The sequence below is a fragment of the Bos mutus genome, chromosome 29 (assembly GCF_027580195.1).
Source record: "Bos mutus isolate GX-2022 chromosome 29, NWIPB_WYAK_1.1, whole genome shotgun sequence".
In the NCBI taxonomy this organism is placed as follows: domain Eukaryota; kingdom Metazoa; phylum Chordata; class Mammalia; order Artiodactyla; family Bovidae; genus Bos; species Bos mutus.
Window position 1 is genome coordinate 18474 of NC_091645.1, and position 144179 is coordinate 162652.

The 144179-nt window shown below is 42.9% G+C and overlaps 4 protein-coding genes across 5 annotated transcripts in view; 1 reads left to right on the forward strand and 3 right to left on the reverse strand.

The window, feature by feature from the left end:
• The window catches only part of LOC138986209 (putative ankyrin repeat domain-containing protein 19), a gene marked incomplete at its 3' end in the record, with an annotated part of 24985 nt that extends 17795 nt beyond the window's left edge, over positions 1-7190 (reverse strand). Inside the window, exons 1-3 of the mRNA XM_070365005.1 lie at positions 7173-7190; positions 5433-5546; positions 5098-5271 (exon numbers count right to left, since the gene is read on the reverse strand). Of these exons, the coding sequence (XP_070221106.1) occupies positions 5098-5271; positions 5433-5546; positions 7173-7190 (306 nt within the window). The remainder of the gene's footprint in view (positions 1-5097; positions 5272-5432; positions 5547-7172) is intronic.
• LOC102276632 (tropomyosin alpha-3 chain-like) lies at positions 2972-4924 on the forward strand. 2 transcript variants are annotated; one of them, XM_070365085.1, is made up of 2 exons: positions 2972-3152; positions 3287-4924. In XM_070365085.1, exons 1-2 carry the CDS (start codon positions 3085-3087, stop codon positions 3765-3767), a joined length of 549 nt encoding a protein of 182 aa, XP_070221186.1. In that variant the 5' UTR covers positions 2972-3084; the 3' UTR covers positions 3768-4924. The 2 variants fall into 2 exon arrangements, with proteins under 2 accessions (XP_070221186.1, XP_070221185.1); XM_070365084.1 differs by having other exon boundaries at positions 2972-4924.
• A 3772-nt stretch (positions 7191-10962) lies between the features above and the next one.
• LOC102279153 (ankyrin repeat domain-containing protein 26-like) lies at positions 10963-94405 on the reverse strand. The gene is given in 22 exon segments (XM_070365006.1): positions 10963-11195; positions 12345-12390; positions 18184-18412; positions 20815-21024; positions 21612-21910; positions 28916-28992; positions 28995-29044; positions 30967-31079; positions 36014-36107; positions 38071-38133; positions 41132-41250; positions 41253-41290; positions 46748-47708; positions 50104-50236; positions 50846-50933; positions 50936-51033; positions 51737-51950; positions 53652-53787; positions 54070-54103; positions 88761-88910; positions 89455-89600; positions 94340-94405. Coding segments are annotated over 22 exon segments (3513 nt in total). The 3' UTR covers positions 10963-11046.
• LOC138986228 (N-alpha-acetyltransferase 50-like) lies at positions 34002-35780 on the reverse strand. Its single transcript, XM_070365086.1, is given in 2 exon segments — positions 34002-35360; positions 35362-35780. Coding segments are annotated over 2 exon segments (510 nt in total). The 5' UTR covers positions 35521-35780; the 3' UTR covers positions 34002-35009.
• Positions 94406-144179: the final 49774 nt, after the last annotated feature.

A 144179-nucleotide genomic window follows, 5' to 3' on the forward strand; every position in this document is an offset into this window, starting at 1 on the left:
GGTGGATGAAACTGGAGCCTATTGTGCAGAGTGAAGTAAGCCAGAAGGACAAACACCAATACAGTATACTAACGCATATATATGGAATTTAGAAAGATGGTAACGATAACCCTGTATACGAGACAGCAAAAGAGACACTGATGTATAGAACAGGCTTATGGACTCTGTGGGAGAGGGAGAGGGTGGGAAGATTTGGGAGAATGGCATTGAAACATGTGAAATGTCATGTATGAAACGAGATGCCAGTCCAGGTTCAATGCACGATGCTGGATGCTTGGGGCTGATGCACTGGGACGACCCAGAGGGATGGTATGGGGAGGGAGGAGGGAGGAGGGTTCAGGATGGGGAACACACGTATAATTTTTTTAAATTAAAATTGAAAAAAAAAAATGGTAACAATAACCCTGTGTACGAGACAGCAAAAGAGACACTGATGTATAGAACAGTCTTTTGGACTCTGTGGGAGAGGGTAAGGGTGGGATGATTTGGGAGAATGGCATTGAAATACGTATAATATCATATATGGAATGAGTCACCAGTCCAGGTTCGATGCATGATACTGGATGCTTGGGGCTGGTGCACTGGGACGACCCAGAGGGATGGTATGGGGAGGGAGGAGGGAGAAGTGTTCAGGATGGGGAACACATGTATACCTGTGGCGGATTCATTTCGATATTTGGCAAAACAAATACAATATTATAAAGTTTAAAAATAAAATAAAATTAAAAAAAAAAAGAAATTACATGTATTCACTCCATCGTTATTCATCAAGGATTGGATCAGAATCTCAAGGGAATATTTCTAAATACACACGTCCAAGCGTTCCTCGATTTACTCAGTCAAAATTTACAGGGAACACCCTAGGCTTATACATTTTTAAAATAAGTTTTCCCAAATAATTGTGATTCACCAGCAGAATATAGCTGAGAATTAGTGCAGCAACCACTCGTCTCATCTCTTACTCACACAGCTAATTCCTTCTCTTACATGAAGGTTTGAATAAAAAAGAAAAGTCTAAGAGGCAAGAGTCATCAAAGCTGCAATTTTTTAAGGTTTCCTGGGTAAACAGTGGTAGAACAGGGACTAGTAAACCCAAAAGGCAACCTGATCTCATTATTTATAAACCACTTACTTCCTTCCCATCAAGACATTCTAGATTGGAGAGCAGAGTCTAGACTCTTATCTAAGTGGATGTTTCTGCCAGAATAGGATATTAGCAGGTAGTTATTTGCTCTTCCCTCTTAATTCACACTTAATCACCACCTGTTGACTGTCAGTCTGGTTTCATCAGAGTCTTCTTAAAACTGGCACCTAGGCAAGTTTACAGTTCACTCACAATCTTTTTCAAAATGACAACTATTATCCCTGAAAACTGAAAAGCATATAAGAAATATATAAACTGAAGGGAATAAAAAGCACAAACCAAAATCTCGGGACTTCCGTGGTGGTCCTGTGACTGGGTCTCAGTGCTCCCAGGAAAGAGGGCCTGGGTTCGACCCCTGGTCAGGAAACTATATCCTACATGCTGAAAGGAAGCCCAGATCAGCCAAATAAATAAATATTAAAATAAATAAATCCTCGTCTTGGCATTTCCCAACTGACAAAATTCCAGCTTGACTTGCATTTTTCACTTGCTTGCTCCTTTTCCTTTCCTTTTACCCTCTTAAGACTTGGACAATGAGAGAGAAACTGTGCTTATATAAACCAATTTTCATAAAATGGGAATTTGTGAACAGCAGCAAGATTTCTAATATGTTGTAAAATGCTTTCTTTATGTTTGAATTTTAAGACAAAGTCTACTGAGGCAAATTTTGCTTTACTGTGTTATTTTAGACTGATTACAAAAAAAAAAAAAACTTAAGTGGGGGAAAATATTTGGAAAATGTTTTACCTTTAACAGGACTTCCCTGGTGGCTCAGATGGTAAAGTGTCTGCCTACAATGCGGGAGACCCGGGTTCAGTCCCTGGGTTGGGAAGATCCCCTGGAGAAGGAAATGGCAACCCACTCCAGTATTCTTGCCTGGAAAATCCCATGGATGGAGGAGCCTGGTTGGCTACTGTACATGGGGTTGCAAAGAGTCGGACACGACTGAGCAACTTCACTATTTTACCTTTAACAAGTGCAGTGTTACAACGAGTAACAACCATAAACACATAAAGGAATGCTTTACTCTCTAATCCTTGAGAAATATCATGATTTAAAGTGAAATCGTAGACAATTTGGTTCCTTCAAAATACTTTCACTCAGGGAAGGCTGGAGCTTCCAAAGATGGAAAACTGAGCCCACCTGTGAGAGTGGAGGGAGTTCCTGGCGGGGCTGCAGCTGCAGGACTTCACGTGTGTCCTGGAGAAAGCAGGAGGTGTGGCTTCGCCATCACCAGCTTCACATGCACAGCTGCAACCCCACCAAGGAGCTCCTGGGGCTGAGCGTGGGAGACCCCGAGGTGTACATCGCAAACCAACCAGTCACCAGCACAAGTGAACGCCCTTGCTGGGAGTCAAACATGACCTGACCCTCTTGGCCAGATCTCAGAACCGGGGTCCTGCAGGGCTCAGGGGTCCAGGCCTGCTGCCTCCCAGGCCCATTTGCACTCACCCGGCTCCCCCTCATGGGCATTGGGTCTCCTTCCTCCTCCCACCCACTCCCAGGGGCACCCATTCCCTGAGCCCCTGGAAGCAGCCACTCCTCACATCACTTCATTCCCCCCCAGGCCTTCATCATTTGTGGGCTCTGAGCCTACCACCCACTCCCAGGCACGTTCTGATGAGAAATCTTCCTTCTGGGATAGATGGTTGGCTGGGAGACAGAGCTTTGCCCTCTCTGTGGGCTCCAACATTTTTCCCCACCCCCTGCAGTGGCTTTGGAGTTGTTTCCATGGTAACAGGGCTTGATGGACACTATTCAGTTTACCTATTTACATAGTTAGAAATAAAACACTTCTAGTTTAAAAAAAATGCTTTGCAGAATGCCGAGCGGAGGAGGCAGGAACCCGTAGGCAAGCAGGAGCTGGGTGGGGACCATGGCCGGGATCACCACCATCGAGGCGGTGAAGCGCAAGATCCAAGTTCTGCAGCAGCAGGCCGATGATGCACAGGAGAGGGCCGAGCGCCTCCAGCGGGAAGTGGAGGGAGAAAGACGGGCCCGAGAACAGGCTGAGGCTGAGGTGGCCTCCTTGAACCGTAGGATCCAGCTGGTTGAAGAGGAGCTGGACCGAGCTCAAGAGCGCCTGGCCACTGCCCTGCAAAAGCTGGAGGAAGCTGAGAAAGCTGCTGATGAGAGTGAGAGAGGTATGAAGGTTATTGAAAACCGAGCCTTAAAAGATGAAGAAAAAATGGAACTCCAGGAAATCCAACTCAAAGAAGCTAAGCACATTGCAGAAGAGGCAGACAGGAAGTACGAAGAGGTGGCTCGCAAGTTGGTGATTATTGAGGGAGACTTGGAGCGCACAGAGGAGCGAGCCGAGCTGGCAGAGTCCCGTTGCCGAGAGATGAATGAGCAAATCAAACTGATGGACCAGAACCTGAAGTGTCTGAGTGCTGCTGAAGAAAAGTACTCTCAAAAAGAAGACAAATATGAGGAAGAGATAAAGATTCTTACCGATAAACTCAAGGAGGCAGAGACCCGTGCTGAGTTTGCTGAGAGATCGGTAGCCAAGCTGGAAAAGACAATTGATGATTTGGAAGATAAACTGAAATGCACCAAAGAGGAGCACCTCTGTACACAGAGGATGCTGGACCAGACTCTGCTTGACCTGAATGAGATGTAGAGCACCCCAGCCCCGCCCTGCCGCTGCTCCTCCCTCTCACCCCGACTCCGATGGGGCCAGCCTGCCCGAAGCTGACCTTTATTTAAACTGAGGGCTGATCTTTAACTGGAAGGCTGCTTTCTCCTTTCGCCACCTCTCCCACCCCCCTACTCCTGTGTCCTTTTCGCCAAACTGTCTCTGCCTCTCCCCAGAGATTCCAGTTGGGCTAGAGGCTGAGCACCTTTGGGAACAACGTTTAACGGAATGTGAGCACAATGCAAAGTGTCTTTAAAAGCATGTTGTGATGTACACATTTTGTAATTACCTTTTTTGTTGTTGATGTAACAACCATTTGTAAAAAAACATTCCAGATAATTCCGTAGTTCTGAAGCAGCAGTCTAATCTCTTTCTCACTTTTGGAAGGTAACATTTCAGCTTAATGCATATTGCCTTCTCCAGAGAGAAAGGGAAAAGGTTTGGGCCTCCCTTACTGAGAGCCTAGCAGTCCAGAGAAAGGCTCCATTTGAGGAAACCTCATTGCCCTGTAAAAAGTACCTGCCAAACCAGAAAGATCATTCCAGGAGGAGTTACCAAAAAAAAAAAAAAGTGCTGTTCAGGTTTTCAGCTTTACAGTATCTTTGGACAACCTTTTTTTTTTTTTTTTTTCATCAGAAGCGACCAAACAATTAAGATGGTGAAACCTCTGAGGCCAAATCCTTGTCCTAGCTCTACCCTGTTCCCAACTGCTCACAGAATGGATCATGTGCCTCTTATGTTGAAGTGACCACTTATTTGCTCTCCTGCCTCCTTGAAAGAAAGGAAAGAAAATTATGTTTTGCCACTGATTTAGCCATATGAATCTCATCTCATCATCCTTTTCTGGGTCTGAAGCTGCTGTCTCTAAAAGTGCCATCTCATTGTGCTTTGTATCGGTTAGTGCTGGAGAAATCTTGAAAAGCATATGTACAAAACTTTTAAAATTTTATATTATTTTGGAACTTTGCTTCTTTGGGGTTGAGGCACACTGGTCACCCCTCTGCCTGTAAGAGCTCTCTACAGTCTGTGGGCTAGCAGTGTGCTGATCTTTTAAAGTTTCTTTCCCTACCCAATCCCCCTTTTTTGATGAGGTTTCAGTGAGGTCTGTTAGGTGTGCATCCTGCAGCTTAATTGGCTTAAAATGTTCTCTCCTTTGGTGTCTCTTTGGGGACCAACTGGGAGAAAAAAAAACCCAATAGTGTAACCGTTTTGATACTGAAAATTGATAAATGTCTTTTTGAAATAAAGAACCAATACCTCCAAAAAAAAAAAATGCTTTGCAAATATTTTGTAAATAAAGTTAGTTGAGATATACCTTGTTCCTGGCTTCTATATTGGTGTTGCAGGAAAGCAGCTTTGCTGCAAGTGATATATTCTGGCAAAAGACAGCGTAGTGGAGAGCAGTGTTCCCACAGACGTCCATGACATTTGGGTCAGCACCATGCTCCAGCAGAAGAGTCGCACACTCCTCTTCTTGGCATTCTATGGCCTGTCAGTGTTGCACCAAGAAACAGAGTGTAAATTCTAGGAATTCAAAGTAAACAGTCCACAAGCTTCACCAGTTTGCTACAATTAATGAGATGAATTCACTTTTAGTGTCAGTAGTTAAATCACATCCACCTCGTGTGGACACGGTTCACTGCCCCGTACCTTCATCAGTGCTGTCCTGTTTTCATTGTCACATAGGTTATGCAGGCATTTTCTCTCCAGGAGCAGAGTGACCACTGCTGAATGGCCATTGGCACAGGCCACGTGGAGGGCAGTCTTATGAAAGCAAGAGGAGTTTTCAGGAAACTTTAGTGTTACTGTTTCAAAACAAACAATTGTTCCTGTGATTGAAAACATTCAATAGCATGCTATTCCTATGGCTCTAAAACAAATATTTTGTTTCCTTCTGGAGAAAGAACATTATATATTAGCATTAGCTCTTCTTAACACAATAATGAAAGAACAATTTACTTGAATAGAATGACCATGACCTTGAGATTCAGCTCAACTTGGGTTTGAATTTGACTTTCACTCTGTCACTTAGCTGTCGCTCAGCCTCTCTGTGCCTCTCACAGGACAGCACTGCGATGCTTAAATGAGATTCATGCAAAGAGTTTACAACCATTCCTAGCACAGGTAACAGCTCAGTACCTGTTAGGTAATATAATCATACTTATTACTATTACTACTATTTTACAAGGACAACATCTCAATGAAGTCAAAGGATATCATACCTCCTTTGCAGATACATTTTGAGGATTAGAGACAACACTGTGCTTCAATGATTCTAATACCTTCATTTTCTGACATTTTAACGTCTCTGACATTGGAATGAAATTTGTAATTTACAATATCTGTACAACTATAATTGGTAGCATTTTTGTTTGCTCATTTCTCATTTTTCCTGTTGATCTAATTACCATAAGGTCTTTTTGTCTAAGGTTGCTTCTTTTTAATTAAAATACAGATGATGCACATTACTTATTATTATATGTTACAGGTACACAACATAGTGATTCACAATTTTTATAGGTCATACTCCATTTAAAGTTATTATATGATATTTGCTATATTCCCCATGTTGTACAATACATCCCAGTAGCTGGCAAGATTTTAGTTCCCCCACCAGGTATCGAACTCTGGGCCCACAGCAGTGAGTCTTAACCACTGGATGACCAAGGAACTTCCTAGATTCCCTTGACTTCTGAAAAGGCTGAAAGTCGTCAGAAAATATCAATCCTCAAAAAAATTCTAAATAAAAATTGGAAGTGAGAAATCATTTTTATCCATGCCACATTCCTATTAGTGCCAAAAAGACAAGCCTTGTCTGCTAATCCGACTTGCCTATGGACACCTTGATCTATAGAGAGTTTTAAATTTTTTTATGTTGTTAAAATGTTAAATCAACATCCAGATTTTCTTTTTTTTTTCCTTTTCTTTTTTTTTTTTTTTTTTGATGCCGAAATCCAGGAAACTCCAGAATTCTTACTTTTGAAATCATTCTTAGAAAGGTCTTTGGGGTGGGAGGGAGGCTCACAAAGAAGGGAATATATGTATACTGACAACGGATTTATGATGTTACACAGCAGAAAACAACACAACATTGTAAAGCAATTATTCTCCAATTAAAAAAATTAAGGTTAAGAAACAGTAGAAATAGGAAAAACAGAACGTCTCTGTCAGCAGATAAAATTGTATAAATAGGAATCTGAGTTTTATTCTGGTACTTTTCTCACTGTGCATATTTGAAATGTTTGATCCATACTCTATCTGAAACTTTTTGGTGAAATAAAAATTGAGTTACTTTTCTCTTTTACCAGGTTATTTCTCCACCATCTACACACAGTTTATCATTTCTAATTGAAAAAAGTCATCATTTTCAAGTTCTAAAGTTTTACATACATTTGGGTGTTTGGGCATTCTGTTCCATTCATTTATCTATCTTTTCAGTTGTTAATAAACAAACACTTTATAGGCACTTATAGCACATTTTGACATCTAGAAGGGCAAATCTTCCTCTACTATACAAAACTTTTAATTTCATCACAACAATTAAAGACAGCATATGTAACCCAAAATCTTTAAAACCATGAAATGTTGATTTGCTTTAAATATAGAAAGACCTTACATCCTAAGAAAATGTCTTCCTATTCAAGGACACAGCCAGCTTCCTACTTCAAAGCTGTCTTCTACGGTCCTTCAGCAAAGAACACATATACCTAAGTGTACACTAATATAAAATGGATATTGAATTGTATCTGAAGAATTTTTAATCCAGAAGTTGATTTGGCATGGGAATTACTTTGCCCAACTATGCAGTTTTCTGTAATATATAACCTTATGGTATAAAAAATGTATACATTAAAAATAAGATATTGACAACATCAGAAATCTGGCCACTGCCATGATCCACAACAGATGATCCATGAAGAAGTGCTTTCATAAATCGCATGAGAAAAAATGTGAGAGCCAGAATGTTCAGAAGATTTCTTGAAGGCTATGTAACTTGAGAACTGTTACTCATGAGTACATCATGCTAACCCATGCAAAGAAAAAGTAGGAGGAAGAAAGGAAAAACAGATGCTATTCATGTTTCATTTCATTTCTGTGATTAACAACATTCAGGTAATGACTTCAAAACTATCAGTAAAGCTGTATAAGGGGAATTATAAGTGGGTCCAAAACCAGCGAAGGCTTTTTGCTGCCTATAAAGTCTGTGGGGTGCTGGATCCCAGGAAGGTATCCAGCAGCCTTGGAAGGGAAACTCACAGGAGGGATCTCTGCCAGGCCCTTCCACCCTGCTTACCTGTTCATCTTGTCCCTGTCGTTCAGGTCATTTTTTCCAAACAACAGAACATGCTGCACTTTGGCTATGTTACCCACAATGGCAGCTTTGTGGATCTTTCTGAGGTCTTTGTCTCAGATGAGGTTCCCGGGCTGGACGTTGATTCCATGATCTCTGTCTCTCACGGGTTGATGGAGGAGCCAAAGGTTGGCACACCCTTCTTACTCCTGAAGCCAAAAATCTTCTTCATCACAGAGCCTACAGACTCCAAACACACCTCACCTCTCCCTCGGCTCTTCACAGCCCCCTAAACCCAACACGAGCACTACAGGTAAGCCAGAGCCATCCCACCACAACCTCCCAGCTGGGAAGCTCAACAGTTTGGAATCTTTCATCGCAGAATGATCGTTGCTAAGCAACACCTCTAAACACATTGCCCATGCTCACAGAGGCCTGGCGTGCCAGCCCAGTGCTCATATGCAAGAACTGTAAGTTCATTTCCTGAAAGAAACAAACAATATCAATAAACCCTTACCTAAATTAAGAAGGAAAGAGAGGAAACTGAAATACAGAAATGAAAGTGACATTATAACTGTATAACTGTCAAAATAACTATAGTATCCAAAGCAATCTACAGATTCAGTGGAATTTCTATCAAATTATCAATGGCATTTTTCACACCACTAGAACAAAAATTTTTACAGTGTGTATGGAAATGAAAGACCCCAAATAGACAAAGCAATCTTGAGAATGAAAAGCTCGATGCTTGGGGCTAGTGCACTGGGACGACCCAAAGGGATGGTATGGGGAGGGAGGAGGGTTCAGGATGGGGAGCACATGTATACCTGTGATGGATTCATTTTGATATTGGGTAAAACTAATACAATTATGTAAAGTTTAAAAATAAAATAAAAAATTAAAAAAAGAAAAGCAAGAGCCGACAGAATCAGGTACCCTGACTTCAGACTACTCTGCAAGCTTCAGTAATCAAAACACAGTACTAGCACAAAAACAGAAACATATTGAATGGTCAATGGAACAAGAAGAAAGTCCAGAGAGAAACCTACTTACCTGTGGTCAATTAATCTAGGATAAAGGAAGCAGGACTATACAAAGGAGAGAAGACAGCCCCTTCAATAAGTGGTGCTGAGAAAACTCAACAGCTACATGTATAAGAAGGAAATTAGAACACTCCCTAACATCATACACAAAAATAAACTCAAAATGGACTAAACACCTAAGTATAAGACAGGTCCTGTAAAACTCAGAGGAGAATATAGGCAGAACACACTCTGACATAAATTACAGCAGGATCTTTTTTCATCCACCTCTTAGAGTAATGAAAATAAAAACAGAAATAAGCAAATGGGATATAATTCAACTTAAAAGCTTTTGCACAGTGCAGGAAATCATAAACAAGACAGACGACAACCCACAGAATATTTGCAAGTGATGCAATTGACAAGGGATTAATCTCCAACATATTCAAACAGCTCAGATAGCTCAATATCAAAAAGCAAACAACCTGGTCAAAAAATGAGTATAAGATCTAAATACACATTTCTGTAAGGAACACCTACAGACGACCAAAAAGCACATGAGGGATGCTCAGAAAGGATGCTCCATATCACTAATTACTATAGAAATGCTGAAATACTATAATAACATATCATTTCACACCAATCAAAATAGCCACCATCAAAAAATATACAAACAATAAATGATGGAGAGAGTGTGGAGAAAAAGGAATCCTTCTACACTGCTTATGGAATGCAACTAGGTACACCCACTGTAGAAAACTCTATAAAGATTGCTATAAAAAACTAAATATAGAGTTGCCATATGATTCAGCAATCTCAGTCCTGGGCATATATTTGGAGAAAACCATAATTCAAAAAGGTACATGCACCCCAATGTTCACTGCAGAACTATTTGCAATAGCCAAGACACTGAAGCAACCTAAATGTCCATCAACAGAAGAATGGAAAAGAAGATGAGGTACACACACACACACACACACACACACACACACACAGACACACAGAAAATGGAATATTAGTTGGCCATAAAAAGAAATAATGGCATTTGCAGCAACACAGATGGATCTCAAAATTACAATACTAAGTGAAGTAACTCAGACAGAGAAAGACAAGTATCACATCACTTCCATGTGGAATTTAATAAAAATAAACTTATTTACACAACAGAAACCAACTCAAAATATCTCAAAATCAAATTATGATTATGAAAGGGGAAACATGAGGGGAAGGACAAATTAGGAGATTGGGAATAACATATATACACTATTTTCTAGTAGTCATGTATGGATATGAGAGTTGTACAATAAAGAAGGCTAACTGCCGAAGAACTAATGCTTTTGAACTCTGGTGTTGGAAGTAGACTCTTGAGAGTCCTTGGGCTGCAAGGAGATTAAACCAGTCAATCCTAAAGGAGATCAATCCTGAATATCCCTTGGAAGGACTGATGTTGAGGCTGAAGCCCCAGTACTTTAACCACTTGATGGGAAGAGCTGACTCATCAGAAAAGACCCTTATGCTGGGAAAGATGGAAGGCAGGAGGAGAAAGGGGACAACAGAGGATGAGAGGGTTGGATAACATCACCAAATCAATGGGCATGAATTTGAGCTAACCCCACAAGATAGTGGAGGACAGAGGAGGCTGGAGGGTTCCAGTCCACTGGTCGCAGAGTTGGACACAACTGAGTGACTAACATTTTCACTTTGAATATAGAAAACTTAACAGTGCTGGTTTTTAAATCGCTTAAGTTAGCTGCAGAGAAAATACTTAGTATCAAAAGTACTTAATACTACTGTTTAAAAGTAGTATTCATACTACTTAAAAATAGTATTTTTTAAATACCATATAAATTTTCAACACACAAAAATATTTCCCTTTAATAAAGATTTTCTCATCATGTTTAATGAGAAACAACTAAAATGTCATGGAAACAGTCCAGAAGGGAAATTTTTACTATTTATCTTTCAGATCATATATTTTTTCCTTCAAAATCTGTACATATTCTTGTGATGTTTTCAAAAGCAGGTCCTGAGACAGATTTGACCCATCTGTAGCTCCTAGAGGAGACAATCCATAGGACTCAGATTCAAATTCAGCAGCAGCTGGAAAGAAAAAGAATTACATTCTTTATTTAAAATACTTGAGTTAACTCAGTATTAGGAAAAACAAACAAAAAAAAAAACCTGAGATATTTCTAAGTGCTCTGAAAAATGAAACATATCTATAAATGACAGAAAACAAAATACAAGATTACAATTATATAATCAACCCATGGTCCCACATGTGGCTGAGTATCAGAGCTTCTGGCTTTCTCATTCTTCAATCATTTGCTCAATAACTATCTGCTAAGGTGCTGTGACAAACACTGGAATTACAAAATGAATGTGACACAGTCACCCTGAGAAATGATAATGCCATAAACTGTAAAAATAGATGAACAGACAAGTTCTATATGGAGTCATAAATACTAAGACAGGTATACAAGATGGCACAAGGAACACTCAGAAGGGACAGCCGGCTTTGTGTCAATACTACCACCTTTTTGGTGGAGGTGCTATGGAAGTAGCTACCTGAAGGACAGGTAAAAGTATGAGTCAGAGGGGAGAAGCACGTACAAAGACCAGAGGTGAGGAAACAAATCTGTGGGATCCTATACAGTCTGGCTGGTTAGATGCACAGCTAAGGGGCAGAGTAAGGTGCTAAAGAGATAAGGCCAAGTACTTTGGAAGGACCCAAATTGATGCAGGTGTTTGGAGCTTTTCCTGAGGGCAAGAGATAAACTAGTGACAAAGTCAATGACACAGAAATTATAAAGTCACCCACCAAGTGACAGCTATGCAAACATGACTGCTTGAGTCTGGGTGTTCTAGCCTTAACCACTACCAGTCACTTGAGACATTGATGAACTCCATGCTTTCTGAGAATGGTGTCAGGGTGCAGATGGGCAGTTCCACAGTGATGGCAGTAATAGAGAAAGGATACAGCCAGAAATAATAGAATAATAATAATAGAAATACATAGACCTTTTTGAGATTTGTTTTTAAACTATGGAACATGATGAATAAATGAGGAAGAAGAATATTTTTGACTATGACTGCTCATGCTTTCACATTTTTCATTAGCTATGTATAAGAAAAAAATATTTAACATAGCATCTTTTATCCAAACAATGGAAAGAGATGCCATTTATTGTTTACAGTGTATTTCAGAAATCAATATCTAAATTTAATTCATACATTTTGGCAACATACCTTCTCTTAGTTCTCTAGTTATACTCCTGTCCAACTCCTGCCACATCTGACATAAGTCAAATATTATTTATCTTTAAGTTAAGCAAGAGATATTATCATAGGAATGTTATACAGCTTAATAAATGTGACATTTAAATAATACTTTTAGAGACTAGACCTAACTTGAAGATTACTTAAGTAGAAAAATAATCACATAAATAAAAGAAAATGCATTCCTACTTATTCCACTTATAACAGAGAACATATATATGGAACATTAATCTGATAAAAAGTACAATAAATATCAGTCTATCGAGTACACATAATTTCAAAGAATTAGAGAATGACCCATGATCCTAGGAATGACCCACAAGATTACTATCTTCTGCCCCTAACAGCTCCTGCCCTAAATACATACTTCTGAGACTTTTATTTTGATTTCTAGGTAAGGATCCTGTTCAAGTGGAGGAAGTAGCTTGAGTTGAATGTTATTAAGGAGAACACACCTGCAATTTTCTTTAAACTTTTCCATTTAACAAAAATACAGAAAGGTGAGAAAATTATACACAAGAAAACAATGTACCAGCAAGTTTTTATTCTAAAGGTGTTTAGTGAGAAGGATTAACACATAACTGTTAGTTTCCCAACTATGTCCCAGAGAAGGGGAAGGTCCCACAGGGGTCACTGCAGGGTTGAGGAACTGAGAAGTCACAAGTGCAGGACCTCTGGCCACTCCTTTGGCTAAACGGCTTTATACTTGTCTCCGTTTTATATAATATGGTTCCACACAAAAGTGTTTTTTTCTTTTTTTTAAAGAAGGGTTGTTTTCTTTGAGAAAAAAAAAACTTTTTGTAAAGTATGAGAGTCATGATTTAGGCAAAGTTCATAATTCTACAAAAGAAGTAAGAAAACCAATGACTTTCATACTGAGTCCAGAGTCCTATGCCAGCTACTTCCTCAGACTAAGAAAAAACACATAGATTTTTAAAATTTTAATTGGAGGCTAATTACTTTACAATATTGTATTTTTTTTGCCATACATCAACATGAATCCTCCACGTGTGTGCATGTGCTCCCCATCCTGAAGCCCCCACCCACCTCCCTCCCCATACCATTCCCCTGGGTCATCCCAGTGCACCAGCCCCAAGCATCCTGTATCCTGCATAGAACCTAGACTGGCAATTCGTTTCTTACATGATATTATACATGCTTCAATGCCATTCTCCCAAGTCATCACCCCGCCGACCCCCACCCCCCCACAGAGTCCAAAAGACTGTTCTATATATCTGTGTCTCTTTTGCTGTCTCTCATACAAGGTTATCATTACCATCTTTCTAAATTCCATATATATGCATTAGTATACTGTATTGGTGTTTTTCTTTCTGGCTTACTTCACTCTGTATAATAGGCTCCAGTTTCATCCATCTCATTAGAACTAATTCAAATGTATTCTTTTTAATGGCTGAGTAATACTCCATTGTGTATATGTACCACAGCTTTCTTATCCATTCATCTGCTGATGGGCATCTAGGTTGCTTCCATGTCCTGGCTATTATAAAGAGTGCTGCGATGAACATTGGGGTACACGTGTCTCTTTCCCTTCTGGTTTCCTCAGTGTGTATGCCCAGCAGTGGGATTGCTGGGTCATAAGGCAGTTCTATTTCCAGTTTTTTAAGGAATCTCCACACTGTTCTCCATAGTGGCTGTACTAGTTTGCATTCCCACCAACAGTGTAAGAGGGTTCCCTTTTCTCCACACCCTCTCCAGCATTTATTGCTTGTAGACTTTTGGATCGCAGCCATTCTGACTGGAGTGAAATGGTACCTCATTGTGGTTTTGATTTGCATTTCTCTGATAATGAGTGATATTGAGCATCTTTTCATGTGTTTGTTAGCCATCTGCATATCTTCTTCGGAGAAATGTCTATTTAGTTCTTTGGCCCTTTTTTTGTGTGTGTGTGGTTAGAAATGTTTTATTTCTTTTTTTTTAATTTTATTTTATTTTTAAACTTAATAATATTGTATTAGTTTTGCCAAATATAAAAATGAATCCGCCACAGGTATACCTGTGTTCCCCATCCTGAACCCTCCTCCATCCTCCCTCCCCATACCCTCCCTCTGGGTCGTCCCATTGCACCAAACGTAAGCATCCAGTATCGTGCATCGAACCTGGACTGGAGACTCGTTTCATACATGATATTATATATGTTTCAATGCTATTCTCCCAAATCTCCCCACCCTCTCCCTCTCCCACAGAGTCCATTAGACTGATCTATAATCAGTGTCTCTTTTGCTATCTCGTACACAGGGTTATTGTTACCATCTTTCTAAATTCCATATATATTGGTGTTTTTCTTTCTGGCTTACTTCACTCTGTATAATAGGCTCCAGTTTCATCCACCTCATTAGAACTGATTCAAATGTATTCTTTTTAATGGCTGAGTAATACTCCATTGTGTGTATGTACCACAGCTTTCTTATCCATTCATCTGCTGATGGGCATCTAGGTTGCTTCCATGTCCTGGCTATTATAAACAGTGCTGCGATGAACATTGGGGTACACGTGTCTCTTTCCCTTCTGGTTTCCTCAGTGTGTATGCCCAGCAGTGGGATTGCTGGATCATAAGGCAGTTCTATTTCCAGTTTTTTAAGGAATCCCCACACTGTTCTCCATAGTGGCTGTACTAGTTTGCATTCCCACCAACAGTGTAAGAGGGTTCCCTTTTCTCCACACCCTCTCCAGCATTTATTGCTTGTGGACTTATGGATTTCAGCCATCTGACTGGCATGAAATGGTACCTCATAGTGGTTTTGATTTGCATTTCTCTGATAATGAGTGATGTTGAGCATCTTTTCATGTGTTTGTTAGCCATCTGTATGTCTTCTTTGGAGAAATGTCTATTTAGTTCTTTGGCCCATTTTTTGATTGGGTCATTTATTTTTCTGGAGTTGAGCTGTAGGAGTTGCTTGTATATTTTTGAGATGAGTTGTTTGTCTGTTGCTTCATTTGCTATTATTTTCTCCCATTCTGAAGGCTGCCTTTTCACCTTGCTAATAGTTTCCTTTGTTGTGCAGAAGCTTTTAAGTTTAATTAGGTCCCATTTGTTTATTTTTGCTTTTCTTTCCAATATTCTGGGAGGTGGGTCATAGGGGATCCGGCTGTGATGTATGTTGGAGAGTGTTTTGCCTATGTTCTCCTCTAGGAGTTTTATAGTTTCTGGTCTTATGTTGAGATCTTTAATCCATTTTGAGTTTATTTTTGTGTATGGTGTTATAAAGTGTTCTAGTTTCATTCTTTTACAAGTGGTTGACCAGTTTTCCCAGCACCACTTGTTAAAGAGATTGTCTTTAATCCATTGTATATTCTTGCCTCCTTTGTCAAAGATAAGGTGTCCATAGGTGCGTGGGTTTATCTCTGGGCTTTCTATTTTGTTCCATTGATCAATATTTCTGTCTTTGTGCCAGTACCATACTGTCTTGATGACTGTGGCTTTGTAGTAGAGCTTGAAGTCAGGTAGGTTGATTCCTCCAGTTCCATTCTTCTTTCTCAAGATAGCTTTGCTATTCGAGGTTTTTTGTATTTCCATACAAATTGTGAAATTATTTGTTCTGGCTCTGTGAAGAATACCATTGGTAGCTTGATAGGGATTGCATTGAATCTATAAATTGCTTTGGGTAGTATACTCATTTTCACTATATTGATTCTTCCAATCCATGAACATGGTATATTTCTCCATCTATTAGTGTCCTCTTTGATTTCTTTCACCAGTGTTTTATAGTTTTCTATATATAGGTCTTTAGTTTCTTTAGGTAGATATATTCCTAAGTATTTTATTCTTTCCGTTGCAATGGTGAATGGAAGTGTTTCCTTAATTTCTCTTCCAGTTTCTCATTATTAGTGTATAGGAATGCAAGGGATTGGCTCATTTATTTTTCTTGAATTGAGCTGCAGGAGTTGCTTGTATATTTTTGAGATTAGTTGTTTGTCAGTTGCTTCATTTGTTATTATTTTCTCCCATTGTGAAGGCTGTCTTTTCACCTTGCTTATAGTTTCTTTTGTTGTGCAGAAGCTTTTAATTTTAATTTGATCCCATTTGTTTATTTTTGCTTTTATTTCCAATATTCTGGGAGGTAGGTCATAGAGGATCCTGCTGTGATATATGTCAGAGAGTGTTTTGCCTATGTTCTCCTCTAAGAGTTGTATAATTTCTGGTCTTACATTTAGATCTTTAATCCATTCTGAGTTTAATTTTGTGTATGGTGTTAGAAAGTGTTCTAGTTTCGTTCTTTTACAAGTGGTTGACCAGTTTTCTGAACACCACTTGTTAAAGAGATTGTATTTTCTCCTGGCACAGAGAAAATGAATATGTAAAACCTTCTTACATAGTTCAATAATGCTTGTGGCATGACATGACATAGTAGCTTTCTAACTAAATCATGTTTTAAAGGCAAGAACAAGAATAAATTATGTCAAACTCCTATATGTAGCAGTCAGTTGATATAGTTAATTTATAAAGCATATTTTAAAAAAACACACACACGACAGGGAACTTGAAGGAGAAAAGTTTCAAGGTGAGGACTTATACTCCTATCCTCCTTATGAAAGGTGAGGAGATTTACCTAACCAGTGAGTTTGGGAGAAGGAATTTCTCCCAAAGTGCTTGCTTGGTTCCAAATCTCTACTTTGAAAAGATGTATGTGCCCACAGCACCATGAACTTGGGTGTGCAGTAGGCAGCCTGTGTCTGGGATGGGGGTCAAGCATTTGCTTCCTCCTCTTAAGTGTCTGACTTAGGATGAAGTGTTCGGAGGCCCACTGTGACCGCACAGCTAAAGCATGTACTCCAGTTTCACAGCTTTCAAGTACTAAGACCCAGTGTAGATGCAGTGCTGTGAAAGAAACCTTAATTGCTCTCCTACGATGGCAAGAAGCCAAATGAGAAAACAGGTTGAGACTGCATTTAACAAGGGCTACTTTTCCGTGCATCACAAACATCAGGAAAACACCATTAAAACTATAAACCTGTGTGCACTGACCGAAATGGGTATTTTAATCACACTGATTGAACAGTGAAAACTGGTTGCAATTTAAAGACTCCCCATCATTGCTATCTTAGATATCATTCATCCAGGTGATGTCAAGGTAGAGATAAAGTGAGCATCATTTATAATGTTTAAATGTTTGAATTAACTACAAATCTAGAAATATTCTACAAATGCTCTGCAAGATTTTTTTTATTTAAAAACAATGCTATAGATAAAATAGCAATTAAAGAAAATGACAAAAACGTCATTTTTGTAAGAAACGACAAAATTTATGTAAGAAAATAACAAAAAATGTTAAGCTAAAACTAGAAATTAATGTTTTGGTTTAGTACTGTAAGTCTATTTAATTCATTAAAAAAATGATTTATCTAGGATTCCTTTAAACAAAAAGCATCCATATGTGGTTAGTGTTTAGATGCCAGTGATTCACTTATGCTTAGACGTAGAAAAACTTCATTGGGTACAGCAGAGCTTGGAAATGATTATGAACCATTGCCAACTGAAATCAATTAGAAAGGAAGTGAAACATCTGAAAGAATACTTTTGGATACTAGGCAATAAGATTTCATTTCTAAAGTATGATTTAAACGCAGCTTTTCAAGAACTTTAATAATTTATTAAGTATCTCTTAAAATCAAGAACTCTGGGACAAAAAAAATCATAAAATTTCTGTCCCCTTTATTAGCACAGCTAATTATGACTTTTACTTAATGTGCATTAAGTCAAATAAACAACTCAGAAGTTCACCAAATTAAAAACAAGGATCATTCATATCAGAAATCTGAAACCCAGTGGAAAAAATATAATAGAGCTAACCTTGGTCAAGTAAGTCTTCATACTGTTATTCAAAGGGTGTGGAATTGAGGTAGAGAAACCTACATTTGTTCTTGGAGTAATATTTCCATTGAGCACTAAAGGATTATTGAAATTTCCAACACAAGGGGGTTCCAGGACTGGCCTCGTGCTAAGAGTGCTAAGTAAAGATTTGTTCTGCTCTTTCTCCACCTCAAGTTTGGTGCTGATCACTGTCAGCCTCTCGTGTGTCCTGGGGAAGATGGAAAACATCAACTTAATGATTTGCATTTTTAAAGTTGCCATATAGTAAATGGAATTCCCAATAAACTGTTTGAACATTAAAAACACAGAGCAGACCTCCTGTAAACAGTGATAGTTGTAACCTTGTTCTAAGGAAGTACACATGTGTCTAGGGCTTTTCAAATAACAAGTCACAGTTGGGAGAGGAGAGAAAGGACATCAGAGAGAAAGGGAGGTGGCCTCACAGTGACACCTGCTGCCCTCTGGGACACACCTGCCTCCAGGAAACAGTTCAGGGATGAAGAAACACCCCATCCCACAAAGCCACTTTCAAGCATTTGTTTTCACCACCCTTGTATACACGTTCACTCACGACCTTGGAGAAATTAAGCTTTTGGCTCTGAGGAATCCTCTAGAGTCACAATCTAGAGGGGAGGACAAGAAAGTCAATGGGTGATTGAAAAGAGCTAAAACAACCCCAAGAACAATTACAAGTATCCCCTGCTTTTCCAAAGTTTACTTTATGTTACTTCACTTCTAGGAAAGGTCTACGTCAGCATCTGTTTTTTTTTTTTTTAATTTTATTTTATTTTTAAACTTTACAATATTGCATTAGTTTTGCCAAATATCGAAATGAATCCGCCACAGGTATACCCACGTTCCCCATTGTGAACCCTCCTCCCACCTCCCTCCCCTACCCTCCTCCCACCTCCCTCCCCTACCCTCCCTCTGGGTCATCCCAGTGCACCAGTCCCAAGCATCCAGTACCGTGCATCGAACCTGGACTGGCGACTCGTTCCATACATGATATTATACATGTTTCAATGCTATTCTCCCAAATCTCCCCACCCTCTCCCTCTCCCACAGAGTCCATAAGACTGATCTATACATCGGTGTCTCTTTTGCTGTCTCGTACACAGGGTTATTGTTACCATCTTTCTAAATTCCATATATATGCGTTAGTATACTGTATTGGTGTTTTTCTTTCTGGCTTACTTCACTCTGTATAATAGGTTCCAGTTTCATCCATCTCATTAGAACTGATTCAAATGTATTCTTTTTAATGGCTGAGTAATACTCCATTGTGTATATGTACCACAGCTTTCTTATCCATTCATCTGCTGATGGGCATCTAGGTTGCTTCCATGTCCTGGCTATTATAAACAGTGCTGCGATGAACATTGGGGTACACGTGTCTCTTTCCCTTCTGGTTTCCTCAGTGTGTATGCCCAGCAGTGGGATTGCTGGATCATAAGGCAGTTCTATTTCCAGTTTTTTAAGGAATCCCCACACTGTTCTCCATAGTGGCTGTACTAGTTTGCATTCCCACCAACAGTGTAAGAGGGTTCCCTTTTCTCCACACCCTCTCCAGCATTTATTGCTTGTAGACTTTTGGATCACAGCCATCCTGACTGGCATGAAATGGTACCTCATAGTGGTTTTGATTTGCATTTCTCTGATAATGAGTGATGTTGAGCATCTTTTCATGTGTTTGTTAGCCATCTGTATGTCTTCTTTGGAGAAATGTCTATTTAGTTCTTTGGCCCATTTTTGGATTGGGTCATTTATTTTTCTGGAGTTGAGCTGTAGGAGTTGCTTGTATATTTGTGAGATGAGTTGTTTGTCCGTTGCTTCATTTGCTATTATTTTCTCCCATTCTGAAGGCTGCCTTAAAACTTCTGCACAACAAAGGCAGCATCTGTTTTTGATAACAACAAAAAAAAAGTTTTTTTGAAGAGACTTCTTGATTTCATATAAAAAGGTTCAGTGTTTGTTTTACAGTGAGAGGCATTTCACGCCCCATCCAGGGAGACTGGCCCAACTGAGCTCCTTCCCTGGAAGCCACACCCCACATCTTAGTGTCATGTCACCACAACCCTGAACCCTATATGGGAGCACTTGTGCTTCACTTGTGCATATTCATTTTAGGCTTCAGGTAGCAGAACGTGCCCTCGGGTACCTGCTTCTTTGCTGTCTGCTCTTTTGGCTTATGAAGGGCTTCCTAGGAATACTCTGCTTTCAGACAGTGGGGAAACCTGGACTAGGCACTGGAGGTGCCATCTGCCCTTTACATCCTCCACAAACCGACCCCCACCTCAGTCAGGTCACCATACTATTTCTAGCCACTCTGTGAATTATCCTGTCTTTCACTCCTGTGTTATTGCCCCCAATTTCACAAGCATGCCTTTATGCAGTGTGCTGCTGCTGCTAAGTCACTTCATTTCCGACTCTGTATGGTAAAACTTAAAAGGACACACTATTAATAGTTTGTCTTAGGGCGCCCTCTAGCAGTGACCATCTAGTTAGCTTTCACTTCCTACTAATCTTATGAACTGCGCTCTATAAAAATTAGGCTTTAGAAACAAATTAACGAACTAAATTTACTTTCTGTGATTCTGTGTTTTGACTTACTTGACTAGTTTACCTTCCAATGACTTTCTAACTTCTAGTTCTACTAGGTAGAATTGCTTATATTTTTCCAACTCTGCTTTATGAGAACCTTCTTGCAAAGTTTTCACCTTGGAGAGTTCAGATTCCAAGTCTTTAATTCTGAGTTCCATCTGACTTCTTATGGAAGCATTATTCTTCTCTTGTAACTGCTCTAAATTCTCCTGAGAGCTGCTTGTATCTAAGGCAAATTTAAAAAAATAACATTTTAAAAATAATCATTAACCTGGAAAATGATATTTGCTTCCTTTAGTTTTGAGTCAGTGATTCAGAAAGCAATTTTAAAGGTTAAAAAAAAAAAAGAGCAGACGTTTAAAACAATTATAGTCAATGTGAAGTGAATTGATGTGAATTATAAAATTAAAGTGGAATTATTGTTATAGTGGTGCTTAAATAATCTGATAATTCAAAGAACAAGATGATCAACTTAAAATGTCAAAAATTGAAAAAGACAACTTAAAAATAATTCAAGAGGATGGTACCAATTCTAAGCCACAATATTTTCTTTTCCTCCTAGTAGTCTTGTTTTATACCAATTGGTCTTATAAATGCAAGGATTCTCTAGTGAGAATCATTCTGATAGGTCAATTTGGTGATAACTGTGATGGAAACAGAAATATTTAAAGGGAGAAACAAGTGTCCCCTTCCTTCCAGAAAACTACCAAACCAACTGCTCTAAGGGAAGTAGAGAAAACACATAAGCTGTATAGATCCAAAACGTAATTTACAATGAGGTGAATTCAAGCACATGACAGATGAACAAACTAACCTGCAAAAATAGGTTGACTTCCTTTCATTTCTCTATGAGATCCTGTCTCGCCCTTTCTTCAACCTCCCGTTTATACTGCTCTACTTGACTGTGTTCTATCATATTCATTTCTATATGACTTCTGAGGTTCACTACTTCTTGTTCCAACTTCTTTTTATTCTTCTCTAGTTTTTCACATTTCTTTTGCATTCCTCTCATGGATAATAACTCCTCTCGAAGAACTTGATTTTTTGCATCCAGGTGCAGATATTTTGAAGATGCAGTTTCCAGCTCTGCTATAAGATCATCAATCTGCAAAAATAAAACAATACTGTTTGATAATGAGGCAAGTGGACTGAGCACAGCCTAACTCAAACCCAGGATCAAATAGATACAATGGCATCTGTATTGTAGAATGTAGGACCGGGGATTACTCAGAGAATCAAGAAAGAAGTTCAAACCACCAAGAGTCACAAAATATATTCTTCACTGTCATCATCTTTGTCACACAACATTTGCTCATGATTTTACACTGTTTTCTATTTTTTCTCCATAAAATGACAACAAGTCACCTCTTAGTAGAATGTCCCTTACTCCTTCCCCCCATCTTAATGACCCATGTTTTAAAGAAATTTGAGAGATACTGTATTGGTCAACAAAAGAGTCCGAAATGCAGTACTTGGATGCAATCTCGAAAATGACAGAATAATCTCTGTTCGTTTCCAAGGCAAACCATTCAACATCACAGTAATCCAAGTCTATGCCCCAACCAGTAATGCTGAAGAAGCTGAAGTTGAACGGTTCCATGAAGACCTACAAGACCTTTTAAAACTAACACCCAAAAAAGATGTCATTTTCATTATAGGGGACTGGAATGCAAAAGTAGGAAGTCAAGAAACACCTGGAGTAACAGGCAAATTTGGTCTTGGAATACGGAATGAAGCAGGGCAAAGGCTAATAGAGTTTTGCCAAGAAAATGCACTGGTCATAACAAACACCCTCTTCCAACAACACAAGAGAAGACTCTACACATGGACATCACCAGATGGTCAACACCGAAATCAGATTGATTATATTCTTTGCAGCCAAAGATGGAGAAGCTCTATACGGTCAGCAAAAACAAGACCAGGAGCTGACTGTGGCTCAGACCATGAACTCCTTGTTGCCAAATTCAGACTGAAATTGAAGAAAGTAGGGAAAACCACTAGACCATTCAGGTATTACCTAAAGCAAATACCTTGTGATTATACAGTGGAAGTGAGAAATAGATTTAAGGGCCTAGATCTGATAGATAGAGTGCCTGATGAGCTATGGAATGAGGTTTGTGACACTGTACAGGAGACAGGGATCAACACCATCCCCATGGAAAAGAAATGCAAAAAAGCAAAATGACTGTCTGGGGAGGCCTTACAAATAGCTGTGAAAAGAAGAGAAGTGAAAAGCAAAGGAGAAAAGGAAAGATATAAGCATCTGAATGTAGAGTTCCAAAGAATAGCAAGAAGAGATAAGAAAGCCTTCTTCAGCGATCAATGCAAAGAAATAGAGGAAACAACAGAATGGGAAAGACTAGAGATCTCTTCAAGAAAATCAGAGATACCAAAGGAATGTTTCATGCAACGATGGGCTCGATAAAGGACAGAAATGGTATGGACCTAACAGAAGCAGAAGATATTAAGAAGAGATGGCAAGAATACACAGAAGAACTGTACAAAAAAGATCTTCACGACCCAGATAATCACGATGGTGTGATCACTCACTTAGAGCCAGACATCCTGGAATGTGAAGTCAAGTGGGCCTTAGAAAGTATCACAACGAACAAAGCTAGTGGAGGTGATGGAATTCTGGTTGAGCTATTCCAAATCCTGAAAGATGATGCTGTGAAAGTGCTGCACTCAATATGCCAGCAAATTTGGAAAACTCAGCAGTGGCCACAGGACTGGAAAAGGGCAGTTTTCATTCCAATCCCAAAGAAAGGCAATGCCAAAGAATGCTCAAACTACTGCACAATTGCACTCATCTCACACGCTAGTAAAGTAATGCTTAAAATTCTCCAAGCCAGGCTTCAGCAATATGTGAACCATGAACTTCCTGATGTTCAAGCTGGTTTTAGTAAAGGCAGAGGAACCAGAGATCAAATTGCCAACATCCGCTGGATCATGAAAAAAAGCAAGAGAGTTCCAGAAAAACATCTATTTCTGCTTTATTGACTATGCCAAAGCCTTTGACTGTGTGGATCACAATAAACTGTGGAAAATTCTTCAAGAGATGGGAATACCAGACCACCTGATCTGCCTCTTGAAAAATTTGTATGCAGGTCAGGAAGCAACAGTTAGAACTGGACGTGGAACAACATAAGGGTTCCAAATAGGAAAAGGAGTTCATCAAGGCTGTATATTGTCACCCTGTTTATTTAACTTATATTCAGAGTACATATGAGAAACGCTGGACTGGAAGAAATACAAGCTGGAATCAAGATTGTCGGGAGAAATATCAATAACCTGAGATATGCAGATGACACCACCCTTATGGCAGAAAGTGAAGAGGAACTAAAAAGCCTCTTGATGAAAGTGAAAAGGAAGAGTGAAAAAGTTGGCTTAAAGCTCAATATTCAGAAAAGGAAGATCATGGCATCCGGTCCCATCACTTCATGGGAAATAGATAGGGAAGCAGTGGAAACAGTGTGAGACTTTATTTTTCTGGGCTCCAAAATCACTGCAGATGGTGACTGCAGCCATGAAATTAAAAGATGCTTACTCCTTGGAAGGAACATTATGACCAACCTAGATAGCATATTGAAAAGCAGAGACATTACTTTGTCAAAAAAGTTCGCTTGTCAAGGCTATGGTTTTTCCTGTGGTCATGTATGGATGTGAGAGTTGGACTGTGAAGAAGGCTGAGCACTGAAGAATTGATGCTTTTGAACTGTGGTGTTGGAGAAGACTCTTGAGAGCCCCTTGGACTGCAAGGAGATCCAACCAGTCAATTCTGAAGGAGATCAGCCCTGGGATTTCTTTGGAAGGAATGATACTAAAGCTGAAACTCCAGTACTTTGGCCACTTCATGCGAAGAGTTGACTCACTGGAAAAGACTCTGATGCTGGATTGAGGGCAGGAGGAGAAGGGGACGACAGAGGATGATATGGCTGGATGGCATCACTGACTCGATGGATGTGAGTGTGAGTGAACTCCAGGAGTTGGTGATGGACAGGGAGGCCTGGCATGCTGCGATTCATGGGGTCGCAAAGAGTCGGACATGACTGAGTGACTGATCTGATCTGATTTGATATATATTGAGTTATCTAGGGCTGAGTTAATAAATGCTTCCCAAAAGAAGATTGTGAAAATAAGACTCTCATTAATAAATCTTATAAATATGGATTCTAATCCCATAAGTCTTTTTCTGAACTATGAATAATTTTTGCTAATTTGAACTGCATTCCAAAGGAAAATAATTCAAAAGGTTAAAGAAATCCCATCTCCTAACAGCTTAGTGAGATGATCCATACATTTTTCTGAACAACAACAGCAAACAATGCCTCATTTTTGTAACCATTTGTTACTTTTCACAGAATAGAACATACCAAGCAAAACAACAAACAAAATCTGTGGGTTCAATGACACTGAGTTGCAAAGAACTGTGCTTTAGACAGAATGATTAATCGGTAAGTCGAGGTGAGTGGAGGTGGTGGTACTGAAACTGTCTACAAATTCTTTGACACTTTTCTCTGAAATTCCCTCCCCTTAAATATGTGCTGGCCTCAGTAACTGATTTCTACTGGATAGAGTCTGGGGAAATTGACTTTTGCTCTGTGGGAAAGCCCACCCTTAGCATCAGTCACTATTCTGTGAAGAAGCCCAGACCACATACTGAGCACCTTGTCAGTGCCCCCACTGACTGCCCCCAACTAATGTCCCATCCAAAAGCCGGCTCCAACTGCCAGACATGTGCATGAACTAATCTTCAGATGACTCTGGTCCCCACCTTCACAACATCCCAGCTGGTGCCGACTGGAAAAGAAATGTGCTGGCTTCACTAACTGAGCCTTGCCCCAACACAAATTTGTGAACAAAGTAAATGCTGTTTTGAGCCACTAGGTTTTGACATGCTTTATTATACAATTTGCTGGCAATAAATACCTGGCACAGATACTGATATTAAAAATGCCATTAAAAATAACTAAAAGATGTGAGAATGCCTTTCAACATGGAAGTAGGTGAGATCTGAATGGATTCAGAGAAAGAAATGAAAACCCAAAGCGCTTCATGACATTGTAAACTGAATCCTGATGGCCCTTAAAGAGGCTGCTGATGACAGCTTCTAGGCAAAAGAAGAAAATGACACTGAAACACAGGGGAAAAGAGACTCTTGCTATGAACCAGCTGAAAGTACCAAGGAGAGAGATAAGCTATCAAAAAAAAAAGTAGGGGGACTATTAAATATAAAGGAGCCAGGCTCAATTATATTTGGGTTCAATATCTGTTATCTCCTTTATAGCATCTCCATATGTCCAGTGGTCAAATGATGCTAAAAGAGAGAAAAAGCTTCTGGGCTAAGATCAAATCTAGGGTGCTACCAGGAAAACATGGTCTAAAGGTGAAGCCTGTAGACAGTAAAACCCTTCATTAAGATCCTGGAAAGACTTAAGGTGGTGCCACAAATTCCTTTAAAGATCTTAAGGGCATAAGAATTTTAAAGGCGTCATCCTACAAACCTTCACAAGAAACCCAAGTTGCAGAGCTTCTCTCAAAAAAAGATTTGTGAGGGTAGCTTCTCCAATGACGTGAACCCCAATCCAATTCACAGGACACTAAAAGCTTTAAAGAGAAACTTGGCAGCAAAAAAAAAAAAAAAAAGTGCTTGGCCTAACAGAGACCAAGACATACAAATGAGAATAGGCCTTTGGGATTTTCTTAGAAGTTCAATAAAGAGGAAGCTGGCTTAAGAAACATGACTCAGCTACAGACAGAGGTCATTTCTTATGAAAAGGACAGCACACAGAGCTCAGAGGGTAGAGCAAAGGAGAAGCACTCCTATGGGCAGGACCAAGTCCTCTTCAAAGAGCTAGCAGCACCAAACTTGACCTCAGAGCTGCTATGGACTACGGTGCCTCCCGTTTCCCATTTCAGAACAGGAGAGTCTAGTCATTCAGTAGAATGGCGGGGGTGTGGGTGGCAGATAACTTTTCCCTTTAGTTCTCAAGTCTTAGTACTGAGAGGGTTGTGCTCACAGGGTCACACTCTAGAAATCACACCCAGAAACTTCATCCCCATGTGCCATCTGTACCTGATGAAGATGGTAAGATCTCTACTTGAGCCTGGGCCTGACACTGTTAACAACTGAGACTTGTGAGGGAATGGGTAGGGAAAAGGGTATTTTTCATTGGAAGGAATATAAAAAATTGTGGCCAGTGAGTAACTGCTCTAGTTTCTAAATGTACACATTAGTTTTAAAAACTTTATTCTGTAAAAAAGGTAGAATATAGGCCAAGTATAAGTGATTTGCTCCTATTGAAGAGATGATGATGAAAGTGATGCTGTGTGAACTGCAAAGCAAGATTAGACATGGCAGCAGAGCTTCTGCCTGGCTCTCAACCTGGGAACCAGGCTCCATGTTGCGAGTAAGCCCAGGCTGCAAAGAGAGCCTAGGTGTTCAGGGTAGGTGTTTAACTTGTCTGCCTTCACCAAAGTCCAGCCAACCACAGATACCAACTATCAGACAAGAGAATGAACACACTTTCACCCGACTCCAACACCCAGCCCCCGAGCTGCCCCACCTGAAGCCAAGGGGACAAGAAGTCAGCCATCCTGGCCACCTTTTTCTAAGTGTAGATTTTGAACGAAACCAATGTTGTTTATTGAAGCCACTAAACTTAAAGCTAATTAAGGAAAAAAAAAAAACAGAAAAATGGATTTTTGAAAAAGAGAAAATAAAGAAACATAACTTAAATGCAGGTAGAAACTGGTCTCCTATCAACTGGAATATAATAAAAGATGAGATTTTTAATGACAATGTTGATGAGAAGAAGCATATAACTAGAAGGAAGACTTAAGAACTATTCAGGAAGAAGTTTTTTCAGGGTTCCTTTCAATTACAATTTCTTACAAATAGGCAGGAGTGACTCCTTAGAATTTCTGCTCAAGGTTGAAAACAATGAAGACTAGTAAGCAATGAGACATATGATTTGAACTATAAGAAATAATTAGAAATAGTTTAATTACCAAAATCAGACTTTTGACCTCATCTCAATTTACTGAAATTCTAAAAGAGATGGGTAGCTTTGAGTAGTTACTAATCTAGAACTCAATCTTCATTGTCCTCTCCTCAGAGAGAGACATAAAACACCACGAGATGCCACTTCATACTTGCTAGGATGGCTATATTCACAGAGACAGGTAATGACTAGTGCTGACAGGAATTTATAGAAATGGGAAAGTTTTACATAACATACTTTGGATAAAAATATAAAATGATGCAGCCATGCTGGAAAACAGTTTGGCAGGTCCTCAAAAGGTTAAACAGAGTTGCTGTGTAATACAGCAATTCTATTCATAACTATATTCCCAAAAGAAGTGAAAAAATATGTTCACACCAAAAACTTAGACATAAATGTTCGCAGGAACATTACTGACATTAGCCAAAAAGTAGAAACAACCCCAAAGGTCCATCAGATGATGAATGGATAAATAAAATGTGGCATGTCCATACAATAGAATATTATTGAGCAATAAAAGCAAGGAAATACTGATACATGTTAGATGTACCTTGAAAATATTATGCTAAATAAGAGAAGGCAGTCACAAAGGATACCATATTGTGTGATTCCACTGACACGAAATGTCCAGAAAGGGACATCTACACAGTCAGGGAGTGGAGTCATGGTTCCCTCAGGCTGGGAAGGTCAGGAAGGGAAAAGTGGCACAGGGTGATTTTTTTGGAGGGTGATGAAAATGTTCTAACGTGGTAATACCTGTATAACTCTTTAAACACAATAAAGTTACTGAAGTGTACAGTTTAAGTGAATGAACTGCATGGTATGTTCATTAGATTTCAACAAACCTGTCACCAAAAACAACAGATGCTTTGGGGTCATTAATGCTGTGCTGCTCAGCTTCAGATCACCAGCCAGGGTTCAAGACAGAGAGAGTCAAGAGTGTGCCCTTTTTATCTCAAAATGATATAGGGAAAAGCTGTCTTTTTTAGTGGTGTCCAACCTAAAAAATTAATAGACAAATCTGTGTTTCACTGCTCAAAGCATGGAATGATTTATATTTCCCCAAATTAAGTGATTTTGGGGTTCTAAAACTAATTAAAAATTACCTTATGTTTTAGCATATTAATTTGAATATCCATTTCAGTTTGACTGGTTTTTAAATCTCCATGGAAACTAAGCTCTCATTTTCATATTCATTTAACTTCCTTCTTGTCATTTTTAAGAGTTTCTTAAATCTGTAGAAACGTATAGAATGAGTAAGTTCTTTAAGAGAAGATATTTAATAATTAAACAGATATATGTTCTATCAGATAAAACAAACAAATCTATAAATTGTAATCCTTTCTCATTGTTCAAATTTAATACTCCTTGAAAGCATAATAACTAAATTCTAATCTTAGATTAATATTATGAAGAAAAATTTTATCATATTTAAATGAACTGTGTGTGATATATGTAATATATGGGTTCTTATAAATAAGTTAATGTCAATTTTTAGCATGCTAGTGTGAAATATTAATTTAGTATTAAATATTAATTATAAACCAGAGATCAGTATTCAAGCTAAAGATGAAGAGATATGATATATGAATGTTTTTTGAAAAGACACAAGTCATGTTTGTTCCTACTGACCACAGCCTCTACAAAAATAAAAGAAAGTAGATACAAAAAACCAACAAGATTCTCACTCAAAATTGAAAAAAAAAAAAAGAAAAATCTTTGGAGCCTGAGTTAAGTGGGAAATAACCCAGGCTGAGAGTTTTAGAAGAAAGGAAATCAGAAGAAAGAGAGAGGGTACCAGTCTCTTCAAGACTATTTTAAGAGATGTAGAAACTTGCCCAGCACATTGTTAACAAAATGCAAAGCAATGTATAGAAAATTAAGAGAAAAATATTAATGATAATCAGAGAAGAACCCTTTGTATAATCATCTCTTGGCATCCACAGAGGACTGGTTGAAAAATCCCCCAACACTCTGTGGATACAAAATCCATGGATGCTCAAGTCTCTCTAAGCACATCTTCCCTATACTTTCAGTCATACCTAGATCACTTACATTATCTAATACAACATAAACGCTTTTATGTTATAAAAGCATTTTAAATACAGTTATAAATACAGTGTAATAAATACTAGCTATAAATACAGTGTAAACACTATGGAAATAGTTGCCAGCTTGAGACCAATCCAAGTTTTGCTTTTTGGAACTTTCTCAAATTTTTTTCCCTGAATACTTTTGATCTAGGGTTGGCTGAATCTGTAGATGATGAGGGTTAACCGTACTCAGCAAAAAAAAACAGAAGCAGTTTTTTATCTTACTGATCAAAACATAGTCACTAATTTTATTATTCTTTAAGTTACACATAGATTTTTGTATGTAAATTTGATAACTAAAATTTTGAGGCAAAAAGAAAATATAAGCCAAATCAAGATACTTTTTTTTAATTTTATTTTTTTCAATTTTAATTTTTTGTTTTTAAAATTATTTTAAATTTTATTTTATTTTTAAACTTTACAAATTGTATTAGTTTTGCCAAATATAAAAATGAATCCACCACAGGTATACATGTGTTCCCCATCCTGAACCCTCCTCCCTCCTCCCTCCCCATACCATCCCTCTGGGTCGTCCCAGTGCACTAGCCCCAAGCATCCTATATCCTGCATCGAACCTGGACTGGCAACTCGTTTCATATATGATATTAACTTTATAATATTGTATTGGTTTTGCCAAATATCGAAATGAATCTGCCACAGGTATACATGTGTTGTTGTTCAACAATAACACAGGTAGGTTTTTAGATAATAAATTACTTGAATGATGAAGGGAAGGAACACAATTAAAAGAAGGCAGGACTACCAAAAGGAACAAAGATACTTTGTAGAAGTAAAAATTCAGCATAGATGATGAGGAACAGAGTGACATTACTATATGCAGAGGCACGGTTGTCACTGTTTTAGAAATCATTACAGATAAGTATAACACTGCTGCACTCAAAAACATTTCAGATTGTGCTGACTTTCCACAGTAAACTTTTAAATAGGATAATGTGTTTAATTATGAAAATACAAATAAAAATGAATTTATGTCCAAAGATTTAAATAAAATAAAATTATACTTTTACTAATAGTTGAGATTATCAGAAATATTAAAATCTTACCCAGTAATCTCTTTTTCTAACTCACTGTTTTTCTTCTTTTCTTGCTCCAAGCTATTTTCCGGAGATTGTTTTAATTCAATGTATTTCTTTAATTGTTCCTTTTCATCCTCAGACTTAGAAAAAAACAATTTAGGAAAATTATTTTTAAACACCTAGAGAGGCTTATTCTTTCTTAAAAATATTATTTCTCATGAGTTCACAAGCTAATATGAATTTATAGTAAACACAATTTTTAAACCTGATTGATACCAATAACAGATTTCAAAATTGACTTTTCCTAAAATAACTTAAAATGATTTTTCATTTCATCATTTTTCTGGAGTTTAAATTGCCAACATTTATTTGTTAAAAATAGAGACTTTTACACATAAAACACTAAATGTTAATGAAAGTTTTTTTAAAGACTGCCTATATTTACATTTTACTTTCTAGAGATGCTCTAAAATAATTTTCATCAATGGTTCAAGATATTCCAGGTTTTGTTAAGTCATACCTTACTAAAAGAATATTTGAAAAATTCCCATGCAACCCCCATCTCTTAAAATAAAATCCAACAAATGAAAAATACATTCGTTTAGAAAAAAGGTTCTATACAGACAGTATTCCTTCTTAATGAAGAGAACAAACTACAATATTTAAAATGATTCATTCTCAAAAATCTCACAGAAAGATCTGGATTACATAAGAAACTCAAAATTCTCAATCAAATCATCACTCAAATTTCTGGACTCAAATAGATGTTTATGTACCAGTGTTCAAAGCAGCATTATTAACAATAGTCAGAAGGTGGAATTTCATTGACAGATGAATGAACAAACAAAATGTGGTCTATATAAAATATTGCTTTTGGACTGTCACAATTTTTTTCTAATTTTATTTTTTAACTGTACAATATTGTATTGGTTTTGCTATATATCAACATGAATCCGCCACAAGTATACACGTGTTCCCCATCCTGAACCCTCCTACCTCCTCCTTCCCCGTACCATCCCTCTGACTGTCACAATTTTTTTTTAACTTTTTAAAAAATTAAATAAAAACATTTGGCCTGTTTTAATTAAAGTTAGATCTTAAAGAAACGTAAAAGTACATAAAACAGTATGGGGAACAGTAGGCAATGACTACATATAGCTGCTGATCTCAGAATTCAACACAATGCATTTACATTTCTTTGACATTTACCAGACATCACAGATTTCTACCAGAACATCACATAAGTTTATTTCAGATGTAACAGCAATGTTAAAATCAACAAGTTTAAATCTTAACTGCACCAAGTAAACTTAGCTATTTAAGTATTTTTAAAGTTATTCCCTCCAAAAAACTGAGGGAGCTTTTCTTTTCCACCCCACATTCCACGGTTTCCCAATAGTTAGTTCTATTTTTGGAGGACTCCGAATTGACAAGTAAACTGCTTTGGGGATATTTCAGAACTTCTTTCCCCAAATGAAAACTAATCTGGACAAATTATATATTGCATAGATTTCTCTGCAGATTCTTTTCCTTAGAACCTAAATGTAATTACCATATAATTTTACCTATTTGCCCCACAGAAAAAAAACTATCTTCCCAAAAAAAAATATGATGGGTACATCTTGTGATCTTCTAGTTAATAGAATTATTTTACCTCAATGATAATTATCGTATTTCAAAATAACCAACTCAACATGGGACATTATTTCAGTCTTTACTGACTTCTAGGCACATGAAAGTGTACCTAGCTTCTACCTCCTCTACATCCTCCTCCATAAATGGATGGAATTATTTCATGTAAGTCTGATGTAGGACAATTCACGTTTTACAAACACAATTTAGGTTAAAGTCAGTGACTAGTGTGGAGAAAGAAACACTAAAATGATAGGAGCCTACACACTCAATTCAAAATTTTAATATTTTTTCCTCCATAAATAATATGTACTTAATTGTCATGAGGCAGCTATTCGGTTTTCATTAACCACATTTAGGGATACATTCATAGGACTGATTAGATAGTCCAGGTGAAATGCTTATAGAAATAGAGGCAGTGTCATCTCACAAAACTCATTTATATATCAAAATCTATTTTGACATCTGAAGTTTACAAAAAGACTGAATTCTTCAAACTAATCTTGCCTTCTGTAACTCAAGCATTCTTCTCTTGGCAAGAGCAAGCTGAAGCTTATCCATGAAGGTAAAGGTACTCAATGCTAAACTTTTCTTCTAAGCTTAGATTTGGACTGCTTAAGAAACTGATACCCAAGAAATCAGCAAGATCTTTCTACATTTTTACTATCTTAAGATTAGAACTCTATGAACTCACTCATCAACTATCTTCCTTTCCTATATTATTCTTGGCACTCAACTAAGAGTTTTGAAGTCTATTGTACCTTGCATTTTCACATTCTCAAATAAGAACTTAAGATTATAAGATGTGCATAAACATTGTGTAAAATAATTTTGTCATTCAATGTATTTGAAGAGATGAAACTTTTATGCCAGAATTCACACAAGAGGATAAATGTTATCAATCAACCTTCTTTTTAAAGTCAAATGACAGAAAATTCAAGCTCTGTGCATTGTTTTAAGTCTAATGAAAACATTTCTTAGGCCACTGGTATTGGCAATGTAGAAAATTTTAAATATTGAGATGGAATTATGGAGGAAAGCCTGAAAATTTTAGAGGTCTTCTATTTTCTTACAGAAAGTTACTGACCAGTCAAAGCCACTCCCTAAGTGCCAGAAAATGATCTGGCATAAACCAGTCCTGTTGGTACAGGAGGTCACAGTGACATTCACGTTATTAACACTTCTAGACTTCTACTTTTCCCAAGAACAGAAGCAATGTATTTAACAATTCCCCCTCCCCCAAATCCTTAAACTCAGTATCACAGGCACAGAATGTAAGCAAATCTGGGATGTTCTCCAACAGATAAGCCATAGCATAGCTATGTTATTCTCAAAAATACTGTCTAAATATTCTTTCCTCTAAAATCAAATGCTCAGTGGCCACACTTCTAACAGTCTGCGTTAGCTGACATTAAATGCATTTATTGTGCCACAAATCCATCTAAGCTTCCGTTTAGGTATTTTTTTGTATATCCAGGAGACAATACCTACTTCAGGTTTATTTAAGGGCACTGACCTATAAAGGACAAACTCCATATTTAAGGTCTGACCAACTACTGTGTGTTTACTGAAGAAAAACAACAGGAAAAAAAGCAGATCACAACAAACCTCTTTAGGTCAGTTAAAGGCCATATCTCTAGCTGGGATATTAAAAAAAAAAATGAATCTCACCAGCCCATATGCTAAAAGATAATGCCACTAGTAACAATCAACAGCAGGAAAAACAAACCTGCTAAGCACCAGCCCACTCATTAGCAAAAAGCAGTTTAACTCACATACTGAGACCAAAGTCTAATACTACTGATTCAAACTGTCCCACCCACCTTCAGCCACCAGCAAGGAAGGAAGAAATAACTGCTTAACAGAACAAAATAAGCTTAGTATTTCTTACAAGGATAACAATGGCCCAACTCCTGAGATAATACTCAGAAGCACAAAAGGTGGAGTGAAGGCAATGTATAGGGATTAGTATCCCACAAAATCTTTAAAAACCCAAAGTACCACAAACACACTAAACTTGTCTAAGAGTTAGAGGACAAGATATTGCTGCTGCTTCTTTTTGTCCTTTGAAATATACAATATTTTGTAGGCTCTGCCCTTCAATGTGAAAGCAGGACATTAAAAAAAAAAAAAAAGGAAATTGACACTCAAATTTTTGGGACCATATATATCTTAACTGTGAAACTAAACCGATCTATACCTTTTCCTTCCTACAATCAAACCACCTCACAAAAATAAGAAAACTAAAACAATCCAAACATGATTAATAAGTCCTTAAAAGTTTAAAACTTTTAGAGGAAAGGGAAGCAAGTTTTGAAAGGAGGAAAAGTAAGAACAAGGAAGGAGGAAAGTTTTAAAAGAAAGGGGGGGCGGGGAATCAATGGGCCTCTCTTTTATTTGGCGACAAGCAAGTGCAAGAAAGTTCATCTGTAATTTGTTCAGTTGTCTGTCTTTTGCACATCTGCGTTCTGGCCAGAAGGGACCTTGAGGTTTTTCTGCAACACGTGAGCATCTGCGGGCTCTATCCTCTTATAGTAGTTCTTCTTTGTCTCAATAATCTCAAAGCCAAACTTTCTGTAGAAGTCAATTGCAGACTCATTGCTGATCTGGACATGCAGATAGATGTTGTCAAAAGTGCCATCTTTTTCACAGATGTTTAAGACATGATTTAACATTTTAGTTCCAATTCCTAGCCTTCGGTATGGCGCCAGACAGCCTAGTGTCATGATGTAAAGTCGCTTCTGATTCTGTGAATGATCCACCCTACAGCACACTGCACCCACTGCGATTATCATTGAAGTAAGCAAGTTTTGCTAGTTCGCCAACCTCCAACACATCCTTGTAGAACTTGTCATTGTAGCTGACTGGAAAGATGACTTGGTTTAATCTCTTCAGCTGTTTAATATTGTGTGGTGTCACATCTCCCAGCTCGATCCGGCTACCTTTCATCTTCCCCGCCTGCTGAGGCCGTTGTTACCGCCGATATCAACGCCGTTGTCGTCGCCGCCCTGAGCTCTCCGCGCCCTCAGCTCGGGCCACTCAACCCCACAAGCCGGCCTCCTCGCCAAAGGCAAGAAGCTGAGCGGGTGACGGAGGCCGCGAGAGTTTAGCGCGGCCCTGCGTCTCCGGAGGGGGCGGAGGTGCCTCCCGCCGCCGCGCTAGTGCAGCAGCTTCTCCACACGTGCACACGGGGAACTCGCCGCCCGCCCGCCGCCTGTCACAATTTTTTAAATTAAAATCTTACTATAAAACTCATTAATTTTATGAATTCAGTCGACTTCTTCTATAGAGGAATCACAGTACTAGTAGCAAGCAGTATCAATAAAAATACAATAAGCTAATCAATGAGACTTTTCACATTGTCCAAAATATTCTTATATATTACTAGTAAAAAAAAATAAAATCTTTTCTCAGTATGACAGAAATTAAGAGGTTTACTTACCAATCTTGTACTTAACAGGTTTTTCTGAAGCTGTTCGGTTTTACCCACTTGCTTTTTGACTGTAGTTTGTAACTTGACATTTTCAATTTCAAGCGTAAAATTCAGATTTTAAAATAATAATTCTCACAGATGGGTTTTTTTTCTTTAAAGATTTTTTTTTGGACATAGACCATTTTCTTTTTAGGTTTGAGATTTCACATGGATTTTTTTAATTAAATTTATTTACTTTAATTGGAGGTTAATTACTTCACAATATTGTGTTGGTTTTGCCATACATCAACATGAATCTGCCATGGGTGTACATGTGGTCCCCATCCTGAACCCCGCTCCCACCTCCCTCCCTGTACCATCCTTCTGGGTCATCCCAGTGCACCAGCCCCAAGCATCCTGTATCCTGCATTGAACCTGGACTGGAGATTTGCTTCTTATATGATATTTTACATGTTTCAATGCCATTCTCCCAAATCATCCCACCCTCTCCCTCTCCCACAGAGTCCAAAAGACTGTTCTATATATCTGTGTCTCTTTTGCTGTCTCTCATACAGGGTTATCATTACCATCTTTCTAAAATCCATATATACGCGTTAGTATACTGTATTGGTGTTTTTCTTTCTGGCTTACTTCACTCTGTATAATAGGCTCCAGTTTCATCCACCTCATTAGAACTGATTCAGATATATTCTTTTTAATGGCTGAGTAATACTCCATTGTGTGTATGTACCACAGCTTTCTTATCCATTCATCTGCTGATGGACATTTAGGTTGCTTCCATGTCCAGGCTATTATAAACAGTGCTGCAATGAACATTGGGGTACACGTGTCTCTTTCAATTCTGGTTTCCTCAGTGTATATGCCCAGCAGCGGGATTGCTGGGTCATAAGGCAGTTCTATTTCCAGTTTTTTAAGAAATCTCCACACTGTTCTCCATAGTGGCTGTACTAGTTTGCATTCCCACCAACAGTGTAGGAGGGTTTCCTTTTCTCCACACACTCTCCAGCATTTATTGCTTGTAGACTTTTGGATCGAAGCCATTCTGACTGGCATGAAATGGTACCTCATTGTGGTTTTGATTTGCATTTCTCTGATAATGAGTGATGTTGAGCATCTTTTCATGTGTTTTTTAGCCATCTGTATGTCTTCTTTGGAGAAATGTCTATTTAGTTCTTTGGCCCATTTTTGGATTGGGTCATTTATTTTTCTGGAATTGAGCTGCAGGAGTTGCTTGTATATTTTTGAGATTAGTTGTTTGTCAGTTCCTTCACTTGCTATTATTTTCTCCCATTCTGAAGGCTGTCTTTTCACCTTGCTTATAGTTTCCTTTGTTGTGCAGAAGCTTTTAATTTTAATTAGGTCTGATTTGTTTATTTTTGCTTTTTTAATGTCTTTATTGAATTGACTGAAATATTGCTTCTGTTTTACGTTTTGGTTTTTTGGCTGTAAGGCACGTGGGGTCCCAGCTCCCCAACTAGGGATCAAACCCACACCCTCTGCCTTGGAAGGCATAGTTTTAACACTTGGACTGTCACAGCATTCCTTCTCACATAAATTTTTAAAATATCACACTGTTTCTGAACAAACATCTGCAGGTTCAATTACATAGGTTCTTAGAATTTTGAAAAGTAGATGATTTGGCCACTGTACTGTTTTTCTATTTGTGACTAATTGCCTTCCCTGGTGGCTCAGATGGTAAAGAATCTGCTGACAATGCAGGAGACCCAGGTCCAATCCCTGAGTCAGGAAGATCCCCTGGTGAAGGGAATGGCAACCCACTCCAGGATTCTTGCCTGGAGAATTCCATGGACAAAGGAGCCTAGACGGCTAGAGTCCAGGGGGTTGTGAAGAGTCAGACATGACTGAGTGGTTAAAACTTTCACTTTTCACTTGTGTATAATGTGCAAAATATGGAAATAATGGGGGAAAATTACGAATCTCAAAACAGCTCAAAGCTGAAATGTTACACAGCTTCATGATAATGTGCTTATTATCACTATTGATCTATTCTAATATTTACTGTTTATCTGCTTTATATTTATTTTCTACACTGCTTTAAATTGTACTTTTGGATGTGATCCTGTGTTTTCTCAGCACATCTCACAGCATCTGTAAGTTGATCCTGTGTTCTTGCAACTAAAAAAAAAAGAAAAAACAACTGTTTTAACTACTAATAACCTAGTAAATCCGCCATCATTGGTTTTTGTCTCTTTTGTCTGCATATTGTTAACAGCTGATTTCCTACCATACGGCAGAGATGAGTTGTTACAACAGACACCTTACAGTTCACAAAGTGAAAATATTTCCTGTCTGCCCTCTGCAGATTACTGATCTCTCCTCTAGCACTCAAACACAACATCATCCATGCTTTAAATCAGATTTTCTCAAATAAACACACAAATTTATAAACTACTGAAATGGGGTAGACAGAAAACTACCTTATGGTAAACAATTATTTTTTTAAATCCAGGCTCCATATCGGCCATTACTTTAAATATCCACATATGTAAATGACCACAGATCTTCCAGTGGTTACGAGAGCTAACACTGCTGCTGGTGACAACCAGATGCTTCAGGAACTAGTGTGAGAGGCAGCAGCTACACAGGAACCAGAATGTGTGGGCCTGTGTCACAGTTCCATCAGTTCTGAGCTGCATGTCTTGGAGCAAATCACTTAACCTTTCTCTATCTCAGTTTCTCCATCCACAAAATTGAGATAATGGTAGCATCAACCTCAGTGGGATGTTTAGAAGATTATATTGCAGAGTTTACATAATGTACTTTAGAGGAGGAAATGGTTCCAGTATTGCCAGAAGGAAACCCGCTCCTGTATTCTTGCTTGGAGAATCCTATGGACAGAGGAGCCTGGTGTGCTACTGTTCATGAGGTCACAAAGAATTGGACAAGATTGACTAACCACATACATAAACTATTTAGAAGAGGAAGTGGCATAGAATAAAAACTGTTTGTAATTGGCATCATTATGGTCGCTGTATTTTATCTGCAAAACAATTTGATATATCAGGCAGATGACATGCCAACAGAAGTCGTGTCCATCACAAGTCAGACTGAAATCACTATCCAAACCATTGCAAGTGGCAGTAAGGGGGAGCACAAGGCCCTGAACATATGCATCCAGTACTTCAAAAATGTTCACTGAGTCCACTAACCAGCTAGCAGTGTTTTCCACTTATAATAATTTGTAACTTACTTCCTCTCTGTACTACTCAGTGGACAATGACTATGGGTTAATACGCAAATAGCACCTCCTGGATGGAGTGGTACAGAACTTACATGACCATCAGAGGAAGGATGAAGTCACCGCCATGGAAATATTACCCTACTGCTAAATAAAAGTTCTGAATCAATTCATTCCCAGCAACTGTTAATGTCTAGCAAGTATCCAGATGAGAAAATTAAGGTTACAAGCTATGGATACCAGAGAAGCCAACTCCAGAACCTCACAGTTGGTGAAAGGCTAGAAATCCATAAATCCCACTTCTGGCTGCATAATGAAGGAAAGAAATCTTACATTTTCCTTCCAGAGTCAGGGAAAAAATGAGCATTTAACTGAACAATTCTATTCTATTAGACTAATAGAATTTAGTTTCTTAATAAAAGTTTTACTATACCAGTATCTCCAAGAAATTATTGGTATGGTAAAAAGTACTTAGTTGTGTCCTAACAACTGTTAAGCTAAAATATTTTCCATTTATGCAGACAAGTATTGTGCATATTAATAAATATTCCCTGTTAAACCAATGTGTACTTAGACAAGATTCTCCCTCGTGAAAAAAAAAAAAAAAAGGACAACAATGTAAAATTAAGGGGTAAAATATTTTTCACAGACTAGATGAGAAAGGCTGAAGAGAAAAGGCTCAATGAGAACTGGAAGGTCAGGAAAGCTCCATGGATGAGAAGAGACTGGGCACCAGGTCTGAATAAATGGAGGACTACCCAAGAGAAAACAAAACTGTGAACACTGAAAGGACAGTCTGAGTAAAGGCCAAGAAAAGGTGAAATCAGCCAGTTAATGCTGAGGGTAAAATCCAACCACAGGAAAACAAAAGCATGTCCACACAGAAACTTGTAAATCAGTGTTCACAGCAGCATTTTTAATAGCCTCAAAGTGGAAACAACCCAAAGCTTCATCAACTGGTGAATGGACATATGGCTTAGCCACATACTGTTTGTTGTTTGACAATTAACAGAAATAGAAGAACTGATACATGTTATAACATGGATGAAACTCAAAAACATGACATCAAATTAGAAAAGCTAATCACAAAGGAGCACACATTGTGTGATTCCATTTATATGAAATACCAAGATAGATACTACACTGGTGTTTGCCTGGGGCTGAGGGAGATGGGGGGCCATGAGTGGTGGCTAAGGGATGCAGGGTTTCCTTTTCAGGGTGATGGAAAGGCTCTAAAATTGGTCACAGGTAACACCTTTCTACACTAAGAAATAGTGAACTACACTTTTTCAGTGGGTGAATTATATGATACATGAATTATACTTCAATAGCGTTTTTAAAAAATCCAATGGCCAGATCTAAATAATCTTAATTCTCTATTTTGGATGTCCATACTATACACCATCTGAGTACCTCCAGGATTTTATAATATATCTAAAATGAAAAGAAGGCAATGCCTATCTTCAACTAGTTTGTATAATACCCTTTCCACACGTTATTCTGAAATCCATGAAATATCTATCTATCTATCTATCTATATATCTATCTATATATCTACAGTCATTGACATAAGTGAAGATGAGAAATGATAATTTCCTGAAACATTCCATTAAACATCCTTTGATTTTATCTGGCTTGCCTTATCAAGGCAATACAGGTATCACACAAAAAAAGTATTGCTTCAAATAAACAGTCTCTCAAATTCTGTGAAGAATGCTGCACAATTCTTAACTTTCCTAAGGGGAACTAATATAAGGGGAAAAAATATATAATGCAAATGGCAGAATGAAAGTCAAGTTTTAGAAATGAATGTTTTATAAAGATTGTAGTAAATTATTTGCAATGAAAATGCAAAAGAAAGCTGTCCATGAAAACGAGTGTACTAAGACACTTTATCCTACATATAAACAGTCAACACATTAAATTACATACATACCTGACTTGTGAGTTGACATAACTTCTTCTTTAAATCCTGTGCCTCAACTTCTAAGTTGGCATGATAACGTGACAAGACTTCCAGCAAAGCCTCTGCCATAGACTGCTTTTTTTGAGGGTATCAGCCAGTTCTTGTTGAAGTTGTCTCACAACTGCCTAATAAGATGCTCTGTCACTGAGTTTATCAAATCACTTTACTATTGCTGTTGTTGCTGCTAAGTCACTTCAGTCGTGTCCAACTCTGTGTGACCCCATAGACGGCAGCCCACCAGGCTCCCCCATCCCTGGAATTCTCCAGGCAAGAACACTGGAGTGGGTTGCCATTTCCTTCTCCAATGCATGAAAGTGAAAAGTGAAAGTGAAGTCACTCAGTCGTATCCGACCCTCAGCGACGCCATGGACTGCAGCCTTCCAGGCTCCTCCATCCATGGGATTTTCCAGGCAAGAGTACTGGAGTGGGGTACCATTGCCTTCTCTGACTATTACATTATGTTAACAATAGATAACTCCAACATATGTACTTTGAAAATTATCACCACAGGCAGCAACTCACCTTCTTTTTCCTCCTCACTGAGTTTGGTTACAGACACAGAAGGGGACACCTTCCAGCCTTCCTGATACTAAGTTACTCAGACAAAGGATGCAGCCCCACTGTCCACGCCCTGCCCCTCCCAATAAATCTGCAGAGTTTCACCACCTCACATACAGAAAGAAATGAGTGTGTAGGTGGGAAAAGTGATGGAAAATTCCACACTGTGGAAACATTTTCCTTTCCTTTTTCATTAGAAGTTTTGATTAACTCAGAGATCCTCACATATTCCAACCAGTGCTCAGATCTTTCCAATAGATTCCTACCTCAGCAGAAAAATGAGGCCATTCCCTTGTTGCTTAACTATTTTATATCTAGTAGTGTGTCTATATTAATCCCAAACTCCTAATATATCCCTCCTCCCCACCTTTGCCCTTGGCTAACCATAAGGACATACTGAGAGCACAGGGAACTTTACTCGATATTATGTAGTCACCTACCTGGGAAAAGGAACTAAAAAAGAATGGATATATGTGTACGAATAACTGAATCAATTTCCTGTACATCTGAAACTAACACAAAATTGTAAATCAACCATATTCCAATATAAAAGAAAAATGAAATTTAAAAAATGAGGTTGTTCCCATAGCCTTCAAAGAGCCTCGATATCCTGGCCTCCTGCCTCCAGACCACAGCTCCTACAACTCTCTCCCTGACTCACTCCATTCCTGCTGCTCACGAATCCTGCCATCCTTCATTTTTAGTCAACAAACTTGTATTCAAATGATACTAATTTATCCTTAAAATGAGAATTATGAACAAATTGTTTGTAAAAATGCTCTAAGTAAATAACATAAATAGCTTATGTTATTTATGGGAAGTAAATAACATAAGATTATTTGTGGGAAGATTAAATCAGGAATAGTTTGGCTAAAGCTCCCCACTAGAGTCCCAAATTATGATTCAATGACAAATAGATGCCTTTAAAGACCTGAAACAGGTGCATTTAGCCCAGGCGGCTGCAACCGGCGCACTTAGCTCAGCCGAGAGGAGCTACCTCACATCCGAGGTCAGGGGCAGTGGCTGAGAGTGAAAGGCTGTGACGGCACAGGAATGGTGGAGAGGAGCAACCCCACGTCTGAGGTCAGGGGCGGCAGCCAAGAGGAGCTACCCCACGTCTGAGGCCAGGGGCAGGGGCTGGGAGGACCTACCCCATGCCTGAGGCCAGGGGCGGCAGCCGGGAGGAGCAACCCCACCTCCAAGCAGCTGTGGCTGCGTGGGCACAGGAGGGCCTAGAGGAGCTATTCCATATTCAAGGTCAGAAGGGGCGGCGGTAAGTAGATACCCTTCATCCAAGGTAAGGAGCAGTGGCTGCACTTTGCTGGAGCAGCCATGAAGAGATACCCCACATCCAAGGTAAGAGAAACCCAAGTAAGATGGTAGGAGTTGCAAGAGGGCATCAGAGGGCAGACACACTGAAACCATACTCACAGAAAACTAGTCAGTCTAATGACACAAGGACCACAGCCTTGTCTAACTCAATGAAACTAAGCCATGCCCATGGGGCCACCCAAGACAGGCAGGTCACAGTGGAGAGGTCTGACAGAATGTGGTCCACTGGAGAAGGGAATGGCAAAACACTTCAGTATTCTTGCCTTGAGAACCCCAGGAACAGTATGAAAAGGCAAAATGATAGGATACTGAAAGAGGAACTCCCCAGGTCAGTAGGTGCCCAATATGCTACTGGAGATCAGTGGAGAAATAACTCCAGAAAGAATGAAGGGATGGAGCCAAAGCAAAAACAATACCCAGTTGTGGATGTGACTGGTGAGAGAAGCAAGGTCCGATGCTGTGAAGAGCAATATTGCATAGGAACCTGGAATGTCAGGTCCATGAATCAAGGCAAATTGGAAGTGGTCAAACAGGAGATGGCAAGAGTGAACATTGACATTCTAGGAATCAGCGACCTAAAATGGACTTGAATGGGTGAATTTAACTCAGACGACCATTATATCTACTACTGTGGGCAGGAATCCCTCAGAAGAAATGGAGTAGCCATGATGGTCAACAGAAGAGTTCAAAATGCAGTACATGGATGCAATCTCAAAAATGATAGAACAATCTCTTCGTTTCCAAGACAAACCATTCAATATCACAGTAATCCAAGTCTATGCCCCAACCAGTAATGCTGAAGAAGCTGAAGTTGAACGGTTCTGTGAAGACCTACAAGACCTTTTAGAACTAACACCCAAAAAAGATGTCCTTTTCATTATAGGGGACTGGAATGCAAAAGTAGGAAGTCAAGAAACACCTGGAGTAACAGGCAAATTTGGCCTTGGAATACGGAATGAAGCAGGACAAAGACTAATAGAGTTTTGCCAAGAAAATGCACTGGTCATAGCAAACACCCTCTTCCAACAACACAAGAGAAGACTCTACACATGGACATCACCAGATGTTCAACATCAAAATCCGATTGATTATATTCTTTGCAGCCAAAGATGGAGACGCTCTATACAGTCAACAAAAACAAGACCAGGAGCTGACTGTAGCTCAGATCATGAACTCCTTGTTGCCAAATTCAGACTGAAATTGAAGAAAGTAGGGAAAACCACTAGACCATTCAGGTATTACCTAAAGCAAATCCCTTATGATTATACAGTGGAAGTGAGAAATAGATTTAAGGGCCTAGATCTGATAGATAGAGTGCCTGATGAGCTATGGAATGAGGTTTGTGACACTGTACAGGAGACAGGGATCAACACCATCCCCATGGAAAAGAAATGCAAAAAAGCAAAATGACTGTCTGGGGAGGCCTTACAAATAGCTGTGAAAAGAAGAGAAGTGAAAAGCAAAGGAGAAAAGGAAAGATATAAGCATCTGAATGCAGAGTTCCAAAGAATAGCAAGAAGAAATAAGAAAGCCTTCCTCAGCGATCAATGCAAAGAAATAGAGGAAAACAACAGAATGGGAAAGACTAGAGATCTCTTCAAGAAAATCAGAGATACCAAGGGAACATTTCATGCAAAGATGGGCTTGATACAGGACAGAAATGGTATGGACCTAACAGAAGCAGAAGATATTAAGAGGTGGCAAGAATAACAGAAGAACTGCACAAAAAATATCTTCACGACCCAGATAATCACGATGGTGTAATCACTCACCTACAGCCAGATACCCTGGAATGTGAAGTGAAGTGGGCCTTAGAAAGCATCACTACAAACAAAGCTAGTAGAGGTGATGGAATTCCAGCTGAGCTATTTCAAATCCTGAAAGATGATGCTGTGGAAGTGCTGCACTCAATATGCCAGCAAATTGGAAAACTCAGCAGTGGCCACAGGACTGGAAAAGGTCAGTTTTCATTCCAATCCCAAAGAAAGGCAATGCCAAAGAATGCTCAAACTACTGCACAATTGCACTCATCTCACACGCTAGTAAAGTAATGCTCAAAATTCTCCAAGCCAGGCTTCAGCAGTACGTGAGCCATGAACTTCCAGATATTTAAGCTGGTTTTCGAAAAGGCAGAGGAATCAGAGATCAAATTTCGAACATCCACTGGATCATTGAAAAAGCAAGAGAGTTCCAGAAAAACATCTATTTCTGCTTTATTGACTATGCCAAAACCTTTGACTGTGTGGATCACAATAAATTGTGGAAAATTCTGAAAGAGATGGGAACACCAGACCACCTGAGCTGCCTCTTAAGAAACCTTTATGCAGGTCAGGAAGCAACAGTTAGAACTGGACATGGAGCAACATACTGGTTCCAAATAGGAAAAGGAGTACATCAAGCCTGTATATTGTCACCCTGCTTATTTAACTTATATGCAGAGTACTTCATGAGAAATGCTGGGCTGGAAGAAACACAAGCTGGAATCAAGTTTGCCAGGAGAAATATCAATAACCTCAAATATGCAGATGACACCACCCTTATGGCAGAAAGTGAAGAGGAACTAAAAAGCCTCTTGATGAAGGTGAAAGAGGAGAGTGAAAAAGTTGGCTTAAAACTCAGCACTCAGAAAACTAAGATCATGGCATCTGGTCCCATCACTTCATGGGAAATAGATGGGAAAACAGTGGAAACAGTGTCAGACTTTATTTATTTGGGCTCCAAAACACTGCAGTTGGTGACTACAGCCATGAAATTAAAAGACGCTTACTCCTGGGAAGAAAAGTTATGACCAATATAGATAGCATATTGAAAAGCAGAGACATTACTTTGCCAACAAAGGTCCATCTAGTCAAGGCTATGGTTTTTCCTGTGGTCATGTATGGATGTGAGAGTTGGACTGTGAAGAAAGCTGAGTGCCAAAGAATTGATGTTTTTTAACTGTGGTGTTGGAGAAGACTCTTGAGAGTCTCTTGGACTGCAAGGAGATCCAACCAGTCCATTCTGAAGGAGATCAGCCCTGGGATTTCTTTGGAAGGAATGATGCTAAAGCTGAAACTCCAGTACTTTGGCCACCTCATGCGAAGGGTTGACTCACTGGAAAAAGACTCTCTTGCTTGAGAGGCCATAAGAAAAAAATGATTCAAGGCTGAAATTTTCCCAAATTAATTCAAATTTATATAAATAAAATTAAAATTATACCAACAAATATGACAAAATGGTATGACAAGCTACTGAAGCCAAAGTACAATATATAAAATATAGCATCTGGGAAACCTGGAATTGACTGTCAAGGTAATCCATGTAATTGAAACTTAATTTTGAAATATTCATTTTAGGTTTGAGCATTTCATTTATCTGCTTCATCATGATACTGAAATGTGGTAACATAAAGATTAAAATTATTATCCTAATAGTGTAAAAGAGTAAATTACTAACACTATCTATATTAATAATTTAGAACTGAATCTCTTAACATTTCAAAGCAATATGATGTCTCTACTCAAAGTAAAACATCTCTTGGGTCTAATTTTCATTTGCTGGATATAAGGTGTGCTTTTAGGCTGGTTTAGAGACCATAGATTCACAGCCTATGTATTTTTTATATTCAACTAGATTCAACATTTAGCCAGAATCAAGAATCACTTTGAACTTTCTTTCAGGAAGTCTGAGAATTTCTTCTTCTGGATACTCACTTCTCTTTCTGCTTTCTCATTTTCATACTGATACATTCTCTCTTTTAAATGATTACATTCCTTGATTAACTCCTTGTTTCTTTCCTCCAGCATCAGACCTTGTTTCTCACGTTCGGCCTGAAGTTTTCTCACGATCTGCTGAAACTGGTCTTGGATGCTGATGACCGTCTTCTCTTTACTGTCGGCTTTGTTTTGTGCATCATCCAGTTGCTGTCGGAGCAACATGTTTTCACTCTGGAGTTGAGATAATCTCTCCTCTAAGGATTCCTGCTTTCCAATATATTTATTCACTTTGCCTTGTTCGTTCTGATACATGTGTTCAATTTCCTGCTTTTGACACTCGGTTTGGCTTAGGTCTCTCTGGACACGTTCTAACATCAAAATCTTTTCTCTGAGAGAATCTCTAGTGTGATGCAGCTTAATTTCTAGGTTATTGAACTTACTTTCCACTCTAGAAAGTTGCTGGGAAAGCATCTCATTATTATCTTTTAGATTAGCCGCATCGGACTTCATTTTGTCCTGCAAGTGTAACCACTCGTCTCTTGCTCTCTGGAAGGCAAGTTCCAGGTCTCTTTTTGATGTCTGACATTGATCATGATCGTGTGAGGCAGCAGCCAGTCTAGAACGGTAGGATTCCACTTCCGTCTCCAGTCTTTGTTTGCTTTCTTTTTCGTTCTCCAGCTTAGAGTTTAGCATTGCATTCTCAGCTGTCAGAGCATTAAGCTGGCCTGTACAGTGGGATACAGTCTTTGTTAACGTTTCCTCATTCACTTTTATTGCCTTTTGAAGATCATCATTCTTCCCTTTTACAATTTCAATGTCCTCAAAATATTTCTTTTCCTTTTCCTGGTTCTGAATTTTCACTGCATCCATCTCCAGTCTTAGCATGGCAATTTCCTCCTGCAGCATGTGGTTTTTGTGCAACAGATCTTTTGCTTCTTCACAACTATCAGAAACCTAAGTGAAACAAAGAAGACTTTTAGCTAGTACTCAATAAAGTGACATTCCATGATTTCCTCTGAAATCAAAGACTAACCTGTATGTTTATACAATGAAAAGACTGCACCAAGTGCGTCTCCAAATGGAAAAAATAAGGTTCGATTCAAATCTCAGACTTTATACAAGCAGAAATACCCCAAAGTTCAAAAATTTAATTGAAGACAATGAATCCGTGAAAGTAAAAAAAGAAACCCCAAGAGACTTTTCAAGAAGCTCAGAACTGGAAAGGCTTTTCTTTGAATTACAACGAACCTGGGAAGGCTTAAACAAAAGATGTATAGATCTGACTACACTTAAAAATTGCATCTGCTGTGGTATATTTATACAATGGAATACTACTACACCATAAAAAATAATGAAATGCTATTTGTAGCAACAGGGAGGTTGGATCTAGACATTATCACACTCAGTGAAGTAAGTCAGACAAAGACAAGTATTATATCATACTGCTTACAGGTGGAATCTAAAAATGAACTTATTTACAAAACACAAAGTGCTTCACAGACATAGAAAACAAACTTACAGTAGTCACCATAGGCGAAAGGGAGGTATGGGAAGGAAGAAATTAGGATGTTGGGATTAACACATACACACTAGTATATATGAAATATATGAATTGATACTTTTGAACTATAGTGTTGGAGAAGACTCTTGAGTGTCCCTTGGACTGCAAGGAGATCCAACAAGTCCATCTTAAAGGAAATCAGTCCTGGGTGTTCATTGGAAGGACTGATGGTAAAGCTGAAACTCCAATACTTTGGCCACCTGATGGGAATAACTGACTCATTTGAAAAGACTGATGCTGGCAAAGACCCAGGAGAAGGGGACGGCAGCCACCAGGCATCCCGACTCAATGGATTTTTTCCAGAGCAAGAACACTGGAGGTCTGGTTGCCATTTTCTTCTCAATGCATTGAAATATAAAATAACCAACAAGGATCAAGTAAGGAACTACACTTAAAGTTAAATCTGAAAAGGTGTGTGTGTCCAACTCTGTTGACCCCATGGACTTTTTACATGGACCTATCAGGCTCCTCCGAATTCCATGGGATTTTTCCAGGCAGCATGAAAGGTCTGAAATATGACAACAAACTAACTAACCTTATCTGGAGTGGGTGCCATTGCCTTCTCCAAAGCATATAGCTGAATTCTACAAACATCAATTAACTCATTAGCTATAATTCTGGAAAGGAAGAAGTTAAAAATATAAATAAAAGCTGCAGGCTTTTTGACCAGCTATCTTCTGACATTTTAACAGTCAATTAGAAGTCCTCTTACATCAAACCAGTTATTTCTCTAGTACAAACAAGTTAAAAACATAAGTAAGCCTCTTATTTCACTTCTGATGGTACATCAAACACTAATGACAAAAACAAAGGTAAAATGTAGAGAGCTCTTCTTAGAAAATCATGAGTTATTTGCTACAGCAATAACTTTCATTATCTCTTCATAATGTTTAAAATAGTCAGATGGGGGAAATACAATGAAAAACACAATAATCACCACTAATATATATTATGGCATATCTATCACTGTTTTCAAAAGTTCCCTGTACTGAAACAGGGCACTCACAGAGCAGAGTGCTCATTTTCTCACAAGCAGAAGAATGACATCCAAAATGTGGTCTCTGAACTGCCTATAGTTTCCTCCTTACCAGGGAAGTGATAAACTAACCTAGTGATCTTTCAAGGAAATGACATCACTACCAACAACCAGAATATCTATTGTCAATAGCAAAGGTTTGTTTTCTTTAGAGGGGGAGGGGGGACTTTTATAAGTTTGTTCTAAAGAAACAAATTTTCAAGGTGTTCAAAAGTGTTTTAACAACTGATGGCACAGTTTTTAGAAATTGAAAACCTGTAAATGATGTGAAAAGGTCGTTGATAGGGTATTGGTTAAAGAAATGACAGTGGAGCCAAGAACGGACTCTGATTTAGACACTGAAGATGATGACGTGCATGGAGTGACTGACACGTTCACTCCAAAGCAGAGGGACTTGGTCGGGTAGCACAGTCGATGGGGGACCACACACAGTCTTCCTTGTCTAAACCACAATCAGGGTGCCGGCTTTTCCAGGATAGTTGCAAAAACTTTGAGATCAATTCCTATGGAAAATATTAAAGGCCTCTCCTTGGATGAGGCCATCGTGTGTCACTACCTATCTGCAGCAGACAAACAGATTTGAATTACAAATATTACTTTATCCAACAGATGGAAAATGTTTCCCTCCTCAAAGCATAGATATATAGGCTTTCAAAATCCTCTACACTTTCTATGATGTATAGTGTTGGTTTTTAAAATATATACATACACAGAGACATATACACATATTTGAAAATGACTACAGAAAATACCTCAGAGTTCATTTCCTTATTAGCCATTTCTATCTCCTTTTGTTTGGCAAGGTGATTGGCCAGAATTCCATCCTGTAAGATTCTGGCATTCCGTTCTCGAGAAAGCTGCTTCTGAGTGTCATTTTTTGCTCTTCTATAACCTGGAGAGACATTATATGAAGTTTTGGGCCCATACCATTAAAAAAAAAAAAAAAAAAGTTAAAAGCTTAGGAGAAGAATTTAAAATGAAAAAAACTGTTTAAAGGAAGTAGCCTTTTTAAGCACAAGGATCTTTATTTCCACATGAATAACTCAGATCTTAATTTAAATGCCTGCTAAATTTGTCACAGAGCAAAAACATAAGCAGACATAGTATTGTGAAGGAAAATTTCTTTACAAAGCACTTCACTAGTTTCTTCACAGTGTCAATGCAAGTTAGCCTGTATTTTAACATAAAAAAGCCAAAATTAATACATGGATTGGAATTAAGAATACTACTTTGCCTAATGTATCAAAAATGCCAATCATTATGTTAATGATTAAGCTTGATTTATGTCCATTCCTCCACTGAGAAAACATACACAGAGCATCTATTAGAAGCCAAGAATGGCAAGAAATTAATAATTTAAGCTCTAAATGTCACAGTTCATACTTAAGATAACAATTTTGTTCTAAACCTAAAAATACATATTAAATTAAAGGGATACTATAAATAATATTGACGAAATAGTGTCAGAAATTTGAAAATTTCACCAAAGATTGCTCTACCTGATTCAGATCATTTCTCACAGTCTTCAGTTCCATTTCTAGTGCTCTGAGAGTGAGTTCAAGTTGCTGTTTCATTTCAACTTTTTACTATATTGGTCTTCTTTTCTTCTTAACTGCTCCCTAATTTTTTCATACAACATATCAGCATTTCTTCTCTGCTCTTCTTCTTGCTTTAAGGTGAATCTGCAAAATTTATACAGTCCTTCTTAGAAAATCATGAGATTAGTCACTGCTACAATAACTTTCATTCCCTCTACATAATGTTTAAAATAGTAAAATGGGGGAAAATATAATGAAAAACACTTAATAATTCTCACAGTTTTCATGCAGAGGGTTAAGAATAAAACTGCATACATTTTTTTTTCTGTCTTGAGAAAAATTACTATTGTATACATCTGTGGTGGGAATGTAAAGTAATATAAACTTCTTAAAGAATAGTTTAGAAATATAGATCAAAGACCTTTTTTAAGTTCTCATACTTTGACCAAATAATACGACATTATTAAAGAAAATGTATTCAATATAATTAGAAAGGTAGAAATGAATTTATAGAAAAAACATTTCTTGTAGTATTAAATATAATACAGAAAAGTGAAAAACAACCGAAAGTCAATTTGCTAAATAATTAATAAGGTTTCCATTATGGTGGACTTCTGTATGGTCATGAAAATGATGATTTGGAAAAACATACATTAAGTTATCAGAAGCATTCACTGTTAAGAACCTGCCATATTATTTCCAAGAATTTCACACTCCACAATACTAGTGACACTTTCTCCCTGTAAAATCCTAGAGGATAAGTTAGTCCTTATAACACGTCTACGTCTCTGCAGTATTAAAGGAAACAATAGTTCAAATATTTCTTTAAAAGCGAGATATACAGTACCTCAAGCTACCGAGCTCACGTTCCCACTCCACTTTCTGATGCTCTAACTGTGATTTCACTTCTTTTGTTTCTGACAGCTCTTTCTGTAGCCCACGAACCTTACTTTCCATTTTTTTAATCTTTCCTTTAAGCAGTTCACAGTGGCTTTTTTTAAGTTCTACTAATCTTTCATATGAAAGAATCGTATCCTGGATTTTCAACAAGCTAACAGAATCTACATGATGAAGAAAACAAAGATAAAAACAAAAAAAAATTTATGTGAGTAATTTTTGAGTATAAAGGACTGTATCTTTCACGTACACGCATCCACACACTGAACAAATATTAAGTGTCTATAATGTGGAAGACATTATTCTAAGCTCTGCAGATGAAACAGACTCCCCTGGCTCTTGTTTAGCTTGAAGTCTAATAAAAGAGAAAGATAAATAAAATAATTATGAACTCAGAAGGATACTCTAAGAAAAGAGAGTTCTATGATCACATAACAGAACTTGACACAGACTGGGTCCAGGAAAGATTTCCCTGGGGAAGAGATGTCACACTGAGAAATGAAGGATGAGCAGGAAGTAGTAAGTAGAGTAGGAGGAACAACCTTGTGGACAGTCTCCAGCTGCCATATGTTTTTAACCAAGACAGAGTGAACAACTACTGATTTATCTTCCTGAGTGAAGCGAGCAAAAACAATGCCGACAAAATACATTAAACAATGATTTTATGACAAAGGACTTCAGGGAGTGAAGGACAATGATCCCGGAAACACACCAGGTTAGCCTAAGGAACGCCCCAGCTCACTGCCTGGGGAGAATTTCCAGGCCCCTACACGGGGAGAAGGAATGGAAGCTGAGTCATCCAGACTCTCTGACAGGAGGTGATGAAGCTGACAGTCTGGTGAAACCAAAGTGGGCAGAGATCACAGATCAGAACCGGGAGAGGAGAGAGTGGGACAGAGAGAAAAAGAACCCTGGAGATCTGAGGAGGAGCCCCTCGGGTATTCAGCAGAGGAATGAACAGCGCCTATCTGGGAGAAACCACCTGAGACCAGGGAGAAACCATCTGAAAAGACTATTGGAACCTGTAACTGGTGCTCACTCAGTCCCAGGAATTCTATCTATTCTCATGAGCCAGGCTCGAAAAATTTCTCCTTACAGTAAAATGAACAGGATAGTCAGTAAGGTCTTGCCTCCAAGGCAGGAAATAATCAGCCCTAGCCCGAGGGCCCCTCTGGATGCACCTAACAAATCATGAGAAGCAAGAGCACAGAAGGATCTCTGGAAAACTCTCAATATTTGGAAACTAAATCACACGGATCTAAATAACCTTGGATCAAAGAGGTAATGAAAAGAAGAATAACAAAGTATTTTGAACTGAAGGAAAATGAAAATGTAAGACCAGCAGACATTTTAGGAAATTGACACACTGATGCTAAAATTCATGTGGAAAGAAGGGTAAAAAATAAAACAAGATGAAACTAGACAATTGTGACCTTTAACCATGAAGCAAAGAGAAGCAACAGTTGGGCTTTAAGCAAAGGGGTAACAGGATGAGATCTGAATTTTTAAAAATAGATAATAATTGTAGTTGCTGTGTGGACTGAGGTTCCGGGAGGTAGAATGGCAGGGAAAGAAGTTCTGAGATTATTTCAGTTATTCCAGGAGGAAAGTGATGCTAACCTGACCTTGGGTGAAGGCACAGGAAAGAAGAGTCAACAGAAGGTACAGTGAGTGAGAATGATCACAGGCCTGTGGTGCAGAGTATCCACTCACGTTCATGTTCTTTTAATACAGAACCTATTTCTGAGATGCACAGCACTGTAACACATCCCTGGCTCCAGAGCAGTACTAGACAAGGTGTACACAGATTACTACTACACCATACACAAACAGGCATTGTATTTATATTTACACTGCAGTCCTACCTTTACACCCTGTGTCAAGTTGTTCAATTAGCAACATGGAATTCTTATAGTAAAGCAACTCGCCATCCTCGGAAGCTGTTTCAGATGACTGAGTTAAGTCATCAAGGTCATCCACAGAATTAATTTGTTCTTTGACCTACACATAAATAATACTATTTCATAATGTCCTTAAAATATTTATAGAACATACTAATTGTACAAAGGTGATAAATATCTCTTCATTAAAGCAAAAACAGACACTTTTTAAAAGGACAGATTTTTTTTATCAAAAGGATAACTTTATCAATAGTGTTTCTAAATTAAGTTGTCCAAGTAAATGTCTCTACAACAAAGGAACATTTTATATTTTGCTACTATTCCTTTTACAAAGTGTTTTTTACTAGGAAAATATTTTTTATAGTTAACTTTTTGACTATACCTTATTATTTTCATTAGATGTTTTCTTTGCAGGCCTAAAAAAACAAATGATTCTTTTCAGGCTAATATTAAATACTTAAAAATACAAATACCTAAACTTTGTTTTTTATATAAAATCTTTGCATTTGCATTGGTAAGTAGTTTTTTATAAAAGCATTAAAACAACAAAAAAGAGTAACATTAAAGGAAAAACAAACTACATTTATAATACTAATAAAGCATTTAATTTAGATCAAAGAAAAGGAAAAACATAAAAGGAAAAACATAACATTACTTGCATTATGTGAAGGGAACCAGTATACCAGGATTTCTTGCAGTTGTTATTTTCAATAAGAACTATGTTTTACAGCAATAAAACCTATCTGGGAAGTATTCCTTAAGTCCTTATAAGAAAGAAACCCATTTTTAATAACCATGATATTAGCCTTCTGAGGACTTCCTATGCAACTGCTATGCATTATTATAAGCACTTTATATGTCTTAATGGCATTTTAATCCTCACAAACATTCTGGGAGGTAGGTAATACATTAGGTCCTCTACATAGGAAGAAACGGAGCACAGAAAGGCTGAGTAAGTTGCCCAAGCCCACACAGCAGGTCACAACAGACCCAGAGTTCAAACTCAGGAAATCTGGCTTCAACACTGCGGTTTGAAAATATGCTGACAAAGTAGTATTTAAATAAGTCTTCTTAAGTAATATGATAGCAAATGAATCTATATTATTATTCCATGTCCAGAAGAAGCAGAAGCAGCAAACCCATTTGTTTGTCAGATCTGTCCAGAGGACCAACTTGAGAGTATGCCGAGATTCTCAGATTCACACACAGACTGTGTCTCTGTAGACCCAAGCCTACCACAAATGTTCCTGACAGACTTAGGTTCACTAGAGCTCTGTCAGAGCAAAGACATGTGGATGTGGTTTGCTTTCCCCTGTGAGTGTGGGCCCTAGCTCAGCCCCAGCTCCAGGGAAAAAGCCCTGAGCAAAGACCTTCAGTGTGCTTTTCTCACACACTGTAAAGAAGGAGTTCACAAGATGCAAGGGACACAAGATGTGGGGACAGAGAGCCCCTCAAGGAAGAAGAGGCAGCCAAGCAGCCTGTGTTTTCAAGCCTGTATTTGGAAGGATCTGGTTAGATTCTACAACAGCAAACCTCTGGATTTGCTCAGAGGACTGAAATTCAAGTCAGTGCAGAGCATCTCCCCTGCCATTTGCAAGCCTTGCTCACACATTGTTAGCCTCTAGCGGTACTGGGGACATCAGAGGGCAGACGCACTGAAACCATAATCACAGAAAACTAGTCAATTTAATCACACTATAGGATACTGAAGAGGACTCTCCCAGGTCAGTAGGTGCCCAATATGCTACTGGAGATCAGTGGAGAAATAACTCCAGAAAGAATGAAGGATGGAGCCAAAGCAAAAACAATACCCAGTTGTGGATGTGACTGGTGATAGAAGCAAGGTCCGATGCTGTAAAGAGCAATATTATAGGAACCTGGAATGTTAGGTCCATGAATCAAGGCAAATTGGAAGTGGTCAAACAGGAGATGGCAAGAGTGAACGTTGACATTCTAGGAATCAGCAAACTGAAATGGACTGGAATGGGTGAATTTAACTCAGATGACCATTATATCTACTACTGTGGGCAGGAATCCCTTAGAAGAAATGGAGTAGCCATCATGGTCAACAAAAAGAGTCAAAATGCAGTACTTGGATGCAATCTCAAAAATGACAGAATGATCTCTGTTGGTTTCCAAGGCAAACCATTCAATATCACAGTAATCCAAGTCTATGCCCCAACCAGTAATGCTGAAGAAACTAAATTTGAAGGTTTCTGGAAGACCTACAAGACCTTTTAGAACTAACACCCAAAAAGATGTCCTTTTTCATTATAGGGGACTGGAATGCAAAAGTAGGAAGTCAAGAAACACCTGGAGTAACAGGCAAATTTGGCCTTGGAATATGGAATGAAGCAGGGCAAAGACTAATAGAGTTTTGCCAAGAAAATGCACTGGTCATAACAAACACCCTCTTCCAACAACACAAGAGAAGACTCTACACATGGACATCACCAGATGTTCAACATCAAAATCGATTGATTATATTCTTTGCAGCCAAAGATGGAGAAGCTCTATACAGTCAGCAAAAACAAGACCAGGAGCTGACTGTGGCTCAGATCATGAACTCCTTATTGCCAAATTCAGACTTAAATTGAAGAAAGTAGGAAAACCACTAGACCATTCAGGTATGACCTAAATCAAATCCCTTATGATTATACAGTGGAAATGAGAAATAGATTTAAGGGCCTAGATCTGATAGATAAAGTGCCTGATGAACTATGGACTGAGGTTGGTGACATTGTACAGGAGACAGGGATCAAGACCATCCCCATGGAAAAGAAATGCAAAAAAGCAAAATGGCTGTCTGGGAGGCCTTACAAATAGCTGTGAAAAGAAGAGAAGTGAAAAGCAAAGGAGAAAAGGAAAGATATAAGCATCTGAATGCAGAGTTCCAAAGAATAGCAAGAAGAAATAAGAAAGCCTTCCTCAGCGATCAATGCAAAGAAATGAGAAAACAACAGAATGGGAAAGACTAGAGATCTCTTCAAGAAAATCAGAGATACCAAGGAACATTTCATGCAAAGATGGGCTTGATAAAGGACAGAAATGGTATGGACCTAACAGAAGCAGAAGATATTAAGAAGAGGTGGCAAGAATAACAGAAGAACTGTACAAAAAAATCTTCACGACCCAGATAATCACGATGGTGTGATCACTCACCTACAGCCAGACATCCTGGAATGTGAAGTCAAGTGGGCCTTAGAAAGCATCACTACAAACAAAGCTAGTGGAGGTGATGGAATTCCAGTTGAGCTATTTCAAATCCTGAAAGATGATGCTGTGAAGTGCTGCACTCAATATGCCAGCAAATTTGGAAAACTCAGCAGTGGCCACAGGACTGGAAAAGGTCAGTTTTCATTCCAATCCCAAAGAAAGGCAATGCCAAAGAATGCTCAAACTACTGCACAATTGCACTCATCTCACACGCTAGTAAAGTAATGCTCAAAATTCTCCAAGCCAGGCTTCAGCAATACGTGAGCCGTGAACTTCCAGATGTTCAAGCTGGTTTTAGAAAAGGCAGAGGAATCAGAGATCAAATTGCCAACATCCACTGGATCATTGAAAAAGCAAGAGAGTTCCAGAAAAACATCTATTTCTGCTTTATTGACTATGCCAAAACCTTTGACTGTGGATCACAATAAACTGTGGAAAATTCTGAAAGAGATGGGAATACCAGACCACCTGAGCTGCCTCTTAAGAAACCTTTATGCAGGTCAGGAAGCAACAGTTAGAACTGGACATGGAACAACAGACTGGTTCCAAATAGGAAAAGAGTACATCAAGCCTGTATATTGTCACCCTGCTTATTTAACTTATATGCAGAGTACATCATGAGAAATGCTGGGCTGGAAGAAACACAAGCTGGAATCAAGTTTGCCAGGAGAAATATCAATAACCTCAAATATGCAGATGACACCACCCTTATGGCAGAAAGTGAAGAGGAACTAAAAAGCCTCTTGATGAAGGTGAAAGAGGAGAGTGAAAAGTTGGCTTAAAGCTCAGCATTCAGAAAACGAAGATCATGGCATCTGGTCCCATCACTTCATGGGAAATAGATGGGAAAACAGTGGAAACAGTGTCAGACTTTATTTTTTTGGGCTCCAAAATCACTGCAGTTGGTGACTGCAGCCATGAAATTAAAAGACGCTTACTCCTTGGAAGAAAGTTATGACCAATATAGATAGCATATTCAAAAGCAGAGACATTACTTTGCCAACAAAGGTCCATCTAGTCAAGGCTATGGTTTTTCCTGTGGTCATGTATGGATGTGAGAGTTGGACTGTGAAGAAAGCTGAGTGCCAAAGAATTGATGTTTTTTAACTGTGGTGTTGGAGAAGACTCTTGAGAGTCTCTTGGACTGCAAGGAGATCCAACCAGTCCATTCTGAAGGAGATCAGCCCTGGGATTTCTTTGGAAGGAATGATGCTAAAGCTGAAACTCCAGTACTTTGGCCACCTCATGCGAAGGGTTGACTCACTGGAAAAGACTCTCTTGCTGGGAGGAATTGGGGGCAGGAGGAGAAGGGGACAACAGAGGATGAGATGGCTTGATGGCATCACTGGCTCAATGGACGTGAGTTTGAGTGAACTCCAGGAGTTTATGATGGACAGGGAGGCCTGGCGTGCTGTGATTCATGGTGTCACAAAGAGTCAGACATGACTGAGTGACGGAACTGAACTGAAAGAATTGAGAGGCCATAAGAAAAAATGATTCAAGGCTGAAATTTTCCCAAATTAATTCAAATTGATACACATAAAATTAAAATTGCACCAACAAATATGACAGAAAGGTATGACAAGTTACTGAAGCCAGAGTACAATACATAACATATAGCATCTGGGAAACCTGGACTTGACTGTCAAGGTAATCCATGTAACTGAAACTTATTTTGAAATATTAATCTTAGGTTTAAGGATTTCATTTATCTGCTTCATCATGATACTTAAATGTGGTAACATCAAGATTAAAATTATTATCCTAATAGTGAAAGAGTAAACTACTAACACTATCTATATTAATAATTTAGAACTGAATCTTTTAACATTTCATAAGCAATACGATGTCTCTACTCAAAGTAAAGCATCTCCTGGGCCTAATTTTTATTTGCTGGATACAAGGTGTGATTTTAGGCTGGTTTAGAGACCATAGATTCACAGCCTATGTATTCTTTATGTTCAACTAGATTCAACATTTAGCCAGAATCAAGAATCACTTTGAACTTTCTTTCATGAAGTCTGAGAATTTCTTCTTCTGGATACTCACTTCTCTTTCTGCTTTCTCTTTTTTGTACTGATACATTCTCTCTTTTAAATGATTCCATTCCTTGATTAACTCTTTGTTTCTTTCCTCCAGCATCAGACCTTGTTTCTCACGTTTGGCCTGAAGTTTTCTCACGATCTGCTGAAACTGGTCTTGGATGCTAATGACCATCTTCTCTTTACTGTCGGCTTTGTTTTGTGCATCATCCAGTTGCTGTCAGAGCAACATGTTTTCACTCTGGAGTTGAGATAATCTCTCCTCTAAGGATGCCTGCTTTCCAATATATTTATTCATTTTGCCTTGTTCGTTCTGATACATGTGTTCAGTTTCCTGTTTTTGACACTCTGTTTGGCTTAGGTCTCTCTGGACACTTTCTAACATCAAAATCTTTTCTCTAAGAGAATCTCTAGTGTGATGCAGCTTAATTCCTAGGTTATTGAGCTTACTTTCCACTCTAGAAAGTTGCTGGGAAAGCATCTCATTTTTATCTTTTAGATTAGCCACATCGGACTTCATTACCTGCAAGTGTAACCACTCGTCTCTTGCTCTCCAGAAGGCAAGATACATGTCTCTTTTTGATGTCTGACATTGATCATGATCGTGTGACACAGCAGCCAGTCTAGAACGGTAGGATTCCACTTCCATTTCCAGTCTTCGTTTGCTTTCTTTTTCGTTCTCCAGCTTAGAGTTTAGCATTGTATTCTCAGCTGTTAGAGCATTAAGCTGGCCTGTATAGTGGGGGTATAGTCTTGGTTAACGTTTCCTCATTCAGTTTTATTGCCTTTTGAAGATCATCATTCTTTCCTTTTACAATTTCAGTGACCTCAAAATATTTCTTTTCCTTTTCCTGGTTCTGAATTTTCACTGCATCTATCTCCAGTCTTAGCATGGCAATTTGTGCAGCATGTGGTTTTTGTGTAGCAGATCTTTTGCTTCTTCACAACTAACAGAAACCTAAGTGAAACAAAGGAGACTTTTAGCTAGTACTCAATAAAGTGATATTTCATGATTTCTTCTGAAATGAAAGACTAACCTCTATATGTATACAATGAAAAGACTGCACCAACCGTGTCTCCAAATGGAAAAAATAAGGTTCAATACAAATCTCAGACTTTATACAAGCAGAAATACCCAAAAGTTCAAAAATTTAATTGAAGACAATGAATACATGAAAGTAAAAAAGAAACCCCAAGAAACTTTTCAAGAAGCTCAGAACTGGAAAGGCTTTTCTTTGAATTGCAACAAACTTGGGAAGGCTTAAACCAAAGATGTATAGATCTGACTACACTTTAAAATTGCATCTGATGTGGTACATTTATTCAATGGAATACTACTACACCATAAAAAAGAATGAAATGCTATTTGTAGCAACAGGGATGTTGGACCTAGACATTATCACACTAAGTGAAGTAAGTCAGACAAAGACAAGTATTATATCATACTGCTTACATGTGGAATCTAAAAATGAACTTATTTACAAAACAGAAAGAGATTCACAGACATAGAAAACAAACTATGGTCACCATAGGTGAAAAGGAGGTATGCGAAGGGAGAAATTAGGATTTGGGGATTAACATATACACAGTAGTATATATGAAATGTATGAATTGATACTTTTGAACTGTAGTGTTGGAGAAGACTCTTGAAGTCCCTTGGACTGCAAGGAGATCCAACAAGTCCATCTTAAAGGAAATCAGTCCTGAATGTTCATTGGAAGGACTGATGGTAAAGCTGAAACTCCAATACTTTGGCCACCTGATGGGAAAAACTGACTCATTTGAAAAGACGCTGATGCTGGCAAAGACTGAAGGCAGGAGGAGAAGGGGACGACAGAGAATGAGATGGTTGGATGACATCACCGACTCAATGGACACGAGTTTGAGTCAACTCCGGGAGTTGGTGATGGACAGGGAGGTCTGTCACGCTGCAGTCCATGAGGTCACAAGGAGTCAGACACGACTGAACTGAAATTGAACTGATATATAAAATAACCAACAATGATCAACATAAGGAACTACACTTAATATTCTACAAGTTAAATCTGAAAAGGAATATGTGTGTGTGTGTGTGTTAGTGCATGTGTGTTAGTCAGTCATGTCTGACTCTTTTTAACCCCCATGGACTGTAACCCATCAGACTCCTATGCCCATGGAATTCTCCAGGCTAGAATACTGGAATGGGAAGTCATTTCCTTCTCCAGGGGACCTTCCCAACCCAAGGATCAAACCCAGGTCTCCTGTATTGCAGGCGGATTCTTTACAGCATGAGCCAGCAGGGAAGCCCTATATATGTGTGTGTGTATGAATATATATACACACACACACATATACATATATAGCTGAATCACTGTGCTGAATACCTGAAACAACACAATACAGTAAATCAACTATAATTCAATAAACAACACTACTTGCTAGCTTATAAAACACTGCATCTGATACCTAACCTATACAGCTACCTCACAGTAAGAGCCTTAGCTCTATATATATTTAAACAGACTAAACTTCATAAAAAATCTTTTTTGAGACTATGCTATCTTTCTAACATTTTAACAGTCAATTAGAAGAATTATACCTATTGATAACTGTACTAAGCACTTCTACAAACATCAATTAACTCATTAGCTATAATACTGGAAAGGAACAAGTTAAAAATATAAATAAGCTGCAGGCTTTTTGCCAGGTCTTCTGACTCTAGTAGTCCTCTTACATCAAACCACAGTTACTTCTCTAGTACAAACATACAAAGTAAGCCTCTTATTTCACTCATGGTACACACACTAATGGTAAATAAGGTAAAATATAGAGAGCTCTTCTTAGAAAATCATGAGATTATTTGCTACAGCAATAACTTTCATATCTCTTCATAATGTTTAAAATAGTAAGATGGGGGAAATACAATGAAAAACACAATATCATCACTAATATATATATATTATGGCATATATATCACTGTTTTCAAAAGTTCCTTGTACTGAAACAGGACACTCACAGAGCAGAATGCTCATTTTCTCACAAGCAGAAGAATGACATCCAAAATGTGGTCTCTGAACTGCCTATAGTTTCCTCCTTACCATCAGGGAAGTGATATATTAACCTAGTGATCTTTCGAGGAAATGACATCACTACCAACAACCAGAATATCTACTGTCAGTAGGAAAAGTTTGTTTTCTTTAGAGGGGGAGAGGAGACTTTTATAAGTTTGTTCTAAAGAAACAACTTTTTAATGTGTTCAAAAGTGTTTTAACAACTGATGGCACAGTTTTTACAAATTGAAAACCTGTAAATGATGTGAAAAGTTCGTTGATAGGGTATTGGTTAAAGAAATGACAGTGGAGCCAAGAACAGACTCTTATTTAGACACTAAAGATGATAACGTGAATGGACCGACTGACACATTCACTCCAAAGCAGAGGGACTTGGTTGTGTAGCGCAGTCGATGGTGGACCACACACGGTCTTCCTTGCCTAAACCACAATCAGGGTGCCAGCTCTTCCAAGATAGTCGCAAACACTTTGAGGTCAAATCCTATGGAAAATATTAAAGGCCTCTCCTTGGATGAGGCCATTGTGTGTCACTACCTATCTGCAGCTGACAAACGGATTTGAATTACAAATATTACTGTATCCTACAGATGGAAAATGTTTCCCTCCTCAAAATATAGATATATAGGTTTTCAAAATCCTCTATACTTTCTATGATGTATAGTGTTGGTTTTTTAAATATATACATACACAGAGACATATACACATATTTGAAAATGACTACAGAAAAGACTACCTCAGAGTTCATTTCCTTATTAGCCATTTCTGTTTCCTTTCGTTTGGCAAGGTGATTGGCCAGAATTTCATCCTGTAACATTCTGGCATTCCATTCTTGAGAAAGCTGCTTCCGAGTGTCCTTTTGCTCTTCTATAATCTGGAGAGACATTATATGAAGTTTTGGGTCCATACCATAAAAAAAAAAAAAGTTAAAAGCTTAGGAGAATTTAAAATGAAAAAAAACTGTTTAAAGGAAGTAGCCTTTTTAAGCACAAGGATCTTTATTCCCACATGAATAATTCAGATCTTAATTTAAATGTCTGCTAAATTTATCACAGAGCAAAAACATAGGCAGACATATTATTGTGAAGGAAAATTTCTTTACAAAGCACTTCAGTTTTTTCACACTGTCAACGCAAGTTAGCCTGTATTTTAACATAAAAAAGCCAAAATTAATACATGGATTGGAATTAAGAATACTATTTTGCCTAATGTGTCAAAAATGCCAATTAATATGTTAATGATTAAGCTTGATTTATGTCCATTCCTCCACTCAGAAAACATACACAGAGCATCTGTGAAAAGCCAAGAATGGCAAGAAATTAATAACTTAAGCTCTAAATGTCACAGTTCATACTTAAGATAACAATTTTGTTCTAAGCCTAAAAATACACATGAAATTAAAGGGATACTATAAATAATATTGATGAAATAGTGTCAGAAATTTGAAAATTTCACCAAAGATTACTCTACCTGATTCAGATCATTTCTCACAGTATTCAGTTCCATTTCTAGTGCTCTGATAGTGAGTTCAAGTTGCTGTTTCATTTCAACTTCTTTACTATATTGGTCTTCTTTTCTTTTTAACTGCTCCCTAATTTTTTCATAAAACATATCAGCATTTCTTCTCTGCTCTTCTTCTTGCTTTAAGGTGAATCTACAAAATTTATACAGCTCTTCTTAGAAACTCATGAGATTATTCACTGCTACAATGACTTTCATTCCCTCTACATAATGTTTAAAATAGTAAAATGGGGGAAAATATAATGAAAAACACTTAATAATTCTCACAGTTTTCATGCAGAGGGTTAAGAATAAAACTGCATCCATTTTCTTTTCTGTCTTGAGAAAAATGACTACTGTATACACCTGTGCATGGGAATGTAAAGTAATATACACTTCTTAAAGAATAGTTTAGAAATATAGATCAAAGACCTTTTTTAAGTTCTCATACTTTGACAAAATAATATGATATTATTAAAGAAAATGTATTCAAAATAATTAGAAAGGTGGAAATGAATTTATGGAAAAAAAGTTTCTTGTAATATTAAATATAATACAGAAAAGTGAAAAACAACCAAAAGTCAATTTGCTAAATAATTAATAAGGTTTACATTATGATGGACTTCTGTATGGTCATGAAAATGATGATTTGGAAAAACATGCATTAAGTTATTAGAAGCATTCACTGTTAAGAACATGCTATATTAAGAATTTCACACTCCACAATACTAGTAACACTTTCTCCTCTGTAAAATCCTAGAGGTTAAGTTAGTCCTGATAACATGTCTACATCTCTGCAGTATTAAAGGAAACAATACTTCAAATATTTCTTTAAAAGCGAGATGTACAGTACCTCAAGCTGCTGAGCTCTCATTCCCACTCCACTTTCTGATGCTCTGTGATTTCACTTCTTTTGTTTTTGACAGCTCTTTCTGTAGCCCACAAACCTCACTTTCCATTTTTTTTTAATCTTTCCTCTAAGTAGTTCACAGTGGCTGTTTTTAAGTTCTACTAATCTTTCATATGAAAGAATCATATCCTGGATTTTCAACAAGCTAACAGAATCTGCATGATGAAGAAAACAAAGATTAAAAAAAAAATTATGTGAGTAATTTTTGAGTATAAAGGACTGTGCCTTTCACGTTCATGCATCCACGCATTGAACAAATATCAAGTGTCTATAATTTGGAAGACATTATTCTAAGCTCTGCAGATGAAACAGACTCCCCTGGCTCTTGTTTAGCTTGCAATCTATAGAAAGATAAATCTAGAGATTAGCTTGCAATCTAGAGAAAGATAAATAAAATAATTATGAACTCAGAAGGCTACTCTAAGAAAAGAGAGTTCTATGATCACATAACAGAACTTGACATAGATTGGGTCCAGGAAAGATTTCCCTGGGGAAGAGATGTCACACTGAGAAATGAAGGATGAGCAGGAAGTAGTAAGTAGAGTGGGAGGAACAACGCTGTGGACAGCATCTTTAACCAAGACAGAGTGAACAGCTACTGATTTACCTTCCTGAGTGGAGCGAGCAAAAACGACACCGACAAAATACATTAAACAATTATTTTCATGACAAAGGACTTCAGGGAGTGAAGGACAACGATCCTGGAAACACAGAAGGTTAGCCTAAGGAACGTCCCAGCTCACTGCCTGGAGAGAATTTCCAGGCCCTAACACAGGGAGAAGGAATGGAAGCTGAGTCAGCCAGACTCCCTGACAAGAGGTGATGAAGCTGACAGTCTGGTGAAACCAAAGTGGGCAGAGATCACAGAACAGAACGAAGGACAGGAGAGAGTAGAACAGAGAGAAAAAGGACCCTGGAGATCTGAGGAGGAGCCCCTTGGGTATTCAGCAGAGGAATGAACAGCGACCATCTGGGAGAAACCTCCTAAGACCAGGGAGAAACCATCTGAAAAGATTATTGGAACCTGTGACTTGCGCTCACTCAGTCCCAGGAATTCTATCTATTCTCATGAGCCAGGCTGGAAAAACTTCTCCTTACAGTAGAATGAATAGGGTAGTCAGTAAGGTCTTACCTCCAAGGCAGGAAATAGTCAGCCCTAGCCCCAGGGTCCCTCTGGCTGCACCTAACAAATCATAAGAAGCAAGAGCACAGAAGGATCTCTGGAAACTCTCAATATTTGGAAACTAAATCACATGGATCTAAATAACCCTTGGATCAAAGAGATAATGAAAAGAGGAATTACAAAGTATTTTGAACTGAATGAAAATGAAAACGTAAGACCAGCAGACATTTTAGGAAATTGACAAGCCAAGCTGATGCTAAAATTCATGTGGAAAGAAGGGTAAAAAATAAAACAAGATGAAGATAGACAATTGTGACCTTTAACCATGAAGCAAATAGAAGCAACATTTGGGCTTTAAGCAAAGGGGTAACATGATGAGATCTGAATTTTAAAAAATAGATAATAATTGTAGTTGCTGTGTGGACTGAGGTTCCAGGATGTAGAATGGCAGGGAAAGAAGTTCTGAGATTATTTCAGTTATTCCAGGAGGAAAATGATGCTAACCTGACCTTGGGTGAAGGCACAGGAAAGAAGAGTCAACAGAAGGTACAGTGAGTGAGAATGATCATAGGCCTATGGCTCGGAGTATACACACACATTCATGTTCTTTTAATACAGAACCTACTTCTGAGATGCACAGCACTGTAACATATCCCTGGCTCTAGAGCAGTACTAGACAAGGTGTACATATATTACTACTACACCATACACAAACAGGCATTGTATTTATATTTACACTGCAGTCCTACCTTTACACCCTGTGTCAAGTTGTTCAACTAGTAACATGGAATTCTCATAGTAAAGCAACTGGCCGTCCTTGGAAGCTGTTTCAGATGACTGAGTTGTCATCAAGGTCATCCACAGAATTAATTTGTTCTTTGACCTACACATAGATAATACTATTTCAAAATGTCCTTAAAATATTTATAGAACATACTAATTGTATGAAGGTGATAAATATCTCTTCATTAAAGCAAAAACAGACACTTTTTAAAAGGACAGATTTTTTTATCAAAAGGATAACTTTATCAATAGTGTTTCTAAATTAAGTTGTCAAAGTATATGTCTCTACAACAAAGGAAGATTTTATATTTTGCTACTATTCTTTTACAAAGTACTTTTTACTAGTAAAATTTTTTTATAGTTAACTTTTTGACTTTACCTTGTTATTTTCATTAGATGTTTTCTTTGCAGGCCTAAAATAACAAATGATTCTTTTCAGGCTAATATTAAATACTTAAAAATACAAATACCTAAATTTTGTTTTTTATGTAAAGTCTTTGCATTTGCATTGGTAAGTAATTTTTATAAAAGGATTAAAACAATAAAGAAGAGTAACATTAAAGGACAAACAAAATACATTTATAATACTAATAAAACATTTAATTTAGATCAAAGAAAAGGAAAAACATAACATTACTTGCATTATGTGAAGGGAACCAGTATACCAGGATTTCTTGCAGTTGTTATTTTCAATAAGAGCTATGTTTTGCAGCAATAAAACCTATCTGGGAAGTATTCCTTAAGTCCTTATAAGAAAGAAACCCATTTTTAATAGCCATGATATTAGCCTTCTGAGGACTTCCAGTGCAACTGCTATGCATTATTATAAGCACTTTATATGTCTTAATGGCATTTTAATCCTCACAAACATTATGGGAGATAGGTAATACATTAGGTCCTCTACATAGGAAGAAACAGAGCACAGAAAAGCTGAGTAAGTTGCCCAAGCCCATATAGCAGGTCACCAACAGACCCAGAGTTCAAACTCAGGAAATCTGGCTTCAACACTGTGGTTCAAAAATATGCTGAGAAAGTAGTATTTAAATAAGTCTTCTTAAGTAATATGATAGCAAATGAATCCCTATTATTATTCCATGTCCAGTTATAACTATAAATAATAATTTCTGAATCTTAACACATGTTTCTCAAAAAATAAAAAGTCATTAGAAGAAGCAGAGTTCCCAGGTTGCAGGGAAAAGGTGCCTCTTTTGTTGAAGAAGAAGCAGCAAACTGTTGTGTGTTTGCAAGCCTTTATTTGGAAGAAACCCATTAGCTTCTACAACAGGAGACCTCCAGATCTGCTCAGAGGACCAATATTGCAGAGTCACGGCCGAGACACTCCTCTGCCCTTTGCAAGCCTTGCAAAGACATGCCTAGCTTCTAGAGTTCCTGTCCATGATGGAGCAGGCTGCAGGAATGTGTGAGACATGACTGGCACCTTACTGGCCTCAGCTCCGCTATTGCCTTTCCATTCGAACTAGGACCCAGGCCTACATGAAGAGGGGTTAGGGTCTGGTTGTTTCCAAACTTCCAAGGGCTACAGCAATGAGAGCTCTGTCAGAGGTAAGGAGGAACATTGTATGGATTCTCAAGCTGTTGCTTGCCAAACACATCTTCAGTGCCTCACGGAAAGAATCAGGCTCTCTGTGCCCATTTGTTTGGTATGCAGATTCACACACAGACTGTGTCTCTGTAGGAGCCACAAATGTTCCTGACAGACTTAGGTTCACTAGAGCTCTCCTACAGAGCAAAGACATGTGGATGTGGTTTTGCTTTCCCCTGTGAGTGTGGGCCCCTAGCTCAGCCCCAGCTCCAGGGAAAAAGCCCCTGAGAAAAGACCTTCAAGAAGTGCTTTTCTCACACACTGGCAAGAGGAGTTCACAAGATGTGGGGACAGAGAGCCCCCTCAAGGAAGAAGAGGCAGCCAAGCAGCCTGTGTTTTCAAGCCTGTATTTGGAAGGATCTGGTTAGATTCTACAACAGCAAACCTCTGGATTTGCTCAGAGGACTGAAATTCCAGAGTCAGTGCAGAGCATCTCCCCTGCCATTTGCAAGCCTTGCTCACACATTGTTAGCCTCTAGCGGTACTGAGGACATCAGAGGGCAGACGCACTGAAACCATAATCACAGAAAACTAGTCAATTTAATCACACTAGGACCACAGCCTTATCTAACTCAATGAAACTAAGCCATGCCCTTTGGGGCCACCCAAGACGGGCAGGTCATGGTGGAGAGGTCTGACAGAATGTGGTCCACTGGAGAAGAGAAAGGCAAACCACTTCAGTATTCTTTCCTTGAGAAACCCATGAACAGTATGAAAAGGCAAAATGATAGGATACTGAAAGAGGAACTCCCCAGGTCAGTAGGTGCCCAATATGCTACTGGAGATCAGTGGAGAAACAACCCCAGAAAGAATGAAGGGATGGAGCCAAAGCAAAAACAATACCCAGTTGTGGATGTGACTGGTGAGGGAAGCAAGGTCTGATGCTGTAAAGAACAATATTGCATAGGAACCTGGAATGTTAGGTCCATGAATCAAGGCAAATTAGAAGTGGTCAAACAGGAGATGGCAAGAGTGAACGTCAACATTCTAGGCATCAGTGAACTAAAATGGACTGGAATGGGTGAATTTAACTCAAATGACCATTATATCTACTACTGTGGGCAGGAATCCCTTAGAAGAAATGGAGTATCCATCATGGTCAACAAAAGAGTCCAAAGTTCAGTACTTGGATGCAATATCAAAAACGACAGAATGATCTTTGTTTGTTTCCAAGGCAAACCATTCAATATCAGAGTAATCCAAGTCTATGCCCCAACCAGTAATGCTGAAGAAGCTGAAGTTGAATGGTTCTGTGAAGACCTACAAGACCTTTTAGAACTAACACCCAAAAAAGATGTCCTTTTCACTATAGGGGACTGGATTTCAAAAGTAGGAAGTCAAGAAACACCTGGAGTAACAGGCAAATTTGGCCTTGGAATATGGAATGAAGCAGGGCAAAGGCTAATAGAGTTTTGCCAAGAGAACGCACTGGTCATAGCAAACACCCTCTTCCAACAACACAAGAGAAGACTCTACACATGGACATCACCAGATGTTCAACACCAAAATCCGATTGATTATATTCTTTGCAGCCAAAGATGGAGAAGCTCTATACAGTCAGCAAAAACAAGACCAGGAGCTGACTGTGGCTCAGACCATGAACTCCTTATTGCCAAATTCAGACTTAAAATGAAGAAAGTAGGGAAAACCACTAGACCATTTAGGTATGACCTAAATCAAATCCCTTATGATTATACAGTGGAAATGAGAAATAGATTTAAGGGCCTAGATCTGATAGATAAAGTGCCTGATGAACTATGGACCGAGGTTCATGACATTGTACAGGAGACAGGAATCAAGACCATCCCCATGGAAAAGAAATGCAAAAAAGCAAAATGGCTGTCTGGGGAGGCCTTACAAATAGCTGTGAAAAGAAGAGAAGTGAAAAGCAAAGGAGAAAAGGAAAGATATAAGCATCTGAATGCAGAGTTCCAAACAATAGCAAGAAGAGATAAGAAAGCCTTCCTCAGCGATCAATGCAAAGAAATAGAGGAAAACAACAGAATGGGAAAGACTAGAGATTTCTTCAAGAAAATTGGAGATACCAAGGGAACACTTCATGAAAAGATGGGCTTGATAAAGGACAGAGATGGACCTAACAGAAGCAGAAGATATTAAGGAGAGATGGCAAGAATACACAGAAGAACTGTATAAAAAAGATCTTCATGACCCAAATAATCACGATGGCGTGATCACTCACCTAGAGCCAGATACCCTGGAATGTGAAGTGAAGTGGGCCTTAGAAAGCACCACTACAAACAAAGCTAGTGGAGGTGATGGAATTCCAGCTGAGCTATTTCAAAACCTGAAAGATGATGCTGTGAAAGTGCTGCATTCAATATTCCAGCAAATTTGGAAAACTCAGTAGTGGCCACAAGGCTGGAAAAGATCAGTTTTCATTCCAGTCCCAAAGAAAGGCAATGCCAAAGAATGCTCAAACTACTGCACAATTGCACTCATCTCACACGATAGTAAAGTAATGCTTAAAATTCTGCAAGCCAGGCTTCAGCAATATGTGAACTGTGAACTTCCAGATGTTCAAGCTGTTTTTGAAAAGGCAGAGGAACCAGAGATCAAATTTCGAACATGCACTGGATCATGGAAAAAGCAAGAGAGTTCCAGAAAAACATCTATTTCTGCTTTATTGACTATGCCAAAACCTTTGACTGTGTGGATCACAATAACTGTGGGAAATTCGGAAAGAGATGGGAATACCAGACCACCTGATCTGCCTCTTAAGAAACCTTTATGCAGGTCAGGAAGCAACGGTTAGAACTGGCCATGGAACAACAGACTGGTTCCAAATAGGAAAAGGAGTATGTCAAGGCTGTATATTGCCACCCTGCTTATTTAACTTATATGCAGAGTACATCATGAGAATCGCTGGGCTGGAAGAAACACAAGCTGGGATCAAGATTGCCAGAAGAAATATCAATAACCTGAGATATGCAGATGACAGCACCCTTATGGCAGAAAGTGAAGAGGAACTCAAAAGCCTCTTGAAAGTGAAAGAGGAGAGTGAAAAAGTTGGCTTAAAGCTCAACATTCAGAAAACTAAGATCATGGCATCTGGTCCCATCCCTTCATTGGAAATAGATGGGAAAACAGTGGAAACAGTGCCTAACCCAATTTTGGGGGGTTCCAAAATCACTGTGGATGGTGACTGCAGCCATGAAATTAAAAGATGCTTACTCCTTGGAAGGAAAGTTATGACCAACCTAGATAGCATATTCAAAAGCAGAGACATTACTTTGCCAACAAAGGTCCATCTAGTCAAGGCTATGGTTTTTCCTGTGGTCATGTATGGATGTGAGAGTTGGACTGTAAAGAAAGCTAAGCACAGAAGAATTTATGCTTTTGAACTGTGGTGTTGGAGAAGACTCTTGAGAGTCCCTTGGACTGCAAGGAGATCCAACCAGTCCATTCTAAAGGAGATCAGCCCTGGGTGTTCTTTGCAAGGAATGATGCTAAAGCTGAAACTCCAGTACTTTGGCCACGTCATGCAAAGAGTTGACTCACTGGAAAAGACTCTGATGCTGAGAGGGATTGGGGGCAGGAGGAGAAGGGGACGACATAGGATGAAGTGGCTGGATGGCATCACCGACTCGATGGACGTGAGTTTGAGTGAACTCTGGGAGTTGGTGATGGACAGGGGGGCCTCGCGTGCTGCGATTCATGGGGTTGCAAAGAGTTGGACACAACTGAGAGACTGAACTGAACTGAGCAGTACTGAGCATGAGGGAACAGGTTTCGGGAGTGTGTGAGACAAGACTGGGTGCCTTACTGGCCTCAGCTCCACTATTGCCTTTCAGTTGAACTAGGCCCCAGGCCTTCTTGCAGTTGGGTTGGGGTCCGGTTGTCTCCAAACTGGCCAAGGGCTGGAGCAATGGGAGCAGTGTCAGAGGTAACGAAAGAGGAATCAGATGCATTTTCAAGTTGTTGCTTGGCCACACAGCTGTAGTGCCCCACAGAGAGAAACAGGCGCCTTGTGCCCCTAGGTCGGATATGCAGGTTCACACACAGAGTGTGTCTCTGTAGGAGCCAAGAATGTTCCTAACAAACTTAGGCTCACTGGGCTTTCCTGCAGAGCAAAGATGTGTGGATGTGGTTTTGCCTTCCCCTGGGAGTGTGGGTCCCCTACCTCGGCCCCAGGCTCAGGGGAAACAGCCCCTGAGGGAAAACCTCCAAGACATGGTTTTCCCATCAGCTGGGAAGTGAAGTTTGCAGAATGCGGGGAAAGCGACCCTCCCTCAGGGAAAGAGAGGCAGCCAACAGCGTGTGTTTGCAAGCATGTATTTGGAAGGAACAGGTTAGCTTCTACAATGAGAGACCTCCAGATCTGCTCAGAGGACTGAAACTCAGGGCCAGGGCCAAGCTCAGAATCAGGGCTGAGCATCTCACATGCCATTTGCAAACCTTACAAAGACATTCCTAGCTTATAGCGGCATTGCCCATGAACGAGTAGGCTGCAGCAGTGTGTCAGGTATCTTTGGGCACCTTACTTAGGTCAACTCCACTATTGCCTTTCAAGTGAACTTTGGCCCCTATGCCCAGTATCGAGGGGTGCACACAGGGTGTTTTCCCTGAAGGATCCAAGAATGTTCCAGACAGGCCTAGGCTCACTAGCTGCTGCTAGGCTGCACATTATGCTATACTTATTGCTAACAGTAAAAATACCATTGGAGCTCTAATTAATTTTTGTTTTTGTTTTTGTTTTTTTACTTGCAATGCTAGTGATAGAACAAAGGCTGATATCTACATCAAACAGGGGAAACGTAATGGAAACTAAACAATTTAATGTAATAACATTGCCGTGCTATTACACAGTCAAATGGACATTCAAAAGAACATGATTCTTCTGAATGTTTATTTCAGAAAGTTAGAATTGGATGCCTGCAAACAATAAAACTAATAATGTATTAAAACATAATGTTAATAATATACAGTTGGTCATTCTTTTTCCTATTCTACCACAGCTAATTGACTAGAAGTCAGCTTTAGTAACTATTACTAATGTGAGACCCTCATCAATAAGTGAAGATATATAGGAAAATCCATAATATATCTAAAAAACATCAAAGATAAAATGATGATAAAAAAATACAATGACATCTTAGATGGTATAAGAAATAGGATGATTATGAAAGCAAAGCCCATGATCACGTACAGGCCATGGAAGCCTGTGACTGTCACGAGTGTTGATTTCTCCTTTATCTGAGGTTGTAAAATGTGCTTTGTAAAATCCTGAGGTTTGCAGCAGTTGTAATCTCCTGAAGAGACTGCAATCAAAAGGGTTTCTAGAATATCCTGACGATTTCCATCTACCAGGCTGTGGTGAGCTCAAGAAATACATACTCCAGAGAACAGAAGACAGACATGTTAGGAAGTGGAAATGACTTCTAGTGCACTTAGGGAGAAAGCGCATGTTGCTGCTCAGCCTAGTACAAGTGTAGAAGCAACACCTCAGTGATTCAACCTTTAAAGACTCTATACAAATGACAATGACTGGTAGGAATAAACTTTCAGAAGTGCCTTCTCAGACTTCCCGTCATAAACACAAGCATAATAAAAACACTGAGTTTTCATGGTCTCACACAAAATTAGACTCACTTATGACAATGGCCGAAGAGGCTCCTATAAGACATTGGGGCTGGGATTTACTGTAGGATGCACATCAGTTTAGTGCATTGCTATGTTATAGAAATATGTGTTATTGACAGGGTAATGACATATTCTGCAATAACACAGCAAACAACACTACAAATTCAAGGAACATGGCTACAATGACAATAGCTAACTTCATGAGGGCTACTATTTGGTAGAGCTAGGATTGCCTCTCCCATTAAGTACTTAAATGGCCAACTGTGATATTAGCCATTAGTTTCTCACTGTAATTCTCACTTAGAAACCGAATCTAATACTTTCCATGTTTACTAGCACAAGAACAGTGAAAGATCCTTGTAGAAGACAGTCAGACAGACATGCTTCTGTTTTATCACAGAAGCTGCTTAGGACCGGTCGTCCTCACAGACAGATTGCTAGTTCCAAATTTACCGACAGTTATGCAGATATTCTTTACCAGTTGAGCCACCAGGGAAGCCCTAATAGCTCAGTTGGTAAAGAATCCACCTGCAATGCAGGAGACCTCGTTTGATTCCTGGGTCGGGAAGATCCCCTGGAGAAGGGATAGGCTACCCACTCCAGTATTCTGGCCTAGAGAATGCCATGGACTGTATAGTCCATGGGGTCACAAAGAGTCAGGCATGACTGAGGCACTTTCACTTTCACATGCGGATATTATTTTTTTTTAAATGTGGTAACAGATCTAATACCTTTATCAAGCTAACAAATGAGTAATATAAATATGAATAATCAACTTTGTCCTTCATAGGTATTACCGTCCAGTATTTGCTTTGAGAGGAGTTGAACTACTCATTGTTAAAGAGAAACGATCCTTTCCTCTTTGAAACAATGGTGAAGCACTCAGTTGGATGTGGTGAATAAAATACTTAAGGATCTAATACATAAAAATGCAATAGGCAAAGCACATTATTTTTCCACTCCCTTTCTCAAAGGATGGAATATTTTGTATTTGCCCTGATTTTATGTCTTGACTTCATGTACAATTGTATATTGATATTTTTAGTTGAAATACAGTAGAACTAAGAATATTGATATGATACTAATAAACCATGTTAGTATGTGTTGTTGTCACATAGGATTCACAGAAGATTTAAATTAACAGTTGTCAATGTAAAGGATTAATGCTATTTAGCTTCTTCATGAATCTATACCATGAATGAAGAGCTTTTCTCAACATATTTCACTGAGGGAACTACAAGGATGATAGGCATACTATGCTTCAACTCGTGGATTTCTAAGCATTGCTCACAATACTGATCTGATTTTCAACATCAGGGTTCTTTCAGTGTCCTTGAACAGCATTTGTTTTTCTGTTCAGTTCAGTTCATTTTGGTCGCTCAGTCATGTCCGACTCTTTGCGACCCCACTGAACCACAGCACGCCAGGCCTCCCTGTTCATCACCAACTCCCAGAGTTTACCCAAACTCATGTCCATTGAGTCAGTGATGCCATCTAACCATCTCATCCTCTGTTGTCCCCTTTTCCTCCTGCCTTCAATCTTTCCCAACATCAGGGTCTTTTCAAATGAGTCAGCTCTTCGCATCAGGTGGCCAAAATATTGGAGTTTCAGCTTTAGCATCAGTCCTTCTGATGAACACCCAGAGCTGATTTCCTTGAGGATGGACTGGTTGGATTTCCTTGCAGTCCAAGGGACCCTCAAGAGTCTTCTCCAACACTACAGTTCAAAAGCATCCATTCTTCTGCACTCAGCTTTCTTTATAGTCCACTTATATATTCTGTATACAGAAGAAAAACACTCATAAGTATAAAACTTTTCACATAAAACGAGTGTATGAATTGTTATCTTCCCAACCCAGGGATCAAACCCACATCACTTCCATCTCCTGCACTGGTAAGCAGATTATTTACCAACTGTGCCACCCAGGAATCAATATACATTTCAAGAACCACTGCCATCAGCTTCTCCTGTTCATGACCGAAGCAGAAGAAAGAACACTGGAAGAAGTACTCATAAGTGTATTATTTAGTCAAGGAACTATTATGCTGGGTACTCCAGTTATTACTGGGACAAGTCAGTTCCTCCAATGACGATGGGTATAACGGAAAAATTCTTACAAATTCATGGGATGCAATGTCTACATGATAAATGTGTTCATCTTATGCTACTGCTTCAGGTATGCCTGCTTCAGCATGAAGGACTGCACTTAAAGGGATGCCTACTCTTCCAGCTCAAGCAACAGATACTGAAGTGCAGATAATTGTCCTTTGTTGAAAAGGATCAGCAGTTTGTCAACATATATAACATGCTAGAGCAAGCCTTGGGATGCAACTCTAAAAACAGGGTAGGCCCTCTTTTTGCCAAGCTGTACGATAAAATATAAATCAAAAAAAGAAGAGATTCCTTAAAAAACTGGAAATAGAACTGCCTTATGACCCAGAAGTCCCACTGCTGGGCATGCACACTGAGGAAACCAGAATTGAAAGAGACACATGTACCCCAATGTTCATTGCAGCGCTGTTTACAATAGCCAGGACATGGAAGCAACCTAAATGTCCATCAGCAGATGAATAGAAAGCTGTGGTACATATACACAATGGAGTATTACTCAGCCATTAAAAATAATACATTTGAATCAATTCTAATGAGATGGATGAAACGGGAGCCTATTATACAGAGTGAAGTAAGCCAGAAAGAAAAACACCAATACAGTATACTAACGCATATATATGGAATTTAGAAAGATGGTAACAATAACCCTGTACACAAGACAGCAAAAGAGACACAGATGTATAGAACAGTCATTTGAACTCTGTGGGAGAGGGAGAGGGTGGGATGATTTGGGAGAATGGCATTGAAACATGTATGATATCATATAAAAAATGAATCACCAGTCCAGGTTCGATGCAAGATACAGGATGCTTGGGGCTGGTGCACTGGGATGACCCAGAGGGATGGTATGGAGAGGGAGGTAGGAGGGGGCTTCAGGATGGGGAGCACATGTACACACGTGGAGGATTCATGTTGATGTATGGCAAAACCAATACAATATTGTAAAGTAATTAACTTATAATATTTTTTTTGGCTTTTATTTTTTATTTTATTTTATTTTTTAACTTTAAATATTGTATTGGTTTTGCCATACATCAAAATGAATCCACCACAGGTATACATGTGTTCCCGATCCTGAACCCTCCTCCTTCCTCCCTCCCCATACCATCCCTCTGGGTCATCCCAGTGCACCAGCCCCAAGCATCCAGTATCATGCATCGAACCTGGACTGGCAACTCATTTCGTATATGATATTATACATGTTTCAATGCCATTCTCCCAAATCATCCCACCCTCTCCCTCTCCCACAGAGTCCAAAAGACTGTTCTATACACCAGTGTCTCTTTTGCTGTCTTGTATACAGGGTTATTGTTACCATCTTTCTAAATTCCATATATATGCGTTAGTATACTGTATTGGTGTTTTTCTTTCTGGCTTACTTCACTCTGTATAATAGGTTCCAGTTTCATCCATCTCATTAGAACTGATTCAAATGTATTCTTTTTAATGGCTGAGTAATACTCCATTGTGTATATGTACCACAGCTTTCTTATCCATTCATCTGCTGATGGACATCTAGGTTGCTTCCGTGTCCTGGCTATTATAAACAGTGCTGCAATGAACATTGGGGTACACGTGTCTCTTTCAATTCTGGTTTCCTCAGTGTGTATGTCCAGTAGTGGGATTGCTGGATCATAAGACTGTTCTATTTCCAGTTTTTTAAGGAATTTCCACACTGTTATCCATAGTGGCTGTACTAGTTTTCATTCCCACCAACAGTTTAAGAGGGTTCCTTTTTCTCCACACCTTCTCCAGCATTTATTGCTTGTAGACTTTTGGATCGCAGCCATTCTGACTGGCGTGAAATGGTACCTCATATTGGTTTTGATTTGCATTTCTCTGATAATGAATGATGTTGAGCATCTTTTCATGTGTTTGTTAGCCATCTGTCTGTCTTCTTTGGAGAAATGTCTATTTAGTTTCTGGCCCATTTTTTGATTGGGTCATTTATTTTTCTGGAATTGAGCTGTAGGAGTTGCTTGTATATTTTTGAGATTAATCTCTACTTAAAATAAATAAATTTAAATTAAAAAAATAAAAAGTTTAGGCCCTCTTTTTGCCAAGCCCTGCGATAAAATACAAATAAAAAAAAGAAAGAAAGAAAGAAAAATAGCAACGATTTTGTCAGGACTGCCTCACTTTTTCTTTCTGGATGGCAGGAAGCAGACACTGAAGCCAGATGACTGTAGGATTTAATTGTGAGCTAGCATTGGGTGGGGTGGAAGCTCATCACTCTAGTAAGAATGTGGCTCAATTAAACCGTTTGACTTTCATTCTCTTCATGTACATAGAGTTCTATAATCCTTCGTTAAGGAATTCAATAAGTTATACTTCCTTACACCTTCACAATCTCTTGGTTTACATGAATGTCAATTCCTAGACCAGCACTTATACAATGAGTACTACAGGTAGTAATAGTGCATAAATGATGATGAGAAATGACAGGAAGTTTATTTTTTATCTGTTTGACTTCTCTATTTTTATATAATCAAGCAATGAAATATACTTATGGATGTGAATATTTTAGTGGCGTGTATAATACATGTTGACTAATGCTATAATAACTCATAGTGTTGCCACAATAATTGTCATGGTATTATGTCTTTTTTATATATTCCGTTTGAGATTCTGTTCCATTATACATTATCAGAAGATATTCAATACAGTTTCCTAAACTATACGGTAGGTCCTTGTGGTTTCTTTCATATATAGTACTATGCAGTTGTTAACAATTCAAATGAAAACTGGTACACAAATATTCATAGTGACCTTATTCACAATAGCCCAAAAGTAGAACGCATTCAAGTGTCTATCAGTGGGTGAATGAATATGCAACACAGGGTGTATTCAAAAGCTTGAACAGTATTCTACCATACAAAAAGATAAACTGAAATGGTTCTGCCGCTGAGCAAGACATTACAGAAATTACTCCAAAACTAACACATGGAATAAATAGATATTTCAATTCTAATTCATGCTTTGTATCCAAAAGGTTTGGAAAAGGGGGCTGAAAAAGCACGTACTTCTGCAGTCATAGTCACAACAGCATGATTCACACTGTCCAACAAACAGAAGCAATCTAAGTGTCCATGGACAGCCAATTCCATAAACAAACTGTGGTATACACACAATGGAATATGATTCGGCCCTTCAAAGTCGGTAATTCTGACAATGCTACAATGTGGACAAACCTTATGGTCATTATATTAAGTGAAATAAACCAGACCAAAAAAGGACAAACGTTCTGTGATTCCACTAGTATGAGATATCCAAACAAGTCAAATCCAAAGCCAGAAGAAGCAGAAAGTGATTCCCAGGGATTGAAGACAGTTCATGTTTCACGGAACCCACCCAGTTTCCCTTGGGGAAACTGACTTCCCGTGACATCTCCAAAACCAATTATACAAATAATTGGAATCCATATCCAGTCAAATGAATGTAGACATAATTTTACAATTTACACCAACCTCACTCAAACTTCTCAACAGACAAAAGGCAAAACTGTGTCTATGGTACCTCAGCTTTGCTTAAAACTGTATCTACAGTACCTCAGTCTTGCTTATGAAATTTAACCAAAAAAAAAGAAAAAAAAAACACTAAAATCTATCCAAAAAAGGACGTAAAATTTATAACATGAACTTTAAAAAAATATAAATTTAAACCGTGAAAAATCTTATTCACAAAACTTAAACACAAGCCACAGAGAAATATATTTGCAAAATACATATTTGATAAAGAATTGTACCCCAACTATACCAAAAAATCTAGAACAAACAACCTCATTAAAAATGTATAAATCTTTCCGGCTTACTTCACCAATACAGTATACTAATGCATATATATGGAATTTAGAAAGATGGTAACAATAATCCTGTATACAAGACAGCAAAAGAGACACTGATGTATAGAACGGTCTTTTGGACTCTGTGGGAGAGGGAGAGGGTGGGATGATTTGGGAGAATGGCATTGAAACATGTATAATATCATATATGAAACGAGTCGCCAGTCCAGGTTTGATGCACGATACGGGATGCTTGGGGCTGGTGCACTGGGATGACCCAGAGGGATGGTATGGGGAGGGAGGAAGGAGGAGGGTTCAGGATGGGGAACACATGTATACATGTGGTGGATTCATTTTGACATATGGCAAAACCAATACAATATTGTAAAGTTAAAAAATAAAATTTAAAAAAAATGTATAAATCTGACCGCCTGGCCAAAGAAAAGAGATAGATAGTAAATCAGCATATCAAAAATACTCAAAATAATATATCATTAGGAAATTATAAACTAAAACAACACTGAAGTAGCACTGCACACCTATTAGATTCAGTAAACTCAAAAAAGTGGGGCGGGGCTTCTCTGGTGGCTCAGTGGTAAAGAATATGTGTGACGATGCAAGACATTCAAGTCTGATCCCTTACCCAGGAAGATCCCACATGCCAGAGAAACTTAGCTGGATTTTTCCATAGCTAAATAAGGCTCACCTGTGATCTGAACACTACACGTCTAGCACTTACTAAACAGCTTTGAAAAAGTGTCCAGACAAAAAGTATCACACAATTATACACAGCAGCTCTACTTGTAACAGCTAAAAACTTTCAAATATCAGGATGTCTTCTGTCAAAGACTGTGTAAGCAAATTGGGATACATCCAAAGTGAAGGGGAGCAAATGCTACCCCAAAATGTACCTCTTCAGCATGAGGATTAGTTGGACTTAACTTTTTTTTTTTTTTTAAGAGGACACATGATCATCTCTGAAACCCAAGTTCAAGATGGCTCTTCTGTGAGTCACATTTACAAGAGAAATCTCATTTCAAAGGAATCCTCAGTATATATCAGATAGAAGGATGACAGTCTTGTGAAACTTTTTTTTTTTTTTATCAATAGGGAAAGTTAAGACGTAAATCTGTACAAAAACCATACCCTTCCTTTCCTTTGGTTTTATTTTTTAATATTGATTTGTTTTTGTATTTGGCTGCGCCAGGTTGACATTCGTTGAGGCAAGCCAGATATTTAGCTAAAGCATGCGAACTCTTCGTTGTGGCATGGGAGATCTAGTTCTCGGATCAGGGGTTGAACCTGGGCCTCCTTCTTTGGGAGTGTCCAGTCTTAGCAACTGGACCACCAGGAAGCCCCTGTTTTGTTTTTAGATGAAGATGGTATCTAAGGTGATATCTTGGGCCATTTCAGTACTGACTCAGTTTCCTGAGTTTCTCCAAAACACGCATAAGATACACATTATTAAACTGCTTTGCAAAACACGTAAAGGTAGTTGATACTACAACACTGTATGCTTACAAATATCTAAATGGTAAATGACATGTCATTTATTTTTAATTACTATGGGGAACAAAAAGAATGCAGGATTCATACATGTTACAACATGAATAAACATTAAAACCATTTTTAGTGAAAAATATCCATATAGAAAAGGCCACCAAGATCCCATATTCACCATGTCTGCTTTAAATCCATGAACTTTGTCCAAATAACTGAAAATCTCAGTAACGCTCTAAAAAAATAAATAAATAAATGATGAGGAAAAGGATGGGAAGAAAAGATATATTCATACAATTGAACAATTGCTGAAAGGGAAGTGGGGCTGTGGATTATATTACACTGTAGAAACCATATGATTTCCTGATTTTGGAGATTATGTGCTGGTTCTGCAGGAGAATGCACCAATTTTGGATAAAACACATAGAGTATTTTAGATGATGTGGCAAATGTGAGCACTTTTTGCTAGGAGTTTTCTGTATGTTTTAAATTACTGGAAAGTAAATTATGTTTCAAAACAACCAAGTCAATACCATAAAAGAAAATCAGATTAGACAGGCATGAAACTTTCCTATAGGGGCCAAGACTTACCCAGACGAAGTTCAAGGGAAGCTGTGATGTTAACTGCCCTTGAAGGAGTCCACATGGAATGAAGAAGTACTGTGGGAAGTCTATTAGTAACCACCATGCCTTGGGTCCTCTGGATGACCTATTGCAGGAGAAACAAATTTTACAAATAAAAATTTCCCTATAACTTCACAAAAAGTTGTTAGACTACACTCGGTAAAGTTGAATAATTTCTGGTCAATTTACAATCATATAGAATACTACAATTTACAATCCCAATCAATATACAAAATCACTTGCTTTTCTATATACTAATAACAATCAGAAAACAAAATTAAGAAAATCCCATTTATAATTGCATCAAAAATAATAACACATCTAGCAACAAACTTAATCAAGGACATAAAAGACCAGTAGTCAGAAAACTAGAAAGCACTTGTAAAGAAACCAAAGAAAATACAAATAAACAGAAAACTATTCCATGCTCATGCACTGGAACAATGAGGAATTAAAATGTTCATTCCAACCAAAGCTATCAACAAATACACTGACTGCAATCACACAATAATATTCAATGGCATTTTTCACAGAAATAGAAATATTCCTAATATTAGGCTGCTAATATTGAACAGGACCTTAAACGGCCAAAAAGACTCTGAGAAAGAAGAACACAGCTGGAGGCATCTTCCTCTCCGACTTGAAACTACATCATGGAGCTGTAGTAACCACCACAGTGAGGAACAGGCAGGAACACAGATACATGGACTCCAGGAAAGAAGAGAGAGCCCAGGAATGAACCCACATGGGCGTGGTCAGTTCATGAAAATCAAACCAGGAACGAGCGAAGAGGAAAGGACAGTCTTCTTAAGAAACAGTGACAGGAAAACTGACCACCTACTCGAAAGAACATCAGTGAAGGTCGTCCTCTAGATCATCTAACAGAAATTGAACTGAAAACCCACCATTTTGCACATGGAACTCTTTGCCCCTCTGAGTCCTCTGAGATGGACCTCCTGTCAGCATTCAACTGGACACAGAAAACATCTACTTCGTCTTCATTTTCCCCTCTTGCAGCACCTCCCTGCTGGCAGGCACTGAGGCAACCCCGTTCCTCTCAGCAACCCCGTTATCCAGGAGCCCAAGACCCGTGACAGCCCTCAAGAGACAAAGCTCCCGTGAGCTGGTCACCCAGCCCAGCCTGAAGGCAAAGCATCCTGCATCCGCGAGTCAGAGGGGGTTTTGGTTCCCCCTGCGGAGAGAGAGCCAGAGAAAAGCGGGCAGCCCCATGCTCACAGACCTCAGAGGGCTCACCCAGAAACAACTCTGCTGTGAGCATTCAGACTGGAAGCCCAAACTGAAATGGAGCAGAATAGCTCCATGACTCTCCTCAAAACATGGCTAGGGAACAATGAGAGCCTGGATGGAATGCAGCCATAAAAAGGAACCCATTTGAGTCACTTCTAATGAAGGGGATGAACCTAGAGCGTATTTAAACAGGAAAGTCAGTCAAAAAGACAAAAACATGGAATCGAGAAGGATGGGTCTGACGAGTCTGTTCACATAGCTGCAATGGAGATGCAGACATAGAGAACAGACTTACAGACAACGGTGGGGAACAAGAGGGAGAGGGTGAAATGAATGGAGAGAGCAGCATGGATGCATGTACACCAACATTTGTAAATAGACAACCAGTGGGAATTTGCTGTATGACTCAGGGAACTCAAACTGGGGCTCTGTAATAACCTAGAGAGGTGGGAATGGGTGGGACGTGGGAGGAAGATTCAAGAGCAAGGGGACAAAGGTACACCTATGGTTAATTCATATTGATGTATGACAAATCAAACCAATATTGTAAAGCAATGATCAACCAACTAAACATAAATAACTGTTAAAAATAAAACATATGAAATGAACATAAACACAAACTGCAACAAGGCAATTCCATTTAAAAAACTATAAAAATTTTAGAAAACAACAAAAGATCTACATGACCTTTGGTCTGGTGATCAGTTCTAACACACGACAAAAAAAGCCAACTTACCGAATTATAAATATAAATTATTTAAAACATTGACTTTTAAAATGTTATACATTTACTCTGTGGAGGACCTTACTCGAGAGAACCAAAAACAAACTGCTAAATGAACCACTGACCACCCACCCTTGCCAGGCAACAGAGAAAAGAAAACACTTGCTGGAGTCATCTTACAACAGGAGGTCCTGGTAAGGAACAAGGAACTAACAAGTTACCACCAACCAGAATTCTGGAGAGGTCAAAAGGAGATGGGAGACTCCAGTTCAGAGGTCCTACCAACCTCCCAGGATCCTCCTCACTGGAATCCACCTCAGCTGAATGATGCATGTGCCCCCAGGAAGGATCCCAATTCAGAATGACTGGCAAGAGACAAACCAGAAACTAAACCAATGACTATAAAATCTGAGACTGTGAGCCACGTGGCAGAGCAGTTCTCTCCATTTCCCTCACCCTCCTGCCCTCCGCCCCAGCATCCCTTCCCAATAAAGCCTCTTGCTTGGACGGCACTCCTCTCCTCAGACAACGCATTTCCAAGTATCAGACAAGAACCCACTCTCAAGCCCTGGAAGGGATCCCCCTTCCTTCGTCAAAAGCAATACCCAGGAGAAAATATCTTAAAAACGCTATCTTGCAGAGAAGGAAATCGGAGAAGGCAATGGCAGCCCACTCCAGTACTATTGCCTGGAGAATCCCATGGACAAAGGAGCCTGAAAGGCTGCAACCCTGGGGTCGCTAAGAGTTGGACACGACTTCACTGAGCAACTTCACTTTTCACGCATTGGAGAAGGACATGGCAACCCACTCCAATGTTCTTACCTGGAGAATCCCAAGGACAGAGAAGCCTGGTAGGCCGCCGTGTATGGGGTCACACAGTCAGACACGGCTGAAGCGACTTAGAAGCAGAGAAGGAAATGCCACCACCTCCAGTATTCTGGCCTCAGAAATCCCAGGGACAGAGGAGCTTGGTGGGCTACAGTCCAACAGCAGGGCATTTCTCAGGGGAGGAAACAGTCCCAGGAAAGTTGAGGCACTCACCAAAAGCCCGAGAGTTTTTTATAGCACAGCCAGAACTGTGGCTGAGGATTCCCAGCTGCCAGGCCTCTTGATCCTGGCCTCAATTCTATACATGACAAGTGGTGGAAGCCAGGTTTCTTACCATTGGAATGGGAAGTTACAGAGAAACAAAAGGAAAGGTTACAAGATCCACGGAGACATCATGACAAATTACCTTTAACTGAATATGTTCAAAGGTAAGCTGGAATACATGTATACATTTCCAAGTATTGTCAGCTGAGCATATTTAGCTCCTACATGTATGTTTTACATATCATTCTCTAATGAAAGGAAACAGGAAATGTCCCTGGTGGTCTGGTGGTAAAGGATGTGCCTACCAATGCAGGGAACACAGGTTCAATCCCTGGTGCTAGAAGATTCCACATGTGCAGGGGCTACTAAGCCCCCGTACAACTACTGAAGTACTTGCATGCTCCAGACCCCATGTTCTGCAACCAGAGAAAGCGCTGCACAATGAGAAGCCATGGCACAGCAATTAGAGGGCAGCCTCTGTTCACTACAACTAGACATCTTGCAACAGAGATAATAGCATAGTCAAAAATAATTCAATTTTTTTTTAAAAAAGGACAGAATTTCTTTGAATAAATGATTGAGACTAGGGGTAAGGCAGTAAATATATGAGCCAGGATAATCTTAATGTATGAGAAAGTAAAGAAAGTAAAGACAACTATCAAGCTGTCCAAACGGATAAAAATGAATGATTACACAGTTTAATCTGTATACAGTAGCAAATAATAATCTTAAAAGGAATTTAAAAAAATAATTCCCTTTCAGTAATGTCAACATTAATAAAATACATTGCCATGGATGTAACAAGGATGACAAGACTCACACACTGGAAATTATACACAATTGCTGAAAAATATGCTGAATACATGTACAGATATACCATAGTGATGGAAAGACTTAAGATGACAATACCATGGAATTCATCTCCAATCTGAAATGAAGATTCAATATGAATTACAAAAGACTGAAAGGTCATTGCTGAAACATGAAAGGTACCAGGACTCTTGGCCTCCAAAGGAGAAGAATTCAATCCAGGGCCAGTTGACGAAGCTTGATCGCTCAGAGGTTTTGTGTCATAAAGTTTTATTAAAGTATAAAAGAGATAGGGAAAGCTGCTCACATAGACATCAGATGGGGGCAGTAAGAGTACCCCCTGCTGGTCTTTAGCCAGATGTTATACAGCTGCTAGCAGTCTGTTAAGGAAAGAAAGGCAGTGTCTCAGAGAATGGCACCAGGCCCCTCACCCACAACATGCATCGAGATAACATTGGCAGCAGGTGAGTCATCCCGGGCCATAAAATGATTGACATGAATCTTGAAGAAAGGCATATTTCCAGGCAAATATATCGTTTCATTAACATAGATTAGGAGAACAAGGTATGTGTAAGACATACTGGTTTGTCAAGTCAGTTCTGAGCCTTTAGGGGGAACAAATCTGAAGACAGAGTCTAGCAGAAATACATAGTATATTAACATAGCTTAAGACAAACATTTCCTTATGAAAAAATGCATTGCTTAGCTCAAGGTTTGAGAAAAGTTAAGTTCCGGTGGAGCCAGGAGTCGTCATGGCAACACAGAATTTTCAGAGAAACCTCCTTTTAAATTTGTATCAAGAAGGGAAAAAAAATGTAACACTAATTTGTTTCCTCCGGCTGCTTAAGAGAGAGAGAAAAAAACGTCTGACACTTGCAGCCTATTTCCTCCGTCTGGAGACCCCTGGCCTTCCTGCCTGTTACCCTTTCAGGGCCTTTAGGAAGCAATACACAAGCTGACCCTAACATACACGTGGAATGACAAGGGACTCCAAAGAGCCAGAACAATCCCATGAGTCTGCAGCTCTAATGTCCTCTGGTATGCTGTGCTAAGTCGCTTCAGTCATGTCTGACTGTCAGAGCCTGCCAGGCTCCTCTGTCCATGGGAATTTTCCAGGCAAGAATACTGGAGTGGGTTGCCATGCCCTCCTCCAGGGGATCTTCCCAACCCAGGGACTGGATTCCTGCATTGGCAGGGAGATTCTTTACCACTAGCACCACCTGTGGCAAAAGTGCCTAAATAGACATCAGGGAAACCCAGTTAGGAGAAGGGACTCAAAGGAAAGGAAGTGAGAGAAGGAGACTCTTAGTCACACTCAAAGAAGCCTGGCAGGTAGTTTTGCAGGTGGAAGAGGAGGAGGAAGCAGGCTGGAGGTGTGTAGAAGATGAAAGAGGGAACTAAAGCAGGGGTCCCCAACCTCTAGGATCTAATGATCTGAGGTGGAGCTGATGAAATCATACTAGATTTCATACTAGGCCACTCAGCTGTGTCCAATCCTTTGTAGTCCAACAGGCTCCTCAGTCCATTGAATTCTTCAGGCACGAACACTGGAGTGGACTGTCATTTCCTTCACCAGTAGATCTTCCAGCCCAGGGATTGAACCCGGGTCTCCTGCACTGCAGGCAGACTCTTTACCAATGGAGCCACCAGGGAACAGAAAGAGAAATAGAGTGCACAATAACTGAACTACACTTGAAACATCCCAAAATCTTCCCCCACCCCTGTCTGTCAAAAAAATTATCTTCCAAAAAAACTCCCGAGGTCAAGGAAGGAACTTCAAGTGTACTCATCTATCACAGGTTGCTGGCTTAGGGAGATGCTGAAGCAGGGGGTCTTTAGGGGTAGAATCTCCCTTGTGTGGGGTCAACAAACCTCCAATAGCCTTGGTGATGATGGGAGAGATTTGTTTCATTTTTAAAAAAAAATATCCTTGTGGAATAAACTTAGAACTAGCAATTCTCTTACAGTCTTCTTAATAAAAAGTTTTCTTTCTTATTGATCTGTGAAGTATCAACTATTACAATCACTGCTCTAATATACCTCATGGTGTTGCTGATACTATGGATATAATTATATGAAATAGAACTTATTCAATAAAAATGAAGCATCTGCCCTGTGCCCAGCACATTCCAAGTGTTGGGGAGGAAATGAAATACTCATTAAGATGCACAGCTGCTAGACACATTCTCTAAAAGAGCCTTTTACATTCCACCCAAGTTTATTCTCAATGTCAGCACTTGCCAATTAATGACCATGCTGGGTAGGAAGCTCATTAAAACCCAGGAGCCAGGATTCCTGGAAAGATATCCCATTCTCCCCTGGACAGTGCCTTTCCAGTCGAACTAGGCATCAGGCCTACTTGGAGATGGGTTTAGGTCCGGTTGTCTCCAAACTGCCAAGGGTTAGAGCGATGGGAGCTCTGTAAGAGGTAAGGGAAGAGCATCGGATGGATTTTTAAACTGTTGATCAGCTTCACAGATACAGCACCCCAGGGAGAAAATCAGGCACCCTGTGCCCCTAGGAAGGGTATGCAGCTTCACACAGAGTGTGCCTTCATAGGTGCGAAGAATGTTCCTGACAGACTTAACCTCACTAGAGCTCTCCTACAGAGCAAAGAGGTGTGGATGAAGTTTTGCCTTTCCTTGTGAGTGTGGGTCTCCTACTTTGGCCCCAGGCTCAGGGGAAACATCCCCTGAGGAAAGACCTCCAAGAAGCACTTTTTCCCCAGGCTGGGAAGCAGAGTTTGCAGGATGAAGGCAAAGCGACCCTCCCTTATAGAAGAGGCAGCCAACTGCGTGTGTTTGCAAGCCTGTATTTGGAAGGAACATGTTAGCTTCTACAACAGGAGACCTCAAGATCTGCTCAGAAGACCGAAATTCCAGAGTCAGGGCCGAACATCTCTCCTGCCCTTTGCGAGCCTTGAAAAGACATTCCTGGCGTCTAGCATTACTGCCCATGAAGGGGCAGGCTGCGGGAGTGTGTGAGACATGACTGGCGCCTTACTGGCCTCAGCTCTGCTATTGCCTTTCCAGTCAAACTAGACCCCAGGCCTACTTGGATAGGGAGTGGGGCCTGGTTGTCTCCAAAATGCCAAGGGCTAGAGCAATGTGAGCTCTGTTGCAGTTAAAGGAAGAGCAATTGGATAGCTTTACAAGCTGTTGCTTGGATGCACAGCTTCAGTGCCCCTCGCAGAGAAACAGGAACCTTGGGCACCTATGCTGGGTATGCAGGTTCACAAACAGTGTCTCCATAGGAACCAAGAATGTTCCTGACACACTTAGGCTCACTAGAGCTCTCTTACACAGGAAAGACTTGTGGATGTGGTTTTGCCTTCCCCTGTGAGTGTTGGCCCCTACCTCGGTCCCAGGCTCAGGGGAAACAGCCCCTGATAAAAGAACTCAAAGAAGCCCTTTTCGGGCAGGCTGTTAAGTGGAGTTCGCAGGATGCAGGGAAAGCGAGTCTCCTTTGCAGGAGCAGAGGCAGCAAACCGGCATGTCTTTGCAAGCCTGTATTTGGAAGGAAAGGGTTAGCTTCTACAAGGGGAGACCTCAAGATCTGCTCAGAAGACCAAAATTTCAGAGTCAGGGTCAAGATTCTCCTCTGCCCTTTGCGAGCTTTGCAAAGACATTCCTAGCTTCTAGCATTACTGCCCATGAAGGAGCCGGCTGCGAGAGTGAGACATGAATGGTGGCTGTACTGGCCTAAGCTCCGCTACTGCCTTTCCAGTCGAACTAGGCCCCAGGCCTACTTGGGTAGGGGGTGGGGTCCGGTTCTCTCCAAACTGCCAAGGGATAAAGCAATGGGAGTTCTGTCAGAGGTAAGGCAATAGCAATCGGATAGATTTTCAAGCTGTTGCTTGGCCACACAGCTTCAGCGCCCCCACGGACAGAAACAGGCGCCCTGTGTCACTATATGGGGTACGCAGTTTCAGACACAGAGTGTGTATCTGTAGGAGCGAAGAATGTTCCTGACAGATGTAGGCTCACTAGAGCTCTCCTAGGAGCAAAGAGATGTGAAGATTTGCTTTACCCTGTGAGTGTGGGTCCCTACCTCGGCCCTAGGCTCAGGGGTAACAGCCTCTGAGGAAAGACCTCCAGGAAGCGTTTTTCCTGCAGGTGGGAAGATGAGTTCGCAGAATGTAGGGAAAGTGAGCCTCCCTCGTTGGGGAGGGAGCCAACTGGCGTGTGTTTGCAAGCCTGTTTTTGGAAGGAACAGGTTAGCTTCAACAACGGGAGCCATGCAGATCTTCTCAGAGGACAGAAATTCCTAGCTTCTAGTAGTACTGCCACTGAAGGAGCAGGTTGCGGGGGTGAGTGAGACATGACTGGGTGCCTTACTGGCCTCAGCTCTGATATTGCCTTACCAGATGAACTAGAACCCAGGCCTACTTAGACAGGGGTTGGGGTCCGATTGTTTCCAAAGTGCCAAGGGCTAGAGCAATGGTAGCTCTGTCATAGGTAAGGCAAGAGTAATCTGCTGGATTTTCAAACTGTTGCTTGGCCACACAGCTTCAGCGCCACATGGAGAGAATCAGGCAGCCTGTGCGCCTAGTTGGGCATGCAGTTTCACACACAAAGTGTGTCTCCATAGGAGCCAAGAATGTTAATAACAGACTTAGGTTTACTAGAGGTCTCCACAGAACAAAGACGTGTGGATGTGGATTTGCCTTCCCATGAATGTGGGACCCCCACCTCGGCCCCAGGCCCAGGGGAAACAGCCCATGAGGAAAGCCCTCCAAGAAGTGCTTTGCCAGAAGCTGGGAAGTGGAGTTCATAGGATGTGGGGAAAGAGAGCCTCCCTTGGGGAAGAAGAGGCAGCCTACTAGTGTGTGTTTTCAAGCCTAAATTTGGAAGGAATGGGTTAGGTTCTACAACTGGAGCCCTCCAGATCTGCTCAGAGGACCAAAATTCCAGTCAAGCCAAGATTTTCCTCTGCCCTTGAGAAACTTGCAAAGATACTCCTAGCTACTAGCATTACTGCACATGAAGGAGCAGGCTGTTGGAGTGTGTGAGACATGACTGGGGCCATACTAGGCTCAGCTCTGCTATTGCCATTCCATTCGAAATAGGACCCAGGCCTACTTGGAGAGGGCTTAGGGTCCGGTTTTTTCCAAACTGCAAAGGGCTACAGCAATGGGAGCTCTGTCAGAGGTAAGGCAAGAGTAATTGGACGGATTCTCAAGCTGATGCTTGGCCTCACATCTTCAGCACCACAAGGAAAGAATCAGGCTCCGTATGCCCCTATGTTGGGTATGCAGCTGCACACACAGAGTATGTCTCCATAAGAGCCAAGAATGTTCCAGACAGACTTAGATTCACTAGACCTCTCCTACAGAGCAAACAGGTGTGGATGAAGTTTTGCCTTCCCCTGTGTGTGTGGGCCCCTACCTCAGCTCCAGGATCAGGGGAAACAGCCCATGAGGAAAGACCTCCAAGAAACGCTTTCCCATAGCCTGGGAAGTTCAGTTCACAGGACTTGGGGAAAGCGACCTCCCTCGGGGAAGAAGAGGCAGCCAACCCATGTGTGTTTGTAAGCCTGTATTTGGAAGGAACAGGTTCGCTTCTAACACGGGAGACCTCCAGATATGCTCAGAGGACTGAAATTCCACAGTCAGTTCCAAGCATCTCATCTGCTTTTGCGACACTTGCAAAAATATTCCTAGCTTCTAGCATTACTGCCCATGAAGGGACAGGCTGCAGGAGTATGTGAGACATGACTGGGCGCCTTACTGTCCTCAGCTCCGCTATTGCATTTTCAGATGAACTAGGCTGCAGGCCTACTTGGAGAGGTGTTAGGGTCCTGTTGTTTCCAAACTACCAAGGGCTACAGCAATGGGAGCTCTGTCAGAGGTAAAAAAAAAAATAGCAATTGGATGGATTCTCAAGCTGTTGCTTGGACACACAGTTTCAGTGCTGCACGGAGAGAATCAGGTTCCCTGTGCCACTTTTTGGGTATTGAGCTTCATACACAGAGAGTGGAAAAGTTGTCTTAAAGCTCAATATTCAGAAACAAAGATCACGGCACCCGGTCCCATCACTTCAAGGAAAATAGATGGGGAAACAGTGGAAACAGTGGCTGACTTTATTTTGGGGGGAGAAAAAATCACTCCAACAGCAACTGGAGAAAAAATACGAGATTCCCCCATCAATGCGAGATGAGGCCCTTTATTCCTGCAGAGCCTAGGGAGCAATCAAAACTAGAGAGGAGGCTGGACTCCCTTCATGCAACTCAAGGGGGCCCAGAGATCCCCATCACAACTCGAGATGAAACCCGAGTTTCCCGCCACACCTTGAGAAGAGCTCCACGTTTCCCACCTGATCTGAAGATGAGGGCCCATTCCCTGCTTCAACTCAAGAGGAATCCCAACTTCCCCTCGCACCACAAGAGGAGGCCTGTCTTACCTATTGAATCTTGAGTGGAACCCCGTGAATCCTGATGCAAGGAAAAAGGACACCGAGTTCCCCCTCAGCTTGAGATAAGTCCTGATTGCCCTGCACCAGCATCAATGGAACACTGAGTACCCCCTCAAAAAATGATTGAAGGCCTGATTCCCTGCTGATCCTTTGAAAAAGTCCAAATTCCCTGCCTGAACTCGACAGGAGGCCTGACACCCCTTTGACAACTCAAGAGGAAAGCAGAGTTCCCCGCCTCAACAACAAACGAGGCCTGACTCCCTAGTTGAGGCTTGATAGGAGGCGCAAGATCCCTGTCGCCACTGGAGAGGAACACTGAGTTTCCCGACTGAACTCTAGACACGGCCCTATTCAATGGTGGAACCTTGAGAGGAATCCCAACGTGCCCCTGGCAACTCGAAAAGAGACCTGACTTCTCTGAGGCAACACGAGAGGGTCCCTGAGGTTCCCGTTGCAAATCGAGAGGAACCCAAAGCTTCCTGCCGCAACTCGAGAAATACTAGGAGATTCTCCCTTCAATGCGAGATGAGGCCCCTACCGCTGCAGCGTCTCAAGAGAAATCCCACCTTCCCTCTTGAGCCTCGAAATGTTAATTGACACCCTTTATGCAACTCAAGAAGTTCCCCGACATACCCGTCTCCACTAGAGAGGAACACCGAGTTTCCCACCTCAACTCAAGAACAGCCCCGTTTTCCCCTCCTCATCTCGAGATGAGGGTAACTTCCCATTTCATCTGGAAAGGATCCCGACTTTTTCGTCACAGCTCAAGAGGAGACCAGTCTCATCTTGAAACTCGAGAGCAACTCAAGGGGTGTGTCACAATTCTAGAAGACCCAGATGCCCCAATCCACTCGAGATAAGGCCTGATTCCCCTGCAATGACTCGAATGTAACACTGACTATCAAAGCACAACACAAAGGGAGGACTCAGAGCCCCGTGGAAACTCTAGATATAGACCCAGATCCCTACCTCCACTCAACAGGTGGCCTGACACCCATTTTACAGCTCGAGAGGGAAGAGGAGTCCCTTGCCTAAACACGAAACAATGTCTGACTCCCCAGTTGAATCTCCATAGGAACCCCGAGATCACTGTCAGAACTGGAGAGGAACCCTGAGTTTCCCACCTCAACTCGATATGAGATCCTAATTCCCTGTACTAACACGAGAAGAATCCCTAGAGGCCCCTCAAAACTCGCAAGGATTCCTGACTTCCCAGAGACAATGTGAGAGACTTCCTCAAGTCCCTGTCGCAACTTGAGGGAACACAAAATTCCTGCGGAAACTCCAGAAACACCTTGAGATTCCCCCTTCCATGACAATTGAGGCATGATTCCCCTGCCTTGACTCCAGAGCAATCCCGGGCTCCCCCTCGCAATTTGAATGGAGACTTGACTTCCCTGAGGCAACACAAGAGGCTCCCTGAGTTCCCTGTGGTACCTGGAGAGGAATCCCAAGGCTCCCACCGCAACCCCAGAAAACCAGGATATCTCTCGTCAAGGCGAGATGAGGCCCTTTTCTCCTACAGCATCCAGAGAGCAATCCCGAGTTCCCTCTCCAGACTCGAGATGAGGCGTGAATCCCTTCATGCAACTCAAGGGTGCCCAGAGATCCCTGTCACAACTCGAGATGAAACCCGAGTTTCACGCCACAACTCGAGAAGAGCCCCGTGTTTCCCACCTCCTCTGGAGATGACGGTGCATTCCCTGCTTCAGCTCAAGAGGAATCCCAACTTCCCCTTACAGCACAAGAGGAGGCCTGTCTCACCTGTTGAATCTTGAGTGGAACCCCAAAGATCCTACTGCAAGGAAAAAGGACACCACTCAGCTCCAGATAAGTCCTGATTCCCCTGCACCAGCTCCAGTGGAACACTGAGGATACCCTCACAACATGATGGGAGGCCTGACTCCCGTGCTGATCCTTTGAAGAAGCCCAAATTTCCTGCCTGAACTTGACAGGATGCCTGACACCCCTTTGACAACTCGAGAGGAAAGCAGAGTTCCATGCTTCGATCCCAGACGAGGCCTGACTCCCTAACTGAAACTTGATAGGAAGCCCAAGATCCCTGTCGCTGCCAGAGATGAACACTGAGTCAACTGACTGAACTCTAAACACGGCCCTATTCACCGGCAGCTACCGAGAGGATTCCGAACGTGCCCCTCGCAACTCGAAAAGAGACCTGACTTCTCTGAGGCAACACGAGCGGGCCCCTGAGGTCCCCGTCGCAACTCGAGAGGAACCCCAAGCTTCCTGCCGCAACTCGAGAAAAACCATGAGATTCTCCCCTCAACATGAGATGAGGCCCTTTTCCAGAGCAGTGTCTCGAGACGAATCCCACATTGCCTCTTGAAATGCAAAAGGGTACTGGACACCCTTTATGCATCTCAGGAAGTTCCCGAGATACCCGTCCCCACTCGAGAGGAATACCGAGTTTCACACCACAACTCAAGAAGAGGACCGTTTTCCCCCTCCTCCACTCGAGATGAGGGTCGATTATCCTGCTTCATCAGTAAAGGAATCCCAACGTTCCCGTCGCACCTCGAGAGGAGGTCGGTCTCACCTTGAAACTCCAGCACCTCCCCATTAGCCATGCCTCCGTTCAGAAAGACCCTGATGTCCTCATCCACTCCAGAAAAGCCTGATTGCCCTGCACTGACTCGACTATAACCCCAAGGATTGACTCTAAACATGAAGGGAGGTGTGACAGCCCTATGGCACCTCCAGAAAAAGCCCCAGATCCCTATGTCAACTCGACAGGAAGACTGACATCCCTTTTACACCTCAAGAGGAAAGCGGAGTTCCATGTCTCCACACGAGACAAGGCCTGACTCCCCTGTGGAAACTCCATACGAACCCCAAGATCCATGTCAGACCTGGAGAGGAGCCCTGAGGTTCTGGCGTCAACTCGAGATGAGGCCCTATGCCCCTGTACTGACTGGAGAGGAATCCCAAAAAGCCCCTCGCAACTAGAATGGAGGTTTGACTTTTCGGAGGCAAGACGAGCAGGTCCCTGAGGTCCCCATGGCAACTCGAGAGGAACCCCAAGTTTCCTGCCTCAACTCGAGAAAACCAGGAGATTCTCCCCACAACGCAAGCTGAGGCCCCTTTCTGCTGCAACATCACGAGAGAAATCCCACCTTCCCTCTTGAGCCTCCAAAGGGTACTTGACACCCTTTATGCAACTCAAGAAGTTCCCCGACATACGCGTCTGCACTTGAGAGGAACACTGACTTTCCCGCCACCACTCAAGAAGAGCCCTGTTTTCCCCTCCTCATCTCGAGATGAGGGTCCACTCCCCAGCTTCGTCTGCAAAGGAATTCCAACGTTCCCGTCACACCTCAAGAGGAGGCCGGTCTCACCTTGAAACTCCAGAGGAATGCCAGGGGTCGTGTCACAATTTGAAAAGACCCTGAAGTCCCCATTCACACGAGATAAGGCCTGGTTCCCCTGCAATGACTCGAATTCAACCCCGAGTTTCAGCTCAAAACACGAAGGGAGGACTGAGAGCCCCGTGGCACCTCTAGAAATAGCCCCAGTTCCCTACCTCAGCTCAACAGGAGGCCTGACACCCCCTTTACACCTCTAGAGGGAAGCGGAGTTCCATGTCTCAACACGAGATGACGTCTGACTCCCCAGTGGAATCTCCACAGGAACCCCAAGATCTATGTCAGAACTGGAGAGGAACCCTGAGTTTCCTGCCTCAATTCAACATGAGGCACTAGTCCCCTGCACCAACTCGAGAGGAATCCCGAGAGGCACCTCACAACTCCAAAGGATTCCTGACTTCCCAGAAACAAGATGAGAGGCTCCCTCAGGTTCCCGTGGCAACTCGAGGGAATGCAAACTTCCTGCCGAACCTCTAGAAACACCTTTAGATTCCCCCTTCCATGCGAATTGAAGCCTGATTCCCCTGCCGTGACACCAGAGCAATCCTGCACTCCCCCTCACAACTGGAATGGAGACTTGACTGCTCTGAGGCAACAGGAGTGGCTCCCTGAGTTCCCTGTGGTACCTGGAGAGGAATCCCAAGCCCCCCGCCACAACTCCGGAAAACCCAGGAGATTTCCCCATCAATGCAAGAGGAGGCCCTTTTCTCCTACAGCACCCAGAGAGAAATCCCGAGTTCCCTCTCCAGACTCGAGAGGAGGCGTGACTCCCTTCATGCAACTCAAGGGGGCCCAGAGATCCCCGTCACAACTCGAGATGAAACCCGAGTTTCCTGCCACAAGTCAAGAGGAGCCCCGTGTTTCCCACCTCCTCTGGAAATGAGAGCCCATTCCCTGCTTCAGCTCAAGAGGAATCCCAACTTCCCCTAGATTCCCCTGCACCGGCTCCAATGGAACACCGAGGATACACTCACAACATGACGGGAGGCCTGGCTCTCCTGCTGATCCTTTGAAGATGCCCAAATCCCCTGCCTGAACTCGACAGGAGGCCTGACACCCCTTTGACAATTCGACAGGAAAGCAAAGTTTCATGCCTCAACCCCAGACGAGGCCTGACTCCCTAGTTGAACCTTGATAAGAAGCCCGAGATCCCTGTCACCGCTGGAGAGGAACACTGAGTCAACCAACTGAACTCTAGACACGGTCCTATTCACCGGCAGCGACTCAAGAGGAATCCTGACGTGCCCCTCAAAACTCGAAAAGAGACCTGGCTTCTCTGAGGCAACACAAGCGGGTCCCTGAGGTCCCTGTCGCAACTCGAGAGGAACCTCAAGCTTCCTGCCGCAACTCGAGAAAAACCATGAGATTCTCCCCTCAACATGAGATGAGGCCCTTTTCCAGAGCAGTGTCTCGAGACGAATCCCACGTTTCCTCTTAAACGCGACGAGTATCGAGTGGGGACGGGTATCTCGGGGAACTTCCTGAGTTGCATAAAGGGTGTCAATTACGCTTTCGAGGCTCAAGAGGGAAGGTGGGATTTCTCTGGAAATGCAAAAGGGTACTGGACACCCTTTATGCAACTCAGGAAGTTCCCCAAGATATCCGTCCCCACTCGAGAGGAACACCGAGTTTCACACCACAACTCAAGAAAAGCCTCGTTTTCCCCCTCCTCCACTCGAGATGAGGGTCAGTTCCCCTGCTTCATCAGTAAAGGAATCTCAACGTTTCCGTCGCACCTCAAGAGGAGGCCGATCTCACATTGAAACCCGAGTGCCTCTCTGGGAGCCGTGCCTCCATTCAGTAAGACCCCGATGTCCCAATCCACTTCAGATAAGCCTGATTGCTTATCACTGACTCGACTGGAAACCCTAGGATTGACTCTAAACACGAAGGGAGGTGTGACAGCCCTATGGCACCTCCAGAAAAAGCCCCAGATCCCTGTGTCAACTCGACAGGAAGCCTGACACGCCTTTTACACCTTGAGAGGAAAGCGGAGTTCCATGTCTCCACACGTGACAAGGCCTGACTCCCCTGTGGAAACTCCATAGGAACCTCGAGATCCATGTCAGACCTGGAGAGGATCTCTGAGGTTCCAGTGTCAACTCGAGATGAAGACCTATGCCCCTGCACCGACTGGAGAGGAACCCCGAAAAGCCCCTCGCAACTCGAATGGAGGCTTGACTTTTCGGAGGCAAGACGAGCGGGTCCCTGAGGCCCCTGTGGCAACTCGAGAGGAACCCAATTTCCCATCTGCAACTCGAGAAAAACCAGGAGATTCTCCCCTCAATGCAAGATAAGTCCCTTTTCCGCTGCAGTGTCTCAAGAGAAATCTGAGCTTTCCACTTGAGCCTTGAATGGGTACTTGACACCCTTTATGCAACTCAAGAAGTTCCCTGAAATAACCATCTGCACTCGAGAGGAACACCGATTTTCCAACCACAACTCAAGAAGAGCCCCGTTTTCCACTCCTCATCTTGAGATGGGGGTCCATTCCACTGCTTTGTCTGCAAAGGAATCCAGAGGTTCCCATCGCACCTCAAGAGGAGGCTGGTCTCACCTTGAAACTCCAGAGGAACTCCAGATGTATTGCCACAATTCAAAAAGACCCCGATGTCCCCATTCACTTGAGATAAGCTCTGATTCCCCTGCAATGACTCGAATGCAACCCCGAGTATCAACTCAACAACATGAAGGGAGGACTGAGATCCCCATGGCACCTCTAGAAATAGCCCCAGATCCCTACCTCAACTCAACGGGAGGCCTGACATCCCTTTTACACCTCAAGAAAGAAGCAGAGTTCCATGCCCCAACACAAGACGATGTTTGACTCCCCAGTGGAATCTCCATAGGAACCCCAAGATCCATGTCCAAGCTGGAGAGGAACCCTGTGTTTTTCGCCTCAACCTGAGATGAGGCCGTAGTCCCCTGCACCAACTCAAGAGGAATCCCGAGAGGCCCCTCACAACTAGCAAGAATTCCTGACTTCCCAGGGACAACACGAGAGGCTCCCTGAGGTCCCTGTCGCAACTCGAGGGAACCCAAACTTCCTGCCGCAACTCAAGAAACACCTTGAGATTCCCCCTTCCATTCAAATTGAGGCCTGATTCCCCTGCCATGACTCCAGAGCAACCCCGCACTCCCCCTCGCAACTCGGGTGGAGACTTGAGTTCCCTGAGGCAACAAGAGTGGCTCCCTAAGTTCCCCGTGGTACCTGGAGAGGAATCCCAAGCCTCCCGCTGCAACTCGAGAAAAACCAAGAGATTCCCCCATCCATGCTAGATGAGGCCCTTTGTTCCTGCAATACCCAGAGACCAATCCCGAGTTCCCTCTCCAAACTCAAGAGGAGGCTTGACTTCCTGTATGGAACTCAAGGGGCTCCAAGAGATACCCGTGGCAACTCGAGAGGAGAGCAGTGTTCTTTGCTTCAATGCGAGACAAGACCTGACTCCCCAAGGGAACCTTGATAGCAACCCCAAGATTCCTGTCGCCACTGGAGAGGAACACGGAGTTTCTGGACACAAGAGTAGATGAGGCCTATTTCCCCTGCAGGAACTTGAGAGGAATCCTGAGGAGCCCGTCACAACTCAAAATGAGACCTGACTTCCCTGAGGCAATATGAGCGGGACCCTGAGGTCTCCGTCACAACTCGAGTGGAACCCCAAACTGCCCGCCAAACCTCGAGAAAAACCACAGGATTCTTCCCTCCACATGAGATGAGGCCCTTTTCTGCCACAGCGTCTCGAGAGAAATCCCACGTTCCCTCTTGAAACTCGCAACGGTGCTTGACACCCTTTATGCAACTCAAGAAGTTCCCCAGGATACCTGTCCCCACTCAAGAGGAGCACCGAGTTTCCCGGCACAACTCAATCTGAGCCCCTTTTCCCCTCCTCATCTCGAGATGAGGGTTGATTCCCCTGCTTTGTCTGGAAAGGAATCCTGACATTCCTGTCGCACCTCAAGAAGAGAATGGTCTCACATTGAAACTCGAGAGGAACCCTCGTGGGTCGTGCCACAATCAGAAAGACACCGATTTCCCCATTCACTCGAGATAAGGCCTGATTCCCCTGCACCAATTGGAATGTAACCCCGAGTGTCAAGTCACCACACGAAGGGGAACTGACACCCCAGTTGCATCCTCGAGCAAGAGCCCAGGTTCCAAATACAAGTCGACAAGAGGCCTGACACCCCATTAACAACTCGAGAGGAAAGTGGAGATCCATGCCTCAACACAAGACGTGGCCTGACTCCCCTGTGAAAACTCCACAGAAACCCCGAGATCGATGTCAGAAATGGAGAGGAAGCCTGAGGTCCCCGCCTTATCTCGAAATGAGGCCCTATTCCCCTGCAGCAACGTGAGAGGAATCCCGAGGTGCCCCTCGCAATTTGAAAGGGGATCTGACTTCCCTGAGGAAACACGAGCGGGTCCCCCAGGTCCCCATGCAACTCGAGAGGAACCCTAAGCTTCTTCCCGCCACAACTCGACAAAAACCTCGAAATTCTCCCCTCCACACCAGATGAGGCCCTTTTAAGCTGTAGCGTTTCAAAAGAAATCCCACGTTCCCGCCTGGAACTCGAAAGGGTACTTGACACCCTTTATGAAACTCAAGAAGTTTCCCGAGATACCCGTCCCCACTCAAGAGGAACCCTGAGTTTCCCGCCACAACTCAAGAAGAGGCCTGTGTTCCCTTCCTCAACTCGAGATGAGGGTTGATTCCCCTGCCTCGTCTGGAAAGGAATGCCGACATCCCCATGGCACCTCAAGAGGAGGCCTGTCTCAACTTGAAACTGTAGTGGAACCCGGGAGTCCTAGCACAACTCAAAAGACACCGATTTCCCCATCCACTCGAGATAAGGCCTGATTCCCCTGAAACCCTCGAATGTAACCCAAAGAATCAACTCACAACATGAAGGGAGGACTGATACCCCAGTTGCAAATTCAAGCAAAGACCCAGGTCCCAAATTCAACTCGACTGGAGGCCTGAAACCCCTTTTATGACTCGAGAAGAAATCAGAGTTCCATGCCTCAACACAAGTCGAGACCTGACTCCCTTTTTGAAACTGCATACACAATCCCGAGATCCATGTCAGAACAGGAGACGAAGCCTGAGGTTCCTTCCTCAACTCGAGATGAGGCTCTATTCCATTGCACCAACTCCAGAGGAATCCTGTGAGGCCCCTCAACCTTGAAAATATTCTTGACTTCCCATAGGCAACATGAGAAGCTCCCTGAGGTCCCCGTCGCAAGTCAAGGGAACCCAACTTGAGAAAACCCACAAGATTCCCCCGTCAACATGAGATGAGGCCTTTTTTTCCTGCATTGCCTAGACGGCAATCCTGAGTTCCCTCTCAAAACTCGAGAGGAGGCTTGTCTCCCTTCATGCAACTCAAAAGAGCCCAGAGACCCCGTCACAACTCGAGATGAAACCCGATTTCCCACCACAACTCAAGAAGAGTCCCATCTTTCCCACGTCATCTGGAGAAGAAGGTCCATTCCCTGCTTTAACTCAAGAGGAATCCCACTTCCCCTCACACCACAAGAGGAGGACTGTCTCGCCTATTGAAACTCGAGTGGAACCCCGCATAACCTGTTGCAAGGAAAAAGGACACCGAGCTCCCCCTCAACTCGAGATAAGTCCTGATTCCCCTGCACCAGCTCCAACGGAACACCCAGTATCCCCTCACAACATGATGGGAGGCCTGTCTCCTCCGCTGATCCTCTTTAAAAAGCCCAAATTCCCCGCCTGAACTCGACAGGAGGCCTGTCAGCCCTTTTACAACTCGAGAGGAAAGCAGAGTTCCATGCCTCAACATGAGACGAGGACTGACTCCCTAGTTGAAACTTGATCGGAACCCCGAGATCCCTGTCCCCACTGGAGAGGACCACTGAGTTTACTGACTGAACTCTAGATACGGCCCTATTTGCCTGCAGTGACTTGAGAGGACATGCCCCTCACAACTCGAAAAAAGACCTGACTTCTCTGAGGAAACACAAGCGGGTCCCTGAGGTCCCCATGGCCACTCGAGAGGAACCCCAAGCTTCCAGCCGCAACTCATGAAAAACCATGAGTTTCTCCCCTCAATGTGAGTTGAGGCCCTTTTCCAGAGCAGTGTCTCGAGAGAAATCCCACATTCCCTCTTAAAACTTAAAAGGGTACTTGACACCCTTTATGCAACTCAAGAAGTTTCCTGATACCCTTCCCCACTCGAAAGGAACACCAAGTTTCACACCACAACTCAAGAAGAGCCCCGTTTTCCCCTCCTCAACTCAAGATGAGGGTCGATTCCCCTGCTTTGTCAGTAAAGAAATACTGACCTTCCCGTCGTACCTCAAGAGGAGGCCAGTCTCACCTTGAAATTCGAGAGAATCCCCGAGAGTCATGCCTCAATTTAAAAAGACCCCGATTGCCCCATCCACTCCAGATAAACCTGATTCCCTTTCAATGACTTGACTGTAACCCCAAGTATCAACTCACAACACGAAGGGAGGTCTGACAGCCCTGCAGCACCTCGAGAAAAAGCCCCAGATCCCTATGTCAATTCGACAGGAAGCCTGACACCCCTTTTACACCTCGATTGGAAAGTGGAGTTCCATGTCTCAACACGAGAGGAGGCCAGAATCCCCTGTTGAAACTCCATAGGAACCCAAAGATCAATGTCAGAACTGGAAGGAACCCTGAGGTTCTAGCCTCAACTTGAGATGAGGCTCTATGCCCCTGAACCAACTTAAGAGAAACGCCTAGAGGCCCCTCGCAACTCAAATGGAGACTTGACTTTCATGAGGCAAGACAAGCAGGTCCCTGAGGCAAGATGAGCAGGTTCCTGAAAACTGGAGAGGAACCCCATGTTTCCTGCTGCAACTTGAGAAAAACCATGATATTCTCCCCTCAACGCAAGTTGAGGTCCTTTTCTGCTGCAGCATCTCAAGGGAAATCCCACGTTTCCTCTTGAAACTCGAAAGGGTACTTGAGGAGGCGATCCTAAGATGGTGGAATAATAGGACGGGGAGACCACTTTCTCCCCCGCAAATTCATCAAAAGAACATTTAAACACTGAGTAAATTCCAGGAAACAACTTCTGAATGCTGGAAGAGGACATCAGGCACCCAGAAAAGCAGCCCAGTATCTTTGAAAGGACGTAGGAAAAATATAAAAGACAAGAAAAGAGACAAAAGAGGTAGAGTCGGAGCTCCATCCCGGGAAGGGAGTCTTAAAAAGAGAGGTTTCCAAACACCAGGAAACACTCTCACTGCCGAGTCTGTGGAGAGCTTTGGAACCACAGAGGGCAACATAACTGGGAGAAAAAATAAATAATTAAAACCCACAGATTACATGCCCAACAGTAACTCCCCCATCAGAGAAGCAGCACAGATGCCTGCACCCCCCACTAGCAAGCAGGGACTGGGCAGGGAGGTGCAGGCTGCATTGCTTAGAGTAAGGACCGGGCCTGAATGCCCCGAGGGCAATCTGAGGGAACTAACTTGGGCTAGCAAACCAGACTGTGGGATTGCTACCACGTGAAAAGCCCTAACCTAAGACACCACCGGGCCCGCTCACAGAACAAAGGACTGAACAGAGCTAGCCTGCTGCAGACCATTCCCCTCTAGTGACAGGCAGCCAGAGCTGGAAGGGGGCAATTGCAGCCCCAGAGAGACATTATCTACCAAACTGAAAGCAGGCTTCTTTGCTAACTAAGACTTCTTGGGGTTCTGGACAGTCAACATCCACCTGAGAAGGTGTGCCAGTTGTACACCCAGAAAACTGAGCAGCAGGGACAGGGGAGGCGATAAGTCGCAGTGACTGTGCTCACCAAACACCTCATCACCTGAGCTGCTCTGACCTGGGAAGGACACAAAACACAGGCCCAACCAAATCTGCACCTCGAGGACTACCCGAGTGCCTGAACCTGAGCAGCTTAGATCTGGGAGGTGCATGCAGCACAGGACTGGCCTCGGATGGTTCCCGATGGAGCAACCTAGAGCATGAGCAGTGTGGGCAGGGAGAGTATACGTGCCATGAGTGGAGGGCCTCGCCCAGTGTGGCTGAGACACTGCGAGCACACGCCAGTGTTATTTGTTTGCAGCGTCCCTCCCTCCCCAAAGTGTGACTGAACAAGTGAGCCTAAAAAAAGTGTCCACCACCGCCCCCTTGTGTCAGGGTGGAAATCAGACACTGAAGACAGCAGCAAACAGAAGAAGCTAAAAGAGAGGGAACTGCCTTGGAAGTGACAGAGGCAATAGATTAAAACCCTGTAGTTAGTACCGACTACATAGGAGGGGCCTGTAGATCTTGAGAAATATAAGCCAGACCAAGGAACTATCCGAAAATGATATGACCCCACACTGCCCACAACAACACCAGAGAAAGTCTTAGATATATTTTTACTATCATTCTTTTTTTTAATTAAAAAAAAGTTAAGTCCTCTATTACTCCTTTAATTTTCATTTTTATAACCCACTATTACTTTGCAAAAAAAGAGACCTTATTTTTTAAAGCAAACTTCATATGTATATATACATATATATATTTATAATTTTTGTGACTTTGGTTTTTTTTTTCTTTTCTTAAATATTGTATTTTTGAAAATCCAAACCTCTACTCTAGATTTTTAATCTGTGCTTTTTGGTATTTGTTATCAATTTTGTACGTTTAAAGAACCCAATCTTCAGTACCCTTTTTTACTTGGGAGCAAGATTACTGGCTTGACTGCTCTCTCCCTCTTTGGACTCTCCTTTTTCTCCACCAGGTTGCCTCTATCTCCTCCCTCCCCCTTCTCTTTTATACCCAACTCTGAATCTCTTTGTGTGTTCCAGACAGTGGAGAACACTTAAGGAACTGATTACTGGCTGGATCTGTCTCTCTCCTTTTGATGCCCCCCCCCCCCTTTATCCTCCTGGCCACCTCTATCTCCTTCTTCCCTCTTCTCTTCTCTGTATAACTCCGTGAACATCTCTGAGCAGTACAGACTTTGGAGCACACATAAACAGTGATTACTGGCTAGCTTGTTCTCTCCTCTTTTGATTCCACCTCATCTCATTTGGGTCACCTCTAACTCCTTCTTCCCTCTTCTCTTCTTCATGTAACTCTGTGAACTTCTCTGGGTGTCCTTCACTGTGGAGAAACTTTTCATCTTTAACCTAGATGTTTTATCAATGGTGTTGTATAAGTGGAGAACTTGTTGTATAGGTGTTCTATAGGTGGAGAAATCTTGAGGCTACTGAAAAAATAAGACTGAAAACCAGAAGCAGGTGGCTTAAGTCCAAATCCTGAGAACAACAGAGAACTCCTGACTCCAGAGAACATTAATTGACAGGAGCTCATCAAACGCCTCCATACCTACACTGAAACCAAACACCACCCAAGAGCCAACAAGTTCCAGAGCAAGACATACCACGCAAATTCTCCAGCAACAGAGGAACACAGCCCTGAGCTTCATTATACAGGCTGCCCAAAGTTACTCCAAACCCATTGACATCTCACAACTCATTACTGGACACTTCATTGCACCCCAGAGAAAAGAAATCCAGCTCTACCCACCATAAAACCAACACAAGCTTCCCTAACCAAGAAACCTTGACAAGCCACCCATACAACCCCATACACAGTAAGGAAACTCCACAATAAAGAGAACTCCACAAACAGCCAGAATACAGAAAGGCCACCCCAAACACAATAATATAAACAAGATGAAGAGACAGAGGAATACTCAGCAGGTAAAGGAACAGGATAAATGCCCACCAAACCAAACAAAAGAGGAAGAGATAAGGAATCTATCTGATAAAGAATTCCAAATAATGATAGTGAAAATGATCCAAAATCTTGAAATAAAAACGGAATCACAGGTATATAGCCTGGAGACAAGGTTTGAGAAGATGCAAGAAAGTTTTAACAAGGAGCTAGAAGAAATAAAAAAGAGTCAATATATAATGAATAATGCAATAAATGAGACCAAAAACACTCTGGAGGCAACAAATAGTAGAATAACGGAGGCAGGAGATAGGATTAGTGAAGTAGAAGATAGAATGGTAGAAATAAATGAATCAGAGATGAAAAAAAGAAAAACGAATTAAAAGAAATGAGGACAATCTCAGAGACCTCCAGGACAATATTAAACACCCCAACATTCAAATCATAGGAGTCCAAGATGAAGAAGACAAAAAGAAAGACCATGAGAAAATACTTGAGGAGATAATAGTTGAAAACTTTCCTAAAATGGGAAAAGAAATAATCACCCAAGTCCAAGAAACCCAGAGAATCCCAAACAGGATAAGCCCAAGGCGAAACACTCCAAGACACATATTAATCAAATTAACAAAGATCAAACACAAAGAACAAATATTAAAAGCAGCAAGGGAAAAACAACAAATAACACACAAGGGGATTCGCATAAGGATAACAGCTGATCTTTCAATAGAAACTCTTCAGGCCAGGAGCGAATGGAAGGACATACTTAAAGTGATAAAAGAAAATAACCTACAGCCCAGATTACTGTAGCCAGCAAGGATCTCATTCAAATATGAAGGAGAAATCAAAAGATTTACAGACAAGCAAAAGCTGAGAAAATTCAGCACCACCAAACCAGCTCTCCAATAAATGGTAAAGGATCTTCTCTAAATAGGAGACACAAAAAGGGTGTATAAACTCGAACTCAAAACAATAAAGTAAATGGCAACTGGATCATACTTATCAATAATTACCTTAAACATAAATGGGTTGAATGTCCCAACCAAAAGACAAAGACTGGCTAAATGGGTACAAAAACAAGACCCCTATATATGTTGTCTACAAGAGACCCACCTCAAAACAGGGACACATACAGACCGAAAGTGAAGGGCTGGAAAAAGATATTCTAAGCAAATAAAGAACAAAAGAAAGCAGGAGTAGCAATACTCATATCAGATAAAATAGACTTTTAAACAAAGGCTGTGAAAATAGACAAAGACGGTCACTAAATAATGATCAAAGGATCAATCCAAGAAGAAGATATAACAATTACAAATATATATGCACCGAACATAGGAGCACCACAATATGTAAGACAAATGTTAACAAGTATGAAAGGAGAAATTAACAATAACACAATAATAGTGGGAGACGTTAATACCCCACTCACACCTGTGGATAGATCAACTAAACAGAAAATTAACAAGGAAACACAAACTTTAAATGATACAATAGTCCAGCTAGACCAAATTGGTATCTATAGGACAATTCACCCCAAAACAATGAATTTCACCTTTTTCTCAAGAGCACACAGAACCTTCTCCAGGACAGATCACATCCTGGGCCATAAATCTAGCCTTGGTAAATTCAAAAAAAATGCAATCATTCCAAGCACCTTTTCTGACCACAACGCAGTAAGATTAGATCTCAATTACAGGAGAAAAACTATTTAAAATTGCAGCATATAGAGGCTGAACAACATGTTGCTGAATAACCAACAAATCACAGAAGAAATCAAAAAAGAAATCAAAATATGCTCAGAAACAAATGAAAATGAAAACTCAACAACCCAAAACCTGTGGGATACTGTAAAAGCAGTGCTAAGGGAAAGTTCATAGCAATAGAGGCATACCTCAAGAAACAAGAAAAAAGTCAAATAAATAACCTAAATCTACACCTAAAGCAACTAGAAAAGGAAGAAATGAAGAACCCTAGGTTAGCAGAAGGAAAGAAATCTTAAAAATTAGGGCAGAAATAAATGCAAAAGAAACAAAAGAGACCATAGCAAAAATCAACAAAGCCAAAAGCTGGTTCTTTGAAAGGATAAATAAAATTGACAAACCATTAGCCAGACTCATCAAGAAACAAAGGGAGAAAAATCAAATCAATAAAATTAGAAATGAAAATGGAGAGATCACAACAGACAACACAGAAATATAAAGGATCATAAGAGACTACTATCAGCAATTATATGTCAATAAAATGGACAACATGGAAGAAATGGACAAATTCTTAGAAAAGTACAACTTTCCAAAACTGAACCAGGAAGGAATAGAAAATCTTAGCAGACCCATCACAAGCATGGAAATTGAAACTGTAATCAGAAATCTTCCAACAAACAAAATCTCAGGTCCAGACAGATTCACAGCTGAATTCTACCAAAAATTTCGAGAAGAGTTAACACCTATCCTACTCAAACTCTTCCAGAAAATTGCAGAGGAAGGTTAACTTCCAAACTCATTCTATGAGGCCACCAACACCCTAATACCAAAACCAGACAAAGATGCCACAAAATAAAGAAAACTACAGGCCAATATCATGATGAACATAGATGCAAAAATCCTTAACAAAATTCTAGCAAACAGAGTCCAACAACACATTAAAAAGATCATACACCATGACCAAATGGGCTTTATCCCAGGGATGCAAGGATTCTTCAATATCCGCAAATCAATCAATGTAATACACTACATTAACAAACTAAAAAATAAAAACCATATGATTACCTCAATAGATGCAGAGAAAGCCTTTGACAAAATTCAACATCCATTTATAATAAAAACTCTCCAGAAATCAAGAATAGAAGGAACATACCTCAACATAATAAAAGGTATATATGACAAACCCACAGCAAACATCCTCAATGGTGAAAAATTGAAAGCATTTTCCCTAATGTCAGGAACAAGACAAGGGTGCTCACCCTCACCACTACTATTCAACATAGTTTTGGAAGTTTTGGCCACAGCAATCAGAGCAGAAAAAGAAATAAATGGAATCCAAATTGGAAAAGAAGAAGTAAAACTCTCACTGTTTGCAGATGACATGATCCTCTACATAGAAAATCCTAAAGACTCCACTAGAAAATTACTAGAGCTAATCAATGAATATAGTAAATATGCAGGATATAAAATCAATACACAGAAATCTCTTGCATTCCTATACACTAATAATGAGAAAACAGAAAGAGAAATTAAGGAAACAATTTCATTCACCATTGCAACAAAAAGAATAAAATACTTAGCAATATATCTACCTAAAGAAACTAAAGACCTATATATAAAAAAAACTATAAAACACTGTGAAAGAAATCAAAGAGGACACTAATAGATGGAGAAATATACCATGTTCATGGATCGGAAGAATCAATATAGTGAAAATGAGTATACTACCCAAAGCAATCTATAGATTCAATGTAATCCCTCTCAAGCTACCAATGGTATTTTTCACAGAGCTAGAACAAATAATTTCACAGTTACTATGGAAATACAAAAAAAAAAAAAAAAACTCAAATAGCCAAAGCAATCTTGAGAAAGAAGAATGGAACTGGAGGAATCTATCTGCCTGACTTCAGCCTATACTACAAAACCACAGTCATCAAGAAAGTATGGTTCTGGCACAAAGACAGAAATATAGATCAATGGAACAAAATAGAAAGCCCAGAGATAAATCCACGCATCTATGGACACATTATCTTTGACAAAGGGGGCAAGACTATACAATGGAGCAAAGACAATCTCTTTAACAAGTGGTGTTGGGAAAACTGGTCAACCACTTGTAAAAGAACGAAACTAGAACACTTTATAACACAATACACAAAAATAAACTCAAAATGGATTAAAGATCTAAATGTAAGATCAGAAACTATAAAACTCTAGAGGAGAACATAGGCAAAACACTCTCTAACATAAATCACAGCAGGATCCTCTATGACCCATCTCCCAGAATATTGGAAATAAAAGCAAAAATAAACAAATGGCACCTAATTAAAATTAAAAGCTTCTGCACAACAAAGGAAACTATAAGCAAGGTGAAAAGACAGCCTTCACAATGGGAGAAAATAATAGCAATGAAGCAACTGACAGAGAACTAATCTCAAAAATATACAAGCAACTCCTGCAGCTCAATTCCAGAAAAATAAATGACCCAATCAAAAAGTGGGCCAAAGAACTAAATAGACATTTCTCCAAAGAAGACATACAGATGGCTAACAAACACATGAAAAGATGCTCAACATCACTCATTATCAGAGAAATGCAAATCAAAACCACAATGAGGTACCATTTCATGCCAGTCAGAATGGCTGCAATCCAAAAGTCTACAAGCAATAAATGCTGGAGAGGGTGTGGAGAAAAGGGAACCCTCCTACACTGTTGGTGAGAATGCAAACTAGTACAGCCAGTATGGAGAACAGTGTGGGGATTCCTTAGAAAACTGGAAATAGAACTGCCTTATGATCCAGCAATCCCACTGCTGGGCATACACACCGAAGAAACCAGAATTGAAAGAGACACATGTACCCCAATGTTCATCGCAGCACTGTTTATAATAGCCAGAACGTGGAAGCAACCTAGATGTCCATCAGCAGATGAATGGATAAGAAAGCTGTGGTACATATACACAATGGAGTATTACTCAGCTATTAAAAAAGAATACATTTGAATCAGTTCTAATGAGGTGGATGAAACTGGAGCCTATTATACAGAGTGAAGTAAGCCAGAGAGAAAAACACCAATAGAGTATACTAATGCATATAAATGGAATTTAAAAAGATGATAACAATAAGCCTGTATGCGAGACAGCAAAAGAGACACAGATGTATGGAACAGCCTCTTGGACTCTGTGGGAGAGGGACAGAGTGGGATGATTTAGGGTAATGGCATGGAAACATGTATAATATCATATAAGAAATGAATCGACAGTCCAAAAAAAAAAAAAAAAATGACAGTAATTCATTTTACTCCTAAATACTTCAACATATGTAGTAGTTTTGCATATTTTTTGTTACACATACATTTATTTATATGTAATAACTATTTTCCTCTTTCTGCTTCTTCACTTTATTAAACTTGTATGTTTGTTGGAAATATATATTTTATCATTTAAAAAAAAAAGAAATCCTTAAATAAACATGTAAAAGATAGGAAAAAAATAATAAAGGGTACTTGACACCCTTTATGCAACTCAGGAAGTTCCTTGATATACCCATTTCCATTCAAGAGGAACACGGTGTTTCCAGCCACAACTCAAGAAGAGCCCCGTTTTCCCCTCCGCATCACGAGATGAGTTTCCATTCCCCTGCTTCGTCTGGAAAGGAATCCCGATGATCCTGTCGCACCTCAAGAGGAGGCCAGTCTCACCTTGAAACTCGGGAGGAACTCTAGGGGTCGTGTCACAATTTGAAAAGACCCCGATGTCCCGTCCACTTGAGATAAGACCTGATTCCCCCTCAGCGACTTGAACGTAAGCCCGAGTAAAAACTCACAAAACGAAGTGAGGACTGACAGCCCTGTGGCACCTCAAGAAATAGGCCCAAATCCCTACCACAACTCAACAGGAGGCATGCACCCCTTTTACACCTACAGAGGAAAGCAGAGTTCCATCACTCAACACGAGATGACGTCAGACTCCTCAGTGCAAACTCATTAGGAACCTCAAGATCCATATCAGCACTGGAGAGGAAGTCTGAGTTTCCCGCCTCAACTCAAGATGAGGCCCTATTCCCCTGCACCAACTCGAGAGGACTCCTGAGAAGCCCTCACAACAGGAAAGAATTCCTGACTTCCCAGAGACAACATGAAAGGATTCCTGAACTCCCCGTCGCAACTCGAGGGAACCCAAACTTCCTGCTGCAACTCGAGAAACACCTTGAGATTCCCCTTTCAATGAGAATGAGGCCTTATTCCCCAGCCGTGACTCGAAAGCAATCCCGCACTCCCCCTTGCAATTCGAATGGAGACTTGACTTCCCTGAGGCAACACGAGAGGCTACCTGAGTTCCCTATCATAACTGATGAGGAATCCCAAGCTTCTCGGAGCAACTCAAGAAAAACCATGAGATTCCCCCGTCCACGCGAGATGAGGCCCTTTTTTCCCGCAGCGCCTAGAAAGCAATCCCGAGTTCCCTCTCAAAACTCGATAGGAGACTTAACTCCCTTTATGCAACTCAAGGGGTCCCAGAGATCCCCATCACCACTTGAGATGAAACCCAAGTTTCCCACCACAAGTCGAGAAGAGCCCTGTGTTTCCCACCTCATCTGGAGATGAGGGCCCATTCCCTGCTTCAACTCAAGAGGAATCCCAACTTCCCCTCTCACCACAAGAGGAGGCCTGTCTCACCTATTCAAACTCGAGTGAAACCCCGCTTATCCTGCTGCAAGGAAAAAGGTCACCAAGGTCCCCCTCAACTTGAAATAAGTCCTGATTCCCCTGCACCAGCTCCAATGGAACACCCAGTATCCCCTAACAACATGATGGGAAGCTTCACTACCCTGCTCATCCTCTTGAAAAAGCCTTAATCCCCCCGCCCCTGAAACAAACAGGAGGCCTGACACCCTTTTTACAACTCGAGAGGAATGCAGACTTCCGTGCCTCAACACCAGACGAAGCCTGACTCCATAACTTAACCTGGATCAGAACCTCGAGATCCCTGTCACCACTGGAGAGGATCACTGAGTTTACCGACTGAACTCTAGATACAGCCCTGTTCGCCTGCAGTGACTCGAGAGGAATCCCGACGTGCCCCTTGCAACTCGAAAAGAGATCTTACTTCACTTAGGCAACACGAGTGGGTCCTTGTGGTCACAGTTGCAACTCGAGAGGAAAACCAAGCTTCCCACCACAACTTGAGAAAAAAACAAGAGATTCTCCCCTCAGTGTGAGATGAGGCCCTTTTCCAGAGCAGTGTCTGGAGAGACATACAACATTTGCTCTTGAAACTCGAAAGGGTACTTGACACCCTTTATGCAACTCAAGAAGTTCCCCAAGATACCTTTCCCCACTCGAGAGGAACAATGAGTTTCATGCCACAACTCAAGAAGAGAACTGTTTTACCCTCCTAACCTCGAGATGAGTGTCGATTCCCCTGCATCATCTGGAAAGGAATCCTGACGTTCCCGTCGCACCTGTAGAGGAGGCCAGTCTCACCTTGAAACTCAAGATCATCCCCGGGAGTCGTGCCTCATTTCGAAAAGACCCCAATTGCCCCATCCACTCCATATAAGCCTGATTCCCCTGCACTGATTTGACTGTAACCCCGAGTATCAACTCACAACACGAAGGGAGGTGTGACAGCCCTGTGGCACCTCAAGAAAAAGCTCCAGATCCCTATGTAAATGCGACAGGAAGCCTTTTACTCCTCGAGAAGAAAGCGGAGTTCTGTGTCTCAACACGAGATGAGGCCTGACTCCCCTGTTGAAACTCCATAGGAACCCCGAGTTCCATGTCAGAACTGGAGAGGAACCCTGAGGTTCTGGCCTCAACTCGAGATGAGTCCCTATGCTCCTGCACTGACTGCAGAGGAATCCCGAGAGGCCCCTCACAACTTGAATGGAGACTTGACTTTCCTGAGGCAACACGAGAGGATCTCTGAAGTCCCTGTAGCAACTCGAGAGGATACCCAAGTTTCCGGCCATAACTCGAGAAAAACCACGAGATTCTCCCCTCAGCGTGAGAAGAGGCCCTTTTCCAATGTAGCATCTCAAGGGAAATTCCGCTTTCCCTCTTGAAACTCGAAAGGGAACTTGACACCCTTTAGCAACTCAAGAAGTTCCCTGATATACACGTCTCCACTCGAGAGAAATAGCAAGTTTCCAGCCACAACTCAAGAAGAGCCCCATTTTCCCCTCCTCATCTAGAGATGAGGCCATTCCACTCATACGTCTGGAAAGGAATCCCGACGTTCCCCTCGCACCTCAAGTGGAGGCCAGTCTCACCTTAAAACTCAAGTGGAACTCCAGGGGTTGTGCCACAATTCAAAAAGACCCCAAAATCCCCATCCACTCGACATAAGGCCTGATTCCCCTGCAACGACTCAAATGTAACCCCGAGTATCAGCTCACAACACAAAGGGAGGACTGACAGCCCTGTGGCACCTCTAGAAATTCCCCCAGAACCCTATTTCAACTCGACAGGCGACCTGACACTCCTTTTACACCTCGAGAGGAAAGCAGAGTTTTATGCCTCAACACAAGACGACGTCTGACTGCCCAGTGGAAAGTCCATAGAAACCCCGGATCCATGTCAGAACTGGAGAGGAACGCTGAGTTTCCCGCCTCAACTCGAGAGGAGACGCTATTACCCTGCATCAACTCAAGAGGACTCCCGAGAGGACCCTCACAACTCGAAAGGATATCAGACTTCCCAGAGATAACATGAGAGACTCCCTGCTGTCGCCATTGCAACTCGTGGGAACCGAAAATTTCTGCCACAATTCGAGAAACACCTTGAGATTCCCCCTTCAATGCGAATTGTCCCCCAATTCCCCTGCAGTGATTCGAGAGGAATCCCGCACTCCCCCTCACAACTCGAATGGAGATTTGAATTTCCTGAGGCAACACGAGAGGCTCCCTGAGTTCCCCGTCATAACTGGAGAGGAATCCCAAGCTTCCTGCCACAACTCGAGAAAAACCATGAGATTCCCCCGTCAGCATGAAATGAGGCCCTTTTTTCCTGCAGAGCCTAGAGAGCAACCCCAAGATCCCTCTCAAAACTCGTTAGGAAGCTTGACTCCCTTTATGCAGCTCAAGGGGGCCCAGAGATCCCCGTCACAACTCGAGATGAAACCCAAGTTTCCCACCACAACTTGAGAAGAGCCGCTTGTTTCCCACCGCATCAGGAGATGAGAGCCCATTCCCTGCTTCAACGCAAGAAGAATCCCAACTTCCCTCTATCCAAAAGAGGAGGTATGTCTCATCTATTGAAACTCGAGTGGAATCCCGTGAATACTGTTGCAAGGATAAAAGGACACCGAGTTCCCACTCAACTCGAGATAATTCCGGTATCCCCTGCACCAGCTTTAATGGAACACCGAGTGTCCCCTCACAACATGGCGGTAGGCTGGACTCCCATGCTCATCCTCTTGAAAAGCCCAAATTCCCCAGCTGACTTGAAAGAAGGCCTGACACCCCTTTTACAACTCGAGAGGAAGCAGAGTTCCGTGCCTCAACATGAGACGAGACCTGACTCCCTCATTGAACCTTGATACGAACCCCGAGATCCCTGTCACCCCTGGAGAGGAACTCTGAGTTTCCTGACACAACTCAAGAAGAGCCCCTTTCTTCCCTCTATCTTGAGATGAGGGTCCATTCCACTGCTTCATCTGAAAACGAATCCCGACGTTCCCGTTGCACCCCAAAAGGAGGCCGGACTCACCTTGAAATTCGAGAGGAACTCCAGGGGTTATGGCACAATTTGAAAAGACCCCAATGTCCCCATCTGCTCAAGATAAGGCCTGATTCCCCTGGAATGAATTGAATGTAAACCCGAGAAAAAACTCACAACACAAAGGGAGGAATGACAGCCCTGTGGCACCTGTACAAATATCCCCATATCCCTACCTCAACTCGACAGGAGGCTGACACCCCATTTACACCTTGAGAGAAAAGCAGAGTTCCATGCCTCAACACGAGAGGATGTCTGACTCCCCAAAGGAAAGTCCATAGGAACCCGAGATCCATAACAGAACTGGAGAGGAGTGCTGAGTTTCTGGCCTCATCTCGAGATGAAGCCCTATACACCTGTAGAGACTCAAGAGGAATCCCCAGAGGACCATCGCAACTTCAAGGGAGGTCTGACTTCACTGAGGCAACATGAGAGGTTCCCTGAGGCCACCGTCGCAACTCAAGAGGTACCCAAAGCTTCCCGCCGCAACTCGATAAAAAAAAACATGAGATTCATCCCTCAACGTGACATCAGTCCCGTTTCCTCTGCAGCTACTCGAGAGCAATCCCGAGTTTCCTCTCAAACTCTAAGGGAGGCTTGATTCCCTTTATGCAACTCAATAGGTTCTGCAAGATACCCTTTGAAAGTCAGGGGGAACCCCGAATGTCCCATCACAAGTCGAGAAGAGACACGTGTTCCTGACCTCATCTTGAGATGAGGACCGATTCCCCTGTTCGACTCGAGAGGAATCCCAATTTTCCCCTCACACCTCAAGAGGAGGCCAGTCTACATATTGAAACTCGAGAAAAACCACGCTGTTCCTGCTGCAAGACACCCAGTTCCTCCTCAACTCGAGATAAGGCCTGGTTTCCCGGCACGGCCTCGAATGGAACACCGAGTATCACCTCACTACATGAAGGGAGGTCTGAATCCCCTGTTGCACCTCTAGACAAAGCCCAACTTCCCCGCCTCAACTAGACATGTGGCCTGACAGCCCTTTGACACCTCGACTGAAAGCGGGGTTCCACGCTTCCACATGAGTCAATGACTGACTCCCCTGATGAAACTCGAAAGGAAACCCAAGATCACTGTCACAACTGGAGAGGAGCCCTGAGTTTCCCACCTCAAATCGAGGTGAGGCCTTATTCCTCTGCAGTGACTTGAGAGGAATCCAGAGGTGCCCCTCACAACGAGAAAAGATGTCTGACTTCCCTGAGGCAACATGAAAAGATCCCTGAATTCATCGTCGCAAATAGAGAAGAACTGAAAGCTTCCCATCGCAACTAGAGAAACACCACGAGGTTCCCCCATCAATGCAAGATGAGACTCCATTCCCCTGTAGTGACTTGATAGCAATCCCTTGTTCCCCCTCGCAACTCAAAAGGAGACTTCACTTTCCTGAGGCAACACGACAGGCTTCCTGAGGTCCCTGCCACAATTGGAGAGGCACCCCAAGCTTCCAGATGCAACTTGAGAAAAACCATGTGATTCCCCCCTCAACGGGAGAGGAGGCCCTTTCCCCCTGCATCATTTCAAGAGCAATCCCACGAACTCTCTCGAAACTGGAAAGAAGGATTGAATCTCTCTATGCAACACAAGAGGTTCCCTTAGATACCCATCGCAACTCGAGAGGAATCCCGAGTTCTCACCACAACTCGACAATAGACCCGTGTTCCCCATTTCGTCTCGAGATAAGAGCTGACTCCCCTGCTTTGACGGGAGAGGAATCCCGACTTTCCCCTCACACCTCAAGAGGAGGCCTGTCTCACTTATTTTAACTCGATAGGTATCCCACGGTTCCTGCTGAAAGATGAAAGGACACCGAGTTCTGCCTGAACTCGAGATAAGGCCTGATTCCCCTGCACTGACTCGAATGGAACCCGAATATCCCCTCAAAACACAAAGGGAGGTTTGACTCCCCTGTTGTACCTCTAGAAAAGGCCCAAGTTCCCTGCCTCAACTCGACAGGAGACCTGACACACCTTCTGCACCTCCAGAGGAAAGCGGAGTTCCATGCCTCAAAAGGAGACGAGGCCTACCTCCCCTGTTGAAACTCTTTAAAAACCCTGAGATCCCTGTCGGCAACTGAAGAGGAACCTGATATTCTTGGCCCAACTCAAGATGAAGCGCTATTCCCCTGCAGCGACTCAAAAGGAATCCCAGCATGCCTCTCGTAATTTGAAAGGAGGCATGACTTTGCTGAGGCAAAATGAGATGTTCCCTGAGATCCCCAACACAAGTGGAGAGGAGCCCAATGCTTTGGGCCACAATTCAAGAAAAGACCACGAAAGCACCCGTCAATGTGCAATGAGGCCCTTTTTCCCTGCAGCGCCTTGACAGAAATCCCGAGTTCCCACTTGAAAATCGAAAGTATGGTGGACTCCCTTTATGCAACTCAAGAGGTTCCCCGAGATACCCATCTCAACTTGACTGGAACCCTGAGATTCCAGCCACAGCTCGAGAAGAGCCACGTTTACCCCAACTAATCTCGAGATGAGGGCCAATTCCCCTGCTTTGAGTCGAGAGGAATCCAACTTCCCCTTGCACCTCAAGTGGAGGTCTGTCTCACCTATTGAAATTCCTGAGAACCATGCTGTTCCTGCCACAAGTTGAAAGGACACCGAGTTCCCCCTCAACCCAGGGAAAGGCCTGATTCCCCTGCACTGACCCGAATGGACTCCCAAGTATCCCCTCACAATACGAAGGGAGTTCTGACTCTGCTGTTGCACCTCTGGAATAAAGCTAAAGTCATCGCCTGAACCCAACAGGAGTCATGACCCCCCTTTTACACCTCGAGAGAAAAGTGGAGTTCCAAATGAGACAAGGCCTGACTCCCCTGTTTAAACTCCATAAGAACATCGAGATGCCTGTTGCAACGGGAGAGGACCACCAAGTGTTCCACCTCAGTTCGAGATGATTCCCTATTCCCCAGCAGTGACTGAAGAGTAATCTCGATGTGCCCCCCACAACTTGAAAGGAGTCCTGATTTCCCATAGGCAACAGGAAAAGTACCCTTAGGTCCCCAACGCAACTTGAGAGAAACCCAATCTTCCCGCTGCACCTCGAAATACACTACGAGATTCCCCCCCCACAATGCAAGATGAGGCCTGATTCCCTTGCAGTGCCTGGAGAGCAAACCTGTGCTCCCCTTTGCAACTCGAAAGTAGACTTGACTTCCCTGATACAAGACGAGAGGTTCCCAGAGGTCCCTGTCGTAACTTGAAAGGAATCCAAAGCTTCATGCTGCAACTAGAGAAACACCACAAAATCGCCCCTCAATGCGAGATGAGGCCCCGTTTTCCTGCAGTGACTCTACAGCATTCCAGCACTTCCCCTCACAACTTGAAAGGAGCCTTAATTTCCCTGAAGCAAAGCGAGAGGGTCCCTGAAGTCCCCACCGCAAGTCGAGAGGAACCCCAAGCTTCCTGCTGCAACTCGAGAAAACTGCGGCATTCCCCCCTCAAAAGGAGGTGAGGCCCATTTCCCCTGTAGCACCTCGAGTGCAATCCCGAGTGCACTGTTGAAACTCGAAAGGAGTCTTGACTCACTTTATGCAACTCAAGAGGTTTCCAGAGATACGCGACGTAGTTTGAGAGAAAGCACGAGCTTCTGACAACTTGAGAAGGGCCCCTTGTTCCTCAACTCATCTCAAAATGAGGGGGAAACCCCTCCTTCCACTTTATCCTTACACCTCAAGAGGAGGCCAGTCTCACCTATGGAAACTCGAGAGGAATCCCACGGTTCCTGCCAAAAGTCGAAAGGACACTGAGTATGCACTAAACTCCAGATAAGGCCTGATTCCCATGCAGTGGCTCTAGAGCAATCCTGTGCTCCTCCTTGCACCTCGAAAGGAGACTTGACAGTCCTGAGATAGCACGTGAGATTCCCTGGGGTTCCTGTAGCAAATCAAGAGGAACCCTAAGCTTCAATCTGCAACTCGAGAAACCAAGAGATTCCCCTCTCAAAGGGAGATGAGGCCCATTTCCCCTGCAGCGACTAGAATGGAACCCCAGGTATTTCCTCACTACATGAATGGAGGTCTGTCTCCCTTGTTGCACCTCCAAAGTGTCCCCTTTCCCCTGCCTCAATGAGACAGGAGACCTGACAACAATTTTATAACTCGGGAGGAAAGCGGAGATCCATGCCTAAAAAGGAGATGAGGCCTGACTCCCCTTTTGAAATTCAATAGGAATCCCGAGATCCCTGGTGCAATTGGAGAGGAGCACTGAGTTTCCCGCCTCAACACAAAATGAGGCCCTATTCCACTGAAGCAACTCGAGAGAAATCCCGATGTGCCCCTCGCAGCTTGAAAGGAGGCTTGATTTCCCCGAGGCAACAGGAGAGGATCCCTGAGATCTCTGTCACAACTCGAGAGAAACCCCAAGCTTCCTGCCGCAACTTGAGATAAACAACGAGATACTCCCCGAAGGCAATATGAGGCTTTTTTCCACAGCAGCGCCTCGAGCAATCCCACGTTCACTCTTGACTCCCTTTACACAACTCAAGAGGTTCCCCAAGACTACCGTCACCATGCAAGAGGAAACCCAAGATTCCCGCCAAAACTTATGAAAAACCACGAGATTACCACCTCACCGCAAAATGAGGCTCTATGTACCTGCAGTGACTCAATGGAATCCTGAGGTGCAGCTCACAACTTAAAAGAAAGCCCGACGTCTCTGAGGCAACATGAGAGGTTCCCTGACAACCCGTCGCAACTCAAGAGAATCCCAAACCTTCCTGCTGCAATTCGAGAAACACCACGAGATTACCCCCTCAACGCTAGATGAGGCTCTTTTACCCTGCAGCGCCTCAAGAGCAATCCAGGGTTCTCTCTTGAAACTCGAAAGGAGGGCTTGACACCATTTATGCAACTAAGAGGTTCCCCGAGATTCCCATCAACACTCGAGATGAACCCCGAGTCTCAAGCCACAACTCGAGAAGGTCCCCATGTTCGCCACCTCATCCGGAGATGATGACCTATTCCCCTGCTTCGACTCATCGGAAAACCAACTTTCCCCTCACACATCAAGAGGAGGCCTGTTTCACCCACTGAAACTCAAGAGGAACCCCACGGTTCCTGCCACAGTTGAAAGGACTCCGAGTTGTCTCTCAAGTCTATACAAGGCCTGATTCCCCAGCAACGACTCAAATGGATCCCCGCATATCCCCTCACAACATGAAGGGAGGTCTGACTCTCCTGATGCACATCTAGCTACTGCTGCTACTGCTGCTAAGTCGCTTCAGTCGTGTCCGACTCTGCAACTCCATAGATGGCAGCCCACCAGGCTCCCCTGTCCCTGGGATTCTCCAGGCAAGAACACTGGAGTGGGTTGCCATTTCCTTTTCCAATGCATGAAAGTGAAAAGTGAAAGTGAAGTCATTTAGTCGTGCCTGACTCTTAGCGACCCCATGGACTACAGCCTACCAGGCTCCTCCATCCACGGGATTTTCCAGGTAAGAGTACTGGAGTGGGGTGCCATTGCCTTCTCCTTCCTCTCGTGTTGTAAAAATGTGTCAGGACCATGCCTGAACTTGACAGGGGTCCTGACACACTTTTACAACTCGAGAGGAAAGAGGAGTTATATGCCTCAAAACGAGATGAGGGCTGACTCACTTGTTGAAACTCGATAGGAAGTCTGAGATCCCAGTCGCAACTGGAGATGAACCCTGAATTTCACACCTCAACTTGAAAAGAGACCCGTGTTCCCCACCTCATCTCGAGATGAGGGCCGCTTTCCCCTGCTTCAACCCGAGAGGAATCATGAAAATCCCCTCACACCTCGAGAGGAGGCCTGTCTCACCTATTGAACTTGAAAGGAATCCCTAGATTCCTGCTGCAAGGTGAAATGGCACCTATTTTCCCCCTCAACTCAAGGTAAGGCCTTATTCTCCTACACTGACTGAAGTGGAACCACGAGTATGACTTCACAGCATGAAGGGAGGTCTGACTCCCCTGTTGCACCTGTACAAAAAGCCCAATATTCCCACCTGAACTCGACAGAAGTCCTGACTCCCAGTTTACAACTCGAGAGGAAACAGGAGTTCCATGCCTCAAAATGAGACGAGGTCTGACTCCCAGTTTGTAACCCGATAGGAACCCTTAGATTCCTGTGGCAACTGGAGAGGAGCCCTGAGTTTCCCGCCTCAAATCCTGATGAGGCCCGATTCCCCTAAAGCATCTCCAAAGCAATCTCAAGGTGCCACTCTCAACTTGAAATGAAGCCTGCTTTCCCTGACACAACGTGAGAGGGTCACTGAGGATTCTGTCACGTCTCGAGACGAACACGAACCCTCCTGCTGCAACTTGAGAAACACCACGAGATTTCCCGCTCTATGCAAGATGAGGCTCGATTCCCCTGCAGTGACTCAGGAGCAATTCTGCACTCCCCTTCACAACTCGAAAAGAGACTTGACTTCCCTGAGGCAAGATGAGAGCCTCCCTTAAGTCCCTGTCACAACTCAAAAGGAACCCCAAACTTACTACCACAACCCGAGAAAAACCAAGAGATGCCCCCTTCAACACGAGATGATGCCCTTTTCCCTGCAGTGATTGAGAGCAATTCCGAGTTCTCTCTCGAAACTCAAAAGTAGGCTTTATTCCCATTATGTAACTCAAGGGGTTCCCTGAGCCTGAGATACCAGTCAGAACTTGAGAGAAACACCAGATTTCCCACCTAACTTGAGAAGTGCCCCATGTTCCCTAATTCATCTCGACATGAGGGTCGATTCGCCTTCTTTGACTCAAGAGGAATCCCGAGTTTTCCCTCACACCTTAAGAGGAGGCCTGTCTCACCTATTGAAACTCGAGAGAAACCTCTCGGTTCCTGCTGCAAATCCAAAGAACACTGACTTCCCCCTCAACTCGAGATTAAGCCTGATTCCCCTGCACTGACTCGAATGGAAGCCCGAGTACACCTCTCAAAACACAAAGGGAGGACTGCTTCCCCTTTTGCACCTCTAGAAAAAGCCCAAGAGCCCCGCCTGAACATGTGATGAGGCCTGACTTTCCTTTTACAACTCGAGAGGAAAGCGGAGTTCCGTGCCTCAACATGAAATGAGCCTGACTCCCCTATTGAAACTCAGTAGGAACCCCGAGATCCCTGTCGAAACTGGAGAGAAACACTGAGTTTCCCACCTCAACTCGAGATGAAGCCCTATTCACCTGCAGCAACTCGAGAGACATCCAAAGGTTCCCCTCACACCTCAAGAGGAGGCCTGTCTCACCTATTGAAACTTGAAAGGAACACTGGGTTTCATGCTGCAAGTTGAAAGGACAGCAAGTTCCCACACAACTCGAGATAAGGCCTGATTCCCCTGCTCCAACTCGAATTGGACCCCACATTGTGAGATATGCCTCCACAATAAGAAGGGAGGTCTGAATCCCCTGCTGCACCTCTAGAAAACGCCTCAGTTCCCCATGTCAATTCGACAGGAGGCCTGATACCCCTTTTACAACTTGAGAAGAAAGCAGAGTTCCATGCCTCAACACGAGCTGAGGCCTGACTCCCTTGTAAAACTCAATAGGAACCCAGAGATCCCTGTCACAACTGGACAGGAATGCTGAGTTTTGCACCTCAACTCAAAATGAGGTCCTATTTGCTTGCTGAGACTCGAGAGGATTCCGAGGTGCCCCTCACAATTGAAAGGAGGCCTGACTCACCTGAGGCAACATGACAGGTTCCCTGCTGTCTCTGTCACAACTCGAGAGGAACTCAAAGCTTCATGGCACAACTCAAGAAACACCATGAAATTCCCCTCTCACTGCGAGATGATACCCGATTTCCTTGCAGTGACTCGAAAGCAATCCCATGCTCCCCCTCGCAACTCAAAAGGAGACATGACTTCCCTGAGGTAACATGCGAGGTTCCCAGAGGTCCCCATCGCAACTTGAGAGGAACCCCAAGCTTCATGCCGCAACTCGAGAAAAACCATGAGATGCCTCCATTAACAGAAGATGAGGACCTTTTCCCCTGCAGTGCCTCAAGAACAATCCCAAGTGTCCTCTCAAAACTCAAAAGGAAGCTTGATTCCCTTTATGTAACTCATGAGATTCCCCGAGATACACAAGGTAATTCGAGAGAAGCCCCGAATTCCCAGCACTTCTCAAAAAGAGCCCCATGTTCCTCACTTCATCTCGAGATGAAGGCCAATTCCCCTGCTTCGTCTCAAGAGGGAAACAGATTTTCCCCTTGCACATAAAGAGGAGGCCTTTCTCACCCATTGAAACACGAGAGGAACCCTGACTTTCCTGCCTCAAGTCAAAAGGACACCGAGTTTCCCCTCAACTCGAAATAAGGGATGAATCCCTGACGTGAATGGAACTCTGAGTATCCCCTCACAACACGAAGGGAGGTGTGACGCTCTTGTTGCACCTCTGAAAAATCCCTAGATCCCCGCCCCATCTGGACAGGAGACCTGACACCCTTTTGCAACTTGAGAGAAAAGCAGAGTTCCAAGCATCAATAAGAGTTGAGGCCTGACTCGCAGTTTACTCAATAGGAACCCCGAGATCCCTGCCGCAAATGGAGAGGAACCCTGAGTTTGCCACATCAACTCAACATGAGGCCCTATTCCCCTGCAGTGACTGGAGAGCAATCCCGCCGTCCCTTTTGGAACTTGAAAGGAGACTTGACCTCCCTGAGGCAAGAGGAGAGGTTCCATGAGGTCCCCGTCGCCACTTGAGAGGAACTCCACACTTCCTGCCACAACCTGAGAAAAACCACAAGATTTCCCACTCAACGTGAGATAAGGCCCTTTTCCCTGCAGCACCTCAAGAGCAATCCGGAGTTCCCTCTTGAAACTCGAAAGGAGGCTTGATTCCCTTTATGCAACTCAAGAGGTTCCCCAAGATAACCATCAACACTTGAAGGAAGCCTCGAGTTTCCCGTCACAACTCAAGAAGATACGCGTATTCCCCACCTCATCTCAAGATGAGGGCTGCTTCCCCTGCTTCGACTCCAGAGGAATCCTCACATTCCCCTCGAACCTCAAGATGAGGCCTGTCTCACCTATTGAACTCAAGAGGAACCCCTCGGTTCTGTGGCAAGTCAAAAGGACAGCAAGTTTTCCCTCAACTCGAGGTAAGGCCTGATTCCCCTGCACCGACTCAAATGGAACAATGAGTATGCTTTCACAACACAAAAGGAGGTCTGACTCCTGTGTTTCACCTCTAAAAAAGCCCCAGCTCCCTACCTCAACTCAACAGGAGGCCTGACACCCCTTTTACCACTCGAGAGGGAAGCTGAGTTTCATGCTTCAGCAGGACTGGAGGCCTGAATCCCCTGTTGAAACTCAATAGGAACCCCGAGATCCCTCTTGCAACTGGACAGGAACCATGAGTTTCCGGCTCAACTCGAGATGAGGACATATTCCCCTGAAGCGACTTGAATGGAACAACAAGTAATGCCTCACTACATGAATGGAGTCTGACTCCCCTGTTGCACCTGCAAAAAAAAGCCTAATTTCCCCGCCTCACCTCGACAGGAGTCCTGACACCCCTTTCACAACTCAGGAGGAAAGCGGAGATCCATGCCTTAAAATGAGACAAGGCCTGACTCCCCTATTGAAACTCAATAGGAACCCTGAGATCACTGGCACAACTGGAGAGGAGCACTGAATTTCCCACCTCAACACGTGATGAGGCCCAATTCCCCTGAAGCGAGTTGAGAGGAATCCAGGGGTTTCCCTCACAACTCGAAAGGAGGCCTGACTTCCTTGAGGCAACAGGAGAAGTTCCCTGAGATACCCGAGGCAACTCGACAGGAACCCACAGCTTCCTGCTGCAACTCAAGAAACACCACGAGATTCCTCTCTCAATGTGAGATGAGGCCTGATTTCCCTGTGGTGACTAAAGAGCCATCCAGTGCTCCCCTTCAAAACTTGAAAGGGGACTTGACTTCCCTGAAGCAACACGAGGGGTTCCCTCAGGACCCGGTAGCAACTCGAGAGGAACCCAGAGTTTCCTGCCACAATACGAGAAGAGCCCCGTGTTCCCTACCTCATCTCGAGATGAAGGCCGATTCCTCTGCTTCAACTCAAGAGGAATCCTGTTTCCCATCGCACCTCAAGAGGAGGCCTGTCTCACTTATTGGAACTCGAGAGAAAACCCGCCGTTCCTGCCACAAGTTGAAAGAACACCGAGTTCCCCCTCAACTCAAGATAAGCCCTGATTTCCGTGAACCGACTCAAATGGAATCCCGGGTATTCACTCACAAACTGAAGGGAGGTCTGACAATCCTGTTGCACCCCTATTAAAAGCCCATGTTCCCCTTTTCAATTTGACAATAGGCATGACACCCCTTTTATAACTCAAGAGGAAACCGGAGTTCCATGCCTCAAAATGAGACGAGGCCTGGCTCCCCTGTTGAAACTCGATAGGAACCCTGAGTCCCCATCACAACTGGAGAGAAACACTGAATTCCCTGCCTCAACTCGACATGAAGCCCTATTTCCCTGCAGCGACTCAAAAGGAATCCTGAGGCACCATGAGAGGTTCCCCGAGGTCCCCGTCACTACTTAAGTGGAACCCAAACCTTCCCACCGCTACTGGAGAAACACCATCATATTCTCCCCTCAACGTGAGAGGAGGCCCTGTTCCCCTGCAGTGCCTCGAGACAATCCTGAGTTCCCTCTCGAAACTCGGAAGGAGGGCTTGACTCCCTTTATGCAACTCAAGAAGATTCCCGAGACACCCGTTACCACTCTAGAGGAACCCCGAGTTTCCCACCACAAATCGAGAAGAGCCCTGTGTTCCCCACCTCATCTAGAGATGAGAGCCATTAACCTGCTGATACTCTAGTGGAATAAAGACTTTCTCCTCGGACCTCAAGAGGAGGCTGATCACACCTATTGAACTGGAGAGGAAACCCGCGGTTCCTACCACAATTTGAAAAGACACCAAGTTTCCCCTCAACTCGAGATGAGGGCTGATTTGCATGCACCAATGTGAATGGAAACCCGAGTATCTCCTTACAACCTGAAGGGAGGTGTGACATCTTTGTCGCACCTCTAGATATTGCCCAAGATCCCCACCTGAACTCAACAGTTCTGACACTCATTTTACAACTCGAGAGGAAAGTGGATTTCCATGTCTCAATATGAGCCGAGGACTGACTCCCCTGTTGAAAATCGATAGGAACTCCGAGACCACGTCATAACTGGAGAGGAACACTGAATTTCCTGCCTCAACTCGGCATGAAGCCCTATTTCCCTGAAGTGACTCAAAAGGAATCCTGACATCCCTGAGGCACCATGAGAGGTTCCCCAAGGTCCCTGTCACAACTTGAGTGGAACCCAAACCTTCCTGCCACTACTGGAGAAACAACACCAGATTCTCCCCTCAACGTGAGAGGAGGCCCTGTTCCCCTGCAGTGCCTCGAGACAATCTTGAGTTCCCTCTTGAAACTCGAAAGGAGGGCTTGACTCCCTTTATGCAACTCAAGAAGATTCCTGACACACCCATCACCATTCAAGAGGAGCCCCGAGTTTCCCACCACAACTCAAGAAGAGCCCTGTGTTCCTCATTTCATCCAGAGATGACAGCCATTAACCTGCTAATACTCGAGTGGAATAGCTACTTTCTCCTCGGACCTCAAGAGGAGGGCTATCTCACCTATTGAAGTCGAGAGGAACCCTGCGGTTCCTGACTCATTTCCAAAGGACGCCAAGTTTCCCCTCAACTGGAGATGAGGGCTGATTCACATGAACCAACGTGAATGGATCCCCAATTATCTCCTCACAGCCCAAAGGGAGGCATGACACCCTTGTAACTCAAGATATTGCCCATGATCCCCACCTGAACTTGACAGGAGGTCTGACACCCATTTTACAACTCGAGAGGAAAGTGGGTTTCCATGCCTCAAAAGAAGCTGAGGCCTGACTCCCCTGTTGAAACTCGATAGGGACCCAGAGATATGTGGCACAACTGGAAAGGAGCCAGGAGATTCCTGCTTCAAATGGACATGAGCCTGATTCCCCTGAAGAAACTCGAGAGAAATCCAGAAGAGTGCTCCTGCAACTTGAAAGGAGGCCTGATTTCCCAGAGGCAACATGAAAGGCTCCTTGAGGTCCCCGACACAACTTGAGAGGAAACCAAACTTCCCACTGCAACTCGAAAAACACCACGAGATTCCTCCCTCAGTGCCAGATGAGGCCCGATTACCCTGCAGTGACTGGAGAGCAATCCAGCGCTCCCCCTCACAAATCAAAAGGAGACTTGACTTCCCTGAAGCAATATGAGAGGTTCCTTGAAGTCCCCATGGCAACTCAGGAAACCCAAGCTTCCAGCTGCAACTCACAAACACACACACACATACACACACACACACACACACACACACACACACACACACACACACGATTCCCGCCTCAACAAGAGATGAGGCCAATTTCCCCTGCAGCAACTTGAGAGCAATCCCGAGTGCTCTCTCAAAACTTTTAAAAAAGTCTTGACTCACTTTATGCAACTCAGAAGTTCCAAGAGATATGCAAAGTAATTCGAGAGGAACCCCAAGTTTCCAACAAAAACTCGAGAAGAGCCCCATGATCCCCAAATCATCTTGAGATGAAGGAGGAAACCCCTGCTTCAACTCGAGAGAAATCCAGACTTTCCCCTCACGCTTCAAGAGGAGGTCAGTTTCAACTATTGAATCATGAAAGGAATCCCGCAGGTTCACCCAAAAGTCGAAAAGAAACTGGGTTCACACTCAACTCGAGATAAGGCCTGATTCCCATGCAATGACTTGAGTGGAAGCCCAAAAATCCCCTCATAACACAAAGGCAGGTCTAACTCCCTTGTTGCACCTCTACAAAAAGACCGAGTTTGCCTCATCAATACAAGATGAGACCACCCATTCCCCCCTTACACCTCAAGTGGAGGTCTGTCTCACCTATTGAAATGTCTGAGAACCACGTGATTCCTAGGGCAAGTTGAAAGGACAGCGAGATACCATTCAAACCCAGAAAAGGCCTGATTCCCCTGCACTGACTCGAATGGAATCCAAATATCCCCTCAAAACACGAAGGGAGGTTTGACTCTCCTGTTGCAACTCTAGAAAAGGCCCAAGTTCCCTGCCTCAACTCGTCAGGAGACCTGACATGCCTTTTGCACCTCCAGAGGAAAGCGGAGTTCCATGCCTCAAAAGGAGATGAGGCCTACCTCCCCAGTTGAAACTCTTTAAGAACCCCGAGATCCCTGTTGGCAACTGGAGAAGAACCTGAGATTCCCGGTTCAACTCAAGATGAAGCCCTATTCCCCTGCAGTGACTGAAGAGGAATCCCAGCATGCCTCTCGTAACTTGAAAGGAGACATCACGTTACTGAGGAAAACGAGATGTTCCCTGAGGTCCCCAAAGCAAGTGGAGAGGAACCCAATGCTTCTGGCCGCAATTTCAGAAAAGACCACAAGAGTGCCCCTCAACACGCGATGAGGCCCTTTCCCTTACAGTGCCTCAACAGAAATCCCGAGTCTCCACTTGAAAATTGAAAGTACGGTGGACTCCTTTTATGCAACTCAAGTGGTTCCCCAAGATACCTGACATTTCGCAGCTTGAGTGGAACGGCGAGATTTCAGCCACAACTCGAGAAGAGCCACGTTTACCCCAACTAATCTCTAGAGGAGGGCCGATTCCCCTGCTTTGACTCGAGAGGAATCTGGCTTTCCCTTGAAACTCAAGTGGAAGCCTCTTTCACCTGTTGAAACTCCTGAGAACCGAGCGGTTCCTGTTGCAAGTTGAAAGAACACCGAGTTCCCCCTCAACCCGAGAAAAGGCCTGATTCCCCTGCAGTGACTCGAATGGACTCTCGAGTATCCCCTCACAACACGAAGGGAGTTCTGACTCCACTGTTGCACCTCTACAAAAAGCAGAAGTCATTGCCTGAACCCGACAGGAGGGATGCCCCCCCCCTTATGCACCTCGAGAAAAAAGCGGAGTTCCATCCTTCAAAATGAGACAAGGCCCAACTCCCCTGTTTAAACTCCATAAGAACACTGAGAAGCCTGTCGCAACTGGAGAGGACCACTGAGTATTCTGCCTCAATTTGAGATGATTCCCTATTCCCCAGCAGCGACTGGAGAGTAATCTTGATGTGCCCCTCGCAACTTGAATGGAGGCCTGATTTCCCATACGCAACAGGAAAGGTACTTTGAGGTCCACGACACAACTCGAGAGAAACCCAAACTTTCTGCTGCACCTCGAAAAACACCACGAGATCCCGCCTTCAATGCAAAATGAGGCCCGATTCCCTTGCAGTGTCTAGAGAGCAAACCCGCGCTCCCCCTCACAACTTGAGAGGAGACTTGACTTCCCTGACGCAAGAAGAGAGGTTCCCAGAGATCCCTGTCACCACTCGAAAGGAATCCAAAGCTTCATGCTGCAACTAGAGAAACACCACAAAATCGCCCCTCAATGCGAGATGAGGCCCCATTTTCCTGCAGTGACTCCACAGCATTCCAGTGCTGCTCCTCACAACTCGAAAGGAGCCTTAATTTCCCTGAAGCAAAACGAGAGGGTCCATGAAGTTCCCGCCGCAAGTCAAGAGGAACCCCAAGCTTCTTACTGCAACTCGAGAAAACCAAGCCACTCCCCCCTCAAAGGGAGATGAGGCCCATTTCCCCTGCAGCACCTCAAGTGCAATCCCCAGTGCCCTCTCAAAACTTGGAAGGAGTCTTGACTCACTTTATGCAACTCAAGAGGTTCCTGGAGATACGTGACATAGTTTGAGAGGAAGCATGAGTTTCCGACAACTCGAGAAGGGCCTCGTGTTCCTCAACTCATCTCTAGATGAGGGGGGAAACCCCTCCCTCAACTTTACCCTCACACCTCTAGAGGAGACAAATCTCACCTATTGAAACTCGAGAGGAATCCCATGGTTCCTGCCAAAAATCGAAAGGACACCAAGTATGCACTCAACTCCAGATAACGCCTGATTCCCAGGCAGCGACTCAAGTGGAACTGTAAGCACCCCTTCACAACATAAAGGGAGGTCTACCTCCCCTGTTGCACCTCTACAAAACACATATGTTTCCGGCCTGAACTCGACAGGATTCCTGACACCCAGTATACAACTCGAGAGGAAAGCGGAGTTCCATGCCTCCAAACGAGATGAGGCCACACTTCCCAGTTAAAATTCAATGGGAAACTTGAGGTCCCTGACGCAACTCGAGAGGAACCCTGAGTTTCCCGCCTCATCTCGAGATGAAGACCTATTCCCCTGTAATGACTTGAGAGGAATCCCCAGGACACCCTCACAACTTCAAGGAGGGCTGACTTCACTGAGGCCATACGAGAGGTTCCCTGAGGTCACCGTCACAACTCGAGAGGAACCCAAAACTTCCCACCACAAGTCGAGAAAAAAAAAAAAAACCACGAGATTCACCCAACAACGCGACATCAGGCCCATTTCCTCTGCAGCTACTCAAGAGCAATCCCGAGTTTCCTCTCAAACTTGGAAGGAGGCTTGACTCCCATTATGCAACTCAATAGGTTCCCCCAGAGACCCATCGCAAGTCAGGGGGAATCCCAAGTGTTCCACCGCAAGTCAAGAAGAGACACGTGTTCCCAACCTCATCCTGAGATGAGGACCGATTCCCCTGCTTCGACTCGAGAGGAATCCCAATTCTCCCCTCGCACCTCAAGAGGAGGCCAGTCTACCTGTTGAAACGCGAGAAGAACCCCGCTGTTGCTGCTGCAAGACCAAAGGACACCGAGTTCCTCCTCAGCTCAAGATAAGGCCTGATTTCCCTGCACGGCCTCAAATGGAACACCGAGTATGCCCTCACCACACGAACGGAGGCCTGAATCCCCTGTTGCACCTCTAGACAAAGCCCAGCTTCCCCACCTCAACTCGACATGCGGCCTGACAGCCTTTTGACACCTCGACTGGAAAGTGGAGTTCCACGCTTCCACATGAATCAGTGCCTGACTCCCCTGATTAAACTCAAAAGGAAACCCAAGATCACTTTCACAACCAGAGAGGAGCCCTGAGTTTTCCACCTCCAATCGAAATGAGGCCCTATTCCTCTGCAGCGACTCGAGAGGAATCCTGAGGTGCCCCTCTCAATGAGAAAAGAGGCCCGACTTGCCTGAGGCTACACGAGAGGATCCCTGAATTCATCGTCGCAAATCGAGAGGAACTCAAAGCTTCCCTCGGCAACTAGAGAAACACCACGAGTCTCCCCAATCAATACAAGATGAACCCCCCCCCCCCATTCACCTGCAGTGACTCGATAGCAATCCTGCATTCCCCCTCCCAACTTGAAAGGAGACTTCACCTCCCTGAAGCAACACGACAGGCTTCCTGAGGTCCCTGCCACAATTGGAGAGGCACCCCAAGCTTCCAAATGCAACTTGAGAGAAACCACAAGATTCCCCCCTCAACAAAAGAGAAGGCCCTTTTCCCCTGCATCGTTTCAAGAGCAACCCCAAGTACACTTTCGAAACTGGAAAGGAGGACTGAATCTCTTTATGCAACACAAGAGGTTCCCCAAGATACCCATCGCAACTCAAAGGAAGCCCGAGTTCTCACCAAAACTCAACGATATCCCTGTATTCCCCATTTCATCTCGAGATAAAGGCTGACTCCCCTGCTTCAACTGGAGAGGAATCCCGACTTTCCCCTCGCACCTCAAGAGGAGGCCTATCTCACGTATTTTAACTCAATAGGTACCCCTAGTTCCTGCTAAAAGATGAAAGGACATCAACTTCCGCCTCAACTCGAAATAAGACCTGATTCCCCTGCACTGACTCGAATGGAACCCAAGTATCCCCTCAAAACACAAAGGGAGGTTTGACTCTCCTGTTGCAACTCTAGAAAGGCCCAAGTTCCCTGCCTCAACTCATCAGGAGACCTGACATGCCTTTTGCACCTCCAGAGGAAAGCAGAGTTCCATGCCTCAAAAGGAGATGAGGCCTACCTCCCCTGTGGAAACTCTATAAGAACCCTGAGATCCCTGTCGCAACTGGAGAGGAACCTGAGATTCCTGGCTCAGCTCAAGATGAAGCCCTATTCCCCTGCAGTGACTCAAGAGGAATCCCAGCATGCCTCTCGTAACTTGAAAGGAGACATGACGTTGCTGAGGAAAATGAGATGTTCCCTGAGGTCCCCAAAGCAAGTGGTGAGGAACCCAATGCTTTGGGACGTAATTTGAGAAAAGACCAAGAGAGTGCCCCTCAACATGCAATGAGGCCCTTTCCCCTGCAGGGCCTCAACAAAAATCCCTAGTTCCCACTTGAAAGTACAGTGGACTCCCTTTATGCAACTCAAGTGGTTACCTGAGATAGCCATCACTTCACAGCTTAAGTGGAACCCAGAGATTCCAGCCACAACACGAGAAGAGCCACGTTTACCCCTACTAATCTTGAGATGAGGGCTGATTCCCCTGCTTCTACTCCAGAGGAATCCGACTTCCCCTTGAACCTCAAGTGGAGGCCTGTCTCACCTATTGAAATTCCTGAGAACCACGCTGTTCCTGCCACAAGTTGAAAGGACACCGAGTTCCCCCTCAACCCGAGAAAAGGCCTGATTCCCCTGCACTGACATGAATGGACTGCCAAGTATCCCCTCACAACACGAAGTGAGTTCTGACTCCACTGTTGCACCTCTAGAAAAAACAGAAGTCATCACCTGAACCCGACAGGGGACATGACCCCCCTTTTACATCTCGAGAAAAAAGCAGAGCTCCATGTCTCAAAATGAGACAAAGCCCAATTCCCCTGTTTAGACTCCATAAGAACACTGAGAAGCCTGTCGCAACTGGAGAGGACCACTGAGTGTTCTGCCTCAGTTCGAGATGATTCCCTATTCCCCAGCAGTGACTGGAGAGTAATCTCCATGTGCCCCTCGCAACTTGAATGGAGGCCTGATTTCCCATATGCAACAGGATAGGTACCCTGAGGTCCACGATGCAACTCGAGAGAAACCCAAACTTCCCCCTGCACCTTGAAAAACACCACGAGATCCCGCCTTCAATGCAAAATGAGGCCCGATTCCCTTGCAGTGCCAGGAGAGCAAACCCGCACTCCGCATTGCAACTCAAGAGGGGACTTGACTTCCCTGAGGCAAGAAGAGAGGTTCCCAGAGGTCCCTGTCACCACTCGAAAGGAATCCAAAGCTTCATGCCACAACTCGAAAAACACCACAAAATCGCCCCTCAATGTGAGATGAGGCCCCATTTTCCTTCAGTGAACTCCACAGCATTCAAGCGCTGCCCCTCGCAACTTGAAAAGAGCCTTAATTTCCCTGAAGCAACACGAGAGGGTCCCTGAAGTCCCCGCCACAAGTCGAGTGAACCCCAAGCGTCCCGCTACACATTGAGAAAACCAAGCCACTCCACCCTCAAAGGGAGATGAGGCCCATTTCCCCTGCAGCACCTCAAGTGCAAGCCCAAGTGCCCTCTCGAAACTTGAAAGGAGTCTTCACTCACTTTATGCAACTCAAGAGGTTCCCTGAGATACATGACGTAGTGAGAGGAAGCAGGAGTTTCCGACAACTCGAGAAGGGCCTCGTGTTCCTCAACTCATTTCGAGATGAGAGGGAAAACCCTTCCTTCAACTTTATCCTCACACCTCAAGAGGAGGCCAGTCTCACCTATGGAAACTCGAGAGGAATCCCACGGTTCCTGCCAAAAGTCGAAAGGACACCAAGTATGCACTCAACTCCAGATAACGCCTGATTCCCAGGCAGAGACTCAAATGGAAGCATAAGTATCCTGTCACAACACAAAGGGAAGTCTACCTCCCCTGTTGTACCTCTACAAAACACATATGTTTCCGGCCTGAACTCGACAGGATTCCTGACACCCAGTAAACAACTCGAAAGGAAAGCGGAGTTCCATGCCTCCAAACGAGATGAGGCCACACTTCCCAGTTAAAACTCAATAGTAAACTTGAGGTCCCTGACGCAACTCGAGAGGAACCCTGAGTTTCCCGCCTCATCTCAAGATGAAGCCTTATTCCCCTGTAACGACTCGAGAGGAATCCCCAGGGAACCCTCGCAACTTCAAGGGAGGCCTGACTTCACTGAGGCCACAGAGGTTCCCTGAGGTCACCGTCACAACTCGAGAGGAACCCAAAACTTCCCACCACAAGTCGAGAAAAAAAAAAAACAAAAAAAAACACGAGATTCACCCCTCAATGCGACATCAGGCCCATTTCCTCTGCAGCTACTGGAGAGCAATTCCAAGTTTCCTCTCAAACTCGGAAGGAGGCTTGACTCCCATTGTGCAACTCAATAGGTTCCCCCAGAGACCCATCGCAAGTCGGGGGGAATCCCGAGTGTCCCACCACAAGTCATGAAGAGACATGTGTTCCCGACCTCATCTAGAGATGAGGACTGATTCCCCTGCTTCGACTCGAGAGGAATCCCAATTGTCCCCTCGCACCTCAAGAGGAGGCCAGTCTATCTGTTGAAACTCGAGAAGAACCCCGCTGTTGCTGCTGCAAGATGAAAGGACACCGAGTCCATCCTCAACTCCAGATAAGGCCTGGTTTCCCTGCATTGCCTCGAATGGAACACCAAGTATGCCCTCACTACAAGGACGGAGGCCTGAATCCCCTGTTGCACCTCTAGACAAAGCCCAGCTTCCGCACCTCAACTCGACATGCAGCCTGACAGCCTTTTGACACCTCGACTGGAAAGTGGAGGTCCATGCTCAAACATGAGTCAATGCCTGACTCCCCTGATGAAATTCAAAAGGAAACCCAAGATCACTTTTGCAACCAGAGAGGAGCCCTGAGTTTTCCACCTCCAATAGAGATGAGGCCCTATTCCTCTGCAGGAACTCGAGAGGAATCCCGAGGTGCCCCTCTCAATGAGAAAAGAGGCCCTACTTCCCCGAGGCAACACAAGAGGTTCCCTGAATTCACCATCGCAAATCGAGAGGAACTCAAAGCTTCCCTCGGCAACTAGCAAAACACCACTAGTCTCCCCAATCAATGCAAGATGAGACCCCCCCAATTCCCCTGCTGTGACTCAATAGCAATCCCGTGTTCCCCCTTGCAACTCGAAAGGAGAGTTCACTTCCCTGAGGCAACACGACAGGCTTCCTGAGGTCCCTGCCACAATTGGAGAGGCACCCCAAGCTTCCAAATGCAACTTGAGAGAAACCACAAGATTCCCCCCTCAACAGGAGAGGAAGCCCTTTTCCCCTGCATCATTTCAAGAGTAACCCCAAGTACTCTTTCAAAACTGCAAAGGAGGATTGAGTCTCTTTATGCAACACAAAAGGTTCCCCGAGATACCCATTGCAGCTCGAGAGGAAGCCCGAGTTCTTGCCACAACTCAACAATAGCCCCCTGTTCCCCATTTCATCTCGAGATAAAGGCTGACTCCCCTGCTTCAACTGGAGAGGAATCCCGACTTTCCCCTCTCACCTCAAGAGGAGGCCTGTCTCATGTATTTTAACTCGATAGGTACCCCTAGTTCCTGTTGAAAGATGAAAGGACACCAATTTCTGCCTCAACTCAAGATAAGGCCTGATTCCCCTGCACTGACTCGAATGGAACCCAAATATCCCCTCAGAACACGAAGGGAGGTTTGATTCCCTTGTTGCACCTCTAGAAAAGGCCCAAGTTCCCTGCCTTAACTCGTCAGGAGAACTGACATGCCTTTTGCACCTCCAGAGGAAAGTGGAGTTCCATGCCTCAAAAGGAGATGAGGCTTACCTCCCCTGTGGAAACTCTATAAGATCCCTGAGATCCCTGTCCCAACTGGAGAGGAACATGAGATTCCAGGCTCAACTCAAGATGAAGTGCTATTTCCCTGCAGTGACTCAAGAGGAATCCCGGCATGCCTCTCATAACTTGAAAGGAGGCATGATGTTGCTGAGGAAAATGAGATGTTCCCCGAGGTCCCAAATGCAAGTGGAGAGGAACCCAATGCTTTGGGCTGCAATTCAAGAAAAGACCATGAGAGTGCCCCTCAACATGCGATGAGGCCCTTTTCCCTGCAGCACCTTGACAGAAATCCCGAGTTCCCACTTGAAAATCGTAACTCAAGAAGTTCCCCCAAGATACCCGGTGCTTCACAGCTCTAGTGGAACCAAGAGATTCCAGCCACAACTCGAGAAAAGCCACGTTTACCCCTACTAATCTCAAGATGAGGGCCGATTCCCCTGCTTCTACTCCAGAGGAATCCGACTTCCCCTTGAACCTCAAGTGGAGGCCTGTCTCATCTATTAAAATTCCTGAGAACCATGCTGTTCCTGCCACAAGTTGAAAGGACACCGAATTCCCCCTCAACCCGAGAAAAGGCCTGATTCCCCTGCACTGATCCAAATGGACTGCCAAGTATCCCCTCAAAACACGAAGGGAGTTCTGACTCTGCTGTTGCACCTCTAGGAAAAGCAGAAGTCATCGCCTGAACCCGATAGGAGGAATGACCCCACTTTTACACCTCGAGAGAAAAGTGGAGTTCCATGCCTCAAAATGAGACAAGGCCCAACTCCCCTGTTTAAACTCCTTAAGAACACTGAGAAGCCTGTCGCAACTGGAGAGGACCACTGAATGTTCTGCCTCAATTCAAGATGATTCCCTATTCCCCAGCAGTGACTGGAGAGTAATTTCTACGTGCCCCCCGCAACTCTAAAGGAGACCTGATATCCCATAGGCAACACGAAAGGTAACCTGAGGCCCACGATGCAACTCGAGAGAAACCCAAACTTCCCGCTGCACCTTGAAAAACACCACGAGATCCCTCCTGCAATGCGAGATGAGGCCGGATTCCCTTGCAGTGCCTGGAGAGCAAACCTGTGCTCCCCCTCACAACTCAAGAGGAGACTTGACTTCCCTGACGCAAGAAGAGAGGTTCCCAGAGGTCCCCATCGTCACTCAAAAGGAATCCAAAACTTCATGCCACAACTCGAGAAACACAACAAAATCACCTCTTCAATGCGAGATGAGCCCCCATTTTCCTGCAGTGACTCTACAGCATTCTAGCACTGCCCCCTTGCAACTTGAAAAGAGCCTTAATTTCCCTGAAGCAACACGAGAGGGTCCCTGAAGTCCCAACTGCAAGTCGAGAGGAACCCCAAGCTTCCTGCTGCAACTCGAGAAAACCAAGCCATTCCCCCCTCAAAGGGAGATGAGGTCCATTTCCCCTGCAGCACCTCAAGTGCAATCCCCAGTGCCCTCTCAAAACTTGAAAGGAGTCTTCACTCACTTTATGCAACTCAAGAGGTTCCCATAGATACGCGACGTAGTTTGAGAGGAAGCACGAGTTTCCGACAACTCGAGAAGGGCCTCGTATTCCTCAACTCATCTCGAGATGAGGGGGGAAACTCCTCCTTCAACTTTATCCTCACACCTCAAGAGGAGGCCAGTCTCACCTATGGAAACTCGAGAGGAATCCCACGGTTCCTGCCAAAAGTCGAAAGGACACCAAGTATGCACTCAACTCCAGATCAAGCCTGATTCCCAGGCAGTGACTTGAGTGGAACCGTAAGTATCCCGTCACAACACAAAGGGAGGTCTACCTCTTCTGTTGTACCTCTACAAAACACGTTTCCAGCCTGAACTTGACAGGATTCCTGACACCCAGTATACAACTCGAAAGGAAAGGGGAGTTCCATGCCTCCAAACAAGACGAGGCCACACTTCCCAGTTGAAACTCAATAGGAAACCTGAGATCCCTGTCGCAATTCAGCAGGAACTCTGAGTTCCCCGCCTCATCTCGAGATGAAGCCCTATTCCCCTGTAACGACTCGAGAGGAATCCCCAGAGAACCCTCGCAATTTCAAGGGAGGCCTGACTTCACTGAGGCCACACGAGAGGTTCCCTGAGGTCACCGTCGCAACTCGAGAGTAACCCAAAGCTTCCCGCCACAACTCGAGAAAAAAAAAACCACGAGATTCACCCCTCAACGCGACATCAGGCCTGTTTCCTCTGCATCTACTCGAGAGCTATCCCGAGTTTCCTCTCAAACTCGAAAGGAGGCTTGACTCCCTTTATGCAATTCAATAGTTTCCCCGAGAAACCAGTCGCAAATCAGGGGGAACCCCAAGTTTCCCACAGCAAGTCGAGAAGAGATACGTGTTCCCGACCTCATCTCGAGATGAGGACCGATTCCCCTGCTTCGACTCGAGAGGAATCCTGATTTTGCCCTCAAACCTCGAGAGGAGGCTGGTCTACCTATTGAAACTCGAGAAGAACCCTGCTGTTGCTGCTGCAAGACGAAAGGACACCGATTTCCTCCTTATTTCGAGATAAAGCCTGATTTCCCTTCACCACCTCAAATGGAACACCGAGTATGCCCTCACTACACGAACGGAGGTCTGAATCCCCTTTTGCACCTCTAGACAAGCCCAACTTCCCCACCTCAACTTGACATTCAGCCTGACAGCCCTTTGACACCTCTACTGGAAAGCAGAGTTCCATGCTTCAACATGAGTTGATGCCTGACTCCCCTGATGAAACTCAAAAGGAAACCCAAGATCACTGTTGCAACCAGAGAGGAGCCCTGAGTTACCTGCATCAAATCGAGATGAGGCCCTATTCCTCTGCAGCGACTCGAGAAGAAACACGAGGTGCCCCTCGCAATGAGAAAAGAGGCCCGACTTCCCTGAGGCAACACAAGAGGTTCCCTGAATTCACCATTGCAAATCAAAAGGAACTCAAAGCTTCCTGCTGCAACTAGAGAAACACCACGAGTTTCCCCCATCAATGCAAGATGAGAACCCATTCCCCTGCAGTGACTCGATAGCAATCCTGCTTTCCCCCTTGCAACTCGAAAGGAGACTTCACTTCCCTGAGGCAACATGACAGGCTTCCTGAGGTCCCTGCCACAATTGGAAAGCACCACAATTTTCCAGACAGAACTCGAGAAAACCCAAGAGATTCCCCCCTCAACACAAGAGGAGGCCCTTTTCCCCTGCATCGTTTCAAGAGCATTTGCACGTACTCTCTCAAAACGGGAAAGGAGGATTGAATCTCTTTATGCAACACAAGAGGTTCGCCGAGATACCCATTGCACCTCAAGAGGAGGCCTGTCTCACCTATTTTAACTCGATAAGTACCCCGCGGTTCCTGCTGAAAGACGAAAGGACACCGAGTTCTGCTTCAACTGGAGATAAGGTCTGATTCCCCTGCAGTGACTCGAGAGAAATCCCGAGGTTCCCCCTCAACATGAAATGGGGCCTGACTTCCCCAGGGCAACTAAACAGGTTCACTGAAGTCACTGTCACAACTCGAAAGGAACCTCGAGTTTCCTGCCACAACTCAAGAATAGCCCCATTGTCCCCACTGCATCTTGAGATAAGGGCTGTCCCATGCTTCGACTCAAGAGGAATCCTGTCTCAGCTTTTGAAACTCGAGAGGTACCTCGCATTTCTTGCCAAAAGAAGAAAGGACACCGACTTCCGCCTAACTTGAGTAAAGACCTGATTCCCCTGCACTGACTCGAATGGAACCCGAGGATCCCCTCACAACACGAATGTAGTTGACTCCCCAGTTGCACCTCTAGAAAAGGCCCAACTTCCCCACCTCAACTCAACAGGAGACCTGACACCCCTTTTAATACCTGAGAGGAAAGCGGAGTTGCATGCCTGAAAATGAGACGAGGCCTAATTCCCCTGTTAAAACTCTATAGGAACCCCGAGATCCCTGTCACAACTGTCGAGGGACCTGAGTTTCCTGCCTTAACTTAAGATGAGGCCTTATTCCCCTCTAGCGACTCAAGAGGAATCACGGCAAGACTCTAGCAACTTTAAAGAGACATGACTTTTCTGAGCAAAATGAAATGTTCCCTGAGTTCCCAAACCCACCTGGAGAGGAACCCAAAGCTCCCCGCCACAACTCGAGAAAAAACACGAGATTCCCCTCAACGCGAGATGAGACCCTTTCCCCTGCAGCACCTCGAGAGCAATCCCAAGTTCCCACTTTAAAATCGAACTGAGGGTGTACTTTCTTTATGCAACTCAAGAGGTTCCCCAAGATACCCATCGCACCTCTAGTGGAACCCTGAATTTCCAACCACAACTCAAGACGAGCCCCATTTTCCCCAAGAAATCTCGACATAAGGGCCAATTCCCCTGCTACGACTTGAGAGGAAGTCTCAAGTTCCACACACCTGAAGAGGAGGCCTGTCTCACCTATTGAAACTCCTGAGGAACCATGTGGTTCCTGCCACAAGACGATATGACACCGAATTCCCCCTCAACCCGAGGAAAGGCATGATTCCCCTGCACCGACTCGAATGGAACACCGAGTATCCGCTCACAACACGAAGAGAGGTCTGACTCCCCTGTTTCACCTCTAGAAAAAGCCCATGTTCCCCGATTCAACTAGACAGGAGGCCTGAAACCCCTTACACAAGTCGAGAGGAAAGTTGAGTTCCATACCTCTAAATGAGATGAGGTCTGACTCCCTTGTTGAAACTAGATAGGAACCCCGAGATCCCTGTTGCAAGAGGAGAGGAGCCCTGAGTTACCTGCCTCATTTCGAGATGAGACTCCATTCCTTGGCAGTGACTCGAGAGGAATTCCCAGGTGCCCCTTGCAACTTGAAAGGCGGCCTGATTCCCCACAGGCAACATGAATGGTTCCCTGAGGTTCCCTAGGCAACTTGAGAGGAATGCAAACTTCCTGCTGCAACTCGAAAAACACCATGAGATTTCTCCCTCAATGGGAGATGAGTCCTGATTTCCCTGCAGTGCCTCAAGAGCAATCCTGCGCTCCCACTCGCAACTTGAAAGGAGACTTGACTTCCATGAGGCAACACGAGAGGTTCCCTGAGGTCCCTGTCGCAACTGCTGAGAAACCCAAAGCTTCATGCCACAACTCGAGAAATACATCGAAATTACCCCTCAATGTGAGATGAGGCCCGATTCCCCTACAGTGACTCAAGAGCAATCCCATGCTCCCCCTCGCAACTCAAAAGGAGACATGACTTCCCTGAGGCAACACGAGAGGTTCCCTGAGGCCCCCGTTGCAACTCGAGAGGAACCCCAAGCTTCAGGCTGCAACTCAAGAAGAACCATGAGATGCCGCTGTTAATGGGAGATGAGGACCTTTTGCCCTGCAGCCCCTTAAGAACAATCCCAAGTATCCTCTAGAAACTCAAAAGTAAGCTTGACTCCCTTTATGTAACTCATGAGGTTCCCCGAGATACACATCGTAACTTGAGAGAAACCCCTAACTCCCGCCACTTCTCAAGAAGAGCCCGTGTTCCCCACCTCTACTCGAGATGAGGGTTGATTACCATACTTCGTCTCGACAGGAATCCCAATTTTCCCCTTGCACATCAAGAGGATACCTTTCTCACCTATTGAAACACGAGAGGAACCCCGAGGTTCCTGCTACAAATCAAAAGGACATCAAGTCTCCCTTCAACAGGAGATAAGGGCTGATTCTCCTGCACCAATGCGAATGGAACCCTGAGTATCCCCTCACAACATGAAGGGAGGTCTGACGCACTTGCTGCACCTCTAAAAAAGCCCTAGTTCCCCGCCTCACTTGGACAAGAGACCTGACACCCTTTTTACAACTCGAGAGCAAAGCAGAGTTCCATGCATCAACATGAGCCAAGGCCTGACTCCCAGTTTACCCGATAGGAACCCTGAGATCCATGTCGCAAATGGAGAGGAACCCTGAGTTTCCTGCCTCAACTTGACATGAGGCCTTATTCCCCTGCAGCGACTGGAGAGCAATCTTGCACTCCCTTTCACAACTCAAAAGGAGAGTTGACTTCCCTGAGGCAAGATAAGAGGCTACCTGAGGTCCCGGTCACAACTCAAGAGGAACCCCCACGCTTCCCACCGCAACCCAAGAAAAACCACAAGATTCCCCCCTCAACACAAGATAAGGCCCTTTTTCATTCATTGCCTCGGGAGCTATCCAGAGTTCTCTCTCGAAACTCGAAAGGAGGCTTGATTCCCTTTATGTAACTCAAGAGGTTCCCCAAGATAACTGTCGCCACTTGAGGGGAACCCCAAATTTCCCACCACAAGTCGAGAAGAGCCCCGTGTTCCCCACCTCATGTCGAGATGAGAGTAGCTTCCCCTGCTTTGACTCAAGAGGAATCCCGACATTCCCCTCAAACCTCAAGAGGAGGCCTGTCTCACCTATTGAACTCAAGAGGAACCCCGCAGTTCCTGCCATAAGTCAAAAGGACACCGAGTCCCCCCTCAACTTGAGATAAGGCCTGATTCCCATGAACTGACTCGAATGAAACCCCAAGTATCCACTCACAACCTGGGAGGAGTTATGACAACCCTATTCCACCTCCATAAAAAGCCCAGGTTCCCCATCTCAACATGACAGAGGCGTGACACCCCTTTACAACTCGAGAGGAAAGAGGAGTTCCATGCCTCAAAACAAGACGAGGCCTGACCCCCCCTTTTGAAACTCAATAGGAACTCCAAGACCCCGTCGCAACTGGAGAGGAACACTGAATTTCCCGCCTCAACTCGACATGAAGCCCTATTTCCCTGCAGCGACTCGAGAGGAATCCCAAGGTGTCCCTCACAACTTGAAAGGAGGTCTGATTTCCCTGAAGCAACATGAGAGGTTCCCTGAGGTCCCCGTCGAAACTCAAGTGGGACCCAAAGCTCCCGGCCTCAACTCAAGAAACACCACTAGATTCTCCCCTCAGTTCGAGGTGAAGCCCTATTCCCCTGAAGCTACTCAAGAAGAATCCCGAGGTGCCTCTCGCAACTCGAAAACAACCATGACATCCCTGAGGCACCATGAGAGGTTCCCCGAGGTCCCTGTCACTAGTCAAGAGGAACCCAAACCTTCCTGCTGCTACTGGAGAAATATCACGAGATTCTCCCCTCAACCCAAGATGAGGCCCTCTTCCCCTGCATCGCCTCGAGACAATCCCGAGATTCCTCTCAAAACTTGAAAGGAGGGCTTGACTCACTTTATGCAACTCAAGAAGATTCCGGAAACACCCATCGCCACTCGGAGGAACCCCAAGTTTCCCGCCACAACTAAAGAAGAGCCTTACATTTCCCACCTCATCTAGAGATGAGGGCCATTAACCTGCTGATACTTGAGTGGAATAACGACTTTCTCCTCGGACCTCAAGAGGAGGTCTATCTCACCTATTGAAGTCGAGAGGAACCCTGCGGTTCCTGCCACAATTCGAAAGGACACTGAGTTTCCCCTAAACTTGAGATGAGGGCTGATTTGTATGCACTGACATGAATGGAACCCCAAGTATCTCCTCACAACATGAAGGGAGGTGTGACCCCCTTGTTGCACCTCTAGATAAAGCCCAAGATCCCCACCTGAATTCGACAGGAGGTGTGACACCCATTTTACAACTGGAGACAAAGTGGATTTCCATACCTCAACAACAGCCGAGGCCTAACTCCCCTGTTGTAACTCGATAGGAACCCAGAGATCCCTGGAACAACTGGGGAGGTGCCCTGAGGTTCCTGCCTCAAATCAACATAAGCCTGATTCTCCTGAAGCGACTCAAGATAAATCCCACCATGCCCCTCGAAAATTGAAAGGAGGCTCGACTTCCCTGAGGCAACATGAGAGGTTCCCTGAAGTAGCGGTTGCAACTTGAGACAAATCCAAACCGTCCCACCACAACTCGAGAAACACCACGAGATTCTCCCGTCAATTCGAGATGAGGCCCCATTCCCCTGCAGTGACTCGAGATTAATCCTGCACTGCCCTCACAACTCTAAAGGAGACTTGACCTCCCTGAGTCAACATGAGAGGTTCCCTGAGGTCCCTGTTACAACCAAGAGGAAGCCCAAGCTTCCTGCCAGCTGGAGAAAGACCACGAGGTTCACCTCTCAACGTGATGAAGCCCTTTTCCCCTACAGCGGCTGGAGAGCAATCCCGGGTTCCCACTCGAAAATCGAAAGGAGGCTGGACTCCCTTTATTCAACCTAAGAGGTCCCCTAGATACCTGTCACAACTCGAGTGGAACCCCAAGATTCCAGCCACAACACGAGAAGAGCCACATTTACCCCAACTGATCTCGAGATGAGGGATGATTCCCCGCTTTGACTCGAGAGGAATCTCAACTTTTCCCTCACACCTCAAGAGGAGGCCTGTCTCAACTATTGAAACTCTAGAGGAACCCAGCCATTCCCGCTGCAATTTTTAAGGACACCGAGTTCCCCCTCAACTCTAGATAAGGCCTGACTGCTCTAAACCAACTCGAATGGAACCCCAAGTATCCCCTCACAACACAAAGGGAGGTCTGCCTCCCCTGTTGCACTTCCAGAAAAAGCCCAAGTTCCCTGGTCTAACTCGACAAGAGTGCTGACACCCCTTCAACAATTCGAGAGGAAAGTGGTGTTACATGCCTGAACATGAGATGAGACCTGATTCCTCTGTTAATACTCCCTAGGAATCCCGATATCCCTGTCACAATTGAAGAGTAATCCGGAGTTTCCCATGTCCCTCGAGATGAGGCCCTATTTCCCTGCAGTGACCCGAGAGGTATAGCAAGGTGCCCCTTGCAACTCGAAAGGAGGACTGACTTCCTGAGGCAACATGAAAGGATCTCTCAGGACCCTGTTGCAACTACAGGGGAACCCCAAGTTTCCCTCAGCAACTTGAGAAAAACTAGGAGATTCCCCCCTCAACTCGAGATGAGGCCCTATTCCTCTGCAGCACCTCTAGAGAAATACCAAGTTCCCTCTTGAAACTCAAAAGGACGCTTTACTCCCCTTATGCAAGTCAAGATGTTTCATGACAGACCTGTCACCACTCGAGAGGAACCCCGAGTTTCCTGTCACAACTAGTGAAGAGCCCCATGTTCCCACCTCACCTTGAGATGAGGCCCGATTCCCCTGCAGTTACTCTAGAGCAATCCCCTGCTCCCCCTAGCAGCCCGAAAGGAAACTTGACTTCCTTGAGGAAATACAACAGGATCCCTGAGGTCCCCATGCAACTCAAGAGGAACCCGGAGTTTCTGGTTCAAC

Coding starts and splice junctions, on each gene's coding strand:
- LOC102276632 (XM_070365084.1), top strand. CDS start 3,021: ATGGCCGGGATCACCACCATCGAGGCGGTGAAGCGCAAGATCCAAGTT.